At 38.5% G+C, this 144179-nt stretch overlaps 2 protein-coding genes and 1 long non-coding RNA gene across 9 annotated transcripts; 2 read left to right on the top strand and 1 right to left on the bottom strand.

Annotated features, from left to right (window-relative positions):
- The first annotated feature begins 44137 nt into the window (after positions 1-44137).
- On the top strand, positions 44138-67717 carry ZNF658 (zinc finger protein 658). 6 transcript variants are annotated; one of them, XM_077139267.1, is made up of 5 exons: positions 44138-44281; positions 46404-46461; positions 49693-49819; positions 50209-50304; positions 57550-67717. In XM_077139267.1, exons 2-5 carry the CDS (start codon positions 46447-46449, stop codon positions 60393-60395), a joined length of 3084 nt encoding a protein of 1027 aa, XP_076995382.1. In that variant the 5' UTR covers positions 44138-44281; positions 46404-46446; the 3' UTR covers positions 60396-67717. The 6 variants fall into 6 exon arrangements, with proteins under 6 accessions (XP_076995382.1, XP_076995371.1, XP_076995362.1 ...); XM_077139256.1 differs by having other exon boundaries at positions 44138-44332; XM_077139247.1 differs by having other exon boundaries at positions 44138-44347.
- Positions 67718-124221: 56504 nt separating this feature from the next.
- LOC143665637 (uncharacterized) lies at positions 124222-137294 on the top strand. Its single transcript, XR_013167126.1, has 3 exons — positions 124222-124329; positions 125362-125425; positions 131974-137294. It is a non-coding gene; the product is annotated as an uncharacterized LOC143665637 (long non-coding RNA).
- Positions 126050-132816, bottom strand: LOC143665615 (spermatogenesis-associated protein 31A3-like). Of its 2 annotated transcripts, none has more exons than XM_077139224.1 (3): positions 132442-132816; positions 131739-131796; positions 126050-130889 (listed from the first exon to the last, which is right to left on the bottom strand). In XM_077139224.1, the coding sequence occupies exon 3, from the start codon at positions 130471-130473 to the stop codon at positions 126889-126891; it is 3585 nt and encodes a 1194-aa protein (XP_076995339.1). In that variant the 5' UTR covers positions 130474-130889; positions 131739-131796; positions 132442-132816; the 3' UTR covers positions 126050-126888. The 2 variants fall into 2 exon arrangements, with proteins under 2 accessions (XP_076995339.1, XP_076995350.1); XM_077139235.1 differs by having other exon boundaries at positions 126050-130849.
- Positions 137295-144179: the final 6885 nt, after the last annotated feature.

The following is a 144179-nucleotide window of genomic DNA, read 5'->3' as shown; positions in this document are numbered from 1 at the left end:
GCAGTAAAGAGTCAGCCTTACCCAAAAGAGAGCTCTGACCTGGGACCTCAACTTTGGAGGACAAATGGCTAAGTACTTGAAATGTCATGATAAGAGCATTTTTGTTTACCTGGGGATGGTTCCATGGGTCATCACAGATAGTCAATGCTAATAATTTATGGTGGGGCTTTTGGGCCATGTGACATCAGCTCAATCTCTGGAGAATCCGGAGACTAAGTTGTCAACTATGTCCAGATGATCAATTGCCAATAAAATATCTTGACAACAAGGACTGGGTGAGCTTCTCTAATCGACAATAACCCTTGTGTATTTCCAATCATTGTTGATGGGAAAAATTAGCACTGTCCACAACTCCACAGGGAAAGGACAACTAGAACCTTCCATTTGGAAGTCTTTTGGACTTTCCCTATGTGTTTGTTCCCCCTTTGATTTTTTGCCCCCTTTGATTTTAATCTGTAACCCTTGGCTATAATAAACTGTAACCATGAGCATGACAGCTTTCAGTGAGTTCTGTAAGTCTTCCCAGAAAATTATCATAGCTAGAAGTTGTCTTGGTAACCCTCAGACTTGCAATTGGTGTCAGAAGTAAGGGTGGGCTTTAGAAAAGGGATAAAAAAGTGGTTGAATTTGTATTTGCCAGAAGTGCAGACATATTTATAGAATTTCAAAATATCCCTTTTCTGAACTAACTAGAAGGCACAGATGTGGTTTATATATGAAATTATGAGCAAAGCTATATTTGAAAAATTTCAAATTCTTAGTAAAACTTTTGGAAGTTCAGTGACCTCCAGTGTATTGTTTTCCATAGTTCAGATGTCTGAAAGGACTCTCCAGGTTCTGGAGAGTGCCGTCATGCCAACATTTTATTTAAGGCAAAGGATACATTGCAGGGAGTGCAAGGGAATTTAGGCAAGCATCAAGAGTCCATTTCAACCACCTAAACTTCCCAAGTCCCTTTTTTGTGCATATAGGGTAGACCTAAATCTCTGGTTTGAAACCCTAAGATCTTTGTGAGAAATCTTGGCTTTGAAAGAGTTCAAAGAAGATCTTAAAGCAGAGGTGGTATAAGTTTCCTTGGTCAAGTAATAAAGTCAGACTTGCTAAACTCAGTTAGATCAATTGCTAACCATTAGTAAAGAAGCCAACCTTAGACGTCAGCAGGGCAGTTTTAGTCTATGCTAATAATTTGATTTATGTTGGGGCCTTTGGGCCTTGTATTAGTTTGCAAGCTGCTGGAGCGTGCTATACCAGAACTGAAATGGTTTTTTAAAAGGGGAATTCAATAGGTTGCAAGTTTACAGTTCTAAGCTATAAAAATGTCCAAACTAAGGCATCAATCAAGGAAGGTCGATGAGTCAGGAATACCTCTGTCAGCTGGGAAGTCACATGGCTGGCATCTGCTGGTCCCTTGCTCCTGGGTTCTGTTGTTTTCAGCCTCTGTTCCTGTGGGGGTTCCTCATCTTGCTTCCCAGGGCTGGTTTTCATCTCTTGGCTTCTCTCGGCTCTCTCCAGGTTCTGACTTGCGTAGCATCTCATGGAGATGTCTACTGGGCTCCAATCATCTGGGCCAGCTCTCTCTCTTTGTCGGCTCTGTCATTTCTGTAGGCAACAACTCTCTCTAAAATGCCTCCTCTTTTAAAGGACTCCAGTAAACTAATCAATCCCCACCTTGAATGAGTGGATCACATTGCTATCTAATCAAAAAGTCACACCCCCAACTGGGCATGCTGTATCTCCTTGGGGATAATCTAATCAAAATTTTCCAGTCTGCAGTGTTGAATCAGGATTAAAACATGGTTTTTCTGGGGCACATAATATTTTTAAAACAACACAGACTTTAAACAGCATATCGTGTATCTCACTGACCTCTTCTTAGTGAAAAATCAAAAACAAGAGATCTGGGCATCTCCAGAAATGCAGGTTGTGATTTTCCAGTTCAGTTGTCAATCTTGTATTTCCACCTCTGGGAAACAAGAAACTAGTAAGATAAAAGAAAGTTCTTTAAAGCTCCCACATTGCATACTTTATAAAATATAACATAGAAGTTTTAGTTCTAAAATAACTTAGGTATTGGCAGAGAGATTTCAGCAGGTGTTCAGAAGTGGCTAGCAGTGCAGGTCGGGTGAGTAAAACACCCTGGACTTGGTTCTGATCTGGAAATCTAAGACTGCAAGACTGAAGTGACAGGATATTTATTCTTTATGCAAACAACACAATTTTTTGAGGTGGAAAAATTTTTAAATGTCTATAAAGATATCTTTGTTGACTGGAAAAGCAAATCTGGATGCGTAATGTCAATCCATGAATTCTTGAGTACATCTGACTTTGGAAGCAGTGCTGGGGGGTGGCGGGGGGGGGGTGAAAGAAGAAGTCCAGGCATGAAGAACCTAGGGAAGGAGAGAATAGTTAGGAGGCCATACTATGATTTGGCCCAGAGCATTAAAAGATTGTATTTGAGCAGTGTTTGTTCAGGTAAATGTGAATAAACCAGAGAAGAAGAATCAAGAGAGATGGGGATTAAGAAACAAGGAAGAATCGAAGATTTTAAGCCTTAGTGCCTTAGTGATGAGGGGGAGATAAAGACCAGGAGAGAAGGAAGTTTTAGAGGAAAGCTACCTGTAGTAGTACCTGCAAGACATTCATAGAAAAATAACACATAGAGCCCTTTATCCTGGAGCTAAGAAGTAAGAAGTTGAATCTGGAGACATAGAAGTGATACCCCAAGAATCTGGAAATTGAATGAAATTGCCAAGAGGATTAAAATGAAAAGAAAAGAGGTTGCTTTTATAAAAGAAGCATCTTCTTCACTTCTGCTCAAGGTCTTTTTTCTTATCCAAGGCTAAAATATAGTTTTTGGTGTATTTTGGCTTCCATTTTTATCACTATTTTTCCCCCAGTTTTAAGTCATGAAATGTGCAAGGTATAGAAATGCTAACTGATATTCAGTATCTTAGAATGCACCTCTGATCAATTGTTGCCTAAAATAGGCAAGCAACATCTAAGACGTATAATGTCTTCCAAGTCCACCTAAAAGACTCTGCAATCTTTGTTTTCTCTTATTATTTCTTACTAGGTACAGCTTGTGTTTAATGCAGTATGTTTATTCCCAAAACATTATTTTACAAAATTATAGTATTTTGCATTACTGGATTATTCCTCTCTTTCTGTTATACCTAATGAAGAGTCATCTGCAAAGCAGTCTGTATGTAAAGTACAGAAATTATCTTACTGGTACTTTTTCATTTTATGAAGTTTTTAAATAAAATGTGAGGTACATTTATGAAATTATCTGAAGACTGATTAGATGTGCTCAATGCTGCCAACAAAACCAGGTTGGAATGTTCTGCCTTCCTTTCTCATTAGTGTTCGAATCGTGTTTTACAACCAGCCTCTCAAGCCCTTTGGTGGGCAGAATGAGGACTCCGAAGAGCACCGGCTGCCATGGCAACTGCATGTTCATGGTCAGGAGACAGTGCTTGGGCCTCCAGAGGAATCCCTACTCAGGGAGGTACTAAGGGAAAGGACAAGGGTGGTTACGTTTTATCTATTAATCAGAAATAGTTGCAAAGAGATAGCAGGGGAAAAAACACCTCTTGGACTCTGCAGTGCATATCAGTGCAGTTCAGACTTCTGCGAATGGGAGGGAATGCTCCCATAATGTTGGGTCTTAGGTGTAAGGGAAAGAAGTAATCAAAGACGTGATGCATAAGTGATCAAGCAGTGTCTTAGTTTCCTGCTGCGATGACACATACCATGAAATGGGTTGGTGTAAACAATGGGAATTTATTGGCTCATGGTTTTGAAGCTAGGAGAAGTCCAAAACTGAGGCATCAGCAAGGCAATGATTTCTCCCTGGAGAGTGTGGCATTCTGGGGCAGGTTGCTGGCAATCCTTGGGTCCCCCGGCAATGCACAAGACAGGAACTTCTCCTTTCTTTCAGTTCCTGTTGAATTCCAGACTCTTCTCCTCCCTGGTGGCTTTCTCCCTGTGGACCTCTCTGTGAGGCCTCTAGTAATTGGATTAAACTCATACTGATTAAGTTGGCCATGCCTTGACTGAAATTCACATCTTCACAAGGTCCTGTTCACAATAACTTCACACTCACGGGAATGCACTAAGGCACATAATTCAACAGAACACACTAAGATTATATGCCTCCTTGATTCCGGGGACTAGAGAATAAGTATAAATAGTTTCCAAAATACATGTTCATCCATTTCCCTCCTCACGTGTGGGACAGTTGCACGTAGTAACATGGGAGTCAAGGATATCTGAAGTTTGTTCATGGACCTAGAGTTTGAAATACCTGCCTTAAATGATACTTAGTTGTTAAGTTGCCTTTTGGGAACTCATCACTATATTCCACATTTCTGGAGGGGAGCCAAGAATCCATTGCAATTTTGATTTCCCTTCACTTGAACATAATACCTCCAACAAAATACTATTTAATATCATTTGGGGCCTGTGAAAACTCTAAGATTGTTTTCACGTGCACATCTTACAAGCTACAGCTCTCAAATCTTACAAGCTGCAGCAATCACGTTTTGAAAATAAATGCACAAGCTTATGTTGATTACAATTTAATGTCCTCTCGTTTGCTTTTAATTCTCCAATAACATATGCAAACTAAACACTTCCATGTTATCCCCCATAGCTAAGGGACTCAATTTTCCATGGCCTCAAGGGTCCCAGACAAGGGTGTCTCTGTGCCAATATCCATGTACACATATAAACATATGAGTAGGTCCTAGTTCTTTCCTGATCTGCAACAAATTTGATGTCTTGAAATTATACTTATACTGAGAGAGCATGTGACATCACATATCATAAAGCAGCATCAGGCCTGGCCAGTGATCGCAGGACCAAAGACGAGGGACCTTGGTTCTTTCTTGACCAGCTTCTTCTACCCTGACCATTTATGCTATGGTGTTGTGTAAGGGCAGTGCCTTGACTGGTCATAGCTGTATCTGGGGCCTGGACGCTACCGCATAATGCTAAATCTACACTGCACAACCATTTTCATTATGCCCGTTTCATCCACATGAGTACAGTTTGCTGAATTTTTGTACTTAGCAGAGAGTCTTCATTCATACATTTACCCTATCTTTGACTTTTGACAGAGGAAACTGAGGAACGTACTGCTCTGTTATTCCTTGTAAATAGGTAAAGTATTACTCCAGGCATTTAAAATCATTTCTCTGAAATATTAGAAATAATATTTTTAAGTAAAAAAAAAACCCTTAGAGATCATCTTGGCCAATCTTTTTTTTTTTTTTTAACTTTTAATTGTGGTAACATAAACTCAAAATTTCCCATTTTAATCACTTTCATATATATGATTCAGTGGTATAACTTATATTTATTATGTTCCACCTTCACTAACATCCACTCCTAAAACTTTCATGCCTCCAAACAGAAGAGCTGTACTCATTAAACAACTCCCCATTCCACACCACCACCCTTACCCTTGATAAACTACAATCTACTTTCTGTCTCTATGAATTTGCGTATTCTATGAATAATATAATATTTGTCCTTTTGCATCTGGTTTATTTCATTCAACATAATGTCCATGTTGTGGCATGTATTGGAACTTCTTTCCTTTTTGTGGCAGAATAACACTCCATTGTGTGTATATGCCACATTTCATTTACCCATTCATTTTTTTTTTTTTTTTCATGGGCAGGCACCAGGAACCAAACCTAAGTCTCCAGCATAGCAGGCAAGAACTCTGCCTGCTGAGCCACCTTGGCCCACCCTACCCATTCATCTTTGATGGACATTTGTGTTGCTTCTATCTTTTGGCTGACATGAATACTGCTGTTATGACACTGGTGTATAAGCATCTGTTCTAGTCCCTGCTTTCAATTCTGTGGGTCTATTCCCTGGAGTGGGATTGCCAGCTCATGTGTACTCCTGTGCTCAACTTTCTGTGGACCCACCAAACTGTTTTCCGCAGTGCTTGCACCACTTTACATCCCCACTTGTACAAATTTGGGGGGAATGTAAAGGGTCCTTGGCAGATTTTAAAGTGGTCATTGGAATGCCCTAGGATTTGTTTATATGTGTGAGGGGATATGAATATGGGGACTCTTCCTGTCCTAGTCTTAACTGAGACCCCAATCAAGAGGAAACTACTCCCACATTCCAAATGGGAGGGGGTGGAAGACCATCCCCAAAACACTTGCCAATTAGATTCAATGGACCAATAACTCCTTGGAAATTTGAAAGGGTTTCCTGAATATCAGTGTGATATTGTGCAGTCCATCCATTCCTTGCAGAGTGGGGGCTGTTTTCCCTCACATCAGACCTAGGAACCCAATGAATCCTGAGTGACACAAAAGATGCGCATCAGAAGGTGGCCAGAGATTTATAAGGGACCGTACAGCTGGCCAGCCCCTCTGATAGAGGAGTTGACTTGTGAATGGTCCGCATGCCAGAGATTCTTGGGGACAAAAGTACAGACACTCTCCATTAACCTCTAGATGACAGCCAGTCCTTCCCAACCTGACCAGGATCTAAGTGGGCTGGATGAACTTCATCCTCTGCATAGTTAGGTCCCTACATTGTCCTAGTCTCCAACCTCCCTGCCCGCCCATTTTTGAATCTTCTTGTGTTCCCTGCCTTGAACCCCAGAATCCCCCTGGAATTGGGCACTGCCCTTTGCACAGCTTCACAGCGATTAAAGCTGTGTCCCAGGGGCCTCCTTAGTAGAGACGCCCACCACTGACCCCTGTGCCTTCCCCAGGGATTTCGGCCCCTCAACTGTCCATCTGCTCACAGAGCCCAGTCTCTCTCTTAGCAACTCTTCTGTCTCCTTCTACCTCTCCAACTGTCCATGAGATTCCAGTGAGGACAGGGGCGATACTCTTCACCCAAATTTGGCAGCTCACCAGCAGCCTTTTGTTATTATTACTGCTGTTGTTTACTTTTCAGTTGGTTTATGTCAACTTCAGCAAAGTTATCCTAATTGAAAATTATCTTCAGTATTTCTTCAGAAATGAAAACTTATTAAATGGCTTAATACTCAAAGATCAATTTTTAAAGACTTTACGCTGTATATTTAAGCATTCACCCTTTAAAAAGGCGGTGCTTTCTCTTCTTCAAGGAGTGAATTGGAAAGTGTTATTGTGTACTAAAGCATGAAAACAAGGCAATTCGTTTAGGATGGTTGGAAACTCCAAACAGTCATTAATAAACAATTTTAATTTGTCTCTTTTTGAGGGATATTCAAGAACTAAATTCACCTTTGTCAATAATATGTCTAATGCGATTTTTCTCCTTGACATTTTTTCTGTATAAGGAGATATTTGATTGAAAAGATTGTTGGTGCAAGGAAATCAATTCTTTTGGATGAGATTTCAGACGGCACAATGGCTGGATTGTGGTAAATAAAAGACCATTGTCAGCCATAAAATTCCATCCTCTAGACTTATTAGAAATATTTTGACCCCACTGAGTACATGAGAGGAGTTAAAAAGAGCATGGTTGTCTTGGAGAGCAATCTGCTACGCTACCATATTATTAACAATATTTTTTTCTTGGTTCACTCCTTCAAGTGCAGGAAAAGGAAACGCCTCATTGACGTTGAAGATGCTGTGCCTCAGGGGTCTGGTGGGATACAGGCACACAGAGCCCCCCTTTCTGCCTTGGAATCCCCCTGAAACTTGTACATGCTGCGATGGCACCTGCTTGACACCTGCGCTGATAATGGGAGAAAATCACGAAGCATTTTACTTCTAAGTAACACATTAAAATCCAAGTGATAGCTAGACTCTGACTATGAATATGTAAAAAGCAAAGCATGTATTTAATCAATTCCAGTACATAATATTCCCAGCATTCAAAGTGCTGTATCTTTACATATCAACAGTAATTTTGCATCTAGCCTTTTGACTTCGGAAATATTTCTTGTACAAGTTGAATTGCATCCTTCCTGTGAGTAGGGAATAAATAACTTGTTTCGGAAAGTGTTTTACTTTGTTTGGTATGAAAATGTACCATTTGGCAAAACAAAAACTAGTTCACTCAGTGGCATCCCAGCGACTTGAAAGGAGGTACGTCTGAAAATTCAACCATTTGCTTCCTTGCCAGTGCTCAGCTGTGACCCATTTTTGTTTCCTGTTGCCCTTTCCTGCTCTCCCATCTGCTGAGTACTGGGGCCCTGACACCGTCCGGTCACACACGTGCAGCCGGCGTTTAAGCAGAAAGTCACCTGTCCTCTTGATGGTCATTTTTTAGTTCTGAAGGTTCCAGAGTGCACGGGAGAAAGGCCTTTGTGTCTTAGGTTTCTAAGATGCTGGGTTATTTATTTGCTGTATATTTCGCTCAGGTTTTTGCTTACTCACCCTTCCACGGTGTCATAAAGCATCAAAATTTATGTGTGCCGTGGCATCATCCCTCTCACCCTGGCTAAGCCATTCGCCTCAACGCTGACCTTTGGCCTAGTGAAAAGCAGCCCCCAGCCCTGGGTGTAAACTCCCTGGAGCCCAAACCCCCACCTGCGCCAACCCCCCACCCCACCCACACACCTCACCCAGGGCCCCAGATGGCCCTAATGATAAGCTCACCATCCCCACCAACTTCGGACCCCCAGGCCCTTTCCCTTTTCATGCAAGTTTCCTCTAAACTAACCCATCTTTGACTTCTATAAGAAATCTACTAATCCCGCTATCACAATGAAGGCACCAGCCTGTGATTTCCTCTCCTCTTTCCTGTGTGCACCCCACTTCCTGGTTGAGTCGATCGCATGCTTCCCATGAACCCCATATGCATCCCTCTCTCCCTGGGACCTGCAAGTAATGAACTTTCTTTTCTCCTGCATTATGGCCTTGGTTTTCCCTTGTGTCACACCAGACCCCACCTGGAGCCAAGTTTAGAATTCAGCTTAACTAATTAGAGACACTAGCACGTTCTAAATCTAATGAGGAATGTTTAAGACCAGAAACAGCCTATGACCATCATCTGTCAGTCAAATCACTGAATGATTTGACATCAAGAGGAGTTGTACCTTGAGACCAGGCTTGTTGTCCTATCCTCTATCACGTGTGCCCAATTGCAGGCAGTATTTCTGTGGGAACGCCAGTTCCTTTAGGGTGGACATAAAAGGGGCTGATGAGATACCATTTAAAGTATAAAAAGAAAAGGAGAACTTGAAACTTAGCAATAAATAAATAACGTCTTTAGTACATTGCTGAGCAAAAAAAAATTATTAGTTTTGTTGTATTTGCTGGCAGTGATTATTGCTATAATTTATAATTTGCACTACCCACCTATTAAGTGCAGAAATTAAAAAATGGACACGTGTTATATGTAAGCACTTACATGACTCCCATCTGAAAACAAAATTTTTATTATTTCCCTCTCTTCAGCAAGACCTCACTGATGTGTTCCCACACATTTTACCTCACTTATATGTAAAATGAAATAAAATTTAAGATAAATATAAACCATGATAAAGTATCATATTTTAAAACATCTGTATCAGAACAAATGTTTGGGTGAATGTGCATATTACAGTAACTATATTACCTAAAGAAAAGCCACATCTATTTGTTCTATCCAGTGTTCAGTCCAAAGGGAACAAGAGGGAAAAAAATAGGGGAAATAAACAATTAACACAAAAAAGGAGACAGATAGAAAGTAGTGGGAACACAGTGTTAATAGTACATGATATTGCTGTCTATTTCTTATATGGTTTTGACTGATCCTAACATTTCCTAGGTTAGAAGTGCAATTATTTCCCCTGAGAATTTATGCAGAGAAATTTTGCCTTAGATTTTGCATGAAAAATCTGTCCCTTCTGAATTGCATTTTGATGTTCTCTATTATATATATAGCAAGTTAATATTCAGTTTTCTGCACTTTCCTATAAATATGTATATACAATGAACACAGTCGCAAATTATGTTCATAAATGTAAAATGAAGACCCATAATGGACAGTGAATTAATTATTATATTTTCATTTCTCTACATTGGATATAAAGGGAGAGAATCAAGTCAGCCATGATGAGACATAAATAAACTGAGACATATATAAAATATAATACGCATCTTTAAAAATGCTTTGTTGCTCTGTTTCTTTGTTTAAATTAAAATATAGGTACAATTGAATTGAAATGTAGGGATAATGATAAACAAGGAATATATACACAAAAATAATATTTACTGGTATACTGGTGATAGAAAAAAATACTTACCAAGATCTGTAAAAGGACTTGGCAGATTCAAAAACTTTCGATGAATGCTTACATTTGACATGACCAGACAGAAATGTCCAAACATGCTCCAGAGCCTGTTCAAGCACGAATAATTCAAGTCCTGTCAGGGCTGTGCCAAGAGAGCCCCAGCACCAGCAGGGTGCCAAAGGAATCACCTTAGACAGGCCAAATGCATTCCCAGAGTTTCAAATAAGAGCCACTATGCTGATTTTGAATTCTACATCTTGTGCCATGCATCAATCATATACATTTTTTAAATCCAATAATGCCTAAAAATGAATGGAATTCACCATGGATCAATAAGAGCTAAAAAAAAAAATTTTTTTTTAAGACTTGCGAACCCAAGATGCTGATGACAGATGCCCTGGGTCATGCAGAGGTCAGGGACTCATCACAATCACCTTCCAGGGAAATGTCCAGGTTCAGGCTAATGCAATGATGGTGGCTTCTGAAGAATCAGTAAGTCAAGAAAACCTTAGGACCTGGAGTCTTCATCACTCTTAAAGGGGAAACATCAGATGTGTCCCTGTTTCCAGGCCAAGACAAGATGCCCAGTGTCACAGCTTGCATTCAACATCGTCCTGTAGCCTCCAGTCAGTTCAGCATGGAAAGAAAAAGACACATGATAACATGGATGAACCTGGAAGACATCATGTGAGTGAAATAAGCCAGGCAGAAAGGGTCAAATATTGTATGATCTTGAAAATAAGAAATCATTAAAATAAGTAAATGTAGAAATTCAGAAACTAGAATTCAGGTTAGCAGGGTTAGGGATGGAAGTAGGAAGTAGGGAGTTAAGGCTTAAATTGTACAGTTTCTAGTTCTGGTGAGAAGTTCTGGTAACAGATGGTGGTGATGGTAAGACAGGATAGTGAAATTAATTAGCAGCAATGAATTATATATCTGAACGTGGCTGAAAGGGGAAAGAGTAGGGTGAACATATTACAGGAATAAATTTTTTTAAAAAAACATGGGGCTGTACAACACAAAAAGTAAACCTTAATGTAAACCATGGAATATAGTTGATAGTGCAATCATAATAGTATCATTTTATAAATTGTAACAAATGTTAGACACTAATGAAAGACACTAATGGAGAGGGGAAAAGGATAATCTATAGGAACTCTAATTTCTGCATGGTTTTTCTGTGAATTTACAACTTCTATAATAAATAAGATTAAACTGTATAAAAAGAATTAAAGGCATAAAAAAGAAAATATAAAACTGTCCTATATCATAGATAATATAACTGACAATGTAGAAAGTGCATTCCTTGAAGTAGCAATAGATTGAAACAGATTATATGTAAGTTATGAACTTTTGTTCATCAAATGACATCAAAAAGGTAGTAAAGAGACTATCCTTGGCATAAAGTGAGAGATGATATTTGCAGCACATATGGATGTGCAACCAGACTACAAAAAGTCCTCCCATATATCAGTGCAAAGAAGACATACAGTAGAAAATGTGCACAAGATATGATCAGGCAATTCCCAGCTCATGAAACAAGAACGGTAAAGAAACAGGTGATCAAACTTCTTAGTGAAAAGGGAATTTAGATTTAGACCTTAGTGGGATATCATTTTATGTCACTACCATGTCCAAAATTAAGAAGCTTGACAGTAACAACCCTGGGGGAGAACTCAATGGAAGGGGACATTCTACTGTAGCACTTAGGGGAGCACAGAGTGATGTAATCAACCCCAGAAGAGAATTGTCATTATCTGGTAAAAACCTTTACACCCCTGATGACCCAAAACCCTCTTCCCAGGAGTGCTTGTACCTGAGAGCAGAGTTTCTCCCCATAAATTGCCAGTCCATCACTGTAGGCCTCAAGCAGCATTTCTGCTCTACCCAGCACGCCACAGGGGACCAAAGCACAGAATGGAGGAGAATGATTCTGCAGTGGTGCTGGTAAGGTTTATGGGAAGGACAGAGCCATCACAGAGAGTTCATTTAATTATCATGCCTTATAATTTGCATGCAAGCTATATATATATGCTTACATTAGACATTATACATTTTATGTTCCAATGATGTCATTAAAAAGATAAAGACTAGAACGTTATCATAAGTACAAAAGGAGAACATAAAGGCACCAGTGCCCATTTAGTATAATTTTCATTGAGTTCTATTTAATTTTTATCTGATGTATACTCACTCTTTATTAAGGTCTACCCAACTTTTTGGCCTAATCAAAGCAGCAATTTTTGTCACATATTATCCTATTTTAAATATATTAATAATTAAGCTCACAAATGTGATTGTTCTTAGTGATCTATGATAAGACATTTTAAATATTATCACAACTTTGTTAGTAAAAAGAAAATAATATTCTAGGAATTATGTTGATTCTTTTTAGATTTCTACACATATTCTTTTTTTAACATCATTCAGTTTTTCATGTACCTTTCCAAATAAATTGCTTGGAGCAAAAGCATAGCCTAAGTTTATTTTATTTGTGACCTTATTTTTCCATACTCATTCTTTAGCTAAATCGTAAGACCTGGTAGATAAATGACCCCAACTTCTAAAGCTTTGATTTATTGAAAGCATTTTATATGTATTACCCTAAATTTTAAAACTAAATTCAATTAACAGGAAGGGCAGACCTAACTAGACATGTACTTCTTTTTTTAAATATTTTTATTGATAAATATTTACACAGAGAGTCCATACATGATGTACAATCAATGACTCACAATATCATCACATAGTTGTGTATTCATCACTATGAACACTTTTGGTCCATTTGCATCACTCCAGAAAAAGAAATAAAAATGAAAAAACAAAAAACTCAGGCATCCCGTATCCGTAATCCTTTCCTCACACTGACCACCAGTATTTCAATCTACTCAAATTTTTACCCTTTATTCCCCCATTATTTGTTCATTATTATGCTTCTATTTTTACTCATCTGTCCATACCCTGGATAAAAGGAGCATCAGACACAAGATTTTCACCATCACACAGTCACATTGTAAAAGCTATGTATCTTTATACAATCATCTTCAAGAATCAAGGTTACTGAAACACAGCTCAACAGTTCAAGGTATTTTCCTTCAGCCACTCCAATACACCATAAACTAAAAAGGAATATCTATACAATGTGCAAGAATAACCTCCAGGATAACCTTTAGACTCTGTTTGAAATCTCTCAACCACTGAAAGTCAATTTTTCTCTTCCCCCTTTTGGTAAAAAGGCTTTCTCATTCCAAAGATGCCAGGTCCTTGTTCATTCCAAGAGTCAGGACCCATATTGCCAAGAGATTAACACCCCTGGGAGTCACGTCCCACATAGGAGGAAGGATAATGAGCTCACCTGCCAAGTTGGCTTAGAGAGAGAGTCCACATCCGAGCAATAAAAGAGGTTCTCTGGGAGGTGACTCTTAGGCAAAATTATCAGTAGGCTTAAGTTCCCCTTTGCAGGAACAAGTTTCACAGGGGCAAGCCCCAAGATTGAGGGCTTCGCCAATTGAACTGGTTGTCCCCACGGCTTGTGAGAATATCAGGAACTCCTGTGATGGGGAAGTTGAATATTTCCTCGTTTCTCCCCAGTCCCCCAACGGGACTTTCCTTGCCCTTTTTTTTTTTTAATCAGGCTGCTGTTGAGTTGAAGAATCTCATTATATATTCTGGATACTATACTCTTATATGATATGATTATAATATCCAGAATATTGTATCCCATTGCATAGGTTGCATTTTTACTTTCTTGACAAAGTTCTTTGGTGCACAAAAGTATTTAATTTTTAGGAAATTCCATTTATCTATTTCTTTTTTCAATGCTTGTGCTTTGGGTGGAAGATCTAGGAAACCACCTCCTATGACAAGATTTATAAGATATTTCCCTACATTTTCTTCTAAAAGTTTTATGGTCTTAGCTCTAATGTTTAAGTCTTTGATCCATTTTGAGTTAATTTTTCTATAGGGTGTGAGATGTGGATCCTCTTTCATTCTTTTGCATATGGATATCCAGTTCTCCAAACACCATTTATTGAAGAGGCTGCTCTGTCACAGGTGAGTTGGCTTGACCACCTTACCAAAGATCAGTTGTGTGTAGCTGAGAGAGTCTATTCCTGAACACTCACTTTGATAGTATTGGCCAGTATATTTATTTTTGTCCCAGTACCATGCTTTTTAAACCTGTGTAGCTTCATAATATGCATGAAAGTGTGAGAACTCCCACTTTAGCTCTCTTTCACAAGATATATTTAGCTATTCAGATACCTACCCTTCCAAATAACTTTGGTTATTCATTTTTCTATTTCTGCAAAGTGAGTTGTTTGCAATATTTTAATTGATATTGTATTGAATCTAAAAATCAATTTGGGTAGAATTGACACCTTAATTATATTTAGTCTTCTAATCCATGATCACAGTATGCCCTTCCATTTATTTAGGTCTTCTATGATTTCTTTTAGAAATTTCTTGTATTCTGTGTATAGGTCTTTCATATCCTCAAATATATTCCTAAATATTTGATTTATTTGGTTGCTATTGTAAATGGAATTTTTTCTTGATTTCCTCCTCAGATTGCTCATTACTGACTAGTGTATTGAAACACTACTGATTTTTGGGTGTTGATCTTGTACCTTGCCGCTTTGCTGTACTCATTTAGCTCTAGTAGCTTTTCTGTAGATTATTCAGGATTTTCAACATTTAGTATCATATCATCTGCAAACAGTGAGGGTTTTACCTCTTCCTTTCCAATTTGGGTGCCTTTTATTTCTTTTTCTTGTCTAATTGCTCTGGCTAGAACTTTCAGCACAGTGTTGAATAACAATGATGACAGTGGCCATCCTTGTCTTGTTCTTGATCTTAGAGGGAAAACTTTCAGTCTTTCCCCATTGAGGATGATGTTAGCTGTGGGTTTTTCATATATTCCCTTTATCATGTTGAAAAATTCCCTTCTATTCCTATTCTTTGAAGTATATTTTCATCAAGAAAGGATGTTGAATTTTGTCAAAGTATTTTCTGCATCAATTAAGATGATTGTGTGATTTTTCCACTTTGATTTGTTGATATGGTGTATTATATCAATTGATTTTCTTATATTGAACCAGTCTTGCATACCTGGAATAAATCCCACTTGGTCATGGTATGTAATTATTTTAATGTGCTGCTGGATTTGATTTGCAAGTATTTTGTTGAGAATATTTGCATCTCTATTCATTAAAGACATTGGTCTGTAATTTCCTTTTCTTATAGTATTATTCTCTGGCTTTGGTATTAAGGTGATGTTGGCTTCATAGAATGAGTTATGTAGCTTTTCTTCCTCTTCAATTTTTTTGAAGAGTTTGAGCAGGATTGGGACTAATTCTTTCTTGAATGCTAACCCTGTTAGCATATGAAATTGCAATGGAATGCCCTGAAGTAGTTGGCTTGAAAGATATTTCTAATTCTTTTCATGATCTACCCCCACTCCAAAAGAATGGCATGTGTTTTCCAATCTATATATGCAGAAATCAGGGGAATATGTGTGGGAAGGAATATTAAGGGTATGGAAGAATGGTGGAAGGAATATAAAGCTGGATCAGGATGAATTTATTGATATGGACCCACTAAGCAGAGATTCTGTATTCAATGTTATAGCTCAAGGAGTTAGAAAAGGTATAAAGAGTTTGTTTGGATGGTTGGCTGAAACATGGATCAAAAGGTGGGTGACATTACCTGAGGCTGAAATGCCAGAACTGCCCTGGCATAATGCAGAAGATGGGATCCTGAGGCTTAGAGAGATTGAAATGTTAGAGTGGATTTATGGAAGACCTGCTCACACACTGAGGAATGTCCAGAGGATACATCTTTCAACAAAACCTTGAGAAATAAATTCACAAGATTAGCTTCTTCATACCTGAAGAGCTCTGAAGTCACCCTTCTCTGTAGGTTAGACATTACTGTGGGAACTGCTGTCACTGAGCTGGAATTCTTAAACACAGTGGCAAGTTGGCAGAAGCCATGTGGCAACAATTAATCACCACAGACAAGATGGGAGTGGGCACCATAATGGACAGCAGTCTCAAAGCTGTAGTCAGAACAATCTGACCCACAGGGACTTATGGCATTGGCTAGTAAATCATGGGATACTTAAAAGTAAAATAGATGAAATTAAATTTTTGTTTTAGATGCATAAGCAGAAGTATTCTAGGTCAAGTGAACAGAAGTCTAACTTGAATTCTAGAAACAGAGACTCATGGCCCCTTAATCAATTCCCAGACTTGAGACAATTTACAGACCCAAAGCCCTTTGAATGAAGGGAGAGCTGGATACCCTTGGTGAAGGACTCTGTTACACCACCCGAAATTTACACTGTTAACATTCTTCCCAGCCTTACCCTAGGAAACCTACAGCCTTTTACCAGGGTGATGGTGCATTGGGTAAAAGGAAATGATCAGATATCTGGGGATTACTAGACACTGGCTCAGAAGTGACACTAATTCCAGGAGACCCAAAATGTCACTCTGATCCACCGGTCAGAGTAGGGGCTTATGGTGGTCAGGTGATCGATAGAGCTTTAGCTCAGGTCTGCCTCACAGTGAACCCCAGACCAATTCTGGGTTTATTTCTCCCATTCCGGAATGCATAATTGGAAACAACATACTCAGCAGCCAGCAGAATTCTCACATTGGTTCCCTGAATCATGGAGTGAGGTCTATTATGGTAGGAAAGGCCAAATGGAAGCCACTATAACTGCTTCCACTTTGCAAAATAGTGAATCAGAAGCAATACCGGATTCCTGGAGGGATTGCTGAGATTAGTGCCACACTGAACGACTCGAAGGATGCCGTGGTGGTGATTCCCACCACATCCCCATTCAACTCTCCTATTTGTCCCATGCAGAAAACAAATGGGACTTGGAAGGTGACAGTGGATTATCGTAAGCTCAACCAGGTTGTAACTCCAACTGTCGCTGCTGTTCTGGATGAACCCTGGTACCTGCTTTGAAGTTATTGATCTGGAAAATACCTTTTCTCAATAGCTATCAGTAAGGATCACCAAAAACAGTGTTCAGTTGGCAAGGCCAGCAGTATATCTTCACTGTCCTGCCTCAGGAGTATATCAACTGTGAATGAAGCCTTATGTCAAAATCTTGTCAGCAGCAGCCTTGATCATTTCTCCCTCCTACAAGACATCATACTGGTCCATTATTTTTATATCATGTTGATTGGAAACAGTTTAAAAGAAGGAGCATCTACTCTAGACTTATTGGTAAGGCATTTACATGTCAGGCAGATGGGAGATAAATTCAACAGAAATTCAAGGTCCTTCCACTTCAGTGAAATTTCTAGGTGTCCAATGGTGTGAGGCACCTTCTAAGGTGAGGGATAAGCTGTCGCCTCTGACCTCTCCTACAATCAAAAACAGAGGTGCAGTGCCTAGGTGGCCTCTTTGGACTTTGGTGACAACATAGTCCTCATTTGGGTGTGCCACTCTGGCCCATTTACCAAGTGACCAGAAAAGCTGCTAGTTTTGAGTGGGGACCAGAACAAGAAGAAGCTCTGTGACAGGCCCAGGCTGCTGTGCAAGCTACTCTGCCACTTGAGTCATATGATCCAGCAGGTCCAGTGGTGTTGGAAATGTCAGTGGCCAATAGGGATGATGTCTAGAGCCTTTAGGAGATTCTTCCTATAGGAGATTCACAATGCAAGTCCTTAAGATTTCGGAGTAAAGCCTTAGTATCTTCTGCAGATAATTGCTCTCCTTTAGAGAAAGAGCTTTTGGCCTACTACTGGGCTTAGTAGCGACTGAACACTTGACCATCAACCACCAGATTACCATGAGATCGGAGTTGCCTCTCATGACTTGGGTGTTGTCTCACCCACCAAGCCATAAAATTGGGTATGTGCAGCAGCACCTCATTATAAAATGGAAATGGTATATATGAGATAGAGCCAGAGCACGTCCTGAAGGCACAAGTTACGTGAAGAAGTGGCCCAAATGCCCATGGTCCCCATTCCTGCCACTTTACCTTCTCTTTCCCAGCCAAGAGCTATGATTTCTTGGGGAGTTCCTTGCAGTCAGTGGACTGAGAAAGAGAAAACTCAGGCCTGGTTTATAGGTGGTTCTGCATGATATGAAGGTACCACCTTAAAGCAGATAGCTGCAGCACCACAGCAGCTTTCTGGGATTTCCTGGAAGGGCATTTGCTAGGGGAAATCCTCCCAGTGGGCAAACTTGAAGCAGTACACCTGGTTGTTCATTTTCCCTGGGAGCAGAACTGGGGAGAGGTACATTTATATACTGATTCTTGGGCTTTTACTAATGGTTTGGCTGGATGGTCAGGGACTTGGAGGGAGCATGATTGGAAAATCTGTGACAAAGAGGTCTGGGGAAGAAGTATGTGGTTAGGCCTTTCTAATTGGGCAAAAATATGAAGATATTTGTGTCCCATGTGAATGCTTACCAAAGGGTGACTTCAATAGAAGAAGGTTTTAATAATCAAGTGGATAAACCATTCTTTGGATAGAAGTCATCCACTTTCCCCCACCACACTTGTCATTGCCCAGTGGAGTCATGAACAAAGTGGGCATGGTGGCAGGGCTGGAGGTTATGCATGGACTCAGCAACATGACCTTCCACTCATTGAGGCTGACCTGGTTACAGCCACTGCTGAGTGCCCAACTTGCCAACAACAGAGACCTACACAGAGTCCCCAGTATGGCACAATTACCCGTGGTGATCAGCCTGCTACCTGGTGGCAGGTTAGTTACACTGGACCAATTCCAACATGCAAGGGCCAATGATTTGTCCTAACTGGAACAGACATATCCAGATTGGGTTTGCTTTACCTGCATGCAATGCTTTTGCCAAAACTACCTTACGTGGACTTAAAGAATGTCTTATTTACTGTCATGGTATTCTACACAGCATTGCTTCGGATCAAGAAACCCACTTCACAGCAAATGAAGTGTGGGAATGGGCACTTCTGCAGGCTGAAGGGAAATGATACGATGATAAAAATTTGGATCTTCATAAGGAAACAAAGAATGCAAGAACTGACAAAATATGTGTAAATATGAAGTATTATCTTTTTTCTGTCTTTAATTTTCTCTAAAGAAAATCAGCAAAAAATATTAAGAACATGATGAAATCTTTATAGCAAGAAGAAATAATATAGGGGGCAATGCACCAAGAAGAAATAACAATCAGAAATACTTATTTACCTAGCCAAAGTGCCCCTAGATCATAAGGTAAACACTGGCAAACTGAAGGGGGAAATAGACACCTCTACAATGATACATGGAGACTTTAATGTATCACTTTCATCAATAGATATAACATCTAGACAGAGGCTCAATAAGGAAACAGAGAACTTGAATAATATGCTAATGAACTAGAAGTAACAGTCACACTGAACACTGCACCTTAAAACAGCAGGATGTACATTCATCTAAAGTTCACATGCTTTATTTTCTACCATAGGCCACATGTTGAGTCACAAAAAAAGTTTCAATAAATTTGTGAAGATCGAAAATATATATAACATCTTCTATGATCATAGTGGAATGAGTCTGGAAATCAATAACAGGCATAAATATATGGAAGTTACATAACACACCCTTAAACAATCAATGGGTCAAAGAAAAAAATTACAAGATCCACAAAATGGCTCTTTACATTAGAAGATGACTTTTAAAACCATTATGAGACATTAGTACACACCTAATATTGATCTATCAGTAGATATTTTGAGACAAATGAAATTGAGAGCACAGCATATTAAAGCTTATGGGATACAGCTAAGTCAGTGCTGACAGGGAAACTTATAAGTCTAAATGCTTATACTTAAAAAGAAAAATGAACTAAAATTAAAGACCTAACTGCACACCTGGAGGAACTAGGAAAAAATACCAGAAAACTAAACCCAAAGCAAGTATAAGGATTATTCTGTTGTAAATAAATGAAACTGAAAATAAAAAACTAGTGAGCATTAACAAAACCAAAAGTTGGCTATTTGCAAAAATCAACAGAACAGACAAACCCTTAGGTAAACTGACAAAGAAAAAGGGAGATGACACGAATAAATAAAATCAGAACTGAGAGGAAGAATATTATGCCTGACCCCACAGAAAATAAAATGGATCATAAATGGATATTATAAACAACTGAAGACCACAGAATTAGACAACCTATATGAAATGGACAAATTCCTAGAAGCGCACACAAAAAACTATACTGACTCTAAAAGAAACAGATCTCAACAGACTAATTACAAGTAAGGATATTGAATCAGTCATCAACCCCCCTCCCCCCCAACAAAGAAAAACCCAGGACCAGATGGCTTCACAGGTGTATTTTACCCATAATTCCAAGAAGAATTAATGCCAATCCTGTTCAAAATCTTCCAAAAAGTTAAAGGGAAGAGACTACTACCTAACTCATTCTATGAGGCCAGCATCACCCTAATATCAAAGCCATATAAAGATACTACAAGAAAAGAAATTTACAGATCAATTTTTCTTACGAATATAGGTGAAAAATTCCAAAAGAAAATATATTGCAAGTTGAGTCCAATGGCACATTTAAAGAATTACACACATGATCAAATGGATTTTATCCCTGGTATGCAAGGGTAGTTAAACATAAAGAAATCAATTAATTTATTAAATTATTTTGTTAATTTATTTTGTTAACGCATCACATTAACAAAAGGAAGGGAAAAACAATATGATCACCTCAGTTGGCTGAAAAGTCATGTAACAAATCCAGCTTCTTTTCTTGTTAAAACTCTTAGAAAAATAGTAATAAAAGGAAACATACTCAACATGGTAAACAGCATATATGAAAAACCCACAGCTAACATACTCATAGCGAAACACTGAGAGCTTTCTCTCTAGAATTTGGAATAAGACAAGGATACCCACTATCTCCACTGTTATTCAACATTGTATCAGTAGTTCTAGCCAGAGAAGTTAGGCAAGAAAAAGAACTAAAATGCTCCCAAATTGGAAAGGAAGAACTAAAACTTTCCTGTTTGCAGATGACATCATTCTCTGCATAGAAAGGTCTGAAAAATATACAAAAAGTGATTACAACTAGTAAATAAATTCATCGAAGTGGCAGGGTAATAAACCAACATGTAAAAGTCAGTAGTATCTCTATACACTGCTAGTGAGCAATCTGAGGAGGAAATTAAGAAAAAAATCAATTTACATAGCAACTAAAATAATCAAATCAAATATCTAGTAATAAATTTAACTGAGGATATACAGACTTATCCACAGAAATCGACAAAACTTTACTAAAAGAAATCAAAGAAGATTAAGTTCATGGAAGGACATTTCATAATCATGGATTGGAAGACCAAATATTGTTAAGATTTCAATTCTACCCAAAATTGTTTACAGATTCAACACAATTCCAATCAAAGTTCTAACGGCCTACTCTGCTGGATATGGCAAAGCCATTGTGAAATTTATTTGAAAGGGTGAGGGGCCCAGAATAGCCAAACCCATCCTGAAACAGGAGAACGAAATTGGAGAACTTGCACTTCCTGACTTTTAAACTTATTACAAAGCAAGAGTAGTGAAAACAGCATTGTACTGACATAAGGTTAAATACATAGACCAATAGAATCAGATTTAGGGTTCAGAAATAGACCCTCACATCTATGGCCAATTGATTTTTGACAAGTCTGCCAAGTCCACTCAATTAGGAAAGAAAAGTCGTTTCAACAAATGGTGCTAGGAGAACTGGATATCCATATGCAAAGAATGAAAGAGGACCCCTATCTCACTCCATAAAAAAAATTAACCACAAATGGATCAAAGACCTAAATATAAGAAATAGGGCTATAAAGTTCTTGGAGAAAATGTACCCAGGATCTTTTTTATTAGGAAGTGATTCCTTACTTTAAACCGAAAGCACAAATAACAAAACAAAAAAATAGAAATGGGACCATATCAAAATTTAAAACTTTTGGGTATCAAATCAAAATACAACTTATACAATGGGAGCAAATATTTGGAAACCATGTCTAATAAGGGTTTAATATCCAGAAATTCTTCAACTAATCAATATGGAGATAAATAACCCAAGGGTCCTGGATTGTAGACTCTTATAGCAGTCACATATATTCAGGAGTGACTGAATTTAGAACTTATTTCTAAATTCTGAGATATTGAGCTGTTCCTATATAAACTGGTCATCCCAGAAATTTCGGGTATTTATATGACACCTATGACTCAAAGTTAGAGCTCTGAAGCTATGAAAGTCAGCATTACCCCTTATAGCAATGGCTAAAAAGTTGAAAAAGTGATCAGACATCAACTAGAGATATGAATGAAGCTGATCTGGATAGGTTTAAGGTGAATCAGAATACTGGGTAAAGGATGATATGGCCCATATTTTCAAACTTCAAACTCTCTGCAATACCAGAGGGAAATATGCTTATTTGGTGCAAAATTTATATTTTGGGTAGCGCGTTACCTAATTTAACCTGTATGGTCAGTTTAGGTGAACACCATAAGTACATGGTATCTTGAATAGAGCATAAGATCTTGTTGTTTTGTCCAGTTTAGTGTGATACCCCAATATATCCCAGAGTAATTTGAGCAATGAATAAAGAAGTAATTGCAAAGTCCCCTTGTAGTCCCCCTGGGGAGAAAAGAGGAAATATTAAACTTCTCCATCTTGGGAATTCCTGATATTCTCACAAGCAGTGGGGACAAATAAATCAACAGAGTGAGCCCTTGAGCTTGGGTTTTGCCCCTATGAAACTTATTCCTGCAAAGGAGATGCTAAGTCTACTTATAATAATGCCTAAGAGTCACCCCCAGAGAACCTCTTTTGTTGTGCAGATGTGGCCTCTCTCTCTAAGCCAGCTTAGCAGGTGAATTCACTGCCCTCCCCTATGTGGGACATGACTCCCAGGGGTGTAAATCTCCCAGGCAATGTGGGACAGAACTTCCAGGATGAGCTGAGACTCAGCATCATGGAATGGAGAAAGCCTTCTTGACAAAAAGGAGGAAGAAAGAAATGAGACAAAATAAAGTTTCAGTGACTGAGAGATTTTAAACAGAGTTAAGAAGTTATCCTGGAGGTTATTCTTCTGCATTATATCATCATATAGATATCCCTTTTTTTTCTGCATGGGCAGGCTCTGGGACTTGAACCCGGGTCTCTGGCATGGCAGGTGAGACTCTGCCACTGAGCCACCGTTGCTCCGCCCTATAGATATCCCTTTTTAGTTTGTGATGTAGTGGAGTGGTCGCATGGAAGCACCTGAAATTGCTGAACTGTATTCCAGTAGCTTTGGTTTTTGTAGCTGATTGTATAACGATGTAGCTTTTACTATGTGACTGTGTGATTGTGAAAACCTTGTGTCTGATGCTCTTTATATTCTGGATATGGACAGATGAATAAAAAATGAAGATAAAATGTAAATAAATAATAAGGGGGGATATTGGGTAAAAAATGGGTAAATTGAAATACTAGTGGCCAACAAGAGGGAGCGGTAAGGGGTGTGGTATGGATTTTTTCTTTTTTCCTTTTATTTCTTTTTCTTGTGTGATGCAAATATTCTAAAAATTACTATGGCGATGAATACACAACTATATTATAACAATGTGAGCCACTGATTGTACACTATGTATCAACTGTATGTATGGGAAGTTTTCTCAATAAAAATATTTTTTTAACAGGTCAAAAGACTTGAATATACATTTCTCCAAAGAATGTATGCAAATGGCTAAAAAGCACATGAAAAATGCTCAACATCACTACCTATTAAGGAAATGCAAATCAAAAGATACATTTATGCACCAACTAGAATGGCTACTATTTATAAAACAGCAGAAAATCAAAAGTGTTGGAAAGGATGTGGAGAAATAAGAACACTCATTCATTGTTGGTAGGAATGCAAAATGGTACAGCTGCTATGGAAGACAGTTTGGCAATTCCTCAGAAAGCTAAGAATAGAACTACCATATGATCTGGCAGTCCCTCTACGATGTATAAGTGCAAAAGAATTGAAAGCGGGAACTTGAACAGATATTTCCACACCAATGTCATAGCAGCATTATTCAAAATTGCAAAGGATAGAAGCAACCCAAGTGTCTATCAACTGAAGAATGGGTAAACAAAAAGTGGTTTATACATACAATGGAATATTATTCAACATTAACAAGGAATGAAGTTCTGATTCATGCGACCATATGGACGAATCCTAAGAAAAAAAGGACAAATACTGCATGTGCTCATTGATATGAAATAATTAGAATAAGCAAACTCATAAAGTTAGAATGTAGCATATGGGTTACCAGGGGCTGGGTTTTGGGTATGAACGGGGAGTTACTGCTTAAATTCTACAGAATTTCTATTCCGGTTCACTGTAAAACTTTGGAAATGGATGGTGGTGATGGTAGCACAACACTGTGAGTGCAATTAACAGCACTGAATTATATTGGTGATTGTGTTTAAAAGGGAAAATTGAGGTCTGTATGTGTTACTAGAATAACCATAGGACTAGTGAAAGCTATTGTATATGATGGACTTAGTTAATGGTACTATGATACAAATGTTCTTTCATGAATTACAACAAATGTACCACACTAATGCAAGGTGTTAATAATAGGGTATTATATAGGGAAAAAATGCACCCTAATGTAAACCATGGACTACAGTTAATAGTGCATGTATAATATTCTTTCATCAATTGTAACAAAGGTACCACACTAATGCAAAGTGCTGATAGTTGGGGGGTTGGGTATACAGGTATGCTGTATTTCCCAAATGATGTTTTCTGTAAACCTATAACTTCTTAATTAAGTTGTTTTAAGTCAGGCTTAAAATAATTAAGGTGATGTGCAAATAATTGCACTGCCCACCAAAACAAAATTTAACAGTATTTAAAAGAAGACAAAATTCAGCATTCAACAACTTAAAATTCACAATACCCTGCATCCAATTAAAAATTATCAGATCTATAAAGGAGTAGAAAATGTGACAAACAACTTGGGGAAACATATATCAAGAAAAATGATAAATATGATGACATTGACTGAAAATAGTTTTAAAGCAGCTACAGAGGTTTAACGGCATATATAAATATGAGAAAGCAAATCAAAAAAGTAAAAGGAACCAAATGGAACATTTATAAATTAAAAATAAATGAAAAGACAATTTCACTAAATGGCATTAATGGATGATTAGAATCTGCAGAAGCAAAGATTAGTAAACTTGAAGACATAACAATAAAATATAGGTAAAGCACAGAGAGAAAATGCACTGAAAATAATCAACAGAGCCTCAATGGTTTACAGTGCACACAATTAGATTCTAAGAGGAAAGGAGAGAGAAGGAGAAACAAAGAAAAATACAAGCCACAAAAAAGAAGAGAGAAATTGTCAAATCCACAATTATAGTTTGAAAGGTGTTTACACTCCTCTCTTAGAACTGACAGAACAAATCAAAAATAGCAAAACTGTTTCTTTATTTTAAAATCATTGGAAGTTTTCTAAATATTTTTATTGACTTCTAATTAATTATTTCAAGTCAGAGGATATAATATATTTTATTTAATCATCTGAAATGTATTGAAACTTGATTTTTAGGCCAGTCTATAATCTTTCTTGGTAAATATTCTATGGATATTTGAACAAAAAAATATATCTATCCTGCAGTTGTTGAGTAGAATGTTCTATAATTGTCAATTAGGTCACATTGGTTTATAGTGTTACTCAAATACTCCATCTCTGTGCAGCAGTTTCTTATATAGTCAAACATACATCTACCATATTACCCTACAAATCCTCTCCTAGGTACCTCCTCAAGAGAAATGGAAACATATGTTCACAAACCATTTGCAAAGAATAACTGCAGTAGCTTACTCACAATAGGCCAAAACTGAAAATAATGCAAATGTCTATCAATGGAGAAATGGATATGTGAATTGTGGTATAGTCATAAGATGTAATACTATTGAGCAATAAAAATGAATGGATTACCAACATGTTTACTGGTGATGCATGCATTAACATGAAAGAAACTAAAAAATATTATCCAAATGAAATAAACCAGATACATGAGTTAAAGAGAACCAACTGTTTGACTCCACCTATATCAATTTCAAGAAAACGTAACCTAATCAATGGGAATAGATAACAAAATTTTTGCCTCTGAAAGGTGAGACGATTGGTTTTACCCTGGTTTCTAGGGTAACAGCAATGTTATGTTTTATGATTAGGGTTAGTGATTGCGTGGAGATACATATTTTTATCAAAACCCAAGTATCTAAGTCTATACTAAACTTTTCACATTCCGCTATCATTCCACTTAGATTATATCATTACCACTTAATAAAATTCAAAGTAATAAAATTAATAGAAAGGACCCAATTGAGGAAAAGTTTGAATAAACAAGAGAAGAAGGAATAATTATGGATGTTAAATTCCAGACGGAGCAGGGGGTATGGGGTCCAATGCTTCAGTAGGAGTTGAGACAGCAAAAGGAGCTCAGAATCGGGGCTGGTCAAAGTAGATAGGTTGGCATTAGGAACTTATGGAACTTTATGCTTGATGGCCTGTATTTCTCCTGTAAATTAAAAATCAATAAAAGTTTATTGCTGAGAATGGGTGGTAGTGAATGGGTCAGAATGTAAAAGCATATTGAAAATGTGAAAGCATCACTGTAGAGAAATAAACTGAACTGACCAGAGAATCATTCTAGGATTGTTCAGTAATTTGGGTGTCCACTTGAGGTTAGTGGCCATGAAATTACAAAATGACCAATTGGTCCTCTATTTGATGTACACCAGCTATTCTGGTACAGACATGAAGATGTAAAATGAGTTCATCCAGAGTGCTAAAAGACAAAAGTTCAAGTCAGTTTGTGGAGGAGCCATTGAATCTAAGTTGTATAATAGGAATTCAAAGTTAGAAGAGAGCTGATAAAAATAAAAAAGTAGAGGGATATGAAGACATATTAAGACACAATCATAGAGAATGATTTTACTGAAAGGACCAAGCCTTTCAGTAAAACCAACTAAAATACTGTGTAAAATACCTTTCAAATCTTCATAAACCATTGAAAAGTTAACTGGATAGTTAGAAAATACAGGTAATCTAATAATCTAATAAATGCCAAGAATCTAATAAATATGGAAGACCAGAGAAAAAGTAAAAATATAATGGCATGTTTGCCCTAAGTACAAACTCTGGCTAAAAATTATATATACATTTTGAATCGACATCAATGATTTTGAGAGAGCAGTAAGTTCATCCTGTGTTCAATGACCATTTTCTTTAGAAGAAGGCATTGTCAATCTTACTAATTTTAATGATCATAACGTATCTAATTGGGTTTTAATTTGTATATCTCTGATGACTAGACTAAATGTGTTGTGCATCTTTTCATTGCCTTTTAGTAATTTATGCATCTTCTTTTGTGATGTGTCTATACAAATCTTGAGACTATTTAGTTGTGTGTGTGTGTTGACTTGCTACTTTCTTTTTTAGGGGGTGAGTGTTTGGTCTTACTGAGTTGAAAGAGTTTTTATAAATTCTTATTTATATATTCTTTATTAAGATAAATACACTGAAATTATTTTCCTTTACCCATAATCTCTTCCCCTCAGCCTTTTCATTTGAACAATGTTTTTGAATTGTAAAAGTTTTTTTAATTTGAAGAAGTTCAATTTATCATGTTTATTTTCTTTTACACGTCATATATTTGGGATCCTACATAAGGAATATTTGCCATAAAACAAGGTCATTATGATTTTCTCCCAAGTTTTCTTCTAAAATGTTCATAGTTTTAGGTTTACATTTCATAAATGTATAAATTGTAAAATATTTCCATTAACCTTTGTAAATGGTATGAAGTAAGAGTTGAGATTCATTTTTTGCATATGGATAGCCAAATATGCTATTGCTATTTGCGGAAAGATAATTCTTTACTCCACAGAATTGCTCTGGCAGCTTTGCAGAAAATAAACTGATCAGATGGAGGTGGGTCCATTAATCTATATATTCACAGTGTCATTAATTCAATACTGTTTGATTAATGTAGGTTTTATTAATTAAAAATTAGGTAGCATAAGTCCATTTTGTTTCTTTTCTTTTAATTGCTTTGCCAACTATTTGTTCATTGCCTTTCAATAAACTTTCAGAATTTCTTGCCATTTTCTCTAAAATCCCTGCTGTGAGTTTGATTGGGGATAGCATCTTTAATCTATAGATCAATTTGGGGAGAAATTATACCCTTACTATTGTGTGACTTCTGATCTGTGAAGATGGTCTATCTCTCATTTATTAGAATTAAAGATCATCTTTAAATTTCTTTTACAATGTTTCCTACTTTTTAGTGCACTCAACATGTTTTTAAAATGTATCTTTAAGTAGTTCACTTTTATGATTGTCTTGTAATTTCAATTTGCAATTGGTTCTTGGCAGATATAGAAATTTAATTAGTACATGCGTCCTCTAGCCTTCCTTGTCTCACTTTTTAGTTCTAATAGATACTTTTCAGATTTTCAATTAGTACATGTGTCTTCTAGCCTTCCTTGTCTCACTTTTTAGTTCTAATAGATATTTTTGAGATTCCATATATATAGATATATATATATATATACGATTATGCCATCTAAAAACTTAGGTTTTTTTTGCCATTTCCTTTCTCATCTATATGAACTTTACTTCTTTTCTTTAGTTTATTTTTTATTTTTTATTTTTTATTTTTTGTTCTATGGTACTGGCTAGCACAGCCAAAATCGTATTGAATACAAGTTGTGCGGGGGAACATCCAAAGTATTTGCACCATTTTGTATTTCCACCAACAATGGCAGAGTTTCATCGTCACCAGCATTTTTGTTAAAGACTTTTATGGATTTTTTTTACGGGATAATTATCTATAAATGCCTTTTTTTTGTATGCTGTATGGCGGGAACATAGTTCATTCTTTTTCCATGTGAGTATCCCTTTATCGCAGGACCATTTTGCTAAATAAACTTGTTTGTCTGTTTGTTTTTGCTGGTTTCTTTGTTTGTTTTTGGAAAGTGCATGGGCCAAGAATCAAACCCGGGTCTCCCGCATGGCAGACAGGAATTCTACCACTGACTTACCCTTGCACCCCCTATATATGTCTTTTATTGTAATATCTTCTTCTTGTTCTTATTTCATTGTAATGCTTGCCTCATAGAATGAGTTGGAAAGTGTTAGCTTTACTATTTTCTAGAATTGTTTGTATAGATTTGGCACTATTTATTTTCTAAATATTTGGTAAAATTCACCACTGAAGCTAGCTTGGCCTGCAGTTTTCTTTGTAAGGAGAGCTATAATTTATTTTCTTGATTTAGATTTCTATTCATGTTATCTATTTTTTCTTGAGTGAACTTTTGCAGATTATACTATTTAAATAATTTGTCAATTTGAACTGTTCTTTAATTATTGGTATAAAGTTATTTATAATGTATCTATCATTCTTTTATTGTCTTTAGGGGTGATATCCACTCGTTCGTTCTTGTTCCTACTAATTTATGTCTTCTTTCATCTTTTTCTGATCAGTCTGGCTAAAAGTTTTTAAGGAGTCTTAATATTTCCAAAGAACCAGTGTTTTGGCTTGAGGCTGTTATGTGCCCCAGAAAAGGGCATGTTCTTTTCGCCCATCTGTGTGGGTGCAGACCTATTGTAGGTGGAAACTTTGGGTTAGGTTATTTCAATTGAGATGTGACTCACCTCATTCAAAGTGGGTCTTCATATTTTACTGGAGTCCTTTATGAGAAGACAAAACACATACAGAAGCGGAGAGGAAAAAATTGAGAGAAGCTCATTGACAAAAGTTCCAGAGAAACAAGCAAAGACTATAGGAGCTCAGACAGTAGGCCACTGAAACCAGAGCTGAAAGAAATGAAACCCGGGAAAAAAGGACCAGCAGATACCAGCCATGTGCCTTTCCATGTAACAGGAGTCCTGGATGCCACAGCCTTCCAGCAGGGAAAGTAATGTCCTGTGTTGATGCCTTAATTTGGAAATTTTCACAGACTTTCCTCCAGGCACTGCTTTAGCTCAATCTCAAACTTTGGTGTGCTGTGTTTTCCTTTTTATTTAGGTCAAGATATTTTCATTTTGTCCCTTCTGTGTTCTTCTTTAATGCGTTAGTTATATAGAAGAGCGTTCTTTATTTTACATATCTTTAAGGCTTCCCAAGTTGTTTTCTATTGACTTCTAAGGACAAACTACATTCTTTGGAAATTCTGTAGATTAATAGTGAAGTCCACTCTGCCTTCATTTGGTTTATTTTCTTCCACTGTGCTTAAAGGGCATTTACCTTGGCCTGAGCCCAAGCTTTCTTCTGGGGAACTTGTTGCCTAAAATCTAAATAGTATTTTGGAAGCTTTCTCTGGGGCACGAGAAAGAATTTAATTGTCATGATTTGCCAGGTGGTACCCACTGAACAAACTGGTCAACCTGACCTTGGGTAACTATCTCAGTATCTGGGTACTGATGTTTCATTACATATTCATGTCAGGCTTACAGTGGTTGTAAGGGAAGTAGGAGCTTTCCCTGTTGTCATCCATACTGCTTCCCAGATGATGGAAACTCATACTAGATAGGCCAATGTTGCATGATGGATGTAAAGACCCTCTTCAATTAACCCTAATCAGTATTTCCAGGTTCTCGTCATCATCACAGGTGGTGGTACCAGGCCATGGTCATTTGGAGCTTGGGGGTGGTGGTTTGGTAACTGAGTGATTTTCATTCCTCCTCATCTGGCAAAACTGGCATGGCTCTTTCATCTGATGACCAGATAAGCCCTTTGTCTACATTTCCATCAGTATTTCCCCAAATATATCTCTATTTTCCCCCTTCTCCCATTCATTTAAGAATGGACTCTGAGTAGCTGAATCACCCCTTCGGTCTGACTCTAACCACCTATGAACTCATCAGATGTCTCAGGGATGACTGCCATAGTTTGCTAGGGCTGCTATCACAAACACCACAAACTGGTTTGGGTTTGACAACTGACAACTTCTAGCCACAGTTTTGAGGCTACAAGAGATCCAAAGTCAAAATATCAGCAAGACCTCCTTTCTCCTGGACTCTGGAGCACTCTGGTGCTGGATTGCTACAAACCTTGTGTTGCTTAGTTTATATTTCTGCTTCCAGTTATATGGAGATGTCCTCTCCATTCATCAGTTCTTCCAGTTTCTGCTGACTTCTGGCTTCTTCCTATGTGCACTTCTCCTGGCTTCTTTTTATAAGGCCTCTGGCAATATGGATTAAGACCTACCCTCATTCATTTGGGCCACACCATAATTGAAAATGACATCTTCAAGAGGTCCTAGCTACACTGGGGTCACATCCACAAGGATGAGGATTGAGATTAAGAACATGTCTAAATTGATGTGCATAATTCAATCTGCCACAACAACACCCAAGCGCTCTGCCTCTTTGCCACGAAGCGCATTGGCAACCAGATATGCTACCACTCTTCAGGTTTCTAGGGGGTGAGCCTGCAGGGTCCTGTCAGTCTTTTGTCTAAAACAGCATTTTCTCCAAGGAGAAATGAGTTTAAAGTCTGTTATAGTCAGTCAGAGAGGTGCAGGAGGAGCAAAAGCTCACTGAGTGTGGTCTCTTTTAAAGCCACACAAGTAGGCTAACTTTTGTAGAGTTGCTTCCTTTGAATAGAACCTTCCTTTGAAAGAACCAAAGTTCTTTACTTTGTAAAAGCCAGAAGTTTTTATTTTGACTGTCAGAAGGATTCTGGTTGTGAATTTACCTACATTGTTTCTTGAAATTTACAGGTAAAGTCAAAGCAGACTCTTGACTTTGTTGGGGCTTAACAGTTACTCCTCCTGGTGGGCAGCCAAGGCCTTGGAACCAAGATTTTTTTTAAAAAATATTTTTATTGGCAAATCTTCACACACATACAGTCATACACAGTGTAAAATCATTGATTCACAGTATCATCACATAGTTGTGTATTCATCACCATGATCATTTTCGGAATATTCGCATCACTCCAGGAAAAAAAAAAAGAAAAAGAAAAAAGAAAAAAACTCATACATTCCATACCCCTTTCACTGACCACTAGCATTTCAATATACCCAATATATTTTACCCCTAATCACCCTTATTATTTATTTGTTTTTATCCATTTTTTTTTTTTACTCATCTGTCCATACCCTGGATAAAAGAAGCAATAGATGCAAGGTTTTCACAATCACATGGTCACACTGTAAAGCTATATAGTTATATAAACCATCTTCAAGAATCAAGGCTACTGGAATACAGCTCAACAGTTTCAGGTACTTCCCTCCAGCCACTCCAACATACCATAAACTAAGAAGGGATATTAATATCATGCATAAGAATTACCTACAGGACAACCTCTGGACTCTGAAAACTCTCAGCCACCAAAATTTTATTTTGTTTCACTTCTCTTCTCCCTTTTGGTCAAGAAGGCTTTCTCCATCCCATAAGGCTGGGTCCCAGCTCATACCAGGAGTTCTGTCCCACATTGCCAGGGAGATTTACACCCCTGGGAGTCATGTTCCACACAGGGGGGAGGGCACCTGCTGAGTTGGATTCAAGAGAGAGGCTATATCTGAGCAACAAAAGAGGTTCTCTGGGGGTGACTCTTGAAACCAAGACTTGTAATTTGCCGACCAAAAGCATCATTTACACAGGGAAATCTTTGGCTGTCAGAGATTTTGTAGCCACATTTTAAGCGCTTACAGTCCAAATATGTAATCAATTCCAATTAAACATTTTTATAGCAGTACATTGAATGAATCAGCTAAGAGATTCACTCATATCATTATAGCCTTTTTTTCTACTAATTTTCCCAAACCCTATTAGCAATTTTTTAACAGAAAGAGAGACCAAGGAGTTTACAAAAGCACTTCAGGAGTTATTTACAGTAGCTACCAGGAGAACATCACATGTCCTCAGTACTTTGGGAAATGAGGGAGTGAAGAAGAGAGGCCAGAGGGAGGAGCTCCCAACAGTAAGCACAACTTCACATTTATTTTCATTTTAATTACCCTTTGCTAGTCCTCAACAAATGTGCTTTTCTCCTTTCCTCTCTTTTCTTCTTCATCTTTTTTTTTTGTTTTTTTAGTATTTCTCCTACTATATAACATATTTTTAAAACGTTTTTATTAGAGAAGTTGTAGAACTTTCTGCATGAAGAAGATCGTGCAGAAAATAGAGTTCTCATAAACCCCTTCTAGTATTACCACTTTGCATTAGGATGGTAGGTACCTTTGTTACAACTGAGGGAAGAATATTATTACAATTGTACTATCAACTATAGTCCACAGCAAATGCACTTGGACAACAATTTAAGGCTCCAATGGGGTGGTTGGTTTAAATCTTACCTCTAGCTGCTTGACCTTTAAGCATGTATTTACAGGTAGCATGTGCTATCAGATCACCTGAGTTCTCTCAGATATCCAAACTCTGCTGATGCAGATCCTGGACAGGCAGGACAAGAGAAGCAACTAAAATTAGTGGTTAAAGAACCAGAAGGAAAACAGAGTAAGCATACTGATTTTGTTACTGGCTATGTAGTAGAAACTACTAGAAAGTGTTTAAATAAACATCCAAAAGAACTTGCTACAAGGATAGTAATGTTCTCTCCCTGTACTATCCAATAAGATAGCTATTTGCTAAATGTAGCTATTGACACTTTAAATGTGTCTAGTGCAGATAAAGAACAGAATCTGCATTAAACTTAATAATAATTTTGAATTTAAATACCTGTATGTAGTTTGGAGTTATCTTATTGAACAGCACAGGTCTACATAAATATATGATTATGGAAATTACATAAGATTATAGTTTAAAACTGTCAAGAAGTTTGAGAGGTATTAAATTTTCCCCTATCTGCAGTCTAAAAGGTTAGCCTACAATAGTGTCAGGGAGTCTGGTAGAAGACTTGAGCCTTCTAGGTCAGAGACAAAGGACTTCATTGCTCACAGCAATAATAATAGCAAGAGAACTTGCATTTTCCTGTGTTGTGAATGGAATTCAGAGAGACTTTATGAAAAATTTTGAGTTCAAGATTATTTTAGGAATGTCACATATCTGGGGGACAAATAGCCTGCCCAGCCTAGAGTACAAGACTTTGGACTTGTGGTTTAGCAACTTGAAAACCTGATATGCATGCAGTTGATTTCAACTTTGTTTACAGATTTATGTTTCTTAATACTTATCTTTTTGTACCTAAGGCAGTGGGATCATAGTCAACTTAAGTTTTTAGTATAGGTATGACATTGTTGCATGGAATATGGGTAGCAGCCAGATAATAACAGTAAAGAATGCATAAGACTTTTTTTTTTTTTTTCCTTTTTTTTTTTTTTTTTTTTTTTATTAACGGAAAGAAAAAAAAGAAATTAACACAACATTTAGAAATCATACCATTCTACATATGCACTCAGTAATTCTTAACATCATCACATAGATGCATGATCATTGTTTCTTAGTACATTTGCATCAGTTTAGAGGAACTAGCAACACAACAGAAAAAGATATAAAATGTCAATATAAAGAAAAGAAATAAAAGTAGTAGTAATAGTAAAAAACAACAACAACAAACAAAAACAAAAAAAACCCTATAGCTCAGATGCAGCTTCATTCAGTATTTTAACATGATTACTTTACAATTAGGTATTATTGTGCTGTCCATTTTTGAGTTTTTGTATCTAGTCCTGTTGCACAATCTGTATCCCTTCAGCTTCAATTACCCATTGTCTTACCCTGTTTCTAACTCCTGCTGAACTCTGTTACCAATGACATATTTCAAGTTTATTCTCGAATGTCCGTTCACAACAGTGGGACCATACAGTATTTGTCCTTTAGTTTTTGGCTGGATTCACTCAGCATAATATTCTCTAGGTCCATCCATGTTATTACATGGTTCACAAGTTTATCTTGTCTTAAAGCTGCATAATATTCCATCGTATGTATATACCACAGTTTGTTTAGCCACTCTTCTGTTGATGGAGATTTTGGCTGTTTCCATCTCTTTGCAATTGTAAATAACGCTGCTATAAACATTGGTGTGCAAATGTCCGTTTGTGTCTTTGCCCTTAAGTCCTTTGAGTAGATACCTAGCAATGGTATTGCTGGGTCGTATGGCAATTCTATATTCAGCTTTTTGAGGAACCGCCAAACTGCCTTCCACAGTGGTTGCACCCTTTGACATTCCCACCAACAGTGAATAAGTGTGCCTCTTTCTCCGCATCCTCTCCAGCACTTGTCATTTTCTGTTTTGTTGATAATGGCCATTCTGGTGGGTGTGAGATGATATCTCATTGTGGTTTTGATTTGCATTTCTCTAATGGCCAGGGACATTGAGCATCTCTTCATGTGCCTCTTGGCCATCCGTATTTCTTCTTCTGGTAGGTGTCTGTTTAAGTCTTTTTCCCATTTTGTAATTGGGTTGGCTGTCTTTTTGTTGTTGAGTTGAATAATCTCTTTATAAATTCTGGATACTAGACCCTTATCTGATATGTCATTTCCAAATATTGTCTCCCATTGTGTAGGCTGTCTTTCTACTTTCTTGATGAAGTTCTCTGATGCACAAAAGTGTTTAATTTTGAGAAGCTCCCATTTATTTATTTCCTTCTTCAGTGTTCTTGCTTTAGGTTTAAGGTCCATAAAACCACCTCCAGTTGTAAGATCCATAAGATATCTCCCAACATTTTCCTCTAACTGTTTTATGGTCTTAGACCTAATGTTTAGATCTTTGATCCATTTTGAGTTAACTTTTGTATAGGGTGTGAGAGATGGGTCTTCTTTCATTCTTTTGCATATGGATATCCAGTTCTCTAGGCACCATTTATTGAAGAGACTGTTCTGTCCCAGGTGAGTTGGCTTGACTGCCTTATCAAAGATCAAATGTCCATAGATGAGAGGGTCTATATCTGAGCACTCTATTCGATTCCATTGGTCGATATATCTATCTTTATGCCAATACCATGCTGTTTTGACCACTGTGGCTTCATAATATGCCTTAAAGTCAGGCAGCGCGAGACCTCCAGCTTCGTTTTTTTTCCTCAAGATGTTTTTAGCAATTCGGGGTACCCTGCCCTTCCAGATAAATTTGCTTATTGGTTTTTCTATTTCTGAAAAATAAGTTGTTGGGATTTTGATTGGTATTGCATTGAATCTGTAAATCAATTTAGGTAGGATTGACATCTTAACTATATTTAGTCTTCCAATCCATGAACACGGTACGCCCTTCCATCTATTTAGGTCTTCTGTGATTTCTTTTAACAGTTTTTTGTAGTTTTCTTTATATAGGTTTTTTGTCTCTTTGGTTAAATTTATTCCTAGGTATTTTATTCTTTTAGTTGCGATTGTAAATGGGATTCGTTTCTTGATTTCTACCTCAGCTTGTTCATTACTAGTGTATAGAAAAGCTACAGATTTTTGAATGTTGATCTTGTAGCCTGCTACTTTGCTGTACTCATTTATTAGCTCTAGTAATTTTGTTGTGTATTTTTCTGGGTTTTCTACATATAGTATCATATCGTCTGCAAACAGTGATAGTTTTACTTCTTCCTTTCCAATTTTGATGCCTTGTATTTCTTTTTCTTGCCTAATTGCTCTGGCTAGAACTTCCAACACAATGTTGAATAATAGTGGTGATAGTGGACATCCTTGTCTTGTTCCTGATCTTAGGGGGAAAGTTTTCAATTTTTCCCCATTGAGGATGATATTAGCTGTGGGTTTTTCATATATTCCCTCTATCATTTTAAGGAAGTTCCCTTGTATTCCTATCTTTTGAAGTGTTTTCAGCAGGAAAGGATGTTGAATCTTGTCAAATGCCTTCTCTGCATCAATTGAGATGATCATGTGATTTTTCTGCTTTGATTTGTTGATATGGTGTATTACATTAATTGATTTTCTTATGTTGAACCATCCTTGCATACCTGGGATGAATCCTACTTGGTCATGATGTATAATTCTTTTAATGTGTTGCTGGATACGATTTGCTAGAATTTTATTGAGGATTTTTGCATCTGTATTCATTAGAGAGATTGGTCTGTAGTTTTCTTTTTTTGTAATATCTTTGCCTGGTTTTGGTATGAGGGTGATGTTGGCTTCATAGAATGAATTAGGTAGTTTTCCCTCCACTTCGATTATGTTGAAGAGTTTGAGGAGAGTAGGTACTAATTCTTTCTGGAATGTTTGATAGAATTCACATGTGAAGCCGTCTGGTCCTGGACTTTTCTTTTTAGGGAGGTTTTGAATAACTAATTCAATCTCTTTACTTGTGATTGGTTTGTTGAGGTCGTCTATTTCTTCTTGAGTCAAAGTTGGTTGTTCATGTCTTTCCAGGAACCTGTCCATTTCTTCTAAATTGTTGTATTTATTAGCGTAAAGTTGTTCATAGTATCCTGTTATTACCTCCTTTATTTCTGTGAGGTCAGTAGTTATGTCTCCTCTTTCATTTCTAATCTTATTTATTTGCAGCCTCTCTCTTCTTCTTTTTGTCAATCTTGCTAAGGGCCCATCAATCTTGTTGATTTTCTCATAGAACCAACTTCTGGTCTTATTGATTTTCTCTATTGTTTTCATGTTTTCAGTTTCATTTATTTCTGCTCTGATCTTTGTTATTTCTTTCCTTTTGCTTGCTTTGGGATTAGTTTGCTGTTCTTTCTCCAGTTCTTCCAAGTGGACAGTTAATTCCTGCATTTTTGCCTTTTCTTCTTTTCTGATAAAGGCATTTAGGGCAATAAATTTCCCTCTTAGCACTGCCTTTGCTGCATCCCATAAGTTTTGATATGTTGTGTCTTCATTTTCATTTGCCTCTAGGTATTTACTAATTTCTCTTGCAATTTCTTCTTTGACCCACTTGTTGTTTAAGAGTGTGTTGTTGAGCCTCCATGTATTTATGAATTTTCTGGCACTCCGCCTATTATTGATTTCCAACTTCATTCCTTTATGATCCGAGAAAGTGTTGTGTATGATTTCAATCTTTTTAAATTTGTTAAGACTTGCTTTGTGACCCAGCATATGGTCTATCTTTGAGAATGATCCATGAGCACTTGAGAAAAAGGTGTATCCTGCTGTTGTGGGATGTAATGTCCTATAAATGTCTGTTAAGTCAAGTTCATTTATAGTAATATTCAGGTTCTCTATTTCTTTATTGATCCTCTGTGTAGATGTTCTGTCCATTGATGAGAGTGGTGAATTGAAGTCTCCAACTATTATGGTATATGTGTCTATTTCCCTTTTCAGTGTTTGTAGTGTATTCCTCACGTATTTTGGGGCATTCTGGTTCGGTGCGTAAATATTTATGATTGTTATGTCTTCTTGTTTAATTGTTCCTTTTATTAGTATATAGTGTCCTTCTTTGTCTCTTTTAACTGTTTTACATTTGAAGTCTAATTTGTTGGATATTAGTATAGCCACTCCTGCTCTTTTCTGGTTGTTGTTTGCATGAAATATCTTTTCCCAACCTTTCACTTTCAACCTATATTTATCTTTGGGTCTAAGATGTGTTTCCTGTAGACAGCATATAGAAGGATCCTGTTTTTTAATCCATTCTGCCAGTCTATGTCTTTTAATTGGGGAATTCAGTCCATTGACATTTAGAGTTATTACTGTTTGGATAATATTTTCCTCTACCATTTTGCCTTTTGTATTGTATATATCATATCTGTCTTTCCTTCTTTCTACACTTTTCTCCATGTCTCTCTCTTCTGTCTTTTTGTATCTGACTCTAGTGCTTCCTTTAGTATTTCTTGCAAAGCTGGTCTCTTGGTCACAAATTCTCTTAGTGACTTTTTGTCTGAGAATGTTTTAAATTCTCCCTCATTTTTGAAGGACAATTTTGCTGGATATAGGAGTCTTGGCTGGCAGTTTTTCTCTTTTAGTAACTTAAATATATCATCCCACTGTCTTCTAGCTTCCATGGTTTCTGCTGAGAAATCTACACATAGTCTTATTGGGTTTCCCTTGTATGTGACGGATTGTTTTTCTCTTGCTGCCTTCAAGATCCTCTCTTTCTCTTTGACCTCTGACATTCTAACTAGTAAGTGTCTTGGGGAACGCCTATTTGTGTCTAATCTCTTTGGGGTGCGCTGCACTTCTTGGATCTGTAATTTTAGGTCTTTCATAAGAGTTGGGAAATTTTCAGTGATAATTTCTTCCATTAGTTTTTCTCCTCCTTTTCCCTTCTCTTCTCCTTCTGGGATACCCACTACACGTATATTTGTGCGGTTCACATTGTCCTTGAGTTCCCTGATACCTTGTTCAAATTTTTCCATTCTTTTCCGGATAGTTTCTGTTTCTTTTTGGAGTTCAGATGTTTCATCCTCCAAATCACTAATTCTATCTTCTGTTTCTTTAAATCTGTCATTGTAGGTATCCATTGTTTTTTCCATCTTTTCTACTTTATCTTTCACTTCCATAAGTTCTGTGATTTGTTTTTTCAGTTTTTCTATTTCTTCTTTATGTTCAGCCCATGTCTTCTTCATGTCCTCCCTCAATTTATCGATTTCGTTTTTGAAGAGGTTTTCCATTTCTGTTCGTATATTCAGCATTAGTTGTTTCAGCTCCTGTATCTCATTTGAACTATTGGTTTCTTCGTTTGACTGGGCCATATGTTCAATTTTCTGAGCATGATCCGTTATCTTCTGCTGGCGTCTGGGCATTTAGTCAGATTTCCCCGGGTGTTCGACCCCACAGGTTGAAAGATTTTTCTGCGCAGTCTCTGGGTTCTGTTCTTCCTATCCTGCCCAGTAGGTGGCACACGTGGCACACGCCTGTCTGTGGGTTCCACCAGCGAAAGTTGCTGTGGGTCCCTCAACTCTGGAAAACTCTCGCCGTAGGGGAGGTTCGGCAACCGAAGCGTCTTGGAAGAATGCCAGCCGGCCCGGGGTTCCAAACGCGGGGAGGGTCGCCGGCTGTCGCAGCACAGGAGAGCGTCCGGCCAAATTAGCTAGTCGGCCCGGGGCACCAAGCGTGGCGGGAGGGCGCCAGCTGTCGCAGCCCGGGAGAGTGCACTGCTCCCAGCCGACGGGGGAGTCACGTGTTTGGAAGGGATCCCCCGGTCACTGTTCTCCGCAGTCTGGGGATTTCCGACCCAACTATCTCAGTTGTTCCGGGGGGCCTCGTGTGGTGGGGGTACCAGCCGCCGCGGCCTAAGGGGACCGCCTGTCCAATTCTACCAGCTGGCCTGGGAAGGTGGAAGGGAGGGACTCCGGTCGCTTGCTGTCCCACCCAGGAAAGCCCGTGCCCCTTGGTGATCTCACCGGAGCTGGTTCTCCCAGATAGTCAGCCGTTCCAGGATGGGGTACGCTGTCCCTTTGATTTCCCTCGTGGCTCCGGGAGCTGCTCTGTATTATCTCCACTCCCCCAGTAGTTGTTCTGGAGGAGGAAAGGTGAGGGCGGCAAGGCTGTCGAGGCTGGTGGCGGAGGAGCACGGTGAAGGCGGGGGAAGAGGGCACCGTGTTGGTTGGAGAGCAGCCGGAGCAGGAGGGGGAGGAGGGGGGGGTAGGGAGGTCGGGCGGCTCGGCTGCCGCGGGGCGCGTGCGCCGCGCGGCGGTCTGGCGGAGAGAGAGAGGGGGGTAGGGAGGTCGGGCGGCTCGGCTGCCGCGGGGCGCGTGCGCCGCGCGGCGGTCCGGCGGAGAGAGAGAGGGGGGTAGGGAGGTCGGGCGGCTCGGCTGCTGCGGGGCGCGTGCGCCGCGCGGCGGTCCGGCGGAGAGAGACGCATAAGACTTTTATGATTAATAAAAATAAAGAATTTTCTAAGGTTTTCAGACGAAATAGAAACTAGGTATATGGAAAAGTAGATGGAAAGCAGAATTAAGGTCCGGTCAGGGAAACATCTGATTTGGGATTAAAATGAGTGAGCAGATGGAAAAGAGAAAAAATTAAAATCTGATGGTGAGGGGCGGGCCACGGTGGCTCAGCAGGCAGAGTTCTCACCTGCCATGCCAGAGACCCCGGGTTTGATTCCCGGTGCCTGCCCATGCAAAAAAAAAATTAAAAAAAAAAAAGAAAAATTTGATGATGAGGAGATTCACTGTAGAATGAAGCTGATATAATAAAGACACCACAGTCAAGATACAGCAGTGAATCTCTTATAGGTGGATGAAATAACTTTTCCTCCATCAGTTTTTTATTTCTTCTTTATAAGCTGCCAAGACAGCACATAATAATAGACCTTAATTTTAGACATTAAACCACATGTGGCATTTTAGTTCTCACTTTATCTTAAGAAACCTGAAAAAACTGACTTAAAGGGGATCGAGTAAAAATTATTATGCTTTCATTCACATTTTAACATATGTTTGAAGACAAATCCTTTACTTTTGTCTTTGCAATTTTGCAACTAACATTTCTCTGTTTGCTAATCCTAGGATGTGAATCTCATTCTGAAACACTATCAACAGCATAAAAGAATGACGAGCTACAACTTCTCCCATTACCCCAGCACCTATGCTATTTATACTGAGAATAGAATATTGAGTTAAGTTTTTTTCTGTAAAAAGGTAAGAGACACATCCTATAGCCTCATATAGTAGGAAATTCTAAATAACCAACCTACCAAAGGTAACTATAATATATAGCCTTACAAACAATTTACTCCATTAAAACGTCCCTGGTCAAACAACATGTTTCAGACAAAAGATTATTTTATTCTTGCAGTTCACTGTCTTATGCATGATGCAAGAAAAGTTATTAATATTGCCAAATGCATATTTAAAAAAAAAATCTTCCCAGGGTTTTATAGGTCACTTTTTAAAAGCCTTACCCTACTCTTGAAAATGCCCGCTCATTTGCCCAAATAATTCTACAGTATCAGCATGAAATAGCACTTCAGGAAAGAGCTACAACATCAAAAGATTGAAATCACATTGGAATCCACAGGAAATGATAAAGCACGTCAAACTGTGTTTTGCTTTGTTTCGTTTTGTTAAAAAAAGGAAAGCTAAGAAAAGACAATGGTAAAAACTCACGAGATAAGCAGAGAGTATCATTGGTAAACTATAGCTAAATTTCAGAAAGACTGCTTCATACAGTTTAAAAGCGATGCAACTCAAAATGCACTGGAGATAAAACCCACACAACCAGCTGTGCACTTGGATGCTATCGCAGGCCGGTATACTCATAACCACCTTCAAGAGAGGCCACCTGCAGACCAGGCCGAGTGAGGCCGGAGGCCGCTGAGGGAGCCTCAGCACAGGGGCCTGGCAGTGAGGAGAGCCCCCCGTGGGCCCTGTCCTCACCCGCGCCTTTCCAGGCCCCTGGTTCCTTTCTCCCCATGCCCACTACAAGCCCACCCCTGTCTCTGGGGGGCTTGAGGCATGGAGTAGGCACTGGACCTTCTGGCCTGGGCTCCTGCCAGGATTCCTGCTGGGGCCCTAGGACAAACTTTGTCAGGGAAGGAGCTAAATTTTGTAACAGAAGTTTTTTTGAAACATTTAAACCTTGACAATTACTTGTTTCGCGTGAGAGCTGTGGCTTTATCTCTACTTACTTCTGGTGCCTGCCTCATCATCCTAAAAAGGTTATTGAATGTACTCTTCCCCATTCTCTGAAACAGATTCTCGAGCTCTCCTTTTCCTAGACTTGTCCTTTGACTGCCTTAAACTATTTAAAAATAATATTTTAGCAGTAGAAAAACATGTTAATATGGCGACACAGCTGGGTATTTCTGATTCTTTTCAGATTATTATAATTTTATTTCTTCCTCAAGGAAATTGGTATTTGCCTTTTTCAATATCACAATGGCGAAAATGTATTCCATGATTCACACAAGTCCCACTAATATCTTAGTACCGCCTATCTTGTTTCTGTGGTAAATGACCCTATTTTCTAAGGTATTTTCATATCATATAGGAATAATCTACGTTATTGTGCCAACCTGTCCCTCGTTTGTTAATAAGTACAATGTGTGCACACATTGTTTCAAGGAATGTTGTCTCACCATCCTTGGAAATGCAAGATTTCTAAAATCATCTTTTCTCCTTTTGAATTGCATTTATTTTCATAGTGCTTGTGTAATTCTGAAGAGCTAGCTCTTCGTGTCCATGCAGCCTGGCAAGATATTATCCTTTATGTTAAGACTGGCTTCATTTTCCAGTATATGTTATATTTTATAGCTGTATGAAATTATTTTTTGTATGCAGTTTGACAGGGTCACATTTCATAATTTTTCCATGTGGGTATCCCATTATTGTGGCACCATTTGTTGAATTTTTGTTTTGCTTGTTTGATTTTTGTGGGAAGTGCATGGACTGGAAATTGAACCTGGGTCTTCTGCATGGGAAGCAAGAATTCTACCACTGAACTACCTTTGCACCCTGTAAACTATTTGTATGAATCTCCTTCTCTCAGCATCTTTTAGTTTAAAACGCACACTTTTGAGGGATAGCAGTCTTTTGCTCATCTCCACGTTTTTTACTGTGTATTAAAAAATACTACACTTGGAACAGTAGAAAACAGTAAAATGAGCATCAAATACATTTATTATTCAGATTTAACAATTCTTAACATTTTACCATATTTACTTTTTTTGCTAAATGATTTAAAAATAAATTACTAATGTGATTTCATAATGTTTCAGTATGTGTATTTAAAATTGTAAGAAAATTTTCCTACACTATCCAAATATCACTGTCACATTAATAAAAGTAAGTCTTCTGTATTTCTAAGATCCACCCACAGTCAGGTTTCCTCAATTGTTAATATCCCCTGTCCCTGTTGTGTTATCCAAACCACTAAATGCCGTTCATCATAATGAATAATGAATAATAATAATAACGGTAATATAATTCATTATCACTTTATCTAGAGATAAAGTCTATCCCATAATTTAAGGAATCAGGGAGAAACTAGGCTTCCAGAACTGAGAACGTGTCACCTACACCTTTCAACGCCCTAAAGAGGCGGAAACGCTTCCAAAACAACTTCCGGCGGGCGCAGAGCTTTATGGGATATGTAGGCTGGAAGGCTACAGGCCTCCCGCGCAGCACTCTGGGAACAGGGCTCTGGCGCTCCCTCTGCGCAGGCGCAGCGCAGCCCCCCTTCTCCTCAGCTCCTGCGGCCTGAGGGGAGCAGACCCTGGCGCGTTTTGGTGTTCGCGGGCTAGAGGGTGAGCGGACTGGGGTCCTGTCCTGACGGGAGCCGCCATGTCCGGGCGCAGGTGGGCCGCGTCCAGGTGAGGGGACGTGCTGGGTGGGGGCGTGTGCGGGGCCGCGGCCTGGAGCGGTCCGTCGGTCGCCGGGGCCGAGAAGCCGCCGGGAAGCCGGGCGGCGGGCGCGACGAGGGCCCCTGCCGAGCCCCAGCCCTGTCCCCGTGAACCGACGAGACAAGGGGCGTGGCCGTGGTTTGAACGTGGTCGCGCCTCTGGAGGCGAGACTGAGTCGCAACTCGTGGTATTCGGAGAATTCGGTCAGTTGCTGTTTGTCAAATAAGTTCCCTCCCGCCTGCAGTGGCGACCGTGAACGTGAGCTGCCGTGGGGAAGAGGCACTCGGTTCCGCCCCCTGGACGCCCGGCTTTGTCTTTGAGAACGTGCTGTTTTGTCACGGAGGGTGGACTGGTACTCCCCGCTGGAAGGTCCGGGAGATCGGAGGCGGACACGGCCAGGCTGCCCCCCAGCCCCGGGCTCTTCCCGAGGTCCTGCCCCCCAGCCCCGGGCTCTTCCCGAGGTCCTGCCCGCCAGCCCCGCGGAGGAGCAGCGTCCGGGCGCTGAGCCGCGTCTGGCCCCGTTTCCCCAGAATCTGGGGGTCAGACGGAGGCGCTGGAACCGTCTTGCGTTTTCCAGGTCGTCCTTTCCCTCAGCGCCACAGTCTGATATTCTAGTCCATTTCTGTCCTGTGGAAAGACGGGATGTGAAACACAAAAATAAGTTTTAAAATATTTGTATCACCATAGTGATGCCAGTAAAAGAGAAAAAAGAAGTAGACGAAGTTAATTTGCTGCTGCATTTTAAGTACGTCCAAAACATTTCAACTTGTGGCAGCAGCCACAGTTCAGGTGTTCAGGAGTCACAGGTGGCTACAGTATACCTCAGAACACGCTTCTCCTGCATCGCGAAAGTGTCCGTTTAGAAATTGAGATTAAGATTTCAAATGAAGCGAATGTATTTCCTAGGCCCAGGTCTGTGCTTCTTCGTAACAAGGCAGCTCTAGGAGGCAGGCAAGAGGGAGCCCCAGGGCAGGAGCCTCACCCGGACCGGCAGCCTTTCTGATAGAGACCCCACTCGAAAAGGCTGAGAGCAGGGAGCAGGAGAGCCGGGAAAGGAGCAGGGCCGCTTTGCCCCATGAGAACCGGTTCTCCATCCCTGCAAGTAGCACGCATCAGAATCAGTGATGTCGCCACATCTCGAAGCCCCCAGAGGTGGTGTGACAGTGGATGCCGTGGACCAACTTCCAGAGGGTTGGTCCTCTGACCTGAAGCTACTTCAGACAGCTGATCAGGGAATGGTGTCCAGAGAAGCCATGATCAGGCAGAGCTGAAAAATCCCAAACAGACCCCCATTTTTCCGTTCTCTCCACTTTCCACATTTTGAGCTGCTTTCAGACCATGTCCATTATCAAATGTGATGTTTGGAGATATGTCGATGCTCCCTTTTTCCTGAACGTACAGACGGCCAAAATGACAAGACAGGAATCATTTTCTGTGTCGGACATTTTTGGAAGCCCACAAAAATTGGGTCCTAAGTGAATGACATTTGTAAAGTCACCCAGAACAAAACCAAAACTAATCTCAGTGCTGTCCACTAGAGGACTCAAGTCAGTGCCATAAATATCTTATCAAAAGATTATTTTGAGACTCTGCGACCAATTTTGTACAGAAAGTTAACACGTATACTCCATGTGTTAAAAGCATGTCATCTTTATTTCACAGTTTTCTGTGGATGATTTAATGCAAGCTGTGAGTACAGTAAGAACTTGATCAACAATCTGGCCTGAGTAGTTTGGGGATAACATTCATTTTAGTGAAGGTAGATGGTTTTGTTAGTGGTATACTTGAATTTGTTTAATTGACCCTTGGTTATTTTATTTTTGTTGTCAATTAGAAAGATGAAATATAAATCATTAACACATTGAGAGAAAACAGTTTATCAGCCCCCAGTGAAAATGGTCATCGTAACCTGGTGCTTCCTGATCTTTCTCAAGGGCCAAGGGGAAGTTCTTCTGTAGGCAGCTGAATGTGTGAGCTGTAAGCAGACCAGGTTCTCATGACCCCATTCCTCTTTCATTCTCCTTAGCTGAATCTTCACACTTCTCCGCATTTTTCCTGGAGGAGCAGAAATGAATATATCTCAGGTGAGATGTTTAATAACTGTTTTGTTTTACAATGGACTTTTTTCTTTATGGGCTTAAGGGTCTGTACACTAACATGGAAAAGTAGAAAAAGAAATGAATCAGAATCATTCAGAGGAGAGAAAGAAATATTTAGACAGGGTTTCTACTAGGTCTTTGACTCTTTTTAAAATAGCTGATTTAAAGTCTTTGTCAAGTCCAGTGTGTGTGCTTCCTCAGGGACAGTTTCTAATGATGCGTTTTCCCTATGTAAGTGTATTACCTTTTCATTTCTTGTCTTGCCACTTTTTTGTTGCTGATTGGATATTTTAAATAATACAATGTGACAATTATAGACTTCAGAACCTCCCTCTTCACAGAGGCGATATTCCTTGCTGGGCATGGTACCAGAAGTCTCTTCAGAGATTGCCTTAAATGCCTGGGACCAGTAAGTCGTCTGGTCTTTGCCAAATGGCTCCCCATGTGTGATGGGCAGATCTTTAACAGTTAACAGGCTTTTTACAAACTCTGCATTAGCCATCACCTCCTGCTCATGCAGAGCTTCAAGGTAAGAGCTTACGGCCTTCTCAGGTTTTTCCTGAGCGTGTGCAAAGTGCTTGGCATAGGCACACATCTGTGCATACATATGGCCTTCTAAAAGCTCAGGGATATTTCAGGGCTTTTTGAAACCTCTATGGATATCTCAGTCCCCACTTTTCCATTTATGCTTTTTGATTAGTCTGTGGTTTGCCTTAATTCTATCCACTTTATCAGGAAGCTTATATATTAAAAAATTGCCTTAGGTATTTTTGACAATGCCTCTGAGGATAAGGCTTTTTCATGGGCACACTCCAGCTTCAAGTAAAGACAGCTTTGCAGGTGGGGTCTTTCAGAGAATAACCAGACAGGTCAAATAATTAAAGCTTTCTGGGATTGAGTCTGACAGAGTGCTAACCTCATTCTGGTTGGAGTTACTGGTTTTCTTATGATTGTATACTGTTGGTTTTCAAGGCCACCATGGTTGTTCTAGTTTGCTAGCTGCCAGAATGTGATATACCAGAAACAGAATAGCTTTTAAAAAGGGGGATTTAATAAGTTATGAGTTTACAGTTCTAAGACTGTGAAAATTTCCAGATTAAAGCAATTCTATAAAATTGTCAAAATTAAGGCACCCACAAGAGGTTACCTTCACTCAAGAAAGGGCAATGAAGTCAGGGTTTCTTTCTCAACTGGAAAGGCATGTGGCAATCATGGCGACATCTGCTAGCTTCCTCTCCAGGCCTCCTGTTTCATGAAGCTCTCCTGGGGGCATATTCCTTCTTCATCTCCAAAGGTCTCTGGCTGCATGGGCTCTCGTGGTTCTCATGGTTGTCATGGCTCTCTTGTGATTCTGAAGCTTTCTCCAAAATGCTTCCCCTTTTAAAGGATTCTGGTAAACTAATCAAGAACCCAATGGGTGGAGTCACATCTCCCTCTAATGAAAGATTGACACCCACAATTGGATGAGTCACATGTCCGTGGAGATAACCTAATCAGCTTCCCAGCCTATAGCACCACATAGAGATTAAAAGGAATGCTGCCCCCATAAAATTGGATTAGGAATAAGGATGACTTTGCTGGGGTGCACAATCCTTTCAAAACAGCACAGTGGTATTTTGGTTTCTTAGACTGCTTAAGCTAATACCTTGAAATGGATTGGATTGTATAATGGGAATGTATGCACTCAGAATGTGAGGCTGGGAAAAAGTCCAAATCATGGTGTCATCAGGACAATGCTTTCTTCCTAAAGACTGGTTTTCTGGGGCTTCCTACTGGTCATCTTTTGTCCTTGTTACATCACAAGGCATATGGTGGCCTCTCTTAGCCTCTGCATTTTCTTCTGGGTTCCACTGAATTTCAGCAGTTGGCTTCTGTGACTTTCTTTCTGAATTTCGTTCTGCTTATAAAGGAGTCTAGTAATAGGATTAAGACCCATCCTAATTGAATTGGGCCACAGCTTAACTGAAGTTACTTTATCAAAAGGTTCTACTTGCAATGGCTTCATGCCACAGGAATAGAATCGATTTAAGAACATGTTTTTCTGGAGTACATACAGTTCCAAGCCACCACAAATGGAATAGAGAACATGAAATGGGAATAGGTCAAGTTTAGTGTCCCAAAACTCACTGTTATTGAGATTCAGCTATTCACCTTATATAATTATCCCCCAGATTCCTGCAAGGCTTTGGTTGATTCTGACCATTTTTTTTGCTAGTGTTTTAAATTGCTTTTATGAATTAGAGAATTTTTTGAGATCCTTACTCCTCAATTTTCACTGACGTCACTTGTCACATACCTTGAATTTTAAATTTTTTGTTGTGGTTCTATTAATCCTTTTCTGAAAATTTTTTTAGCGGGCTTCCTGGCCTGTTTTTCAGCCAGGCTCTTAAATATTCCTGGTCCCTCAAATGCTGTACTTATTACTTTTCTTTCTTCAGTTTGTATGTTCTCAAGGAGCTGATTGCTTCTGATTACTTCTTTCACCGCCAAACTTGTAATAACTTGTATATTACAAGTCCTTGGCTTCTGCCATGTGTCACTGGTTTAAGGAACAGTTCCAGTTTTATGTTTCACAGATCCTTCAGCAGCAGCATGAAGAGAGCTATTTCACTAAAACATTTATTAATAATTTTTTCTTTTATTTTGCAAACATGAGTTTATGGCATCAGAATTTAGCCAGTTCCCTATTCTTTTATCTGTGCTTCTTACTTCAGTGTAGGTTGTGGTCTCTTATACTGGTCCCTTTGGTTCCAACTCCTTATTACGCTGTTTTCCACACTTTAGAGCTCTAGAAGATTTACACATCTTTATGCATTTATTTGCATAAGTATTTGGTCAGGTATGATAATTTCAGTGTTTACATGTATCTCTTCCTTGGCCTCCATATGGCCCCAAGGAGGGTATGAACATCCTAGAGACTACCTGGAAAAATCTGTTCGGATGTAGAAAAGAGTTGTAGGGATACTATTTACATTTAATTTTCCTTTTAAAAATTTGTAAGTCATTAGTATATATAAATGAATTGTAGTGCATCAAATAGCTTTTAACTAATTGAGTAACTATAGAATTTAAGACAAAATTAGGTCCAAAATAGGCATCCTTTTTAAACACTTGTTTTAGAATCTCTAAAATAAAGATAAGTAGTAGTTCTCAAAGATATTTTCTAAGTCATCTAATTCTGATCCCTTCAGTTTGAGCAAAAATGTGCTGTTACAGGAATCAATGTCGTTCAAGGACGTGGCAGTGGAGTTCACCCAGGAGGAGTGGCAGCACCTGGGCCCTGCCCAGAGGACCCTGTACAGAGATGTGACGTTGGAGAACTACAGCCATCTCCTCTCAGTAGGTGAGCAGACCTTACCGTTTAACTCCCCTTAGAAGATACTACTTTTTTTTTTAAATTATTAAAAACACAAAGATGGTAGAATGCTTACCTTTCATGCGGGGGAGACCTGGGTTCAATTTCCACACCATGCAAAAAAAAAAAAAAAAAAACACACACACAGACCACTCTGTAGAAATTGATTTTTGTCTAGGCTTTTGATTAAAGCCTGAGGTCTAAAGTAACTGAAACCTTTGCTTTAGAGCAACAGAAACAATGCCTTTGTTGTGACCTTCTTGTTGAAACTTCAAATGAGTACTTTTATTTTGCTGTTCCTGCTACCGTATCTTTCTCCACCTTTGGAAACCAAAAAGCTCATGGTCTACATATACCCTTAATTGTTCTGTTTATAGGATATTGCATCGCCAAACCTGAGGTTATCCTGAAGTTGGAGCAAGGAGAAGACCCCTGGCCCTTAGAAGAAGAATTCCCAAACCAGAGCTACCCAGGTGAGTTTCTGAACACTGGACAAAGGAAACATGGAGTAGTTAGATTCTGGAGGGTGGGTGAGGGAATCCTTTGAAAAGTTTTTAACAGTTTTCTTGAGATATAATTCCCATACCATACAATCTGCTCATTTAAAGTTTACAAATCAGTGGTTTTTAGTCTGTGCACATTTATGCACAACCATTGCTCCAGTTATATTAGAATGTTTTCGTCACCTCAAAAAAGCCCTATGCTTTTTAACTTTTACCTCCTCTATCCCCCCATTTCCTCTAGCACTAGGCAATGGCTATTCTACTTTCTGTCTCTATAGATTTGCCTAATCTAGCATTTCATTAAATGGATTCATAATATGTAATCTTTTATGACAGGCATCTTTCACATAGCATATTTATGAGGTTAATGTTGTAACATGTATGTTTACATTATTCTTTTTAATGGTCAAATACTATTCCATTGTAAAGATATACCACCTTTTGTTTATCTGGTCATCAAGTGATGGACATTCTGGATTCTGCCTTGTGGTGTTAGAATAATGCTACTTAAACATTTGTGTAAAACTGTTCGTATGGACTTGTTTTCTTATCTCTTGGGTATATGAAATTATTGGGTCAGTTTCTAATTTTATGTTGATCTGTTTGAGGACCTGCCAAACAGTTTTCCAAAGTGGTTGCACTGTTTTAGATTCAGCTGGATTTGTGGGTGCCAGTTTCCCTATACCCCTGCTAACATTGGCTGTTATCTGACGTTTTGATTCTAACCATCCTAGTGACTATGTAGTAGAATCTCATTGTGGTTTTGATTTGTATTTCCCTCATGACTAATGATATCACAAGCATCTTTACATTTGCTTATTGGCTCTTGCCTATTTAATAGACAATTCTAGGAATTTGAAAAGTTAATAATTTTCAAAATAATTCTTGGGGCAAAAAATGAAATTATCTTAATTATTAAAAGTAAAACACACAGGGCCACGGTGGCTCAGCAGGCAAGAATGCTTGCCTGCCATGCCAGAGGACTCGGGTTTGGTTCCTGGTGCCTGCCCATGTAAAAAAAAAACAAAAATAAAAAAATAAAAATAAAAGTAAAACACACAAAAAACTTTCTGTAAAGCCATTTAAGAAGGTAGTGTATAACATGGTGACACAATTTAAATCAAGCATATCTGCCCCTCACTAAATGTTATCCTTCATTAAATGAGAAAGATCAGATCATGTTAATTGGCTTGTAAATGATAGCTGTATGTAAGTACTTTGAAAAATTGTAGAAAAAGAATGACAAAGTTGTTAAGCTAGTAAAAATCAATATTTCAGGTTTTCATGTATGTTTATCAGTGTTCATGAAACAAAATACTCTGGAGGTCTGAGAAGTTAAAATTCATTAGAACTAGGAGATCATAATATACATCATCTGATTAAATATTAGAGTAGATATTAAATAAGTAGGGTCTTGAGGCTATTAATAACATTTGTGTTAAAGTGAACTATACTCTTATGTATATGTTTATACTGAAAGAAATAACAATCCTTTCAAGTTCCCAAGGACTAATCATAAGGTAGTGAAACTATAGTAATAGTCTAAAAGAAAACTGCAGTAAATCCAGTAAATTAGAATGATAGCAAATAATCCCTGTTCATTGTTCAGTAAATCTAGAAATTGATAAAATCAGTAAACTAAAAACTCCATAAAGAAATTTTTTAAATAATCTTTTAAACAGTGTTTGAAAAAGGAAATCAAATCCAGAATAGCGCAATATTTATAAAAGAGCTTTATATTTTAGAAACCGTTTAAACTATAGCTAAATTAGTGAACAGAATTAAATCTGTGGTCTCATTTGTCACATTAATAGATTAAATGAGAGTAATGACAAAAATACACTAAGGAAAGCAAAGTAATTTAATAAAAACTAAAATTAGAAATTAATGAACTAGAAAACTGAAAAATAGTATAATGTTTCATAGAATTAAAAAAAAACAATAAAATGGATGACACTCTAGTTAACTAGCTAAGACAAAAGAGAGGAATCATATATAAGAAATTCAAGTGGGTATGTATTTGTATAAATATAATGCGATGCAAAACAATATCCCACTCATAATGAAGAGCCATTTGGAGAATGACTGTGTAAAGATCTAAGTAATTAAGCTGTATGGTACCGTTGGTGGGATACTATAATAGGTCAGTGAAATGGAATAGAAAGAGATCAGGAAAAAATGAATGCGATAGAGACCACTGCTCTTTGACGGGTAGCCTTGCAGAACGCTGGGAAGGATCTTAAGCTCTCTGTATGGGCCAAGACAAAAAGTCAGTTTGGTGTGGCTCAGAGCAAAACTAGAAATGTTTAAGAAGTTAAGAGAATATGTTCATGATTCTTCTTTGGGAAGGATTTAATAAGATAAGCATTAGCCAGGGAACAAGGCAGAGTTAACATACTTTCACTTATTCTTCCCATTAAGTACAGCTAAATACATGCTTTTATATATAGTCCATAATATATGAAATAAATATGAGATTCTGAAAGGTGGAAAGAAAAAGGCAGGCAGTACAGTAGCTTGTGTCAGTCCCACTCCTGCCGTTATAAGTGTCAGAACCTTCTCCCCCACCTTCTGGGATGTCAGCGGAGGGCTATTGGGGAATCTGGATTTCCATCCCTACTTAACGGTAGTGACGCTGCACCCTGCTGCTCCTGCTCGTACATGTCAGAGGAGGTCTGCTAAACTTAATACTGATTTTTTTTGTCCTTTTTCCTTTTAAAATTTGTCTTTTTTCTTTAAAAAAAAAACACCTTAACATTGGTTTTGATAAAATCCAGAAACTTTCAAACCCAGGGTGACACAGATTTATCCCTGCATTTTCTTCTAAAAGATTTGTAGTTTTTAATGTTTTGCACTTGATTTTATGATCCATTTTGTGTTAATTTTCACAGAAAGTGTGAGATATATGTTGAATTTTATCTTTTGGTAAAAGAAGTCCCCTTGTCATTTTCCTGATATTAATGGAAAAACATTCAGTCTTTCACCCTTAACTATGATGTTCATTGTAGGTGTTTTTTATAGATATCCTTTATGAGGTTAATGAATATATTTGGATTTTGTCATGTTTTCTGCATCAATTTATGTGATCATATGGTTTTAGTTTTTAGACTGTTAAATATGACAGATTACATTGATTAGGTTTTGAATGTTGTAAAAGTTTTGAATTCTTTGGATGGACCCCATTTGGTTATGATGTGTTTTCTTTTTTTTTTTTTTTTAACATTGTTTTACTTTTACTAAAAAAATTTTTGAGGGTTTTTTGATTTATGTCAGAAATATTGTTCTGTAGGTTTCTTTTATTTAATTGCTTATGCTTTGTTTTCTTTTCTTTTCTTTTTTTTTTTCCAGCATGATTAGGCACTGGGAATTAAACCTGGGTCTCAGGCATGGCAGGGGAGAGAGTTCTGCCACAGAGCCACCCTCACACCACCCATTTATCCTTGGTTTTGATAATGTAGGCTTCATAAAATGATTTTGGGATATCTCCTTATCTTTTATTTTCTGATAGAAATGGTATAGAAGTGGTATAACTGCTTCTTTATTTGTATTTCAGAAGGTTTATGACTTATATATTCAATTTTTAAGTGGATACAAGTCTGACCAGGTTATCTCTTCTTCAGTGATTTTGGCAGTTTATTTTTAAGGATTTTTTTCTTTTTTTAGAATTCCTTTATTATTTTTTTAATGTCTGTTACATCAGTAGTTATTTCTCCTCTACATTTCCTAATATTGGTAATTTGTGTCTTCTCTCTTTTTTCCTGTTAGTGTTTATCTTTTCAAGGAACTAAGTTCTGGTTTGATTGACTCTCTCTTGTTTTCTGTTTTCAGTTTCATTTTTTTCTGCTCTGATAATTATTTCCTTTCTCCTTGCTTTAAATTAGATTAATTTAATTTAGATTTATTTGCCCTCTTTCTCTAGTTTCTTAAAGTGGAAAGTTAGGTAACTAAGTGATTAGAGATCTTTCTTCTTTTCGAATATATGCATTTTAAGCTATTCATTTTTCTTTGAGCCCTGCATTATATGCATCACACCCATGCATCATATCCATTTCCATGTGTTTGTTTTTGTTTTCATTCAGTTTAAAATATCTGTTACGTTTTTGTGAGACTTCCTCTGACCCATGGCTTAGAAATGTGTTTTTTTCCAAATATTTTATAATTCTGTTAAGTGAATTGTGTCTTGGGTTTCGTAAATATGGTTGTGACAGGAGTTCTTTGCTGTCTTTCTGTCTGTAGCATGGGGTCTACCATGTATTCCTGTCTCTCCTTTGGATCTGTGCCTTTTTGTTTTTTTCCCTTCTTTTCTTCCCCTAGTTTCTGTGGGCTGCCACCAGTGCCCTAAAACACACAGGTTTTGTGGCTGTTATAGCTTAAGACTTTTGTACCATAGAGTAGATGAGGCTTTGGTTCCGGGCAGAACTTTGGCAGCTCTTTCCTATGAGCTCATGGTAGGAAATTTTGCAGGAGTCTGCAGATTCCCTATCTCTGCATCCTCCAGCAACATTACATACTGATGCTGTCCCATCCTTAGCCATTAGCAATTTGTTAAGAATGTTTAGCTGACCTCCGTTCTTTGCTGGGTTTGTAAAAGCTGTAGATTATGCAGTTTTCCAACTTTTTACTTACAGTAAACATGATAGCCCCACTGTTTCTAGCTCACTACATATCCAGGCTGCAATTGAAAGGCAGGTGTTCATTTAAGAACTGAAAAATAGAATATCTGAACTTAAGAACTTATTGGATGGTTTAATAGTAGATTAAACACAGGATAATATGAAATTATTCAATTGGATAAAATACAATACCAACCAGAAACATAGAGAGCTAAGAAAAATATAAGTCCTCACAGGACATTCTATCAGTCAAGGTTCTTCAGAGAAACAGAACCAGTATGATATACACATATTTATGTTAAAAGATTTATTTTTAAGAGTTGGTATGTGTGATTGTGAGGGCTAGCAGATCTGAAATCCATATGATATGCCCTTAGGCTTGCAAAGTATTAAGTTGATCAGTATGTAGAGCAGATCAGCAGACTAGAAACTCAGACAAGAAATGACATAGTCTGGAGACAGAATTTCTTCCTCCCCAGGAAAGTTACAGTTTTTGCTTTTAAGGCCTTTAAGTAATTGCATGAGACCCACTCAGATTATCAAGGATAATCACCTTTACTTAAGGTAAACTGATTTTAGATATCAGCTATGTTTATAATATATCTTTGCAGCAACATCTAGGCTAGTGTATAACCAAGCAAATGCGCACCATAGGCTAGCTGAGCTGATACATAAAATTAGCCATCACAGACATTGCTAAAAATTTCTACCATATATACTTGAGTTCCCATATGGGAAGAAAAAGAGAACGAGCAATAGCAATATACAAAGAGATACTTCCCAAAGATTTTACAAAATTGCGGAAAAATATGAAGTTGGAAATTCCAAAGTTTTATGAAACCCCAAAGGAACAAAGAAAAACATGGCAGCACAGTCACACATACTGAAATCAATATTAAATGTAAAACGTTGAAAGCATCCAGTGAGAAAAGGTACAGAACACATTAATCAAAGTGAATATGACAGCTGACTTTTCAATGAGCACATTGAAAGTCAGGAGACAATGGAATGATATATTTCATATAATAACTACCAGCAAAAATACCTTTCACATTTGAAAAGGAAATAGAAAGAAACACTTGAGAGTTTTTCCAGCAGAAGAAAAATATCCAAGATGGCAAGATAGAAATGAGAGGGAGTAAAGATAATAGGATGGACTAAATAACAAAGGAAAGGGAAAATTTTTGTTAAAAATAAATGTGTATTGGGCGGTACAGCAGTGGCTCAGTGGCAAGAATTCTTACCTGCCAAACTGGAGATGCAGATTCGATTCCTGGAGCCTGCCCATGCCAAAAAAAAAGTGGCAGAGTTATTGATACTGAAAAATAAATGAGTATTGACCTGGAAAACAATAATTTTAATGTCATAAGAACTTTAAAATACGTGTTAAGCAAAGTACGTGATAGTGATAGCACAAAGTGTAGTTTAAGGGTAAAGGAGTTAAAAGATTCCAAAATTATATAATATTCGGAGGAGAGCAAATAGATTAATTCAGTGATACAAGATTTATACTCTTATTTATCCAATTAAAGATTAAGAGGAGAATACCTTATAAAAAATTATCAGCTAGAAAAGTTTGATTATTCTAAAATAGGTAGGAAAGGAAGGAAAAAACATGAAACAGATAGTCCAAATGGAGAATGAATGCTAGAATGAGTATGGCAGATATAGACCCAAATATGTCAGTATGTACAGTGTATACAAAAGGATTGTATAAATAAAAGACTAAGATCCAGAGAATGGAAGAATTATACCAAATAGTCCATATTGTATCACCTAGTTGTTGCTGGTTAGGGTGGAAACTTAGCTCCCCCCTGAGCACCAATGACACTAGAGAGAAGGGTGTGTAAACTCACAAGAGGCATAATCTCGTAGAGCCTCACTTACTTTGATTAGGGATGGAGGCTCAGTACTTCACTGAGTTGCACTGATATTGGTGTTGGGAGTAGGAGAACTGATTAGATGCTTAACCAGACCTCATTCATGAAGCACTGTATGCTTCCATTAGGCAGGAGGCAGAGGGGGAAGGGAGTCCCTACTTAGCTCTTATAGGACCACTAGGAGGGATGCATTTTCAGAAAGGTTTTCTGTTCTGTTAGACCACCCTTTTTTTTAGACCTTTGGCTACAGGGAAGAGTCTTTTCTTGGCCCTCCTTTTATCTGCCTCTGTAGTTGGCTCTGAACTGTAGTTTTCTCCATTGCCCAGTTTTGGATATATGGGAAGTTAGAAAAAAGTCTTAATGATTATTTGCCATGTTATTCCTCAAGTCCCAAGTTATACCTTCTTTCCACATTTTATGGTGTTTGTGTTTGTTAATTGTTTTTTGTCCAGGCATTTTTAGTTGTAAGAGGGAGGACCTAGGAGGAATAGGGCTTCTCTATCTTGGCTGGCACTTCAAATATCTGTTCTTTTAAACATGGAAAGTGAAAGCGAGAGAATGAGAATATGAATATTAATGTGTATATAGTGTAAGAATTGTTTTATCTTTGTAAACATGAGTAGAAGCATAGAATAAAATATGTAACAAATCATAAGTTGAGAACTACCCCCTCTGTAGTAAACATGAGATTTATAAAGTGTTTTCAATTTTTCTCATTTTAGGATATTACAAAGTTGATGTCCACTTTGAGGGGAAACAGGAAAAACAAAGGAAACATTTGTGGCAAGTAATATTCATCAGTGACAAAACATTGAGTAAAGGACAGAAAGTTTTAGAAAAAACATTTAATATGCGCAAAGCTCCAGTTTTTTCAGAAAAAATATCCTGTAAATGTGACTCAAGTATTATAAATTTGCCAGTCATTTCTGAATTAATTATTACTAGTAAAAATGCTTCAAATAAGAAGACTGATTACATGAATGTATGTGAAAAATTGCAACTTGATATTAAGCATGAAAAAACTAATACTGGGATAGAATCTTATGAATATAATAAAAATGTGAAGGCCCTTAGTTATAAAAAAGTTCAGCATCAAAATTTTCTAACTTTGGAGCCATCTTTTGAGTGTAATGAATTTGGAAAAACTTCATGTGGTAAGTCTGCCTGTATTGTTCGTAAGAGTAGTTCTCACATGGGAGAGAGATCTTGTAAGGATGATAACTTCAGGCAAAACTGTGATAAAGCAACTCTATTTAACTCCTTGAGAACTGACATAAGGGAGAACTTTGAACATAATGAATGCAGAAAACCCTGTGAGAAAACAGCCACTACAGAATATAATAAAATTCATGTGGCTGTGACACACTATGAGTGTAATGATCGTGGAAATAATTTCAGAAGGAAGTCACACCTCACTGCTCTTCAGAGAACTGTCACCAGAAAGAATACCTTTAAAGGTAATAACGGTGAAGAAAACTTGAGCCAGAACTCAGCCCTTATAGTACATCAGAAAACACAAACTGGAGATAAATTCTGTGGATATAATAAATGTACAAACGCCCTCTACCAGAAATTAGACCTAGCAGTACATCAGAGGACTCACACAGAAGAGAAACTCTACCAATGTGGGAAATCCTTCTATCAAAACTCAGCCTTCAGTGTACATCAGCAGAGTGACACAGGAGAGAAATCTGAATATAACAAATCAGGAATATCCTTTTACCAGAAAGTACACCCCATTCAACATCAGAGGACCCACTCAGGGGAGAAGCCCTGTGAATGTGGGGAAGGTGAGAAATCCTTTTGTTCACAACCATATCCTGTTAAGCATCCTGGAAATCATACGGTCATGACGCTCAGCAAATGTGATGAATGTGGGAAAGCGTTCCGTCAGAGTTATGGGCAAACCTGTTCTCACATTCATGAGCAAGTGAGAGTTCCCACCAAGGAGAAACCTTATGAATACAGTGAATTTGGGGAATTTGACAAGACGTCAGCTCTTAGAGTACACCAGGAAACGCACACAGAGATGAAACCCTATCAGGGTGATGAATGTGAGAAAGCGTTCTCTAGCATGTCACATCTCAGGGCACATGAGAGAATTCAGCTAGGAGAGAGACCCTACGAATGTACTAGATGTGGGGAAACTTTCCCTAAGACATCGCACCTTAGAGCACATCAGAGGATTCACACAGGGGAGAAGCCCTACGACTGTCCTGAATGTGGGAAGACTTTTTCCCACAAGACACACCTCAGTGCACATCAGAGGATTCACACGGGGGAGAAGCCCTACGACTGTCCTGAATGTGGGAAGACTTTTTCCCACAAGACACACCTCAGTGCACATCAGAGGATTCACACGGGGGAGAAGCCCTACGAATGTGGTGAGTGTGGGAGACTCTTTGCCCATATTTCGGTTCTCAGGGCACATCAGAGAATTCATACAGGAGAGCGACCCTATGACTGTAATGACTGTGAGAAGAGTTTTGCCCATAATTCAGCCCTCAGAGTACACCAGCGAATTCACACGGGGGAGAAACCGTATGAGTGCAATGAATGTGAGAAGAGTTTTGCCCATAACTCAGCTCTCAGAGCACATCAGAAAATTCATACAGGAGAGAAACTCTATGCATGTAATGAATGTGGGAAAACTTTTTCCCAGAAGACGCACCTTAGTACACATCGGAGAACTCACACAGGGGAGAAACCCTATGAATGTAGTGAGTGTGGGAAGACGTTCTCCCAGAAGTCGTACCTCAGTGGACATGAGAGAATTCACAAAGGGGAAAAGCCCTATGAATGTGGTGAATGTGGGAAATCCTTTGTCTATAAGGCAGCTCTCATAGTGCACCAAAGAACTCACACAGGGGAGAAACCCTATGAATGCAGTGAGTGTGGGAAGACTTTCTCTCAGAGAACACACCTTTGTGCACACCAGCGAATACACACGGGGGAGAAGCCCTATGAATGTAATGAGTGTGGGAGAGCTTTTGCCGACAACTCAGCCCTTAGGGCACATGAGAGGATTCACACAGGAGAGAAACCCTATGAGTGTAACGAATGTGGGAAAACTTTCTCTAAGACGTCGCACCTTAGAGCACATCAGAGAACTCGCGCAGGGGAGAAACCCTACGACTGTCCTGAATGTGGGAAGACCTTCTCCCAGAAGTCCTATGTCAGTGCACATCAGAGAATCCACACAGGGGAGAAGCCCTATGAATGTAGTATATGTGGGAAGTCCTTTGCCCATAATTCAACCCTCAGAGTGCATCAGAGAATTCACACGGGGGTGAAATCCTATGAATGTAATGAGTGTGGAAAAACTTTTTCTCAGAAATCACACCTGAGTGCACACCAGAGGATTCACACAGGAGAGAAACCCTATGCGTGTAGTGAATGTGGGAAGGCTTTTGCCCAAAATTCAACCCTCAGAGTCCACCACAGAATTCATACAGGGGAGAGGCCCTATGAATGTAGTGAATGTGGGAAAACTTTTGTCCGGAAAGCTGCTCTTAGAGTACATCACACTAAAATTCATGCCAGAGAGAAAACCCTCTGCATGAAATGAATTTGGGAAGCCCTTGTGAAAGGAATCATACCACATTACATAATTCACACATTGTAGGAGCTTGTGTCACATAAACTGGCAAGTTGTTTCCCTTAACCATTTCTTTTTCCTCTAAGCACATAGCGTGTGTAAATCCACCAATTGTTCAAATAGATCCTGGAGCATGGATGCTTATGATATGTATTGCATTTGAACCTTAGTTACCTCCCACTCTTCCTTGCCCCTGTTAAAAGGAAATGGAAATCATTTCCGCAGTAAGCTGGGGTTAGTGGATTGAGCATGGTAGAATACAAGGTGAAAGAAGTCAATGTTCCTGAATAGCTGGGTGGAATAGAATTCTCTGTATCTTCACCAATTGATTTTCTTGTTTCTTCGTTGTTGTTTGTTTTTAAAGCAAGAATTAGACTTTTGTTGGGCTCCTACAGGTTTTGATCTATTTGTTAAATGCACATAGCTTAGTCAACTCTGTTAGAATGGAATGAAACCCTATGAGTATAATGAATGTTCAAAAACCTGTAAGAATTCAACCAGTGCATCAGAAACTTCACACGGGAGAAAACACTGTCACCATCTTCAATGATCAGAAGTTTTCATTATATATCACAGAAATCTCAGGGGAAAAATCAATCCTTTGCCACTAAGTGAATCTCATTAAACATCAAAAAAATAGACTTATATTTTGAATGAGTGACATTTTTCAACAAATAATGAAAATTTACATCAGATATTTGTGTGTGTGTGTGTGTGTGTGTGTGTGTGTGTGTGTGTGAAAATGAGTTAGTTTCAAAATTGTAGATAAAATCTTCATATAGAACTGAGGGACCAAAACTAATGTTTTGTATGTAATATCAGAAGTTTTATAGAAAATATATAAGAAAATATTTACATTCAGACAAACTTACTGTGAACGTTTTAAAAGTGGAGGAATAACGAATTCTGTGGACAACACCAATAAATGTGTGAATAGTCGCTGAGCTATGTGATACGTCTCTATGAGTCTGTACAAACAGGAGGCAGCTGCTAGGTCTCATCTCTTCTTTCAAATGACTTATGTACTTCTTCTATTGGCTACTCTCAGCTTGATGCTATTGGATTTGGTCTGCCTGCTATTTCTGAACAGTAGTCTGGCCCTGTTTTACTCGCTTTGAAAATCCATGAGATTTTCCAGCATCCTTGTATATTTGTGTCTGTGTGTATGTGGTAGGTATTGATTCTCACAAGTTCTTCTGGCCTTTTAAAATCCCTGATAGGTGGTTCATTTTGCACTGTGCTGTTATAAAACAGGCATCTCCTCAGGACACTCATGTGTATGTAGCCTGAATATCTTGCCTGGGACCTTTTTCTAGCATCACAACACTGCACACTGTGCATCATCACAAGCCAATAGTGTTTCTACTTTGTTGTGACAATAGGTTTTGGAATTGCTGTGAGGAAGGCTACATCATATCAGAAGCATGGTACTGGAACTGCAAAGCAGGCTCACTTTGGGAAAACAGTATAGTCTTAACCAAGAAAAAATTGGTCTGTTTGCCAGCATTTTACCCTAAATGGTCAGGTCAGCACAAGGAAGAAAGTAAATAAAAGCCTTGTTTTTAAAACCTGCCCCTGAGAATGTCTTCCAGCTATAGGCATGTTGTCTTCTTCAAGTTTGATGTATTATGTTGAGCATGGGAACAAATAGTAGAATAATTTTTCTGAATTAGTGCTCCTTGCCACAGGAAGATACCTTTTTGAAATGTAGCTAAGGGAATATGTGTGGTCCTCTTTCGTCTGGACACCTTGGTTTTTAGAAGGATAAAAAAGAAATAACTCAATTTTTTTTAAATTTAAATTCTTATTTTACAGTAGATTTAGATTTGCAGAAAAGTTGCAGTGATCCCATATACTCCTCACTCAGTTTCCCCTTTTGTTAATATTTTAACATTTTTGTGGTAAATCATAACTAAAGTGCCAACATTGATACATTATTAATTAAACGCCACATATTTTATTGTATTTCACTAGTTTTATCCTGATGTCATTTTTCAGTTCCATGATCCATCTGTTATAACATATTACATTTAATTGTCATATCTCTTTAGTTTCCACTGATTTGTGACAATTTCCCAGAGCTTCCATATTTTTTATTACCTTAATAGGTTTCAGGATTGCTGCCAAGAATCTCTCTCAATTTAGGCTTGTGTGGTATTTTTTTTCTCCTGGTTACACTCGTATTACAGGCTTTTGGTAGGAAGGACACAGAGGTAAAATGCCATTCTCATGGCATCCTACCAAGAGTAAATGCTATCAACATGAATTAACCCAGAAAATAAACCTTGAACTGCTGGCTGAGGTGGTGTTTGCCAGGTTTCTACACTATAAATTTACTGTACCCACCTCTGTTAGGGCACTTTTAAACAGCTTTGCTCTTCCAGCAAATAGTATATGAAAAGGAAGGTTGAATGAGCAGATCCAGCATAAAAATGATTTATATAATATGATTTTTGTTTGCTTGTATACTGGCTATTTGGAAATTTTTTTTTCCCTGAAAATGGTTTCACAAGTAGTGGCTGAGCTTATAAAAGTCTATTTTGCCCATTATGTTCCTGATCAGCATATTATTAGGCTAGTAATAATCCAGGATCTAACTGGCTTCTCCTTCGGGAATGTGTTCCAAGTTGGAACTTTGGGAAACTAAGCATGCACAACACTGGGATGTGAGTGTGTCCCTGTCAGGCCCCTCCCCACAGGCTACTTGACAACTTTTTGTTCCAGCAAGGCACAGGAAGAAACTGGTTGAAGAGTTAAATGCAGGTGCCTGAGGAAAGTAAGGATTTCCCAGGGCTACTCCCAAGCCAGCTTCCTCATCATCCTCCCCCTCTTTTTTTCCAGGAACTCCAAAGACTAGTCCACCAACGTGCTTTTCAGCCACTGTTACTGGTTTTCCTTTTTCTTGCCAACCAGAAAGTTTTTTCCTTACTTTAGCTCTCAACTTAGAAGAGATTTCTGACTGGCTATCACCATGCTTGATACTGGTATTTCTTTTCTAAATTAATAATTGATGAAATTATCCATAAAGTAAGATCATAACCTAACACAAAATTAAAATAGTCTCAGGCTCACCCAGTTCATGGTCAATCCATTTTTTGTTTGTGTCTTAGTATTCATTGGTATATGAATGAATCATTGCCCTTATCCTTGCTCCCCAAGTATTTATTTTATCTTGAGGATTTTATTTAATTTCACTTCTCTTCCCAAGAATGGTGCCCAACCCTTTTATATCTCTTATTGCCTGGAGTAGTGGTATTTGTCTTAAAATAATGAAAGAACTGAAAGAGCTTTTTCCGTTGGTCGGTTTAGTCAGTCCAGGGGATTAAGTAATTCATAAAATAACAGGATATCTAAAGAGTGGCCAGCCATGATGAGTAAGAAATCTATGATAGGAGAAATAAGTTAGGCATGACAGTTAATCAGGAACCATATGCCTATGATTTGTTTTTAAAAATTGTCAATAGGCTTATGGTGTTAGAGCAGATTTAAAAGTAATGGGAAAGCATTAGGCAAAGAGTTAAATTTAGACATCATACATCTGTATCTAAGTTATAGAAAGACTAAAGAAGCAAAAGAGTTACTGGTACAAAGGCACATAGGTATATATTATTGTACACATAGAATTTATTTGACTTTCAGGCATAAGGGTAGATGAAAGTTTCATAGGAACCCTTGCCAAAGCAATACCTCTAAAAGAGAGAAGTAGACTGACTAGAGCACATTGTGGTAAGAGAAACTATACAGTGTTCTCAAAACAAATGCATATACCTCCAATAAAAGATAACCCAACACTGCAGGTAAAATGCAGTCATGCCCCTGTTCAGAAAAACAAGAGTTAGACTATTGTTAGACTACTCAGCAATTGGGGAAGAATTTTGGAGGGCCAGAGTGCAAGTGGACCCAAGAGAAATGAATCTGAAACCAACAAGTACACTGAGAAAGCTATTCAGAAAATAAGGAAAGGGAATAAAGAGCCCATTGAATAAACTGAATGTGAAGTAAAAACTGAAATATGCATGTCATGTGGACAGGTAAAAGTAGAGAAACAGGTTACACATTGATAAATGACCACATAGGCCTGAAACTACAGAACTGTCACATCTCTAATACACACTGCACTGACTGACAGTTAAACTGGGTTAAATCCTTACATATTCACAGGACCAAAAATGGCAATGCTTAAAATCCATAGTTTATTAAGGGGCAAAGGGTACAGGGCAGCAACAGTATCAAAGTAAGGATTTGTATCATAACCAAAGGCAGCCTAACAGCATGGAACCTGGATAAGTTCCAATTTTCTTTCTGGAAGGGCTGTACAGACAAAATTTCACTGTCAGATAAGAAACCAATATGTGTACAGAACGCTGCAAAAGCCCAAAATTGATTCTCTGTCGGAGTTTCTTATACCTTACTGGGCACATAGGTGTACTCTTGCTATGCGGTTAGCCCCAGCCACAGAGGACTTAGTCCCAAAAGACCAGGTGCAAATCATCAGTCTCACTGTTGTCAGTAAACACTGCTGACACGCTGGTAAAACCTATCCTAAAACTTTTCAAACTTGTGGTTACAAAGCAATACTATTGAGCAGTATGTTTCATTTCTCGACAAGAGGTCACTGATGTGTTTGATACTTTAGTAATCTCAGGCCAGTGTCAGTCCTGCTGGAATTAACCCTCGCAGCAGAGTCCACCCTCTGATTTATGGTCAAGTCCTTTTTACAACAAAATTACCACTCTTAGTTTGGCAGCACCTTAAAACATAGAGACAACCAAAATACACTTAAGAAATTTCATAGAGTCATACTAACCAGTGACAGTTTGTATGAATTTAAACCATCCAATACCAGCACAGACTTTCTCATATTCTTATACTTTACACTTTCCATTGGCCTCCCTGATCTACAGCTACCTACACTTTATGATATGCATCTATTGGTTGATTAAGAACAATAATTAGCATAATTTAAATTTAAATCATTTTAAGCTACTTCTCCTCCCTAGAAATAATGTTCAAATGAAAGAACAAAAAGAACCACTTTTGTATATAATCCATATAATCATTTTCAGAGCTCGGAGCTCTTTAATTATAAGGATATGGGGAACTCTTGAAAGTATTGTTCATTAAGTTGGCCATTGTCCATCTCCCTCCTTGGTTTTTTAAAAGATGAGAAAGTTTTGGTAAACAGTCTTTTGCCCAAAAGGGCATCTGAGGGCGAGCCACGTTGGCTCAGCAGGCAGAGTTCTCATTTGCCATGCCAGAGACCTGGGTTCGATTCCCAGTGCCTGCCCATTTGGAAAAAAAAAAAATCTGAGTCAAAGCTAAGAGAATGTAGTTTGCTCATACTACACCTCTCTTAAGGCATCAAAATTGTCTGCTGCAAATTTCTTTATAATAACCATTTTTTGCTTTTCTCCCCTATGAAACACTGTCATGTTTTTCCCATTTATTAATAATTTTATATCAGACGTTCCCCCCTGAAATCAGTTCTTCTGGTTCAGTCACTGTATTAGTCCATATTGATGGTAGCAAGATGAGATATGCCAGGATTTCCTCTTTGGGTCATTCCTAAGGGTAGGGGGTAGAATTGGATAAGTACAGGTAAATATGGCTCTGATTCATTAGGCAACAAAGCATTTCCATAGTCAGCCCCAACTTGATGAGATACAGGAAGAGAGTAATCCATCCCATCAATCCTTCTGGAATTATTACCATTAGGTTCAAGTTAATTATCTGAGGAGACCTTCCTAAAAAAAAAAAAAAAAAGCTCCATCTAGGCAGAGCAAGAAAGAAAAATAATAACTGAAAAATTCTGAGCCATTAAACAGAACCTATGCTAGAGGCATGGAATAAGTTGAACTGAATGTCAAAGAACAGATAGAGAACAAAACCATCCAGCAAGAAAACTAAGTAAAGAAGTGAAAGCAACCTGCAGAATGAACTCCTAGTTCACCAACAAATGCCTAGACACTGGCAAAAAATAATGACTCATACAGGGAAGATCAAAGCTATGGCCCAGTCAGAGGAACAAACCAACTCTTGAAATGAGATACAGTAGTTGAAACAACTAATTCAGGATGTGTGAACAGACATGCAAAATCTCATCAAAAATCAAATCCATGAGTTGAGGGAGAATAAAGAAGACATTGGGTGAAGATAAAGAAGAACTCAAAAGTTTGAAAAACAAATCACAAAACTTATGCGAATGAAAGGCACAATAGAAGAGATGAAAAAGTAACAATGGAAACCTACAATAATAGATTTGAAGATGGAGAAGAAAGGATAAGTTAACTAGAGGACTGAATATCTGAAATCCTACACACAAAATAAAATATAGGGAAAAGAAGGCAAAAATATGAACAGAACCTCAGGGAATTGAATGACAATGTATAGCACATGAATATTATGTGTTGTGGGTGTCCCGAAAGGAGAAGAGAAAGGAAAAGGAAGAGAAAGTGGAGCAAATAACCACTGAAAAATTCCCATCTCCAATGAAAGTCCTAAAATTACACATCCAAGAAGTACAGCATACTACAAACAGAATAGATCCAATAGACATACTCCAAACACTAATCAGACTGTCAAATGTCAAAGACGAGGGAATTTTGAAAGCAGCAAGAGGAAAGCAATCCATCACATTCAAAGGAAACGTGATAAGATTATATGTGAATTTCTCAACAGAAACCATGGAGGCAAGAAGGCAGTGGTATGATATATGTAAGATTCTGGAAGAGAAAAACTGCCAACCAAGAATTCTGCATCTAGCAAAACTGTCCCTCAGAAACAAGGGGGAGATTACAATATTTCCAGACAAGCAGTCACTAAGAGAACTTGTGACTAAGAGACAGGCTCTACAAGAAATACTAAACGGACCACTTCAGGTAGATAGGAAGAGACAGAGAGGTCTGGAGAAGAGTATAGAAATGAAGACCATCACTAAAGGTAAAAAGAGAAAAAAAATGATGACTTTAAAAAAAACTTAAAATACAAAATGGCAGAAGAAAGTACTGCCTATCCAGTAATAACATTAAATGTTAATGGATTAAATCCCCCAATCAAATGCAGATTGGAATAATGGATTAAAAAAACAGGACTCATCTATATGCTGCTGACAGGAGACTTACTTTAAGCACAATGACAAAAATAGTTTGAAAGTGAAAGATTGAGAAAAGATACTTTGTGTAAACAACCAAAAAAAAGCAGGAGTTGCTATACTAGTATCTTCCAAATTAGACTTCAAATGTAAAGCAAAAGAGACAAAGAAGGACACTATGTATAAATAAAATAAAACAATTCAACAATTCAACAATTCAAATCATAACTATTTATGGACCAAACCAGAGTTCTCCAAATACTTGAGACAACCACTGACAACACTGAAGGGAGAAATAGACACCTCTACCATAAGAGTTGGAGATTTCAATTCCCCACCCCCATCAATGGATAGAACACCTAGACAGAGGAATAATAAAGAAATAAAAATTTTGAATAATATAATAAATATACAAGACTTAACAGATACTCCCAGAACATTACACCTCACAACAGCAGGATACACATTTTTCTCAAGTGTTCATGGATCATTCTCAAGGATAGACCATACGCTAAGCCACAAAGCAAGCCTCAATAAATTTAAAAAGGTTGAAATCATACAAACCACTTTCTTGTATCATAATGGAATGAGATTGGAAATCAGTAACAGGCAGAGGGCAAGAAAATTCACAAATATATGGAAGTAAAATAACACACTCTTAAACAACCAGTTGTCCAAGAAAGAAATTGCAAGAAATCAGTAAATACCTCAAGGCAAATGAAAAGGAAAACACAATATATCAAAATTTATGGGATGTAGCAAAGATAGTACTGAGAGAGAAATTTATCGCATTAAATGCCTATATTTAAAAAGAAGAAAGAGCAAATATCAAGGAATTAACTGTTCATTTGAAGAAGTAGAGAAAGAACAGCAGACTAACCCCAAAGGAAACAAAAGGAAAGAAATATTGAAGCTTAGAGCAGAAATGAATGAAATCAGAATATGAAAACTATTGAGAAAATCAACAAAAGCAGAAGTTGGTTCTTTGAGAAAATCAGTAAAATCAACAGTCCTTCAGCTGGGTTGAGGGAAAAAAAGTGAGAGAGGATGCAAATAAATAAAATCAGAAATGGAAGAAAAACATAACCACTGACCCTGCAGAAATAAAGGAGGTAGTGAGAGGATACTATGAGCAACTATATGGTAATAAACTAGGCAAGATAGTTGAAATACACAACTTCCTAGAAAGGCGTAAACAACCAATATTTACTTGAAAAGAAATAGATGACCTCAACAATCCAATCACAAGTAAAGAAATTGAATCAGTCAACACGAAGCTCCTAAAAAAGAAAATTCCAGCACCAGATGGCTTCACATGTGAATTCTACCAAGTATTCAAGAAAGAATTAGTGCCACTCCTATTCAAACTCTTCAAAAAGACTGAAGAGGAGGAGAAGCTACCTAATTCATTCCATGAAGCCAACAGCACCCTAAAACCAAAGCTAGACAAAGATACAAGATAGAAAAATTACAGATCAATCTCTTTAATGAATATAGATGCAAAAATCCTTAACAAAATACTTGCAAATCGAATCCAGCAACACATCAAAAGAATTATACACCGTGACCAAATAGGATTTATTCCAGGTACACGAGGCTGGTTCAACATAAGAAAATCAGTTAATGTAATACACCATATAAACAAATCAAAGTAGAAAAACTTTGTGGTTATCTTGATTGATGCAGAAAAGACATTTGATAAAATTCGACATCCTTTCTTGATGAAAACACTTCAAAGGAGATAAGAATAGAAAGTAACTTCCTCGACATGATAAAGGAAATATATGAAAAACCCACAGCTAACATCATCCCCAGTGGGGAAAGTCTAAAAGCTTTCCCCTCTAAGATCAGGAACAAGACAAGGATGCTACAGTAACTATTGTTATTCAGCATTGTTCTGGAAGTTCTAGGAAGAGCAGTTAGACAAGAAAAAAGAAAGAAAAGGCATGTAAATTGGAAAGAAAGAAGTAAAACTCTCACTGTTTGCAGATGACATGATATTATATGTCGAAAATCCCGAAAAACTACAGCAAAGCTACTAGAGCCAATAAATGAGTTACAGCAAAGTGGCATGGTACAAGGTCAATGCCCCAAAATCAGTGGTGTTTCTATACACTAGTGATGAACAAAGTGAGGAGGAAATCAAGAAAAAAATTCAATTTACAATAACAACAAAAAGAATCAAGTATTTAGGAATAAATTTAACTATGGATACAAAAGACTTATCCACAGAAACCTACAAGAAATTGCTAAAAGAAATCATGGAAAACCTAAATAAATGGAAGGTCATATCAAGTTCATGGATTAGAAGACTAATATCGTTAAGATGTCCGTTCTACCCAAATTGATTTATAGATTCAATGCACCACCAATTAAAATCCCAACAACTTACTTTTCAGAAATGGAAAAACCAATAACCAAATTTATTTGGAAGGACAGGATGCCCTGAATAGCTAAAAATATCTTGAGAAAGAAAAATGAAGTGGGAGTTTCACAATATCTGACTTCAAGTCATGTTATGAAGCTACAGTGGTCAGAAAAGCATGGTACTGGTATAGAGATAGATATCCTGACCAATGGGATCAAGATGAGTGTCCAGAAATAGTCCCTCTCATCTTTGGGCAATTGCTCTTTGATAAGGGGGTCAAGCCAATCCACCTGGAATCAGAGCAGCTTCTTCAATATTTACAGTTTTTGGAGAACAGGATATCCATAAGTAGAAAAATGAAAGAGGATCCACATCTCACATCCTTTACAAAAGTTAACTCAAAATGGATCAAAGAGCAAAACAAGCAGTAAGACCATAAAACTTTTAGAAGAAAATGTAGGGAAAAACAAGTCTTATAATAGGAGGTGGTTTCCTAGACCTTCCGCCCAAAGCATGAGCATTGAAAAAGAAGTAGATAAATGGGATCTCCTCAAAATTAAATATTTCTGTGCATCAAAGAACTTTGTCAAGAAAGTAAAAGGGCACCCTGCACAATGGAAGACAATATTTGGCAACCACATTTCAGATATATGGGAGAAGGGCTGGGGGCACATATGAAACCAGAAGGAAAAATAGGGGATTAAGACTGAGACAGTATAATTTAGGAATGCCTAGAGTGGGTGATGATGGTGATTAAATGTACACATATAAACATGTTTTTGCATGAGGAGAAATGAATGTCAATACTACAAGGTATTGAAAAATGGATAATATACAGGAAAAAGTACAAACAGTGAAAGCTAGGTTCTGTAGTCTCCAGTAACATTGTAATATGCTTCCAATGAATGTGACGAAGGCATTATGTCAAACTAAGTGAACTCATGGGGAGTATGGGAAAGGGCTATGGATTCTTTGCAAAAGAAAATGTCTTCGTATGGATTATGATGGCAAAGCCATGTCTGTTTATTTAAGTTGGGTTGTATGATGTGTGAATGAGACTGTTTAAAAATGAACAGAGAAACAAGGGCTAGAGAACAAGAAGAGAAAGAGATGTACCTATTCACTGTTGGTAGGGAATCTGAGAGGTACAGCCCCTCTGGAGGGCAGCGTGGTTTTTCCACAGGAGGCTAGTGGTGAAGTTCCCATGTGATCCTGCAATCATGTTGTCAGGTATATACCTAGAGGAGCTGAGAGTGGGGACATGAATGGACATTTCTACACTGGTGTTTATGGCAGTATCCAAAGTAGAAAAACTTCATGATCATCTTGATTGTTACCGAAAAGGCATTTGATAAAATTCGACATCCTTTCTTGATGAAAACCCTTCAAAGGAGATAGGAATAGAAAGTAACTTCCTCAACATGATAAAGGAAATATATGAAAAACCCACAGCTAACATCATCCCCAGTGGGGAAATGTTAGCATAGATCACCTCCAATGGTTGGATCTCCAATGGAAGGAAGGGGGAACTATGGTGTATACATACAATGGACTACTGAGTGACCGCAAGAAGGAATGAAGTTGTGAAGCATGCAACTAGGTGAATGAAATTTAAGAACTCTATGTTGAAGTGAGGAGGAAATCAAGAAAAAAAATTCAATTTACAATAACAACAAAAAGAATCAAATATTTAAGAATAAATTCACTTCAACAAAAAGACAAATAGTATCATGCCTCACTCATGTGGATATGTACATTTGTATATTTGTATATGTAATATACAAACTCAGTGAATTGAAGTTGAGAGTATGGATTATGAGGCCTATTTTAAAGGGTCTGAGATTGTAATCTCTTACAGCCATCACATATACAGGAATTGTGATTGTTTTTTCTGAATTTTGAGATACTGAGCTGTTTGTATATAATCTGGTCATTCCCAGAAACTTTGAGTTTTTGTGTGACATCTGAGACTCAGAGTTAAAGCACTGAAGTTATGAAAGTCAGCATTGCCCCATACAGCAACTATTTAAAAAGTTGAAGAAGGAATCAGACTTCAACTGGAGATATGAATGAAGCTGACCTGGATAGGACTGTAATTCAGAATACAGGGTAAAGGGTGGATATATGTGGTCCATATTTTAAAACTTCAATTTCAGTGTGAGAACAAAGGAAGAGGTGTTTAGTTGGTGCAAAATTTATATTTGGGGTAGTGCATTACATAATTTAACTTGTATAGTCAGTTTAGTTGAATAACGTAAGTACATGGAAACTTGAATAAGGCGTGAGATCTCGTTGGTTTGTCCAGGTTAGTGTGATACCCCGATATATCCCAAGGTAATTTGGGCAGTGAATAAAAAGTATTTGCAAAGTCCCCTTGAGGGACTGGGGAGAAAGGAGAAAAACTCAACTTTCCCATTAGGGAAATTCCTTACATTTTCACAAGCAGTGGAGACACCCAAGTCCATAGGCTGTCCTTGCTCTTGGGGTTTGCCCCTATGAAACCTACCCTGCAAAGAAGCTAAGTCTACTTATAATAATGCCTGAGTCACCCACAGAGGACCTCTTTTGTTGCTCAGATGTGGCCTCTCTCTCTAAGAGAGCTTGGAAGGTGAGCTAACTGCCCTCCCTGGTAAGTGGGACATGACTCCCAGAGGTGTAAATCTCCCTGACAACATGGGATAGAACTCCCAGGATGAGCCAGGACCCGGCATCATGGGATGGAGAAAGCCATCTTGACCAAAGAGGAAAGAGAGAAATGAAACAAAGTTTCAGTGGCTGAGAGATTTCAGACAGAGTTGAGAGGTTATTCTGGAGGTTATTCTTATGCATTATGTAGCTATCCTCTTTTTTATTATGGTGTATTGGAATGGCTAGAGGAAGTAACTGAAATTGCTGAGCTGTGTTCCAGTAGCCTTGATTCTTGAAGATGATTGTATAACAATATAGCTTTTATAGTGTAACTGTGTGATTGTGAAAGTTTTGTGTGTGATGCTCCTTTTATCCAGAGAATGGACAGATGAGTTAAAAACTATGAATAAAAATCAGTAATAGGGGGGATAAAGGATAAAATAAATTGGATAGATTGAAATACTAGTTGTCAATGAAAGGGAGAGGTAAGGCGTATGGGATGTATGAGGTTTTTCTTTTTTCCTTATTTCTTTTTCTGCAGTGAGTCAAATGTTCTAAATATGATCATGATGATGAATACACAACTATGTGATATATTGTGAGCACCATGTATTTACTACATGTGTGTGAATATTTCAATAAATTTTTTTTTTAAAAAGAAAAGAAAATATTTTCCTTCAGCTTGATGAAGACCCCTGTTTTGACCTAAATATGGCCTGGCAAGCAGAGGGCTGGCTACAATTCACGCACACATTCAGGCGTACAGCCTGTGGTCAGTTCTAGAATAATTTTGACTTGGGACAGATTGGCATCAAACCAAATCAGGAAGAAAACCTCTTAGAATTATTTCTAAACTTGTCTGCGGTTTGTATGAGGTTCCCTTTAACTCTGCACTCATAGCAAATGAGCATAGACTTAGGACCTGCTAACTTTTTTTAAATCTCTTTTTTTTTTCTTTATTCTAGCTCTTTTTTCTGATCTACAGTATGCAGTATCTCAAGATTTCTGCATTGATCCATTATATATATTTATAATGCCATCAACTTTTTTAAGTAAGCAGACATTTTTTTAAGTCAGAATTTTAATTCAGGAAACTTTCATAATTTTTACTTAACACTAAAGTTAAAAACAACTCACTCTGTAGGTCAGTGAGAAAAACGTTTGCATCATTTTAAGCTTAAACACTTCAGTAGTGCTAATAATCAGTAATTATGTATTGTAATAACTGGTTTCTTTACTAGAAAATTCCACAGGTAAGTTTGAGTTGTAGGGGAAGATCTGAAGCAAACTAAACCTTTGAGTGACATCCATTAGAGTTACCTGTCACAAGCTGCAGGAGGACATTGTCCTATTCATGTGGCAAAGTTCACTGACCATTGCAGGGGGAGAGATGTGTCCTGTCACTACATGAGCTATCACTCCAGTGCTATAGAAACATGGAGTGACAGAATAGGAAGGGTCCTCTGGCAATATTTAGAGCTGAGCTGCTCAGGAGAAGTACAGTGAGAGCCACAAATGTGGGCCTTTGTAATGTAAAATTTTATAGTAGACATTTAAAAAAATAAAGAGAATTAGATGAAATTAATTTTAATTTTATTTAACCCAGTACATCCCAAATATGATCATTTCAATATGTTATCAATATCAGTATGTTAATGGATGTGTTGTACTGATTTCAAAATTCGGTATATATTTTACCCTTGCAGCCTATTTAAATGTTCAGTAAATGTTAGGGATAAAAATAGCTTTTTATTGTACGATTCCTACTAGTATTTTATTTTATATTTTAAATATTTGCTTTCATTCAGATGAAACCAGGGAGTTCTTCCTTGCATTAATATTTCAGCTTAGTGAAGATTATCCCAACTGACAAGGATGTGATATTATGAGAATCTAACATCAGAAAGTCAGAGGCAAACAATAGACCTGTCATCTTCTCATTTTCTGGGTGTCACAGAGAAGCAAGCTGCTCACTTGGTGGTACAGTAGAACCTGATCGAGTCATGGTGAGGACCAGCCAGAGTCCACTGCCTCCCTGCCTATTTCAATACCAGAGTCCGCATCTCCCTGCCCATTTCACCAAAGTCCATGCCTACCTGCCCATTTCATGTTTCTTTAATCTCCAGGTGGATTTTTTCTGCATTGGCAGCTCAGGCTTGACCTGGAGCAGCCTCACTGAGAAGGAAAGCTGGACCAGTGGCTGAGCAGGCTCCACTTTTTGCTTTGTCTCAGAGCCCTGCCTCCCCAAAATAGGCGAAAGGAGTACACTCTCTTTCTCATGTCATTTTCTTTCTGATAGTTCACACCAATCTGATACTGTTCCTGTGAATATCATAGCAGGGCAGTGGAGTAAAATTGACCCAGAACTCAGGGATTCTCAAACAATGAAAGAAACATTTCTTTGTATTCTAGTTATATAAAATGAAAGCACTAATCTTGTGGATATTTAGTTTTACTGTTATTTTATGTATCTTTTAGAAAACAGAAATGATAGGCTAATGAATATTAAGGAACTGTAATCTCTTTCTTCCTCCTGGGAATTCATATATATTGATTTCATTTTTAAATCTTTATGTTTTTAAGAAAAGTATGTTTTGGCAAAGAAAGGCACTAAGTGAATTGCTTTGAAAACATTTACTTGCTAATATGTGGCAAATCTGGGTTTATTATCCGCTTCTTTTCAAAGTTTCAGAGTTTCACCATAGTGATTTTTGAAATTGAGTTTTCTACTAGTGTTGGGGGAAGTAAGTAGAAACCTTTATTGCTGTAGTCTTGTAACAGAAGCCATTGTTTGTTTGTTTTTAAGAGCTCAGGGATCCGCACCTAATATTTTCTTCATGAGAGCAATAAAAAATGCATTAATCATTCTTTAGATTATCATTCATTTTATTAATTCAGTAAATATTTATTTATTAGCTATACTAAGCCAGGAATTGAGCCAGTTGTTGAGAATTCAAAGATGAAGGCAGAGCCCTGGCCCTGTTCGAGCCCTTGTTCTAGTTCATGGTTATGCTGGGGTGCTTCCTGCAACACTGCTAGTCTGCCTCCGGTAGTCCCTGGAAGGATCCACGCAGTTGAGTTCCATCACAGCGAGGCTCAGCTGGATCCTTGTGTTCATTCTAGAGCAGAACTGACTGTTAGCAAACTCTGAGCCCATTAGAGATCATTTCTGCACAAGGGCTTTTATATCTGCTGCCTCGCCAGCTCAGAGGGCTCTTCAGGCTCCTTGTCTTCCAAATCTAATTCTAAATCACAACCTCTGAGAACGAGGTTATCTAAAAATTTCTTGTCTGTGCTTTGAAAATCTTTGTAACTTAACATGTAACCCCATGGCATGCCACTCTGTGTCTTGTGCCTTGCATTATCCACAGTACCTTAGCATTGCTAAGAACTGTCTTATGTATGGAAGATGTGAGCCAATTCCTAACATTTTCCTTCAAGAATAAACTTTGAGGAGAGGGATGTGAAGAAAAGATTAATGGGGAAAAGCTAAGGACATTCCAGGAGAAGAAGGGGAAGAAGCCAGAGCACAGAGATAAGCAGCAGCTAGGTTAGGCTGGAGTATGAGGAGGAGGGAGGGGAAGCAGCAGATGAATTGGGGAGAGAAGCAGCGATGGATTCTGGATGACCTTCTAGCTAATGAGTTTGGACTTTATACTGTTGATATGAGGGATCCACAAGTAAGTTTCAAGTAGATTTGTGCCTTAGAAAAGTCTTATCCACACATCGGTTTAACTCAGTTTAGAAACATACTAATACATGACAACTGTACTATTAGTATCACCACCACTGACCACATTGAGAAACGAGCTGGAACTAAGACTAGTAAAACAAGCTCTTTTCTCATTGACATTAGGTAATCTTAAAATTATTTTAGGTTTAAAATTTATGATTGTGAAGATATTTGTTATTAAAAATTCAAAATTATTGAAAAGCATCACTCATTTTAGCATTCAATAGTTTCATACTGTCTCAGGATAAATAATAAATTCCAGATGCAGCCTGTCATTTGCCTCATTTCTTACTCTGTGGCCCCATTTCTTGATCCTGTTCTACATTTTCAATCCCTTTCCTTCTCCATCCAAGTCCTATCTCAACCAAACATCTGTTCATTCAAATGCATAACATCCTCTAACCTCTGGACATTGGCACATTCAGATCTTTCTGCTTAGAGCAAAATGTTCCTGTTGGCTTGAGGGCGGGGGGCCACATCCCCCTCTCCAGGCCTCACTTCACAGCGTACTTCTCTACTCTCCCTGAGTCCTCAGGTCTGAATGTGCTGCTCCTGCCCATGCTCCTCAACCCCTGGAACTTCTGCCCACAGTGTCGTAATTGTTTGCCTTTGTGTGGCTTCCATGCAAAGACCCATCAAACTTTCAGCTCCACAAGGACTGTATGCAGTTATATCCCCAGTGCCAGCCAGCCCTTGGCACAGAGGAGGATCATTATAATACAGAATATAGAATGAAGTGATGGAGGAAAAATGTACAATTAGGAAACATGCCCAAAAAAACCCAGCAACGTAACTTCTGAACATGTCTGCACTTGGGTGAGACACTTAAAACCAACCATGGGTGAATTAAAAAAAACATACATAAAACAGTGTAATCTGTTTAAGTTTGAAGCTGGTTGATCACCTCTTCTTCTTGGTGGTGGCACAGTGCTGCTTTGCTGTTAAAAAGTGGACCAGCCAGAGGGCTGTGTTTCAGTGCCAGGCCTCGTAGGATGGGCTTCAGTGCTCTTTATCAGCCCAGGATAACTAATGGCAGGGTTATAGGGAGGGCCCTCATGGCGGTTGTGAATCTTATATGTTGGTATCTAATAATGTTTGATGAGCAAAATGTAAGATAACTTCAAGGTCTCACAGAAATTGTTTTAGCAATGGGATCCAAGGAGCCTTTTCCATTTTCTTTCTTTGATTTGTCTCCTTTATTCCCAGAAGAAAAACAGCCTCACATAAAACTCCTAGCAGAATGCGTAATGTTGCCTAACAGAGGTTTCTGGGGGCACAGATGCATGCAAAGCAGCGTTTTTCTGAGGGCTCCCTTGCCCATGGAGATGGAAATTTTGCATTATGCACAATGGACCACACATATTGCTTTCATATTGTTACTTTTGGGTAGTTTTAAATTTTTCTCTTATTCCCGATTAATATGCAAAATGTGGAAGTAAAAAAATTTACAGGTATTTTAAAAAGCAGTAGTACATTCTGAACACCCTAGTTTCTTTTTGATCAATTAGTATGGTCTCCACTGTAATCACCTTATGTTCAGTCCAGATTTCATAGGGAGTGCTGTCACTTCTGTCTCACCTTCCCAGAGAACCATTCACCAGTAGAAGCATATTTGAAGCTCAAGACTCAGGTGTACATATTTCTATACAATATCATTTTATGTATTGTTTAATTGAACAAAATCCATATTTGAATGTGCGTATATATACACATAGTACAAATGGCAGGCTCCACGTTACATGTGATCCCTAGGAAATGCATTCTGAGTTTAGAATCATAGATTTATAAATTAACTTATAGTTATAAAAATAGAAAGCTCATATATATTATATTATTAATTCTACTAAATAGAGTGATCCCGTTTTTCATAACAACTACTGGCTTCTTTATCCATTGTTTGAGTTTTTATTTTAAAATTTTTTTAAGAAAACGATACACTTATAACCACCAAAAATGGATATCTTAGTTAGCTTAACCATAGGCATATTTAAATAAAGTATCCATATAATCATTGTAAAGCCTGTGTTTGTGCGGTAAGTTTCATAAGCCAATTTAAAATTAAGTCAACATGGAAAAAATCTACAAATTCAGGTAGCAAAATGTTCTAGTTTGCCAGCTGCTGGGATGCAATATACCAGAAACAGAATGGCTTTTAAAAAGAGGAATTTATTAAGTTGCAAGTTTACAGTTCTTAGACTGAGAAAATGTCCGATTAAAACAAGTCTGTAGAAATGTTCAATCTAAGGCATCCAGGGAAAGATACCTTGGTTCAAGAAGGCCGATGATGTTCAGGATTTCTCTCTCAAGTGAGAAGGTACGTGATGAACATAGTCGGGGTTTCTCTCATCTGGAATGGCATGTGGCAAGCATGGCATCATCTGCTAGCTTTCTCTCCTGGCTTCTTGTTTCATGAAGCACCCCGAGAGGCATTTTCCTTCTTCATCTCCAAAGGTCACTGGCTGGTGGACTCTCTGCTTCTCATGTGGCTATGTCATTTTCTGTTCTCTCTGAATCTCTTGCTTTCTCCAAAATGTTTCCTCTTTTATAGAATTCCAGTAAACTAATCAAGACTCACCCGAATGGATGGAGACACGTTTTCACCTAAGCCAGCTTAACAACCACTCTTGATTGAGTCACATCTTCAAGGAGATGATCTGATTACACTTTCAAACATACAGTACTGAATAGGGATTAGAAGAAATGGCTGCCTTTACAAAATGGAATTAGGATTAAAGCATGGCTTTTCTAGAGTACATGCATCCTTTCAAACCAGCGCACAAAGTTCTTAATTTCTAAGTATTAAACACTAACTTAGGTACCATTTGATCAACTGTCAAAACTGTATATCTTCACAAAATATCAAGTAGAAAGTTCTTACAAATATCTGCATTGCTATAGTAATGAATATATATTACTAAATGTTTTCCTGATTTCAGGAAAATATGAAGATACAAATATTTTTACAATTAACATCTGGAAATCTTGAACACCTAAAATGGATATTTTAGTTAGCTTATCCATAGGCATATTTTAAAAAAAAATCCAAGTAATCATCATAATGCCTGTTTGTACAATATGTTTCATAAACTAATTTAAAATTAAAGGAAAGAAGAAAAAAATCTATAGATACAGATATCAGAGTTTCTTAAATTCTAAGTATTAAACACTATCTTAGATACCATTTAATTAACTATAAAACTGTATGCATTCTCAAAATATCAAGTAAAAAATTATTACAAATACCAACTTTGCTATAGTAGTGAGGTATGTTACTAAATATTTTCAAATTTTTGATTTCTCGAATTTATTTTCTCTAATATTATTATAACTGCTGTGCTGGTTTGAAATGATGTAAGGATACTAGAAAAGCCATGTTTTAATCCTAATCCCATTTTGTAAAGGCAGCCGCTTCTTTTAACCCCTATTCAGTACTGTGTGTTTGAAACTGTAATCAGATCATCTCCCTGGAGATGTGATTTAATCAAGAGTGGTTGTTAAACTGGATTAGGTGACAACATGTCTCCACCCATTTGAGTAGGTCTTGATAAATTTCTGAAGTCCTATAAAAGAGGAAACATTTTGGAGAATGGAAGAGATTTCAGAGAGAGCAGAGCAGAACGACATAGCCACGAGAAGCAGAGTCCACCAGCCAGCGACATTTGGAGATGAAGAAGGAAAATGCCTCCCGGGGGAGCTTCAAGAAACAGGAAGCCAGAAGAAGCTAGCAGATGACACTGGGTTCGCCATGTGCCTTTCCAGATGAGACAGAAACCTTGACTGTGTTTGCCATGTGCCCTTCCACTTGAGAGAGAAACCCTGAACTTCATCAGCCTTTTTTGAACCAAGGTATCTTTCCCTGGATGCCTTTGATTGGACATTTCTATAGACTTATTTTAATTGGGACATTTTCTCAACCTAAGAACTGTAAACTAGCAACTTATTAAATTCCTCTTTTTAAAAGCCATTCTGTTTCTGGTGTATTGCATTCTGGCAGCTAGCAAACTAGAACAACTGCCTACAGTTTTTTTAAACTGTGTTGTAAAATATAACATATATACACAAATAAAAGAAAGAGAAAAAGCAATACTTTTCAAAGCACACTTCAACAAGCAGCTACAGAACAGTTCCCAAAGTTTGTTATGGACTACCATGCCCTCATCTCAGATTTTTCCTTCTTGCTGCTCCAAAACACTAGTGCCTTTATCAGAGTCATAATAACAGAATCATAGAGTACCTGTCCTTTTGTGTCTGACATTTCACTCAGCATTATGTCCTCAAGTTTCATCCGCATTGCCATATGTTTGGGGAGATCATTTTGTCTAAATAATACATAATATTCCATTGTATGTATACACCACATTTTGTTTATCCACTTGTCTGTTGATGGGCATCTGGATTGTTTCTATCTCTTGGTAATTGTAAATAGTGGCAGGAATAGTTTTGGTTGGGGTTTGGCAAACCATGGTAAACAGCAATATCTAACTGAAGCTTGAGTAAGAGTAGCCTCCAGAATAGCCTTTCAACTCTACTTGAACTCTCTCAGCTACTCATACTTTATTTTGTTACAATTCTTTCCCCCCATTTGGTAAAGCATGCACTTGTGGATTCCATGGTGGTAGGGCCAGGCTCAACCCTAGGAGTCATGTCCCAAGTTGCCGGGAAGACTTTTACCCCTGCATATCATGTCCCATGTAGTGGTGAGGACAATGATTTCACTTGCTCAGTCGACCTTAGAGAGAGAGGGGCTGCATCTGGTGAGGGGATTTTTGATGCCCAGAAAAATCTCTCTGCTTAAATAAGCTTAGAATACTGTCTTCACCAGAATAGAACGATCTGTGCCCTCCTGGTCATGTCCTCTTGGCCCAGCTGTCAAGGCTCTGCACAATCTGTGTCACAGACACCCTGTGCTCTAGCATGCCCATCTCCCAGTCTCCTCCATGCACATGCCCTGTTCTTATTTACTGCTGGTTTTTACTTTTGCTGTCTCCTTTATCAGGAAGGCGCTTCCTTTTTGCTGATAACTGATGCTAAACTTTTTTTAAAACAATTTTATTGAGGTTTAATTTACTTATCATGAAATCTGCTCATGTAAGTGTGCAATTCAATAATTTGTTGTATATGTATTATATGCTGCTATTATCACAACTGAGTTTCAGAACATTTCCATCACCCCAAAAAGATTCTTTGAGCTTGTAATCCATCTCCTATTCCCAATCAACAACAATCATTGACTTAAATTCTGTATCTATAGAATTAACTATTCTGGACATTTCATACACATGGAATCATAAAATACATAGTCTCTTGCATCTGACCTCTTTATCTTAGCATAATGTTTCCTAGGTTCATCCATGTTTTAGCCTGCATCATTATTTCACTCCTTTTTATTTTTGGTAGGGATCTGTCACATTTTATTCATCAGCTGGTGGGCATTTGTTGATTTCTCCATCATATTTTGACAATTATGAATAATGCTGCTATGAGCACTCATTTATAAGTCTTTATGTAGATGTATGTTTTCATTGCTTTTGGATATATTCCTAATAGGGAATTGCTGAATTCTATGGAAAATTCATGTTTAATTTTTATGAAACTGCCAAACTCTTTTCCAGAGAATCTGTACCATTTCACATTCCCACTAGCAACATATAACTGTTCCAGTGTCCCCACTGAATGTGATGATATGATGTTCAGTTTTTTTTGCATATATATGGATATTCAATTGTTCCATCACCATTTCCTGAAAATATTATACTTACCAGATGAATTTTCTTGGCATTTTTACTGAAAATCAGTTAACCATAAATGTAATGCTTTAGTTCTCAATTTTGCTCCATTGATCTTTATGCCTGTACTTAAAAACAATACCACAGTGTCTTGATTTCTGTGGCTTTTTAATAAGATTTGAATTTTGGTAATATAAGTCCTCCAGCTTTGCTCCTTCTTCTCAAAATTGTTTTGGTCACTCCAGGTCTTATGCATTTCAATATAAATTAAAGGATCAGTTTTTCACTTTCTACATGAGGCCAGAGAACTAACTGCAGAACTGGAAATAGAATTTAGGTATCCTGAACTATTGCTATTTTTGCAATGTATCACTCACTCTCAGTGTTTCAATAGTAACCTGAATTGGTGATATCCATGGCAGAACATTAACAACAAATGTGTGGGAGAGTGCCAAGATGGCGGCTTAGCGAGGTGTAGGATTTAGTTCGTCCTCCAGAACAGCTACTAAATACCCAGGAACAGTAGAGAACAACTGCTGGGGCCACGTCAGTGACCGGACACACAGTGTACCCCAGTCTGGACCAGCTATGAGCCCCCTCAGAACCATGAGTCCCCCAAGCTGCGGGGACCAGTACCCCTCCCCTACAAGCTGCTTCCCAGAAGGGGAAGAAAGGGGACTTTAGCAGCAGCAGGGGCTGAGCACAACTAAGCTTCAATTGTGGAATTGTTTCACAAATTCTGACTACTAAAAATAGGCCCCTGAACCTGGTCAAAGTAGAGGTTGCTGATTTTTGCCCCAGTGCTCAGGGGGCAGGGCTGACAGAAAAAGAAAAAAAGTAAAAAAGAAACAGAGGTTTTTGGATCGGATAGCACATAATACTTGAAAGGGTCTGAGCCCTGAAGGAAAGGAGGGAGCACATAGGATCTGAAGGTACACAAAGCAACATACCAACTTATGCTCTTAATTGGCAAACCCAAGGAACGGGGATCCTGCTCTCAGAAGGATTTTTCTCTTTCTTTTTTGTGGCTGTGACTGCCTTTGGATACAGTGGCAGGGCTTCTCAGGCTGCAACTGCCCCAGGCATAGGCAGAAACAAGCTTGTTTGAGAGCTTGTCTGGAGCCTGTGCCTTCCCCAGGGGAGGGGTGGGGCCCAGCTCATTTGGGTTCCTTCCCTCAAGGAATTCAGATGCCAGGGTTTAGAAATTTGAAGCAGGGAGAGTCTGCCAAAGTTAAAGGTATTGCATCACCTTATGCTGGTGGGATCTGCAGGCAGACAAGCACCACATGCTAGGCAGGATAGGAAAAATACAGATTTCAGAGACTTCATAGGAAAGTCTTTCAACCTGCTGGGTCTCACCCTCAGGGAAAACTGATGCAGGTGACTCTTTCCTCCTGAGGGGAGGCCAGTTTGGTCTGGGAAAATCTGGCTGGGGTCTATAATACCTAAGTAGACCCTCCTATGGGTGGGGGTGGCGAAGGCACTATACAGTCAGGGCAAGAAATAAGAAAACAAGAACTAAAAAATTCTGCTCTGTTGAACAAAACCTAAGCTAGTGGTTGAGAATAAGCCGAACTGGATGTCAAAGAACAGATAGACAACAAAGTTATTCAGCAAGAAAATCCTAGGTAAAAGAAGTGAAAACAATCTCCAGAATAAACTAAGATAATTAAATGCCTAGACTCCAGCAAAGAACAATGAATCACACTAGGAAAATTGAAGATACGGTCCAGTCAAAGGAACAAACCAACTATTCAAATGAGATAGAGGAGTTGAAACAATTAATTCACAATGCTCAAACAGACATGGAAAACTTCATAAAAAATCAGATCGAATTGAGGGAGGATATAAAGAAGGCAAGGAATGAACAAAAAGAAGAAATCAAGAGTCTGAAAAAACAAATCACAGAACTTATGGGAATGAAAGGCACAGTAGAAGAGATGAAAAAAACAATGGAAACCTACAATGTCAGATTTCAAGAGGCAAAAGATAGGATTAGTGAACAGGAAAATGGAACACCTAAAATTCAGCAAGCAAAAGAAAATATAGGGAAAAGAATGGAAAACTATGAGCAGGTACTCGGCGAATTGAATGACCACATGAAATGTATGGATATACATGTTGTGGGTGTCCCAGAAGGAGAAGAGAAGGGAAAAGGAGGAGAAAAACTAATGGAGGAAATTATCACTGAAAATTTCCCAGCTCTTATGGAAGACTTAAAATTACAGATCCAAGAAGTTCAGCATACCCCAAACAGAATAGATCCAAATAGACAAACTCCAAGACACTTACTAACCAGAATGTCAGATGTCAAAGAGAAAGAGAGAATCTTGAAAGCAGGAAGAGAAAAGTAATCCATCACATACAAGGGAAGCATAATAAGACTATGCATAGATTTCTCAGCAGAAACCATCGAGGTAAGAAGAGAGTGGGATGATATATTTAAATTACTAAAAGAAAATCTGCCAACCAAGAATTCTATATCCAGCAAAATTGTCCTTCAAAAATTAGGGAGAAATTAAAACATTTTCTGACAAAAAATCACTGAGAGAATTTGTGACCAAGAGACTGGCTCTGCAACTAAAGGGAGCACTAGAGGCAGATATGAAAAGACAGGAGAGAGAGGTGTGGAGAAGAGTGTAGAAATGAAGACTATCAGAAAAGGTAAAAAAGAAGAAAAATTAGATATGACGTATAAAATCCATAAGGCAAAATGGTAGAAGAAAGTACTACCCATACAGTAATAACACTAAGTGTTAATGGATTAAACTCCCCAATCAAAAGACATAGACTGGAAGAATGGATTAAAAACCAGGACCCATCTATATGCTGTCTACAGGAAACACATCTTAGACCCAAGGATAAACATAGATTGAAACTGAAAGGTTGGGAGAAGATATTTCATGCAAATAGCAATCAGAAAAGAGCAGGAGTAGCTATACTAATATCCAACAAATTAGACTTCAAATGTAAAACAGTAAAAAGAGACAAAGAAGGACGCTATGTATTAATAAAAGGAACAATTCAACAAGAAGACATAGCAATCATAAATATTTATGTACTGAGTCAGAATGCTCCAAAATACATGAGGCAAACACTGAAAAGAGAAATAGACATACCTACTGTGGTAGTTGGAGACATCAATTCCCCACTCCCATCAATGGACAGAACATCTAGACAGAGGATCAATAAAGAAACAGAGAATTTGAATAATACAATAAATGAGCTACTTAACAGACATTTATAGAACATTACACTCCACAACAGCAGGATACACCTTTTTCTCAAATGCTCATGGCTCATTCTCAAAGAGAGACCATATGCTGGGTTACAAAGCAATTCCCAATAAATTTGAAAAGATAGAAATCATACAAAACACTTTCTCAGATCATAAAGGAATGAAGTTGGAAATCAATAATAGGCAAGTGCCAGAAAATTCACAAATATGTGGAGGCTCAACAACACACTCTTAAACAACCAGTGGGTCAAGGGAGAAATTACAAGAGAAATCAGTAAATATCTCAAGGCAAATGAAAATGAAGACACAATGTATCAAAATTTACAGGATCCAGAAAAGGCAGTGCTAAGAGGGAAATGTATTGCCCTAAATGCCTCTATCAAAAAAGAAGACAGGGCAAAAATTGAGAAATTAACTGTCCACTTGGAAGAACTAGAGAAAGAACAGCAAACTAACCCCAAAACAAGCAAAAGGAAAGAAATAATGAAGGTTAGACCAGAAATAAATGAAATTGAGAAAATGAAAACAATTGAGAAAATCAACAAAACCAAAAGTTAGTTCTATGAGAAAATAAGATTGATGGACCGTTAGCAAGGTTGAAAAAAAGAAGAAAGAGGATGCAAATAAATAAAATCAGAAATGGAAAAAGAGACATAACAACTGACCCCACAGAAATAAAGGAAGTAATGAGAGGATACTATGAACAACTTTATGCTAATAAATTTGATAATGTAGATGAAATGGATAACTTTCTAGAAGGGCATGAACAACCAACACTGACTTGAGACTACGACCTCAATAAACCAGTAACAAGTAAAGAAATTGAAGCAGTCATTAAGAAGCTCCCCAAAAAGAAAAGTCCAGGACCAGATGGCTTCATCTGTGAATTCTACCAAACATTCCAGAAAGAATTAGTACCAATCCTGCTCAAATGCTTCAAAAAAATTGAAGAGGAGGGAAAGCTACCTAACTCATTCTATGAAGCCAACATCACCCTCATACCAAAGCCAGACAAAGACATTACAAAAAAAGACAACTACAGACCATTCTCTCTAATGAATATAGATGCAAAAATCCTCAACAAAATCCTAGCAAATCGAATCCAGCAGCACATTAAAAGAATTATACATCATGACCAAGTAGGATTCATCCTAGGTATGCAAGGATGGTTCAACATAAGAAAATCAATTAACGTAATACACCATGTCGACAAATCAAAGGAGAGAAACCACGATCATTTTGATTGATGCAGAAAAGGCATTTGACAAAATTCAACATCCTTTACTGTTGCAAACACTTCAAAGGTTAGGAATAGAAGGAAACTTCCTCAACATGATAAAAGGAATATATGGAAAACCCACAGCTAACATCATCTTCAATGGCGAAAAACTGAAAACTTTCCCCCTAAGATCAGGAACAAGACAAGGATATCCACTATCACCATTGTTATTCAACATTGTGTTGGAAGTTCTAGTCAGAGCAATTAGATAAGAAAAAGAAATACAAGGCATCAAAATTGGAAAGGAAGAAGTAAAATTCTCACTGTTTGCAGATGATATGATACTATATGTCTAAAACTCTGAAAAATCCACAGCAAAACTAGTAAAGCTAATAAATGAGTACAGCAAAGTCGCAGGTTACAAAATCAACACTCAAAAATCTGTAGTGTTTCTATAGACTAGTAATGAACAATCTGAGGGGGAAATCAAGAAAAAAATTCCATTTACAATTGCAACCAAAAGAATAAAATATTTAGGAATAAATTTAACTAAAGAGACAAAAGACCTATACAAAAAAAACTACAGGACATTATTAAAAGAAATCACAGAAGACCTAAGTAGATGGAAGGGCATACTGTGTTCATGGATTGGAAGACTAAATATAGTTAAGATGTCAATTCTTCCTAAATTGATTTACAAATTCAATGCAATACCAATTAAAATCCAAAAAACTTACTTTTCAGAAATAGAAAAACCAATAACCAAATTTATCTGGAAGGACAGGGTGCCCCAAATACCTAAAGGCATCCTGAGGAAAAAAAAGATGAAGTCAGAGGTCTCATGCTACCTGACTTTAAGGTGTATTATGAAGCTAGAGTGGTCAAAACGGCATGGTACTGGCATAAAGATTTACTGACCAATGGAACAGAATAGAGTGTTCAGATATAGACCCTCTTATCTATGGACAGTTGATCTTTAATAAGGCAGTCAAACCAACTCACCAGGGACAGAGCAGTCTCTTCAATAAAGGGTGCCTAGAGAACTGGATATCCAAATGCGAAAGAATGAAAGAGGATCCATATCTCATACCCTATACAAAAATTAACTCAAAATGGATCAAAGACCTAAACATTAGATCTAAGACCATAAAACTGTTAGAAGACAATGTAGGGAAATATCTTATAAATCTTATAATAGGAGGCAGTTTCCTAGACCTTACACCCAAAGCCTGAGCATTGAAGAAAGAAATAGACAAATGGGAACTCTTCAAAATTAAACACTTTTGTGCATCAAAGAACTTCGCCAAGAAAGTAAGAAGACAGCCTACACAATGGGAGACAATATTTAGAAACTATATCAGATAAAGGTCTAATATCCAGTATATATGAAGATATTGTTCAACTCAACAACAAAAAGCCAGACAACCCAATTACAAAATGGGCAACAGACACTTCTCAGAAGAGGAAATTCAAATGGCCAAAAGGCACATGAAAAGATGCTCAACTTCCCTGGCTATTAGGGAAATGCAAATCAAAACCACAATGAGATATCATCTCACACCCACCAGAATGGCCATTATCAATAAAACAGAAAATGGCAAGTGCTGTAGAGGATGTGGAGAAAGAGGCACACTTATCCACTGTTGGTGGAAATGTCAAATGATGCAACCACTGTAGAAGGCAGTGTGTTCGTTCTTCAGGAGGCTAAATATAGAATTACCATATGACCTGGCAATATCATTGTTAGGTAACTACTCAGAGGACATGAGGGCAAGGACACAAATAGACATTTGCATACCAATGTTTATAGCAGCATTATTTACAATTCCGAAGAGATCAAAACAGCCAAAATGTCAATCAACAGACGAGTAGCTAAACAAACTGTGGTATGTACATACGATGGAATATTATGCAGCTGTAAGACAGAATAAAATTATGAAGTATGTAACAACATGGACGGACCTTAAGGACATTATACTGAGTGAGATTAGCCAGAAACAAAAGGACAAACACTGTATGGTCTCACTGATATGAAATGACATTAGTGAATAAACTTGGAGAATTTCATTCGTAACAGAAACAGTCAGGTGATAGAAATAGGGTAAGATATTGGATAATTGGAGCTGAAGGGATACAGATTGTACAACAGGACTGATTGTAAAAACTCAGAAATGAATAGCACAATACTACCTAACTGTAATACAATTATGTTAAAACATTGAATGAAACTGAATGTGAGAATGATAGAGGGAGGAGGGCTGGGGACTAAATGAAATCGTAAAGGAAGACAGACTATAAAGACTGAGATGGTATAATCTAGGAATGCCTAGAGTGTATAATGATAGTGACTAAACATACAAATTTTGAAAATGTTTTTGCACAAGGAAGAACAAAGGGATGTCATTACTGCAGGGTTTTGAAAATAGATGGTAATTAATATTTTAAAATTTTAACTCATGTGAGACTAAAACAAAAAAAGTTTATTTGGTACAAAATTTATATTTTGACTAGTGCATTTCCTAATATAACTTATGTAGACAGGTTAATTGAACACCATAAGTATGTGGAACCTTGAGTAGGGCATGAGATTTTGTTGGTTTGTCCAGAGTGATGCCCCAGTAAATCCCAGAGTGATTTTAAGAGTGAGTAAAAGAATATTTGCAAAGTCCCCTTTGGGGAATGGTGAGAAAGGGGGAAAATTCAACTTCCCCAAATTAAATTCTTGATATTCTCACAAGCAGTGGGGACAACCAAAGCAATAAGCTGAGCCCCCAGTCTTGGAATTTGTTCATATGAAACTTAACCCCACAAAGGATAGGTCAAGCCTACTTAAAATTAGGCCTAAGAGTCACCCACAAGAGAACCTCTTTTGTTGCTCAGATGTGGCCTTTCTCTCCAGCCAACACAACAAGCAAACTCACTGCCCTCCCCTCTCTACATGAAACATGACTCCCAAGGATGTGGGCCTTCCTGGAAACGTGGGACAGAAATCCTAGAATGAGCTGGAACTCAGCATCAAGGGATTGAGTAAACCTTCTCGACCAAAAGGGGAAGAATGAAATGAGGCAAAACAAAGTGTCAATGGCTGAGAGATTCCAAACAGAGTCGAGAGGTTATCCTGGAGGTTATTCTTACACATTAAATACATATCACCTTGTTAGTCAAGATGTAATGGAGAGGCTGGAGGGAACTGCCTGAAAATGTAGAGCTGTGTTCCAGTAGCCATGTTTCTTGAAGATGATTGTATAGTGATGTAGCTTTCACAATGTTACTATGTGATTGTGAAACCTTGTGTCTGATGCTCCTTTTATCTACCTTATGACAGATGAGTAAAACAAATGGATTAAAGTTAAATAATAGGGGGAACAAATGTTAAAATAAATTTACATTGAAATGCTTGTGATCAATGAAAGGGAGGGATAAGGGATATGGTATGTATGGATTTTTTTCTGTTGTCTTTTTATTTCTGTTTCTGAATCGATGCAAATGTTTTAAGAAATGATCATGATGATGAATATGCAAATATGTGATGATTTGTGAATTACTGATTATATATGTAGAATGGAATGGTCGTAAGTTAAGAATGTTCATGTTTGTTTGTTTTTTAATTTAAAAATTAATAAAAAAAGAAAAAAATGTGTGAACAGTGCAGTGGTGGCTCAGTGCAGAATTCTCACCTGCCATGCTAGAGACCTGGGTTCAATTCCTGGAGCCTGCCCATGCCAAAACAAAAAAACAAAGGTGCGTTTCTTTCCAGTTATGGCATTGCAGTAATTCGATGTGTTGGGACTGCTGTATAACAGTAACAACATAATAGCAAGGAAAATAAAATCAGTGATAGAAGAATCAATATTTGGAGATGGTTTTTGAATCCTTCCCCCTACCTCTCTCCCTTTATTTCTTCAGATTACTGCCTAGGACCTGATTTGTTAAATAGATCCTGCTCGGCTCCATGTGGTACAATTAACTGTGGGGGCTCTGCTCAACCAGGAATTCCTCATTGCCCTAGGACTCTGTTTGGCACTTCTAGACCTTTTCTTGCCTTTGCCTTGTCCGCGACGTTTCTATTCTGAGTGCTCTTTGGCTGCATTTGCCTCTGCTGTAGCCTGCAGGGTGAGCATCAACAGTGAAATGAGACACACAAGGGCAGGCGGAAGGTTTCTCTGTTCCTGTTGGACTGGAATGGAGTCTGGTAATTAAACTTTGTGTCATTTCACTGCACAATGTTCATTTTTAGGTCCTAGATCCTGGCAAACTGGAAGGTACTGATGAGAATAGCTCCATCAATTCAAGAGCTGGATGAGACCTTGGGATGTCATATTTTAACCCTCATGTTATTACCTTCTGGGAGCTGTTACGTCTATGCTTATCAGAAGGAATTCATGAGCTGAAATTGAAATTCTCAAAAAAATAAAAATAGGTTCGAGGAACAGCATTTATAGCATAAATATATAACAGTCCATTTCAGACGCACAGCGTCAGATCTCAGCATATTAACATAAAACTTGGCAGACATAACTGTCAATGCCTGTGCCAGGCAGGTCCCTTGATCACCAGGACTAATTTTAAAATTCATATGTGTCCCCTACACATGTGGTAATTAATGACAAGAACACAGTTTTCTTTTGGTGATGGCTACAAATTCAGATAAGCATCTCAGGGATTCTTAAGCTCCCTTCTCAGTGTATTAATAAGGGCTCTAAGGCTTTCACTAAACAACAAATAAAAGGCTGAATGTTTCTGATGAAGATTCTGAACTGCTAAATGGACACTTGGTAGTACAACCAGGTTACATGACTGTGCTCATGCCAGTAGTAGAACACGGAGGAGGCCATTTCCACTGTTTCCAGATTGCTTCTTATATCAAATTTTGGTAAAAATAAAATGAACTAGTTAGTGAATACAATTCCAAGGGTAGTTTAGGCATTTCATGTGCTGCTTTAGGCCTTTAAGTCTTTACAAACACTTTTTAGAAAACTCCTTTCTGACAGGATCTGGCTAAGTGGTACCATTGCTTCCGAGGCAAGGGAACAACGGGAGTGACTGAGAGTTGCTGCTGGGGGTGCTCAGGTCTTTAGCGATTGGATTAGTCCGTTGCCCTCTGAAGGGCTGTGATCTCACACTTCGCTTTTCTAGAACTCAAGGCAGGCCACCTCTCAGGCCCTCTTTATAATAAGCAGTTATCATTTTCATTTTTGATGATGATTACCACTCTTTGCTCTGTGGAATGTGTCAGTAGAACCAGGGGGCTGTTCACATCTTGGGCTTCATAGGCAGGCCTGCAGCCTCCTTGGGAGATTCCCTGCTTTGGCACTTCTTCAAGGGCTTCTCATAGGATTATGAGCCCAAATTTTTCTTTATTCAGCACTGCACAGATTCAAAGCATCTGAGAGGGAAAAACAAGAGAAGACTCACTAAAACTGCCAGAGATGCCATTATTCAGAACAGCTAGTCCAACCCCAGTTCTAAAATGAGTAGCAAACAAAAGGCATGGCCAAGTTTAAGTTCCAGAGGGATCCTGTACTATCTCCAGTTGGGTTTTGAGCTTAAAGTTGATGCTGTCTGATCCGAAATTGTGAGAGCTATATCCCCTTCCAAACAGTCATGAATGTGAGCATTTGTGTTTTCTGGGGGCTGGCAAAAAGCTAGTGCAGCATACCTCATTTAATTGTGCTTTGCAGGTACTGTGTTTATAAAAAATTGAAGGATTGTGGCAATTCCTTATAGAACAAGTCTGTCGACACCATTTTTCCAACATTATGTGCTTACTTCATATCTCTACTAATTATGATTACATCGAGACATCCACTTTTCCTGTAGTATTTTTTTTATATAGAAAAGCTTGAAGGTGGCATCACGTTTTGAGAATCCTCACAATATTTTAACCTTTTTTATCATTATATATCTTATAATGATCTGTGAACAATGTCTTTGATGTTATTATTGTAATGGTTTTGGAGCACCATGAAACATGCCCATATAAGATAGTGGGCTTAATAACTGTCGTGGATGTTCTGACTGTTCCACTGACCATCCATTTACCTGTCTCTGTCTTCTGAAGCCTCCCTATTCCTTGAGACACAATAATATTGAAATTAGGTCGATTAGTAGCCCTACAGTGGCCTCTAAGTTTTCAAGTCAAAGTGTTCTCTCACTTTAAATCAAAAGCTAGAAATGATTAAGCTTTGTGAGGAGGGCCTGACCAAAGCCAAGATAGGCTGAAAGCTGGGCCTCTTGCACCAGTTAGCCAAGGAAGAATTCTTGAAGGGAATTAAAAATACCACTCCTCCAGTGAACACACAAATGATAAGAAAGTGAACAGCCTTATTGCTGAAATGGAGAAAATTTTAGTGGTCTGAATAGAAGATCTAACCAGCCACAGCATTTCCTTAAGCCAAAGCCTACTCCAGAGCAAGGCCCTAACTCTTTTCAACTGTGACTCTCTTCAATTCTCTACAGACCGAGAGAGGTGAGGAAGCTGCAAAAGAAAAGTTTGGAGCTAGCAAGTTGAAGGAAAGAGGCTATGCCCCTAGCATGAAAGTGCAAGGTGAAGCAGCAAGTGGTGATATGGAAGCTGCAGCAAGATACCCTAAGGATCTAGCTAGATAATTGATAAAGGTGGCTATACTAAACAGTAGATTTTCATGTAGATGAGACAGCCTTCTATTGAAAGAAAATGCCGTCTAGGATTTTCATAGCTAGAGAAGTCAATGCCTGTCTTTAAAGCTTCACAAAACAGGTTGACTCTCTTGTTCAAGGCTAATATGCTAGTGACTTTATGTGGAAGCCAGTGTTCATTTACCATTCTGAAAATCCTATGGTCCTTAAGAATTATACTAAGCCTACACTGCCTGTGCTCTATAAATGGGACAGCAAATCCTGAGTGACAGCACATCTGTTCAAATATGATTTATGGAGTATTTTAAGCCCACCATTAAGACCTACTGATTAGAACAAAAATATTCCTTTTAAAATTTTACTGTGCATTGACAATGTACTTGGTAATCCAAGAGCACTGGTGGAAATGTATAATGAGCTTAATTTTATTTTCCTACCTGCTAACACAGTATTCTTTCTGCAGCCCATGGATCAAGGAGTAATTTAGACTTTCAAGTCTTTTCTAAGAAATATATTTTATAAGGCTATAGCTGGCATAGTCATTTCTCTGATAGATCAGGGCAAAGTAAATTTAAAACCTTTTTGAAAGGATTCATCATTCTAATTGCCACCGAGAATATTCATAATTCATTGGATAAGGCCTAAATATCAACATTACCAATAGTTTGAAAGAAGTTGATTCCAACCCTTGTGGATGACTTCATGACTTCGGTGGTGGTGGTGGTGGTGGAAATATCAGGAGAACTAGAGTTAGAAGTGGAGCCTGAAGATGTGACTTCATTGCTTCAATCTCATAATAAAATAACTACTTAATTAATTAAAAAACAGAGAATAAATACATTAAAAAAAGAAAGATGAAGAGTTGCTTCTTATAGATGAGCAAAGAAAGTGATTTCTTGAGATGGAATCTACTTCTGGTGAAGATGTTGCAGACATTATGACAAAGGGTCTACATGATTACATAAATTTAGCTGATAAACAGCAGCAGTGTTTGAAAGGATCAAGTCCAGTTTTGAAAGTTCTACTGTGGGTAAAATGCTGTCAAAAAGCAGAGGAGTCAGTTGTTGCAGTAAACTTCATTGTTGCCTCATTTTAAGAAATTGCCATGGCCTTCCCAACCTTCAGCAACCATCATCCTGACCCGTCAACTACCACTAACTCACTCACGGCTTAGATGATGATTAGCACTTTGTAGCAATAAAGTGTATTTAGATTAAGGTATGCACGTTGTTTTATAGACATAATGCTGTTGTACACTTACTAGACTGTAGCATAGTATAAACATAAAAATTATATGCACTGGGAAAGCAAAAAATTTATGTGACTTGCTTTATTTTTATAATTGCTTAATTGCTGTAGTCTGAAACTGAACCTTCAAAATCTCTGACCTATGCAATAAATGCGCATAAATTATAGAACAAATGGTTTGTTGCCACAGAAGAGTATGCTCATGAAGTTCTTTTGGGCCTTAATCTTAAGAAAAACAAAACACATAACTCCCTATGTGAGGTTTTACTCCGCCATTTACAAATTTGGACATAGGCAGATGATTATGAAGTAGAGAGAATACAGTTAACAATTTCAGATTGACCACCATTTTCTTTAGTTATGTTTACTATTTAAAACTTTAACAGTTTTTTTCTATATTATTTTCTTTAATATTTTTATTTCATTGTACCTAGAAATTCTCAAAAAATTCAAAAGTATATTTAGTTTCTATCAGCTGAGGATTGTTTCTTAAATGCAAAAACTAAGCCATTGCATATAATCTTAATATTAGATTGAATCACATGAAAATGCCATTTTATCAGAAAAAAATAGTAAAATATCAACAAGTCCATGTATTTCAACCTAATTCAAGTAGGTGGATATAAGTTGCCAAATTACTAAAAATTATCACTTATCTGAACTGTTTAATATCAAATGGAAACTGTCCCTTCCCTTTTTTGTTTCAATTAAAATCAACTTTCAAATACTCCTCTCTTGACTCTTTCAATAAGAAATCCTCTTAGCTCTTGTTGCATTGATTTTTCTAGGAATGCTCAGGTGACATTAATGGTGCATGTCCAGTTGGTATGTAATAATATACTTGATAGAGAAATATATATTTGATAGATATAAATGGGGACCCTTGATTGGACTGCACGATTTACACATTTTACACTAATCTCTTCACACAATAAAGGAGATGAGGGCAGGATCCAGCAAAAGGCTGCACACCATGACACACACTATGTGCGCAAGCCTCTTTAATGGACCAGAGAATGAAAGCAGAACCAATATTGTAATGTGTCTTAATTTTCTACTTCTGAGAGAAATAAAGAAAATCTGCATTTGACTAACATGTCTCCAAAACAGTCATTTAGACGATTAAGCAAATAATTAGTTTATTAAAAAATTAAAGATCCCAAACGGATTATTAATAATTATATCAAAACACCCTTTACTTTTCAGCCAAAGCCAAAGGGTTTGAGAGGTATAGCACTGAAGTGGTTTAAAAAATATTTTAAAGATACATAACAGCGTTAAGGGAGACACTTTGCTTCCACATTCCTAGAGTTGAAATTTACCTGCATAAATCTTATATTCCATATTCCTTGTGCCAAACCACCACGTAATAAGGAAAGGTGACATGCCCGGTCATGAAGGGAGGTTTTGTCATTATCCCTATGTGATTTTCTGTGATTAATTTAATGTTTCAGATTTCCCTAATGCTATCTCCGCTTCTATTTTTTCAGTTCCTCCACTCTTCTTCTTCCCTATCTTGAGGTCAGTGCCCCCAAGCTCCTCCTTGCAAACCACATCCTGCTGCAGCCGAGCAGGGGAAGCTCTGAAGGGTGGTTCAAGAGGCAATTTTCAGTGATCAGAGCAGTTATGAGGCTCTGGGGCAAGAAAGTATTCCGGTGAGGGCCACACCTGTGGTCATTTTTTAGATTTTTGAATGTGTATTATAGGTTTCACTTGTTCAGATTGCGGTTTCTTTTGTTTCAGAGGCAGGACTTGGGGATCCATATTAAGTCATTTGTAACCGAGTGGCTCTGTGACCTAGATGTCTCTTACATTGATAAGAACCTAAGGAAGTTTGCAAGTAACTGAAAGGGCACAGTCCCCTGCCGGTTTTTCTCTAGTATGAAGCTAGTTGTCTTCTGAAGCCAAGTGCACACAGCAATAGCTTGTTAAGAGCATCTCCTTTTCAGTAGGAGACTTAGAATAATAGGATGAGGTGGAATAGACCTTAGCAAGGAATGTATCTTGAACACTATATTGTTGCCTAAGTGAAATAACATCTTCAAAGTTACATACTTGGTAAGGTAAAAATTGGTAATTAAGTAAAATCAAGTCTCCCGATTTTTCCATCCAAGCTGTTTGATTCATTTATTTCCTCATTCTTTCATTTATTCCACACTATTGAACATCTAGGTGAAGAGAGGTCCCAGGTTATTCCAGGTAGTGGGAAAATCATGTGTGAAGGCCCCAGGGAGGGGCAGTGATCTACATCAGAGGGGCAGTCACGAGACCAGTGGGGGCAGTGAGAATGTAAAGGAGGCAGGGGCTGGATCTACAGAATCTAAGTGCTGGAATTTTATTCTAAAGGCAAAGGGATGGAATTTAAACTTGGAAAACAGCATGATCAAAACAAATCACTTAAGTTGTTTGCAAAAATATTTGATACAGTTGGACCTGGAACAACAAGCTGGGAGGACACTTTAGAGCCCAGGTGAGATAAGAGCTCCAGAGGAGGCTGGTGGTCAGTAACTGGGATGGGATTCCTACAAGTATGGCTCATTCATGTTGTATGCCTCTAACAATCACTCCTCAAATTCAACATGGGTAAAGCCTGAATAAAAGGAGCAAATTTGAAGGAAAAAAGAATGAAAGGGTATGTGCACAGAAGTAGGAAAGAGGCCTATTGCTAGAAAATCTGCTCCAATGCCTCAGTGAAGGACGGGCCATTTTCGTATATACATCCGATCTGCTCTTTGGAGGATCGGTTCTTTCTCATATCCATCTAGGTAACAATGGGATGTTAATGGAATCAGCTCCACAGTAGGGTTGGGGGCCTCTTCCTATGTATAAACTTCCAAGTCAGACCTGAAAAATCTATTGGAAAATTATAGCTTCAATTCTGCCTAGTGATAGAGACACAGAGAGGATGTTAACAAGGCTTTGATAATCTATAGTAACCAATAGGGCTAGTTCATGTCGTTAGACATGAGTAGTTATTAATTTGGGCCCCTTTCCTCTAGTATTTATTTCACACTTATTCTAGTTATTTCTCTTCCTAATGATGTTCCAGGTTGTTGAGAATATTTGGCAATATCACATCATATTGTACTCATGGGTTATTGCAATGGCATCTGCTTTTGACAGTAGTTGTAAGATCTCTTTCATAGTGATTGTTCAGTCTCAAGGGCTGAGATGACAAGGGCTTGAAGAAATGTTTGGAGGATGGTTGTGATGTCCTGTAAAAGATGGGTGCAGCATTTGAGGTCCTGCTTGTACTCAGCATTCAGGATGGTTAGGTTCAGTCAGAATGAACAGATTTCTCAGTGGCTTTCAATGGGCCTCTGTGGTATATCAGCTGCCATTGCCCCACTGTACCTTTAGCATATATATTGGGGCATCATTGCTATTCACTGTCTCATCCTGCAGCTGCATTCTTAGGAGCTGCTTTGTAAGTGTTCCTAACTATTTCTGGTCATGGTATACTTTATACCATGGAATTGTTTTTTTGAATAGTACTATTTTTTCAATCACATCAAGCATATTGATGAAGAAATATTCTTGAAGGTCCACCCAGGTAAGTGATTTTCATTATCCTCACTTTATTGTGATGATAAAGAGCTGTGCAGAGATGGATTTGCTCTCCTGGGGTTATCAGTCTGGTAATTAATAGCAACATATTGTCTTCAGAGAGCCACAGACTCCTTGAGGAACACACCTCATAGTCAGTCGTAAATCTAACCCTCTACCAGTATCAATTCCTTTTTCATACCCTGTTGGTCTTTGTTATGCATATTGCTTCTAATATGATGCCTGAATTGACATGTATTAAAGAGGAACCAAACAGCAATTTTGATACCAAAAGGATGGCAGAAGAAAATGTTCCCTTTGTTCCTTGCTTTGAAACGCTAAATTCTTACCGTAGTTGTTTACGTGTATAATTCATGAATCAACCAATCCAAACCTTTCTGTGTAGATCCAGGCAAGATGAGAAAATTCAAGGGACAGCTGAAGTGATGATCCCAATAATGTGTGTTGATAAAAATTATCTAAAAGTTTGCTTTAAGGAATTTTGATCTAATTTTATTGTGTACTTTATTTTTTTAGACTAAGGTATAGAACAATGCCTTTCATTTAAATTAGTTACTTTTTTTGGTTATAGAAGTAAACTATGTATTTTGTTGGTCATTTAGAAATTCAGATAAGCAAAAAGATTTTCTGTGCATATGTGTATTTTTGCATAATCATTGTCATTATTTTATAGATCATTAAACATACTTCAAAATATTTTTAATGGCATCATAACATTCTATTGTATGGATGCATTAGCTTTTATGTTGTTTTCAAGTTTTCACTATTATAAATATGAATGTCCTAGTAACTATATATTTTTGTAAATTCAAAATTGTTTCTTTAGAAATAAACCAGTTGGAATGGAAATTCTTGATAAAACATTGTGTTCATTTTTTTTCTGGTTCTAGCTCAGTTTATTTTTAACAGCTGTTGTAGCTGATTCAAAGAGAAGAAATGTATCATCAGCTGCATGGTATTCATTTTCAATGCCTCCACTAATTAAAGGTTTTTTACTGAAATTAAGCTAGTAAATGTCCATCTTCCTTTTTGCCAATCAGCAGCTCTTACAAGCAAATTGGAAAGAGTTGAATTTTTATATTTTTAACAAATGGACTCAAAATCCACTGAAACTCTTCAACAATTTGCACATTTAAAAAATGTACATGATATTGTCAATTGGCCTCTTAAAAGTTGTTGCATTTCCCACATATAGGAGCAAAAATGAGCACTGCATCAAACACCAGACATAAACTTTATTTTTTATTTGTTTGTGCATATTAATTTGCTTTATGAAAAATAGTATCTCTGTTTCATTTTACTTTACATAGTTAAGTTCAAACTTCTTTTTATGCTGTATGTGCCATGCTGTGTCTTCTTTTGAGGATAAGCTTCATTTTAGCACTGAAAATTATATTATTAAAAATAAATATTTATTGTGGTAGCTTATTCACAGCAACACAAAGGACCATTTATACATACTTGCCTTGGTGCATGTGTGCTTTGAACTTTATGCCATCCTTGGATAGTTGATAAAAAAAATCATTGGATAGGCTTTGCCTTAACCCCTGTGATATTTCAGCATTGTCTGCACTAGAATCATAGAGCAGTATCATAGTAAGTCTCTAGGGACCAAATCTGTGACAAATATACAGATTTCTTTTTCATGCATTAATAGCAGAACCTGCTGGAGAGCCATCAAATGCAATTAAAACATATTTATGTATGGTACTGAGAGAATTGTTTCCACAAAATAGAATTTATTCTATATACCTTATATTAACTATATGCCACAAAATATATATTTAATGCATCTGAATTAAATTATTAGACAGCTGAACAGAGAAAGCTAAACATCAAATAATGGTGTCATGGTCAGGTTCATGTGTCAATTTGGCCAGATGGTGGTCCCCGGTTGTCTGGTCAGGCAAGCACGGGCCTGTCTGTTGCTATGAAGATGTTTCGTGGACTTAAATCATGACCACGTTGGCTGCATCCACAGCTGATTGCATTTGTAATCAACTACAGGGAGTGTCTTCTGCAATGAGTGATGCTTAATCTAATCTCCTGTAGGCTTTTAAGGAGGATTCAGAAGAGACAATCACTCTTCCTGCTTCAGCCAGCCAGCCTCTCCTGAGAGTTCTTTGAGGAACTTCATTGGAGCTGCCAGCTTGTGGTCTGCCCTATAGACCTTGGGCTCTACATCCCCGTGGTTACATGAGACATTTTTATAAATTTATATTTACAGATATCTATCTCCTGCTGATTCTGCTTCTCTAGAGAACCCTCGCTAATACAGATGGATAAACTAGTATCATATTATTATTAATGTGATTGTTTTCCATTATAAATCAATATTTTTCTTACAAAGTTCATTGGATAAGCAACAAAAATATAAATATATTATAGAATCACTTGGGCTGTAGTGCATAATTTATAGAACAATATTAATTTCACACATTAATTAAAACCACCAAAACATTTTTTCTTTTTATTACAAGTTACAACATTATTACAAAATATGAGAAAGCAATGTTATAAGTCATGATCAGGAATCAAAGCTATATATATTGCAAGAGGAATTGAAATTTAATTATTAAATTACTTAATTTTAAGCCTCTAAAATATAGTTTTGATTTAGAATATAGTTTTGGATAAATGTTAGACCAATAATTTCCAATAGCAAATAATGATGATAAATATGCATTTATAATATCAACTTTCAACTCATAAAAATGATCCAGGAAAAATTGGGATGGTTTTAGCCTAAACTTTCTTTTAAATAAATGTATTTTCCCATTCACTTAATTATTAATTAAGTTGGTTTTTAAAGAAACATCTATAGCTGACTTGGTGAAATATATTCTGAGCACCTTATGTGACAAGGATTACAACAGCTCAATACCAATGGTTATTTCCAAAGGTAAATTTAATGTTTGGAAATGGGTAGTGGTGATACCACATTATTGTGACTGTAGTCAACAGTGCCAAACTATGTTTGTGAATGTAGTTGAATGGGGAAATTTTGGATCGAATATATATTACTGAAAGAAAAGATAAAAGACAAAATGCGGGACTGTATAACACAGTGAACCCTGGGTAGACGATGGATTATGGTTAATAGTACAAATATAAGAATATTTTTCATGAATTATAATACTGCAGTATACTGCTATCAGGCGTTAATAATAGGGTGGTATATAGGAAAAATAATGTAAATTGTGGACTGTAGTTAGCAGTAATATTTTGATATTATTTGATCAATCGTAACAATTGTAACACACTAATGCAAGAACAATGGGGGTGGGGGCATATATGGGACATTGTATGTTTTACATGACTTTTCTGTAAACCTACAACTTCTTGGATTAAAAAAATACAAAAACAAGTCAGGTAAAACTGAAATATGTATCTTAATGTGATTAAAAGGGGAAAGGTTATATTATATATAGGGTAGCTGAATAAAAATTTTTTAAAAAGTAAGAAAAATATGTAAACTTCTAGAAATTCAAGGGACTGAAGGATCCCTTTTCAAAATTGACACCCTTAAGATCTAAAGTTTTGCATATAGGTTATATTTCTACAAAGCAATTTGCTTCTTTAAATGGAAAGCTTATTTTTCTTAAGCACATTCAGTGATTTTTTTAAATAAAATCTTATGTATAACTGTTTTTCCAGGCTGCTATGGTCACAAAAGGCAGGGCTTGTTAACCTCTGTAAGACTATGACAGAACTAGACAAATAAAATTGGTATGGCATTCTAGGGGAGGGTACATTTGGGTGGGAATGGAGGCTTCTGGATTCCTGAGCAGTTCCTGTTTTATCCTGTTGGGATCATGCTTTGACTTGTCCAGTACAGGCTCCCACTGGCCCATCTTCCATGTAATTTCCTGGCAGAGCTGTCTAAGACAGGAAGTTCAGTTCAAATCACTTTTAGCCTCTTGCTTTTCCCGCTCCTCTCCAACAGGCAAAAGTTACCCTCACTAGGGTGGGACTGACCCTGCATGTTCACTGCCAGACCATAAAGCTCATGACACAAATCATGAGTAATTAAAATTGACCACATCTTTCATAGGTCAAAGACCCTATGCTGTATGATTTCATTGCTATACCACTGGAAAAGGCAACACGATAGGCACAGATTACATATCAGTGGTGGCTACCACTTGTAGATGACAGGTGATTAAATTGTAGGCTTCTTGACTTTTCTTTGTTTAGGATCTAGAGGGGTTTGAGGATGAAGATCTCTTGGTGTTAACTCAAGTGGTCATCAACCATATGGTAGACGGTTATTATCATAGATATCAAATTTACCACTATAAAGTGATAAATTATATTTATATATAATAGTGATGAATTCAGTTGACAAAAATATTTTTCTTAAATTTGCGGGGTAAGCTTGTACAAACTGGTTTTAAATTTTTAAAAAAACTTTTAATCCATAGATTACCATTAGTTTATTTATGGGAAAGTAATAAATTTTTTAACAAAATAATCTTCAATTTTACTTTATTTGTAATCTCTAGATAGAGTTGTTCCTAATTTCATTCTTCCTTTTCTTACTTTAATTCTTCTATTTACTGTAATGTTACTGGAATCATTTTTCCAATATGAAGCTTCTTTGATATGTACAATAGATTATGCTAAAGTCCTATAAAAATTGTTCTTTCCTCTTGGTAAGCAATGAGTCTGTTAACACTGCTTATTTTTACCAGAATAATTCATTAATTTTCTTGGATAATCAGATCAAAATTCATCATTAAAATTGCTATTCGTTTTTTCTTATAATAATGATCCATTTTTCTTTCTAACTGGTATCTTGAGGATGTCTGGTTACTGTCTTTAGAATAATTCTTGCTGATACAAAATTTTAAACAACAAGCATGTTCATTTGTAAGACCTTAAATATTATTTTGATAGGAGAGCAAAGCTCATTTTAACATATATGACATTTTTCTTTGCACCTTACAGTATGAAATATATGCTATACTATACTATACTATACTATATAATATAATCCTAAAAGCCCAGTTGCAAATTTAGCCAGAATTAAATGGCATGTTGAGTGATTTTAAAAAGTAATACCTCCAAAAACATTGATTTTTATGATTTTTTATCCCGTTAGTAATAGATTGGCATGTATCTTCACTATTTGGAGGAAATACATTCAATTTGTCCTTCAGTGTTCATATCAAATCGGATGAAATTACTATATATTATAAACCTATAGCTGATTGGTAGAAGATCTGGTCAGTATCTTCCTGAAAAGAAACCTCTTATTTTCACAAAGCTTAGAGACCTGGTTGGCAGGGGAGTAGAGTGGACATGCTTATGGGGATGAAACAGATCAGAGCAGAAATTCCCCAATTGCAAGATGATTGCAGACCTGGCCATCATGGCTACATGGTCTTCAAATCTACTTGATGAGATCTTCGGGGAATCATGATATGTGGGAGATTGAAACTGGACTACACTCAGCATCAGTGTGTTCAGGACATGGCATTTATTGAAAAACATAATAAATATTTGATAACATTAAAACATGGATTTATAATTTAAAGTTAAAATTATTAGGTGATAAACATACAGACATTTTCAAATCCTCTCTTATATGTATTTTCCAAAGGATAAAGATATTTCAAACAGAAAAAAACTACGTGCAGAATTATTTCCCACAACACTATTATGTATATTGTAATATTTCACTGAATTAAATGTTTTAAAGAGAGTAATGGATTGTTACTCTTTTACTTAGAATCCTCCATGATTTATGAAGTTGCTCAATTTGTAACTTTTATAAAGTTTTAACTTCTTAGGTACTACAGCTGCAACTATCTTTGGTTCTAGATATTTAAAAACAGGTTTTTGGTACAATAGAACTTTTATTTATTTATTTATTTATTTATTTATTTATTTTTACATGGACAGGTACCAGGAATCGAACCTGGGTCTCCGGCATGGCAGGCAAGAACTCTGCCACTGAGCCACCGTGGCCCACCCTAGAACTAGTATTTTCAAGTAAAATTGCTTTTTACTTCATATTTTATAAACAACTAATTTTGCAATTAAGTAATTTTCAAAAACCATAAGGATTCTCATATTTGATCCATAAAATAAAGGCCTCAAATTTAAAGGTTCAGAAGTTTCTTTACATCATTTAAATTTTATTCTTTTCTATTTTACTTCAACAGTTGTATTACTTGAAAGTATTGAAATATCTATAATTATATCAGTGCAATTTAATTCTTATATTTGTGGATATTTATAATAATGAGTTTATATCTTAAACATGCACATAACAGACATCATACAAGGTACTGGGAATATAACCCACCCGCATGGAATCCACCTGGAATTTCCAGGAATTTTTCAACCTGTCTGGAAAAGCAGTAACAACGTATGTGCGGCGGTCAAAGTAAAACGAGGTATTAGTTTCAAATTTAATAGTATTTGTGATGGTTAAGTTCTGGTATCAACTCGGCCAAGTGATAAGGCAAGTCCTGGCCTGACCGCTGCTGCAAGGATGTTTCATGGCTGACTGATAAACTGGAAGGCTGGTGTATTAAGTCACTAGTCCATTAATTGCATCTGTGGCTGATAACTACTGCCATCATCTAAGGCATGTCTCCCACTAATGAGATAATTCAATCAGTTGAAAGCTATTAAGGAAGAAGAAAGACCTTTCCACTGTTTATTCAGTCAGTGAGTCTCTCCTGTGGCATTCATCCAGACTCTTCATCAGAGCTGTCAGCTTCACAGCCTGCCCTAAGGATTTTGGACTCTTCCATTCCCATGGTTGCATGAGACACCTTTATAAATCTCATATTTACAGATATCTACTGTTTCTCTATAGAACCCTGATTAATACAGCTTGGTACCTGGAGTAGATCTTGAGAAATAGAATCTTAAAAATGGGTTTTTACAATTTATTTTTTATTCTGATTAGACTCAAAATCGCTAATGACTCTGTTTCCAATAATCAAGATGGCACTGAGAGTCCATACACTGAGTTGGCAAAAGAGATACACAAAATATCACTATTAGATTCTGCTAATTATACATATATATGCTCTGGGTGAGAGAGTTTTTGACACCTTTACGGTATTTTGTGGAATTAAGAGGTATAATGATGTTGGCTGATTGTTTAGGTATGCTGGATACAGTTATTAGGAAAAGGGATGAGCTGAAGTCTTCAAATTTGCAACTTAAACACCGTATGAACAATGTCAAAGTTTTAATGTTTGCCTTGAAAGAAAATCTTATTCCCTGTGGTTGCAGACTTGAGATCTCTGAAAACCAGACACAAAACCTACTCTGAGAATTATAGATTTACAACATAAACTAAAAATTCCACCTTACAGAGTATCTGCTGTTAAAGTAAGGGCTTTGATTGGAAAAGAACGGTGTCCTGAAATGTGGAAATATATGACTTGTTAATGATGATGAGGAGGAGGAGATGAATTCTCTCGACTCTGCTGAGCCTTTCCTAGATAGACCTGTAATGGACTTCCCTGAGGAAAGAGTTTCCCAACCTCCAGCCTGCCTTAAGGAACCAGCTTCCCACCCTTCAGTCTGTACAGAGGACTCGGCTATCCAACGTCCACCAAATGAGGTTAACCTTTCAATGCCTGCTAACCTTGTAACCACCTCCCTGGGGCAACAGCCCTCTCTCCTCTGTCTGGAATAAATAAACTTATTTCAACAGATGAAACTGCAATGGAATGCCCTGAGGAAATTTTTTTGAAAGACACTTCTATTTCTTTTCATAGCCCACCCCCACTTCCCTTGTTTTCCTCAAGAACTATAACTAGACTAAAGTCCCAACAGGCTCTGAAAGGTGAGGTACAAAATGTGACCGATGAGGATATTATACTCTAAAATAACTGCATGAGTTCTCCAATCTATATACACAGTAATCTGGGGAATATATGTGGGAATGGATATTAAGGGTGTGGGATAATGGTAGAAGGAATATAAATTTGGATCAAGCTGAATTTATTGATATAGGCCCATTAAGTAAATACTCTGCATTCAGTGTTGTAGCTCAAGAGATTAGAAAGGGATTGGTTTGGATGGTTGGCTGAAAAATGGATCAAAAGGTGGCCGACATTACCTGAAGTAAAAGTGCCAGAATTGCCCTGGTACAATGTAGATGAGGGAATCAGGAGGCTTAGAGAGATTGGAGTGTTAGAATTGATTTATCATGGAAGACCTGCTCACATGCCCCTGGAATGTCCAAAGGACACATCTTTCACCATAATTTTGAGAAATAAATTGATGAGACTAGCACTATATTCCCTGAAGAGCCCTGTAGTTGTGTTCTCTGTAGGCCAGCTATTACTGTAGGAACTGCTTTCACTGAACTGGAATCCTTAAACAGAATGGGAATGCTCAGATTCAGTGTTGGCAGAAGACATATAGCAACAGTTAATTGCCATAGGCAAGGTGGGTGTGGCCACCAAAATGGATAGCAGACTCAAAGCAGCAGTCAAAATGATCTGACGCAAAGTAAACTAGATGGGCAGTCTACTAAATTCTTGTTTGAGCTGAATAAGCAGAATTCTAGATCAAGTGAACAGAAGTCTAATTTGAATTATAAAAACAGAGTCACAGTCCCTTATCAATTTCCAGACTTGAGACAGTTTATGGACCTCTAATAAGGGGAGGGTCAGGTACCACTGGGAAAGGACTCTTTTACACTGCCCAAAATTTACAATTACCCTTCTTCCCAGACTTCCCCAAGGAGATTTACGGCCTTGTACCAGGTTGACTGTGCACTGGAGAAAAGGAAATGATCAAATATTTCAGGGATTTTCAGACACTGGCTCAGAAATGACACTAATTCCAGGAGACCCAAAATGCCACCCTGGTCCACCGGTCAGAGTAGGGGCTTATGGAGGTCAGGTGATCAATGGTGTTTTAGCTTAGGTCCATCTTACAGTGTGTCCAGTGAGTCCCTAGACCCATTCTATGGTAATTTCCCCAGTTCTAGAATACATGATTGGAATAGACATACTCAGCATCTGGCAGAATCCCCACATTGGTTCTCTGACTCATGAAGTAGGGGCTTTTATGGTAGGAAAGGCCAAGTGGAAGCCTGTAGAGCTGCCCCTACCTACCAAAAAAGTGAATCAAGCAACTCTAGATTCCTGAAGGGATTGTAGAGATTACTGCCACTTTTAAGGACTTGAAGGATGCAGGGGTGATGATTCCCACCACATCTCCATTCAACTCTCCTATTTGGCCTGTGCAGAAAACAAATGGGTCATGGAGGATGACAGTAAATTATCATAAACTCAACCAGGTGGCAACTCCAATTGCAGCTGCTGTTCCAGATGTGGTATCATTGCTTGAGCAAATCAGTACATCCCCTGGTACCTGGTATGCACCTATTGATCTGTAAAATGCTTTTTCCTCAATAGCTGTTAGTAAGGACCACCAGAAACAGTTTGCTTTCAGCTGGCAAGGTCCGCAAAATACTTTCACCATCCTACCTCAGGGGTATATAAACTCTCCACCCCTATGTCATAATCTTATTCACAAGGAGCTTGATCATTTCTCCCTCCCACAAGATATCACATTGGTCCATTATATTGATGATATCATGTTGATTGGACCTGGTGAGCAAGAAGTAGCAACTACTCTAGACTTATTGGTAAGGCATTTGCATGTCAGAGGATGGGAGATAAATCCAACAAAAATACAGGGGACTTCCACCTCAGTGAAATTTCTAGGTGTCCAGTGGTGTGGGGCATCTTGAGATATCCCTTCTAAGGTGAAGGATAAGCTGTTGCCTCTGGCCCGTCCTATGACCAAAAAAGAGGCACAATGCCTACTTGGCCTCTTTGGATTTTGGAGACTACATATTCCTCATTTGGGTTTGCTACTCTGGCCCAGTTACTAAGTGACCAGAAAAACTGCTAGGTTTGTGTGGGGACCAGAACAAGAGGAGGCTCTGCAACAGGTCCAGGCTGCTGCACAAGCTGCTCTGCCCCTTGCACCATATGATTCAGAAGATCCAATGGTGCTAGAAGTGTCAGTGCAAATAGAGATGCTGTCTTGAACCTTTGGCAGGTCCCCATAGGAGAATCACAGTGCAGACCCTCAGAAATTTGGAGCAAAGCCTTGCTATCTGCTGCAGGTAACTACTCTCCTTTTGAGAAACAGCTTTTAACCTGCTACTGGGACTTAGAAGAGACTGAACACTTAACCATGGGCCACCAAATTACCATGACATCTGAGTTTCCTATCAGGAGCTTGGTGTTGTCTGTTCCACCAAGCCATAAAGTTGGGTGTGTACAGCATTACTCCATCATAAAATGTAAATGGTATATAAGAGATAGGGCTCAAGCAGGTTCTGAAGGAGGAAGTGACCCAAATGCCCATGACCCCCACTCCTGCCACATTACCTTCTCTTTCCCAGCCCAGAGCTATGGCCTCTTGGGGAGTTCCTTACAGTCAGGTGACTGAGGAAGAGAAAACTCGGGACTGTTTTACAGATGGTTCAGCACAATATGCAAGGACCACCCAGAAGTGGACAGCTGCAGCACTACAACCTCTTTCAGGGATATTCTTAAAGGATGGTTGTGAGAAGCAATCCTCCCAGTGGTTGGAACTTCAAGCAGTGCACCTGGTTGCTCCTTTTGCTTGATAGGAGAACTGGCCAATGGTGTGTTTGTATATTGACTCTTGGGTTGTTGCTAATGCTTTGTCTGGATGACCAGGGACTTGGAAGGAGCATGATTGGAAAATTGGTGACAAAGAGGTCTAGGAAATAGGTATGTGGATAGACCTTTTTGAGTGGGCAAAGAACATGAAGCTATTTGTATCCTATCATGAATACTCATCAGAGGATGACTTCAGCGGAGAAAGATTTTATATTCAGGTGGATAAAATGACCTGTCCTGTGGATACAAGCCATCTTATTTCTTCAGCCACTCCTCCATTGCCCAATGGGCTCATGAACAACATGGGCATGGTGGTAGGGATAGAGGCTATGTATGGGCTCAGCAGCATGGACTTCCACTCACCAAGGCTGCCACTGTTGAGTGCCCAATCTGCTAGCCACAGAGACCCATACTCAGTCCCTGATATGGCATTATTCCACAAGGTTAGTAACCTGCTACATGGTGGCAGGTTAATTACATTGGACCACTTCCATCATGGAAACAGAAGTGATTTGTTCTAATTGGAATAGACACAACATTGGATATGGGTTTGCCTTCCCTGCATGCAATGCTTCCACAAAAACTGCCATCTGTGACTTACAGAATGTCTTATCCACCATCATGGAATTCCATATAGCATTGCTTCTGATCAAGGAACCCATTTCACAGCAAATGAAGTGAAGGAATGGGCACATGCTCATGGAATTTTCTTGTCTTACCATGTTCCCCATCATCCAGAGGCAGCTGCATTGATAGAACGATGGAATGGCCTTCTGAAGACCCAATTACAGTGCCAACTAGGAGGCAACACCTTGCAGGGGCATTGTTCTCGAGAAGACTGTGTATGCTCTGAATTAACATCCACTATGGTGCCATTTCTCCCATGTCTAGGATTCACGGGTCAAGGAATCAAGGGCTGGAAATAGGAGTGGCACCATTCTACTATCACCCCTAGTGATCCTCTAGAAAAAGTTTTGCCTCCTGTCCCTGAAACCTTAAGCTCTGCTGGTCTACAAGTCTTAGTTCCAGAAGGGAAAGTGCTTCCACCAGGAGACACAGCAATGATTCCATTGAATTGAAAGTTAAGACTTCCACCTGGCCATTTTGGGCTTCTCATGCCTCTGAATCAACAGGCATGAAAGGTGATTACTGTTCTAACTGGGTGATTGATCTTAACTATCAAGTGGAAATAGAACTTCAACTATACAATGGAGGTAAAGAAGAGTTTTCCTGGAATATAGGCGATCCCTAAGGCATTTTAGTACTACCATGCCCTGTGATTAAAGTCAATAGAAAACTGCAACAGCCCAATCAATAGTTGGTGGGACTACCAATGACTCAGAAACTTCAGGAATGAAAGTTTGGGTCACCCCACCTGGCAAAGAACCAGGGCCAGGTGAACTACTTGCTGAGGGTAAAGGAAACATGGGGACATGAAATGGGCAGTGGAAGAAGGTATTGATGAATATGAATTACCATGTGACCAGTTACAGAATTGAGGACTGTGAATGTATGAATATTTCCTCCCTGTTTTGTTATGAGAATGTTTGCATTTGTACATAAGCAAATAGCTTGTTTTCCTCTTATCATATGACATAAGTTGTATTGTTCATGTTATAGTATTTAAGTTACAGGATAGGAAGTTTAAGTGTGAATATTACCTAAGGACTTGCACCCTATTCCTGAGAGATGTATTGCACTTCCAGCAGTACACAGGACAGTTGTGTATTGTTAGGTGAAACATATGTCTGTTATTGTGTTCTATTTGTAAATTAAGCATGTTTCAAGGTATAGAAGCCAAGTTGGCAAGTGATGGACTATGATGATTAGGTTCAGGTGCCAACTTGGCTAAGTGATTTTGCTCAGTAATCTGGTCAGGCAAGCACTTGCATGAGCATTACTGCAAGGATACATCATGGCTGGTTGATAAAACGGAAGTCTGGTATGTTAAATAATCAGTCAGTTGATTGCATCTGTGGCTGATTATATCTGTGCATACCTCCCATAACAAAATAATCCGATCAGTTGAAGGCTTTTAAGTAAGAAGAGAGACACTTTCACTGTTTCTTCAGCCACCTAGCTTCTCCTGTGGAGTTTGTCCAGACCCTTCATTGGAGCCACCAGCTTCACATCCTGCCCTATGGGATTTGCACTCTTCCATTCCCATGATTGCATGAGACACTTTATAAATCTTGCATTTACAGATCTCTCCTGTTGATTCTGTTTCTCTAGAGAGCCCTATACAGCATTTGTTACATTTTAATATTATAAAAGAACCAAAATATTGTGCTAGAACCGGAGCAACTCTGTATGTACTACTGATTATGTGTTTAGTAAGAGCTTAATTCTCTCACCCTCACCCCAATATGTTCTCATTCAAGAACTGTTGCTCCCTTTGTCTTAAGATTGCAACCTCTATCAATACTAGTTATTTTCTTTCAAGATAGTTGACTAAGGATATTGATTTACCTTCCAGCACCCACCTCACAGAATCCCATTGAAATAATAGCAAATAAGTACAAAAACACTATAGGAGCAGAGAAGCTTAGTGAGAAACCAGGATAGTCACAAGCAATTTAGAAATAAAAATGGCAGATTTATTCATTGTGCTTCAAAAACCACAGCCTAAAACACTCAACAGGAAAATGCAACAGTGTCTTGGGAGCTTTCTTTCACAGGGATGTATAGGGCTTTGGGCCCAAAGTGGACAGGTATCTAGATGAGCAATTAGAAAAAACAACCTCCCAGCATCCCTTCATTTATTGATATACCAGTGAGAATACAGTCATGAGTCTGGGAAATTTTTCAAATCTGTTGGTGATGTTTCTGAGAGCAGGTTGCAGGATTTTCAAGCCTTCACTGATTTTTATGACATGTAGTGTAAGCCTGGAAAGTAAATCTGTTCACCAGAATTGTTAATGATCAAGGAATGCGTGAAATAATGATGTCTTCTAAAAGAAATTGTTAGGTGACACAGACAAGGTGCATTGGGTCAGCCGTTATCTATGGCTGGTCATATGCCTAAACATGATTAATTTTGGCTTCAAAATTCAAGTACTCCTCCATCTCAATTTGTTCTTTGCACATCTTCCTTTGTTTACATGCTAATAACTAAAGAAGATCCTACTTCAGTACAAACTGTTGTTTATTGATTAAACAACCCACACTAGGATGCCCTAAAATCTCAAAACCTCTGTTGTAATACATTGGCATAAAGCAGTTGCACGTATTCCAGTACGTACATTGGCTCACTGCAGTTGGTCTACCTGGCAGCTGGAACTCCTTTTTAATATACCAGTTTCTTAGCAAAATCAATGATTCTGAAGATGTTTAATTTTATCACCTTCCCCTCCTCTTATTAGTGTTCTCACTACATCTATACAGATGACTAGGTCAATAAGAGTCTGCTTCTCTTGCCTTTCTCAGAACTGTTTTACATTACCCAAAACAAATGACATCTTCCAGTGGGTATTCCTCATATGTAAAAATGAAGTTTTTTTTAAAATTGGTAAATAAAGTTGCTACCTTCAGATTTTCTCCCTTTGTTTCTATGCCAATGAAAAGGTTTGGATTTCTGTAACAATGTAAACCATTGCATTTTTAAGCTACAGTCTTCCACCCATTTTTATGAGGCTTATAATGTGAGGCTATTGTCTGAAATCACTTCTATAAATATTCCTTTATTCCTGCAAAGTGTTTCAGAAGCACTCTCTTACTTTTCCTCAGATATCCCCATGAAGAAATTTGGGAATAAATTGAAATCTGTGGTAGCAGCCAACCCACCACTGAAGAATGCCACATTCTGCCCAATTATGGATCATGCCAGTGGCACACCTGTACATCTGAGATAAGCACCAAAGAATAACACACTACCTCTCTGTGATGGCTTCTGGAGTTAAACTCTGCTGTAGGAACTGATATTTGTCCTGAATATGCCCAGACTGTACTAGCCTGTATGAAGAGGCTAGATCACCATAATATGAATATTAAGTTTTATTAGTAGCTGCCACACACAACCATAGATCTGCAACACCTGAAAACCCACACTGGGAATCTCCAGACAGAACTTGCTGCCTTCTCCAGGCACCACCACCCTTTCACCACATCTTCATTTCAGGGTGCATCGCTCCATGGTCCTTGCTGTTCTGCCAGGTAATGCAGCTTCCCAACAGCACTTGGTGCATGCTGGTATACAGCAGTCTTCAACAGGGGGCTGCCACTGTTGGAGTCACTGCACCCTTGCCCTCTGTGACCATCACAAGCTCCATGGTCCTTCCACTCTATATCAACCCAATCTGATCTCTCTCTGCTCCCCCTGACCCAGCTATTTCCGTTGACTTATGATCCCTTTGTGTTTCAGGCTGCCTGGTGTCAGAGTTGGGGAGCATGATCACAACAGAATTGTAATGCAGAACTAAGCTGAAGACATGCCAGTGAGTTTCAGAGTTGGGTGAAACCATTCTTATGGGTTGTTTTTGTGGCCTTCACTCCATCTAAACAGACCGCAGGTGTGTTTTACCCAGAAAAGGAGCCACCCAGAGCCCATGGTCATGGTATTTTCTGTCTGTTTCTTTGAAAAGGCCTAGAATCTGGTTCCCCTTCATTGTTCAGCATTTTTAGAAAATGGAATTTTGAGCATGCGATTCCAATGTGTGTGTATTTATTTATTTGTAGATTATATGCTGAGTTTTGAGCATGCATCTCCAATGTGTGTGTATTTATTTATTTGTAATTATATGCTTTAGTACTGTTCTACAATTTATATGCATTATAAAGATGATGCAAATATAAACAATTTAAAACAATGATATAAAAGAAATATAAATCAAAATTCAGATATTTTCTTCTGATACCCAGTGCTTTGTCTTGTTCATCTCACCCCTGCTTTGAATACTGTTGATGAAGCTTCCCTGTGTTTAAGTCAAGCTGACAATATGGGGGGACAAAGCAGGGAAAGTGTCTCCAGGAACTGGATTTGGTGTAATTTTGATATTTAAATTTGAGTGGTCTGCCTCCTACTCTCAGAATATGTGATGATTTCACACAATTGTGAGAAAGACATGCTTTATCTAGTGTGATTGTCAGCATTCTGAGCTGGCTCCCAAGCTACCAGTCTCCTGATGTACATGCCCTGTCTAACCCCTTAGCCCACAAGGGAGTTGGGGCTATGAATAACCCTGATTCCACTCTTATGGGAATAAACCCATGGGAATAAACACAGGTGAAGGGATTTTACAGGTGTCATTACAAGGTGACTTGACTTTGAGTTACTGAAAAGGGATATTATCCTAGGTGGTCCTGGCCTACTTAAGTAAGCTCTTAAAAGGCACTGAGTCCTTCCTGAAGAGAGCGATTTGAAACAATAGAGAGGATTTCCTGCTGGCTTTGAAGAAACAATGTTGTAGAGAAGGACCCGAGGCCAGGTGTGGTGGGAAGGCTTTCAGAGCTCAGCCCCACAACCTCAGGGTCTGAGTTCTCCCGGCAGCCAGCAAGGTCAGAGGTTTCATTAATGTTCTCTCTTTTTTTTTTTTTTTATTTTATTGACCTGCACACTGATAGCTATTTCCTTTCTTCTTCTTACTTTGGGATATATTTTTTCTTCTTCTAATTTCTTAAGTAAGAAGCTGAGGTCATTGATTTAAGACCTTTCTCTTTTTGGGTATAAGCATTTAGTACTATAAATTTGCCTCTGAGTACTCTTTGAGGTAGATCCTACAAATGTTGGTATTTTGTGTTTTTCATTCAGTTCAAAATAATTTTAAATTTTCTTAGCTTTATTTTGATCCATGAGTTATTTAAAAGTGTTTTATTTCATTGCCAACTATGTGAGGGAATTCCAGATATATTATTAGCTTCTAACTTAATTTCATTATTGTCAGAGAGCATATTGTATGAGTTGAATTATTTTAAGTTTATTGGGACCCATTTTATGGACTAGAATAGTTAAATATTCACTGTACGCTTACAAAGAATGTGTATTCAGCTGTTTGGGGTTGTATATTAGTAACGTAAATTAGATCAAGTTGGTTAATAATGTTCATCAATTTTTTAAGTTCATGTTGAATTTCAGTCTATGTGTTCCATCTTATTGGGAGATGGTGGTGGAATCTCTATGATTGTAAATTCATTTACTTCTTCCAATTCTATCATTTTTATCTAGAGGTATTTTGAAGCTCTGTTGTAAGGTATGTGAACGCTTACCAGTGTTGTGTCTGCTGGATGAAATGGTCCCTTTAACATTAGAAATTGACCCTCTTATCCCTTATAGTATTTTCTGCTCCAACACCTTCTTTGCCTGGTATTACATGTTTTTATTGATATAGTTGGATTTAAATCTGTCAACTTGACATTTTTTTCATTGTTTCATTTTTTTCTTGCTGGCATCTATTGGATTGAGCACTTTTTTAATGATTCCATTGATCTCCTTTGATGCCTTATTAATCATAACTCCTTATTTAGTGGGTTTTTAGTGTTTATAATATACATTTTTAATTTCTCACAGTTTATCTTCAAATGATAATATACCACTGCATATAGAGTATTGTCTTGAAATTAGTAAACTGCCATTTCTCCCCTTCCATCCATTTTACATGCATTATATACACCGCACCACATTAGATAGCCAGTTATCTTTTAAAGAAATTTAAACAATCACCTAAATATATTTGTATTACCCTATTCCATGGCTGCAGTTTTTGCCAAGCTCTAACAATGTTTCCTCCCCTCCCCTTTGGACCCAGAAGTGACCAACTTCCCACTGTCACTGGGCCCTGAGTGCCTCACCGTCCCTTACTGGATTCCTGTCCTTCCTCCACTTGTATAAACAGTCTCTTAGTTATATGTTTTTCAGGAAAGCACTTTGCATGTGCCATCTGCTTCTCAAATGATGCTATACTGATTAAATAACATTTAAATGCAGTTCTTCTCTTTTTCTGCTATGGACCTTGGAAAGGCATCTTTGTGGACTGCCCCAGAAGTGTTTGCTGAACGTAGCAGTTCCTGAGAAAACACTGGCCTATCATATAAGCATTGGCCACTTTACTTTTTGGTACTTTTACTTTACTTTTTCAAAAACTTTAATCATAGAAAGCGAATGTTTATACATATAGTTGGAGAAAAGGTTGTGTTATTTAACTTAGTTATTCTACAAGCATTTATTGAGCATCTACCATATGCAAGGGCTATAAACCTTATTTGGGCTTCTAGTTCATGGTCTATGCCATCATCCCTTCACTTACTGAGGCATCAGGAAGAATAGTACCATGGACCATTCTAATTCTTCATTTGTGATAGTCATATCTCTCATTGAACATTGCAAGATTTTTGCACCTTCACTGAGCCTTTTACTGACATCTACTTTCACCTTGACGAGATTATCTGGTGGTGTGCAGATCACCATGCTGGTGATCACACAGTGCAGGAGATAATGACATGTCTTCTGCAGAGGAATACCGGGTAGAGCAAACAGTGTGCAATGGCTCAAACAGTGCTAACTCTTATTTCAATCCATTTTCCATGTTCAATACAGATTGATTTTAGCATCAAAATAAAATGTCATGTGTCTTGACTTGTTGTTCTTCACACATCATCATTCTGGCAAGTACTGACAGCTAAAGATGGTGCCTTCACCAACAACTCGATTATTGATTAAGTACATCTCACCTGGGTACCTTAATGCCTTATCACCTCAATAGTAATGTAGTGGCAGAACGGATATTTCAGATCTACCAGTAGGTAAGATGGCTGAGTGTTATTTCACCTGTTAGACATGGCTCATCTTCAATAAAGGCAGTTTATTGATTTCATGTTTACGTTTGTCAAATAATACAAAGCCTTCCCCCTTGCTAATTGTTCTTATTACTGTATTCATACAGTTGCCTTTGTCATTAAGAATCTGTTTCTCATTTCTCATCTTTTTTTACTCTTCTCAATGACTTTGCTAATAAATAATCCATCCTAATCTCCATCTGCTTGGAAGTCTGCTCCTTTTGATGCAAATTTTCTTGCTTATTTTCTGATATTGTTTCCATATTTTCGTATCTGATGTCTCCAGATAAGATGCTGCCTGTTGCTACTGGTGTTTTTGTTTGTATTTGGTTTTCATTTTCATCTCACTGACTCTCTCAAACAGATTATCTGAATTTGATAATGCTTTAAACACACAAATTCACTCTAAACAGAAAAAAAAAAAAAAACTGGCAAGACTTTGTATCAAGGAGAGCAAAATCCATCACATATCTTTCCAAGGTTCATGGTAGAAAAAGAGAAGAACTGCTTTTAAGCATTATTATTAAGGGAAGCCAAGTCCATCAGAGTTGTTCAGTGCCTATTGATAAGGCAAGTCAAGTGGTTAAATGTGAAGCATTTTGAAAAGACATCAAGAGATCAGTGTACCAATACATATGACATTATTCAGAATTCATGATATTTCTCCATGAAATGTTTGGTTATTTTCTGCACGCTCCACCCCTCAGCTACTCATGTCCATCCCCACCCTCAGGAGGCTAGTCTCTGTGCAATATGTCACCCAACTCCCTTGACCTCTGACCATCATCATCCAACTTCAGCCAATGGGAGACACAGTTGAGAATGGAGGGGCAAGATCAGAAAGACACCAAGGACTAAATATCCATCCTCTATTACATTGCTTAGGTACCCTGGCAGGGGCTGATTTCTACAGCCACAGCTTTGGCAAGGGGCTCTTCCACAGCTGACTCTATGGAGTCCCTTCCCTCCCCTGCCCACTCAGACCTGTATGGGGAACAGTCTCCCCGCTGTTGCTGGTCTTGGGGTAGCTTATACCTGTCCTTGGTTCCCTTTACTTTGCCCACATCTCTGCCAGCAGTCCTTCATTAGAGGTTCTTTAGGAAACCAAGCTACAGGTGCCATATGTTTCTAGACTGATGCAACATTTAAAATTTGAATACAGTTCTTCTCTTTCTGTGAACCTCGGTAAGGCAACAAATAGTCTCTGAAAACACTGGTCTTCAAACATGGTCATTTTACTCTTTTCTAGAACTTTCAAGTTTGGTCATGAACTCTTATAGGCATGAAAGTAAAGATGTATAACTCATAGCACAAGTTTGTGATGAGTTAAATAAAGCATCTTGGTTATAGCACAAAGATGTTATAGCACAAGCATTTATTAAGTACCTATAATAATGTGAGAACATAAAGATAAACCTTGCTGGATCTTAACCTCAAGGATGCTACAGTCTATGCTGGGGGCAAGATGTAGAAAACTGACGTAAATATTGAAGAGGCATATCCACAGTGCCCTGGACAGACTGATTCAGTTTCTATGTCCATACAACTGGCACACACTAATATAGCTGCACCAGTTGTAACAATATTGAAATAATTCTGTACTAGTTGATAAAGAGGCTCTGCCCCGAGGTCACCTGATGTCCTGATCACTCCATCTTCAATCCCAGGACCATCTGTAACCACCCCACTGTTCACACAGCTAAATCCCTTAGGGAACAACTATAGCCCTACAACCGGAGTCATTTCTTACTGGTGTTTGCCTGTGCCATTGTGGTACTTAAATGTTTTGGATACCATCTTTGCTTTTTATATCTGTATCCACACTGACATGCAATGTCTGTTCTCTCTCTTCTGGTTTCTTGTAAAGGGATGAGGGTGGAGATTTTGATTGTGTGTCTGTGTAGAGCCATAGAACTCAAAATGCAATTTTAAAAGCAAGGGTGTTCTGGCACTCTTACCACCCTCAGGGGAGACTGGTGGAGTAGGACTGGGCAGCCTGAAGGCTGGAGAAGCTCTAAGTTGAAACAGTTTCACTGGTGACCTGCTCTCTCTGAGACTGAGTGGTTGGCTGCTTAATGAATGTGATTGGTTTTGTGCACATAATTGGAAGTTGATATACATAGATATCATATGCATAGAATATCATATATACATATACTATATACATGTATATAGTCTATATACATAGAATATCATATGCAAAATATTAATCCAGTAACAAAAGCATTGTGCCAAAACTAAATGTAACAGGTAGGGGCATGGAGGGAGGGATGTGGATTCTGTGTGGAAGAAGAAGAAACGTCTTCAAATAGATTATAGTGGCAAAGTCTTGTCTATTTACTTAGGTTGGGTTGTATGATGTGCGAATAAAACTTTAAAAATGAACAGAAAGAAATGAGTGCTAGAGAAAATGTGGAGGAAGAGATGTACCTATTCATTGTTGGTAGGGAAATGAGAGGTGCAGCCCCTTGAAGGGCAGTGTGGTGGTTCCACAGGAGACCAGGGGTGGAGTTGACATATGATCCTGAAACCCCATTGCTCAGTATATACCTGGAGGAACTGAGAGTGGGGACATGAATGGACATTTGCACACTGGTGTTTATGGCGGCAGTGTTCATAATTCACAATGGATGGAGGTGGCCTAAAGGTATAGTGACTAAGGAATGGAAGTAGGAATGTGGTATATGCATACAACAGACACTGAGAGGCTCAAGAAGAAATGAAGTTGTGAGGCATGTATCTAGGTGAATGAACCTTAAGGACTGTATGTTGAATGAAATGTCAGAAACAAAAAGGCAAATGTTATCATGCCTCACTCAAATGGACTAACTGTTGTTAAAGGTTGTTAAAGGCCTATTGTAAAAGGTCTTAGATTGTAAGCTTTTACAGTGTGTACGTGTGTGGCACCTAAGACTCAGAATAGGAGTTCTACAGGTTTGAAAGTCAGTATTTCCACATACAGCAACTGTTACAGTAACTGAAAAAGAGATCTTGCTTGAACTAGAGATAAGAACCAAGCCAGTCGTGTTGGGACTAAGGTGAATCAGAATGCAGGGATAAGGAGGACATTGTCTGTATTTTAGAACTTCACCTATCCAATTAGACCAAAGGAAGACAGATTTATTTTGTCTAATACCTAAATTTTCTATAGCACATAATCTAACACAACCTGTCTGGATAGATCATTTAAACAACCCAAACACATGGAACCTAGAAAGGAATGAGGGCTTCCAATTCTATATAGCTTAATGTAATGCCTGGATACATCCAAGAATATGTTGAGAAGATAATTAAAAAGGATTGCCAAAGCTACATAAGGGACGAGAGAAAAAGTATGGAACTATTAGGCTTTATCATAGGGAAATCCCTGATACTGTCTCAAACATTAGGGACTCCCAAGTCAATAGGCCAAGCCCTTGATCTTGAAGTTTAATTCTGTAATGGAGAAGCTAAGCCTATCTATAGTAATGCCTAAAAGCTACTTCCAAAGGACCTCTTTTGTTGCTCAGATGCGCCATCTGTCTCTGTAAGCCCAACTCTACAAGTACAATCTTTTTGTTGTTGTTGTTGATTTTTTTTAATTTTCTTTTATTAATCAAAAAAGAAAAGAAATTAACACAACATTTAGAAATCATTACATTCTACACATGCACTCAGTAATTCTTAGTATGATCACATAGATGTATGATCATCATTTCTTAGTACCTTTGCATCGATTTAGGAAAAGAACTATCAAAACAGCAGAAAAAGATATAGAATGTTAATATAGAGAAGAGAATTAAAATAATAATACTAATAAAAATATATATATATAAAAAGGAAAAAGAAAAAAACAAAAACAAAAGATACAAACACACAAACAAACACAAAAAACTATATTTCAGGTGCAGCTTCATTCAGTGTTCCAACCTAGTTACATTACACTTAGGTATTATTGTGCTGTCCATTTTTGAGTTTTTGTATCTAGTCCTGTTGCACAGTCTGTATCCCTTCAGCTCCAATTACCCATTATCTTACCCTGTTTCTAACTCCTGCTGGTCTCTGTTACCAATGATATATTCCAAGCTGATTCTCGAATGTCGGTTCACATCAGTGGGACCATACAGTATTTGTCCTTTAGTTTTGGGCTAGACTCACTCAGCATAATGTTCTCTAGGTCCATCCATGTTATTACATGCTTCATAAGTTTAGTCTGTCTTAAAGCTGCATAATATTCCATCGTAGGTATACGCCACAGTTTGTTTAGCCACTCGTCTGTTGATGGACATTTTGGCTGTTTCCATCTCTTTGCAATTGTAGATAATGCTGCTATAAACACTGGTATGCAAATGTCCATCTGTGTCTTTGCCCTTAAGTCCTTTGAGTAGATACCTAGCAGTGGTATTGCTGGGTCATAATCCATTTTGCCATTCTATGTCTTTTGATTGGGAAATTCAGTCCATTAACTTTTAGTGTTATTACTGTTTGGATAATATTTTCCTCTACCATTTTGGCTTTTGTATTATATATATCATATCTGATTTTCCTTCTTTCTACACTTTACTCCATACCTCTCTCTTCTGTCTTTTTGTATCTGACTCTAGTGCTCCCTTTAGTATTTCTTGCAGAGCTGGTCTCTTGGTCACAGATTCTCTCAGTGACTTTTTGTCTATAAATGTTTTAATTTCTCCTTCATTTTTGAAGGACAATTTTGCTGGATATAGGAGTCTTGGTTGGCAGTTTTTCTCTTTTAGTAATTTAAATATATCATCCCACTGTCTTCTGGCTTCCATGGTTTCTGCTGAGAAATCTACACATAGTCTTATTGGGTTTCCCTTGTATGTGACAGATTGTTTTTCTCTTGCTGCTTTCAAGATCCTCTCTTTCTCTTTGACCTCTGACATTCTAACTAGTAAATGTCTTGGAGAACGCCTATTTGGGTCTATTCTCTTTGGGGTGCGCTGCACTTCTTGGATCTGTAAATTTAGGTCTTTCATAAGAGTTGGGAAATTTTCAGTGATAATTTCTTCCATTAGTTTTTCTCCTCCTTTTCCCTTCTCTTCTCCTTCTGGGACACCCACAACACGTATATTTGTGCGGTTTATATTGTCCTTGAGTTCCCTGATACCTGTTCAAATTTTTCCATTCTTTTCCCAATAGTTTCTGTTTCTTTTTGGAATTCAGATGTTCCATCCTCCAGTTTACTAATTGTAGCTTCTGTCTCTTTAGATCTACCATTGTAGGTATCCATTGTTTTTTCCATTTTTTCTTCTTTGTCCTTCACTCCCATAAGTTCTGTGATTTGTTTTTTCAGATTTTCTATTTCTTCTTTTTGTTCAGCCCATGTCTTCTTCATGTCCTCCCTCAATTTATTGATTTGGTTTTTGAAGAGTTTTTCCATTTCTGTTCGTATATTCAGCATTAGTTGTCTCAGCTCCTGTATCTCATTTGAACTACTGGTTTGTTCCTTTGACTGGGCCATATCTTCAATTTTCCGAGCGTCATCCATTATTTTCTGCTGGTGTCTGGGCATTTGATCAGATTTCCCTGGGTGTGGGACCCAGCTGGTTGAAAGGTTTTTCTGTGAAATCTCTGGGCTCTGTTTTTCTTTTCCTGCCCAGTAGGTGGCGCTCGTGGCGCTCATCTGTCTGCGGGGCAGTCGGCCTGGGAAACCGCGTGTGGAGGCGGGGGTCGCTGGCCGCCGCGGCTTGGGGGAGTGCCGGTCCAAATTGCCCAGCTGGCCCGAGACGCCAAGCGTGACGGGAGGGCCCCGCTATCCAACGTTCCCAGTCAGACCGGGGAGCCATGTGCGTGGAGGGGACCCCAGTCGCCAGCCGCCCCGGCCGGGAAAACGCGCGCCCCTCAGGTATCTCACCGCAGCGGATTCTCCCTGCCCATTCAGCCGTTCCAGAATGGGGTACGCTGTCTTTTTGGTCTCTGTCGTGACTCCGGGAGCTGTTTAGTATTGTTTCTGTTTCTTTAGTTGCTTTTCTGGAGGAGGAACTAAGACCCGCGCATCTTACTAAGCCGCCATCTTCTCCGGAAGTCTCCTACAAGTATAAGCTTATCCTCCCTAATACATGGGATATGACACCAGGGATGAAAGTCTCCCTGGAAATATTGGATATGAACCCCATGTATGAGCCTGACCCTGGCACTATGGGACCAACAATGCCTCCCTGACCAAAAAGGGGGAAAGAATTGTGACAAAATAAGTTATCAGTGGCTGAGAGAGATCAAATAGAGTCGAGAGGCTATTCTGGAGGCTGCTTTTATGCAAGCTTCATCTTCATATTGCTTTTTACCATGGTTTGCCAAACTCTAAAACCATTTCTGCCAACTCCTAAAGAACACCTAAGGTTTTATCTGAGATTTTACAAAGGTTCTATGCACTATGATTACTTTCTAGAAACCTGCAACCTTCAGATGGGTTCCTAGGCCAATAAGTCCTGAAACCCAGAGGGACCAGCCTCTCCAGAACATCAAGTAGTTTCATCCCCCTATCCCATGTTATCAATAGCCCTTTCCAACATGAAAAAGTTATGATGGGCATAGCCAAATACCCTACAGATTGGGAGAAAGAGCAAAGAGAAGGTGGAGTTATAACAGAGAAGACAGGATTTAATAAATGAGTATGACTGCTGAATCGTTATATTTCTTTTAGTCTCCGGTGTCTTGGACCAGCTAGAAGTAAAAACCTAAAATTATGGAACTGTAACCCATGCCAAACTCTGAAATCTGTTTTCTAACTACTTGTTACAATGCATTTTGAAATTTATTGCTTTCTTGAACATATGTTATATTTCACAATTTAAAAATATGAACATAAAAGGTATCAGGGTGGAGTCTGGCTGGGCAAGATAGTGTCATCCGTGTTGCGTCACCCCTTCTCCAAGGGCTGGCCCTTCTCCGGTTCCTCAGCGGTCCTTCCCCACAGGAGCTGCCACACAGCATCCTGGCTGGTTCAGAGTTGAACTGACCTCGGGCCATCTTTCTGTGGGGCTAGCTAATCAACTAACACAACGAAGATGTTTCAAGGGTATAAAAGAAGAAATGGATTGAAATAAATTTTGGAAATACTAAAAAAAAGAGGTGATTATATTTTGGTTAGGATATAATGGTTTCCTTTCAAAGCCTACTGAGATTGGATGAGGGGGATCTTAAATTCCATCATTCAGTGAGGTGAGTCAAAGCTGTGAGGAGCAAACTCTGAGCCTTGCCAGGTCTGCAGGGTGTCTGCTCCTCAATGGGAAGATTAGCCGCCAGCTGGCTTTGCTTTGTCCTTGTTCACTGTGCCATCTGGTCTAATCACTGCCTCAATCAGTTCACTATAAAAGGAAGGTGTATCGCTTTTAGGAGGAAAATTCATTTCAGCAATTTGGCTTTTAATTCTCAATTTGTTTCTCTTCCTAATCTTTTAGAGCTTATTCACCAACCCATGCAAAACACCTTTAAAAATTCCAGATGACTCAGAGATCTAAAGTGCTAAGCTCTAACCTAGTAAGTCTGATTTTTACTTCCAAGCAGCCAATTTTCTTCTTTGCTGTGGAATAATAGAGACTTTACTATAAAAATAAACACTCAATATTGGCATCTTCATGGCTAATTTCATAACATTTTTAATGGAAGGAAGGAAATTGGCAAATATTGTAACATGTTTTTACAGTAACAAATCATAACCTAAATCCCTAGATTTACAGATTATAAAAAGTAGTAAAGTGATAATATTTTATAAAATAAGGTAATGCGATTTTGTAAAATGTGCAAATGGAGGCAATATATGACTTTCCCAACTCAGACCTGGTAGGTGGTGAGTTTATCTGACTTCACAGAGTGCACTGAAAAAAATCAACTTATTTTCATCCCAAATAGGTGCTAGGTTACCAGCACAAACTTCAGGGAGAAATTAATAAGGCTGGCGGTGTTGCTCCTAAAGTTTGAGGATGATATTTGAGCTGCGAGATGGCTGCATTTGTTGCAAATGGCAGACATTTGAAAACCACAGGGAGCAGATGGTGGCGATTCCAACCCTGAACTCAGAGGAGGAAGGAAGAGCTGCAGATGCGTTACAAGGAAGGTAAAATCAACTAGTACCAGGAATGCTTAGAAACAAGTAGCTTTGTCACCACTTCCCTTGTTAACAGAATCAGATGAGGCATTCATGTGTTCCTATGAAAGATGCAAGCATTTTCTAAATCCTCACCTACTTTTCCCTGTCGTATCATTTGATACCTCTTTGTGGAATTTGGTTTCATCTTGTTTAAAGGAGCGCTCTGGGATATGGGCTTATACCTCCAAAAAAGGAAGCATCGTTTGCATGGCTGGGGGATGATGTTAATATGAAAAGTGAGGACTCTTGTCCAAAGGGAACCTATCAGTTATTCTGATTATCAGAATACTTTATAGGACCTTTGAGAGCATCCACAGCTACCTTCTACAGTTCTGTGATGTAGTACCATGGTGAAGAAATCTCCCTGGGGGAGCAAACTATAAAAACTTAATAGTTATAACTTTGTAAAGTAATTTACTGCTTGAGTATGTTTTATTCTATTTAAGGTAATAAAATAAAATTTTTTAAAATTCCATGGAATTGCACAACACAAACAGTGTCCCCTAAGTTAAAACATTGACTATAGTTAATAGTACAAATATGAAAATGTACTTTCATCAAATGTAACAAATTACTATATGAATGCAAGGGTGTCAATAATAGGGTGGTATCTGGGAATCCTATATTTTAGACATGGATTTCTATAAACCTACAACTTCTCTGAAAAAAAAAAAAGAAAATCCAAAAACAGTATACATGCAAAAGTAAAAAGTATATATATTCATGTTGCTCTATGTCAGCTCACATTGCGTTTCTTAAAGAATGACCCAAGACACCATGGACACAATGGGTTGTCTGTGAGACTTAGCCTGACACACATACTTGACATCTGCCAGCATTTTAGATTTCTCAAAGGCCAGGACAACAGGCTGCTTAAGGCACTGAGAAATATGGAGTCTTATCTCAGCATGCCCTCCGGATAGGGTTGGTTGTATATTGAGAACTTTGTTGATTATTATAATTCCAGTGTTGAGTAAATGTATACTTTCATCAATTCAGATGCTAAAATGTCACTTCCCCAGCCAGTAACTGTATTGGAACAGATGTACAGCTCAAGCACAAAGTAAGTGTTATATTTTCAAATTGTTTTAAGTAAAGTGTCTTTTTTTCTTTTTGCAATATAACCCTGCAATATAAAATAGAAGCCCAATTCCTGGATTCTTAGAAATATGCATTTCTTAGAATTGTTAAAAAATGAATCCTTCTAAATAATCCAAAAGTTTAGCTTATATTAGCTACATGTGAAGACTATCATATCTTTGAAATATGGTTAATGTCATTTGAGGATATTGGCACAATTTAGGTAATAAATATTATTACTAAGCAGTAGGTACAATTTTGCCAGAGGGTATAATAGGAAGATTGCCAGAAATGTCTCATCTGTGAAAAATCTTCACATTTGAAAATGTAGCTTGTTTCACTTAAAACTGAAATCAACCCTACAAACCTGACATGGGCATGCACACACAGCCCCCGGGAGTGAGTAAAATCGAGACACATCTTCACTGGTTCATTTCACTCCTGGAGTCCATGTGTTGTGGGACATTAGCATGTTTCCAAAATCAAGAAGTCAGCAATCTCGAGTTCAGGAATTGACCTCAGCAAAATTGAAATTGTGACATTGATACCATTTGACTGGACAACAACTACAATTGGACAAATAAAGTATTCCGTTCATTCGAGGCTGGCGGCATTTACTCATTTTCAAAGACTGGTTCTCTAATTTGTGGTCAGATCTCAAGCTAGTGAAAACTGGGGAAGGAAAGGTTTGTGCAGCTTCTGTGCAGAAGCTGTCTTTTTTATGAATAATATTATAAAGGAAGAAAAATACACGAGCATGTTCTGTAGAGTGTATCGTTCTGTGCTCCCAGTGTGCTGAGAGGTTTCATGTCCAGGAGGACCTGTCCATGGGTGGCTGCTCAGGCCGTAAAGGATGGATGTGGGGTCTCAGCAGGAGGTCTCTGTATGGGTCCCTGTGTAAGGTGTGCATTCGGGAGGCCTCTGTGAGAGTCTGTGGACAGATGAGGGGCATGGCTATGATACCTATGCAACCAACCCGTCCTCCTACAGATGACGAAGTTCAAGGTCAAGAGAAGGCCGGGGAGAAACAATTCGAGCCAGATCCTTGGGCGGGATCCTCATAGTCTTCTCATCTTGACAAGCCCTGCATGTTTTAGGGGTGTTTTTTAGAATTGTTTTTGTAATGACAGTATTATAAAAACAAAGTTCTTTAAAACTAGCACATCTGAGCAAGTTCAGTGTAAGAACCTGAACTGAGGTGGGCATGCAACACCATTGTCAACCTCCTTCCATGCCCCCGTCCCTTCTAGAAACCCAAACAGGTACTCAGGATGCTGGCCCCTCCTCCACATCTAAGCACAGCACAGACAGAAACCACTGACTTTCTTATGAGAAAAAGCGTATATATTGGGAATTAATAAATATTTTGGTTGGGGAGAGTCAAGGCCATACAGGATGTTTAGCATGAGAAAAGTTACGTTTTCTCTGCATAAAATGAATATTTTCTTAGAGAGATGTTTTGCTACTAGAAGAGCCTGGAGAAGCACTTTCTGGTGGAGCAGAAAAGATACCCTCCCAACGACAATGCCATGGGCAGTGGCGAGTGCAGGTTAGGGCACCTGGTACCCATGACAAGTGGTGATGGGGATCCACTTGGGAAGGTGGGGTCTGCCTCAGGCCCTGGCAGTCATCATTGAATCTTACAGTTTTCAAGTAATGTTGTTCACTGACCTGCCTATCCCTATTAGGGGAACTCTGGCCTTCAGGGGTGGTGTGGTAACTGCAGTTTGGAAAACACCTCACTCTTCTTTGCTCTGGGTGGAAGGGATCATTGGGTAAGAGGTAACAGGAAGACTCCTCAGCCCGGATCTGAGCTTTCTGTTTGTGCTGACATAACTCCACAGTATGAAGTGACTTTTTTTTCTCTAGCATCTCTCCAACAGCTGTCAGCTCTTGAGCTTCCGCAGCCCCATTGTCCGTAAAGATGGATCTGTGTCGTTGGCTCTGGGCAGAAGCTGATGATGGCTTACTTTCCTGCCCTTTGCCTTTTTTGTTGGGGAAAATCCACTGCAGTAAGTGCTTCAAACGTTTTTTGAAGTGGCTTTCTGGAGTAGTCTGTCCCTTCTCTGGCAGAATGTGGAGGTACTTGCTCCCAACGGTGTCTACTACTCCTCTGACTTGGGCAAGTTGGTGCATCCTTCTGGCTTGGGAGGTCCCAAATCTTGCAGACTCTTCATCCTTTTCCCTGAGTTTGGACCTCCTACAGTCCCCTTTCTCAGTGGAGGCAAGCATCTCACCTTGGCTCTTCAGTGGCACCTGTAGCTGTGGGACCCTGGGGTTCTGCTGGCACAGACTGCGCCCTGCGTCCACCATCATGTCATCTAGTGAGTGGGGTACTGGCCTGTTCCCACTGGTCATGCTCTGGGGATGGCCCTGGGGCACTTGAGAAGCCAAGATGCCTGTGGCAAGGAGTGTATCAGTGAGGCCATCTGGAAGCTCATTCCCTGGCTTGACTTTCATTTTGATCTCAAGCTCATTAACAGCTTGTACTTTGGGGCATGGTTGGTCTGGAACCTGGACAGCAGATGTTCTAGGGTGTGTGGAGACTTTACTTGTCCCTGGAGACCCTAAACCACTCAGATCCACCCTTACGACAAGGGAGTCTGCCTGCTCACTGGTTCTCGAGTTGTCACCATGTTGGGGTTGAAGCGCAGGGGACCCCTCAGCCATGGTGGCCTCCCTGCTGTCTTCGGCCCTAAAATGTTGGGATCCTATGACTGTCTCCAACATTGTGACACCAGGGCATGTGGCGCCTGGAGCCTGACTCCCACTCTCCTCCCTCTGCCTGTTCTCTACCAAGACCTGACTTGGTGTCGGCTTTGGACTGCCTCTCTGGGTCTCCAGGACAGTCTCGCTGTGCCCAGCTCTGCTCACAAGGCTGGGGGTGAGGGGCTGAGGAGGCTGCCTACCGTCTTGTTCCATGAGAGGGACCTCTGAGAGTTGCTGGTCATGTCCAGGTGGGGCCTCTATCAGGCCCCTCTGGACTTCCTCAGATGCAGGGATGAGGGCAGGGAGAGGGCTCTCCAGGGTGGAAGGTGACTTTGTTGTTACTACTTTCTCTTTCTGGAGTTCTTCTCTCAGAGGCTTGCCAACCTTGGCTGTCATAACACAAGATTCATGAATGGCTGATGTGGGAAAGGCAAACTGCTGAAGGGGTGAGGCTTGGGCCTTTTTCAACTTTAAGAGTTTTATGGGCTTGAGAGCCTTGAGGGGTATGTCCCACTTGTGCTTCACCCAAAACCTTTTGCTATGTGCTTCTAGTGCCTGTTGTGTGCCCGGAGTGAGAAAGGAAAGCTCCTGGGATGTGTTCACATGACATTTCTGATACTTTAAGGAGGTTAAATTTCTGGCTTCCACGTGAGTGGCAGACCAGGAAAAGGTGTGGCTGGCAGCAAGCCTGGAGCATCGCACTCTCAAGGGAATATTACCTTCATTAATGTGCCCCAACTTTGAGTCCAAATGGTCTCTCAGGGCACTTTCTCGATGTTTCTGGTCTGAGAGCCTTGGAAAGAAATTTTCCAAGTGTCTCATCAAGACACTTTTAAACTTTTTCTCAGGTTCTTTCATCAGAACCTCCACTGAGGTGCTTTCTGCCCCCCTGCTTGAATTATTTATTGGGAAACTTCCCTGATTTTGCCACAGACCCTTCCCCGGGTCCTTCCCTAGCTGGAACTTTCCTGGGCCCCCCACATGAGTGCTTTCTGGGTGCCTGAATCCCATCTTTTTAACATCCTTGCTGCCTTGACCTGCAAACACAGTAGCCCATGAGGGTCTATAATTGTCCTTTGCTGGAAATGTGCCTGGTAATTTGCCCTGAGGCTGCATCAGTCCTAAAGACTGTTGGATCCTTTGGGGCAGGCCGCAGGGGTGTTGAGTGAGCCTTTGTTGAAGGTGTTGTTCCAGTTGCGTCCGGAGAGAAGGGCTGAGTAGAGCATTCTCAGAAATGGTGGATACTGACCTTTTGGCCCAGGAGGCACAGCTTTCCTGAGAAAGGTTATAAGTGAGAGAACTGAAGGTTTCCTGAGATCTTTTGGAGAGAGAGGATAAAGTTCTTCTACTTTCTAGTTGCTTCTGCAATAAGGGCCATTCTAATTGTTGACTTTCAGTTGCGGAAATATCTCGTGTCTCATTCTGAGATGTAGAGCAAGATAGTCCAGAGGCCCTAATCTGGGATGTAGAAGAAGGTAGTAGGAGAGAGGATTGGAGATGGGCCTGGGTCTGGACATGAGCCACAGATGGGGGCTGAGAATGCCTTTGGGACAGAAATGGGGCCTGGGATTGGGGCATGTTTGGAATCAAGTGTTGGGACTGGAACTCTGAATGGGACCTACGAGAAAGCAGTGCCGATCCTTTGATCTGCATTTGAACTGGGCAGGAATTCGGGATTCTATTGAATAAGAAAGAGGAAGACTGCAGTGGGTAAGAGCTTCCAGAAACCCAGGCTGTAGCCACCAGGGATTCACTGTGCAGAGAAGGAAGACCCCAAAATAGCTGGTTATATTTCTGTTTCAAATGGTCCTGCCAGATTGTATGATATGAGACTTGCTCAGGACGGAAACGCTGGTCTGGTTTATCTTTGGTGTTCCAGAAGGGCTGGGGGACTGTGATGTCCTGTTGGTCTCCAAGTGATTTTATCATATTCTCCAGAGAATTCAGTTGGTAGTCTGGGCCCATTGGCTTTAGAAATGATCTATCCTTTTCATTCTCCTTGAAAATATCAAACTCAGCTCTCTTTGTGACTTCTTTCTCCAGGGGCTTCTCAACACCAGGACTGAAGAAATAGGGACTACCAGCCTCTGTTTGCCTTGTTATGGGGCCTCCCCACAAAGAGCCCTCTTGTGGTTGGTGGGGAAGTTGCTCTTGCTGGGACTCATGGTGTTTTGAGTTGGGGGAGAACAAGGCTTTGGCAGCTGTCTGCCACCAGGAGAGTGCTGAAATGGGATGGCCTGAGCTATCAAGGTCCGAGATTTCTGGGACAGGAGCAGCTAACCAAGAGTTGTCATCTGGAGGTGTGTTCAGTGGGAGTGCCATTAAGTCACACTAAGAAAAAGTCAAAGTGAAGTCTGGCGGTGGTGGAGCAGAGAAGACTATTGGAGGCTGAATGCAGGCAAATGAGCCGGGGGATAGGATTGGGGAAGAGAAAGTGCAAGTGGAGGGGGTGAAAGATGGTCTAAAAGCAGAAAAGTCTCTGGTGGCCACAATGCACTCAGAGGTGACGGAACAGGAGTGGGACTTGCTGGTCCTAGTGAAAGAACGGAAGCTAGAACTGGAGGGAGCTTGTCATAAGAGCTGTGGAAGCCAAACGGAGCAAAGCAGGAGCAGCGTTGTTGATGAGTTCCTCATGTGGCAGATGAGCTCCAGCAGACTTCGTTTTGCACACCTCTGCAGAGGGGTCATGACCTGAGAGCTGATGAAAGTGGCCCTTGTCAGGGAGCTGTCCCAGGTGGCTGCAGGAGACAGAGGGTACAAGCTGCAGCAAGGAGCCGAACAGGCCAGAGAGCCTGACAGAGGCGGGAAAATCTGAGGCACATGGCCCCTCCAATCCCCACCCCTCATTTCACCAGGCTAAAGCCCTCTCTCACCCCAGGGTTTTCTGTCTTATTCTGTCCCCATAGGGTCCCTCTCTCCTGTGATTGCATGGGGCCTGGTAGGGAGATGAACACGAGAGAAAGGGAAAGGTTACTCATGTTTGTTGAAGCAAAATGAGGCTCTGAACCTCTTCTCATTCTCCCAGGCAATGTTTACAAGCTGGAAATCAGGGGACTGGCTTATGGGTAGAGAAGGCAGGGGCATAGGGAATCTGAGTGGAATGTCCCTTTTGGGGAGACTACAGGGAGATTTGGAGCCCCTAGCATCCGTGTCCAAGATCACACAATCCCTAATGGCAAGAACAAGGCTCACTTTATCATTTACAAAGTGCTCCCATGTTCTATTATCCCCTGTGACATCCCTAAGGCTCCAAAGAAGTTAAACAACTCATCTACAGTTGGACCTGGAGGTTCCATCTCCAAGTCCAGCCAGTTTGCTGTCCACAGAGTCCCCCCTTCACCCCTTACTGGGCAGCACCCATTTTCCAAGCCCATCACTGCTTCACTCCCACCGAAGATCCTAGCAGGGACTCCATCAAGGATCCTGGGCTTGAATTTCCTTCCTAGAAGCCTCCTATGAGGATTCTGTTTCCACAGAGAGACATGCTCTAGCACCTGACACCCTCCAGACCCTGGGCCCAGGCTCTCGGGGGCAGGGGAGGTTGAGGTTAAGGATCAAGGCTCAAGGTTGAGAGGACAGAGCCTCACCTTTCAAAGCTCCACCTTTCCTCCTCCTTCTGATCCTTCTCCTTGTGTTCTCTTGATACTGAAAAATAAGAAAAGAATGAGGGGCTGGTACCCAGTTTTCCTCATTCAAAACACACTGAAGGCATTCAGTATTCATGAATAATATAACTTTCTACATTTAATTAATGTAGCTCTGTTTTTTTTCTTTTATTCATTTCTACAGTGGGTAAAAATATTTTATTCTCTTTCCTTGCAGCACACACTGAAGGATTTTGTATGTGAGATCCACATGGATTTCTTCAGTCACTAATTCCTCTGCTCGAGAAGGGGATGGACTCTCAGACTTACAGACTTACTGTCTGTGCTCATCGGGTAGACTCTGCTTACAGAGGTTCTCATGGGCTCAGCAATTCTCTGTACATCAGCCCAACACTCTGTTTCTGCAGGGACCCAGAACTCTCCTATCCCATCCTCGGCTGCCTGGTCACAGCATTGGGATGTCACCTGGAACCCTCCACCACGCCCAGACAGATGGACTGAGATCTTCAGGAAGATGCCCTAGAGCCCATCTAAACACTGGCCTGCCTGCTGCTCCCTTCAGGATAATATTCTCTTCTTTCCTGATGCTTTCATCTCAGGAGTCTCTCTAGTTGGTTTAGAAAAGTGGAAAATGGAACAGGAAAGAGAATCGATCTCTGTTGGGGCGGGGCCTAGGGTTCCTCACCTTCTTGTTGTGTCTGTATTTCTTAGGCAATGATAAAGACAGGATGCTCTGGAGATGGGGGAGTAGCAGGAAGTAGAGCCCCACTTCACACAGGAGGGTGAGGAGAGCATTAATGAGCCAAGAGTCGAAGCTGCAGCCCAGCCATGCACATTTAGAAGTGCTAGTACTTCTCAGAGGGAAGAAATGGTTTTGCATAGTCTGTACTGCATTGCTGCCCTCAGGACTGAGCACCCAGGAAGGGTGGAGATTGACCTCTGGGCCTGGGAGGCCCTGCTGTCCAGCACATCAGGATTGATGAAAGAGGAATTTCCAGCTGGCAATTAGAGCGTGTTCCAATCTAGAGTTCCAGGCCTGCATCACAGAGCTAAATGGGGCCTCATCACAAAGGGCTCCTGAGGGTGGGGAGGGAACAGAAAGGAGAAGGCTGACCTCACAGCCCCTCCTCCACCCCAGGGGATCCACCCACCCCCATATCCCATCATAGATAGGCCTTAGGCCTTTCCACCTGTAACCTGGATAGGACTTGGTACCCTTTATCCCTTGGACATCTTGGTTTGAGCCCCACCAATGTCATAGCCTTTCAAAGTCTGAAGTTGTCTCAGGAATTTGGGCTATTTTCAGGGACATTTACCTTTCAACTCCAGCTGTCCTCACATAATGTATTTGTCTTGTATCAACCCAGGCACAGAACTTACATTTCTTTTACACTTACGGAGTTTTGTGAATTTTAAATATTAGGCTTTTATTTTTTGTCCCATCTTCAATCACAGCAACCAACATGAAAATATTAAAATAATTAATTATTCAAAATTAATAAGTATAAACAAATTGCAACTAATTAAACCTTCAAATGTGTTCTTTTGTAAGTTTTCAGCATTTTTAATTCTGGAGTTAGTAAAGCTTAAACTACACAAAGACCCTTGGGACATGTAAACACACATGCCAAATCAATCCAGGATTTTCAAATTCCAGAATCAAGCACTTCTTCTTTTTAAATGAATCTTTAGTATGCTGTCTTGACTCAATTAATTCTTAACTTTTCCCAAAACAAAGTCCCCACTCTTCACATCAGAGTTTCCAAGCATGTGCCATACCCAGAAGCCAGGAACACATTAAGGCAAGCTTAAGTTCCTTAGGGTAGAAAGTGCCATGGAGCTAAGTCTGGTCTTGATCAGACTCTTCTGATATCCCTGATGTGTTCTCTCTATATTCTCTTTTTCTGAATGTGCCTTGCCTTCCTGTTCCTGTCCCCTCCAGACTCCTGGAGTGTCATGTCTGGACTCTTCTATCTAGAGAGGGAGCTTTGGGTCCTTTGGGAAATTCCCTGTGGCACCACTCTACATCCGTTGGCAGCTGGAACTCAAGACCCACTCAGGGATTCAACTAATTTAAAAATAACTTGTCCTCTCTGCTTGTTGATCATGTGATTTTCATGCAGCTTGAAAGGGATTGAGGGTGTTTGAATTTGCTTGACTCTATTGTCATGAACGTGCACGTCTGTGAGCATGTCTTCTACATTTGCTATTGCTTTTATCAATCCGTAGTCTTTTTCTTCTTTATGATATTGTCACCTTGATTTCAACTTTTATCAAAATTTGGACTCAAGTCATCTTTTTATTCATATTCTCTGACTATATTTTCTCCAAAACTTTATTTTCATTATGTTTAGTTTTATAGGTTTTTCTTTACATTTAAAAATCATCTGATAATCTATACCTTTATGATTGGTACTTTTAATTCATTTTCATTTACTTTAATTATTGGTGTAATAGGAATTATTTCTGCCATCTTATTTTAGGCTTTGTTTTCATACTTTATTGTTTCTTCCCTCCCCTCCTTCTGTTGTACTTTCCATTTTAGAGATTAAATGTTCTATTAGTTTGAAATTTGGAAATGTTTAATATTGTTAATGTAATAAAAGTGCTATGAATTCATTTGAGATTGCACGATCAAAATTAACCTGTAGACAAAGCATGGAAGGCTTTGCTAATATTATAAAATAGAATATACATGATATAAAACTTGACACGATAACTATAAAGCTGAATTTGCTACAAGTTGAAAACATTATTGAGTAGTTTTATGAAGGAGGGAAATTGAGCATGGGCATCCACATACTACCACATACCACCTACACTGGACCCATAAATACTGTTCAAATTGGATGAAGAATATGTAATTTTAAGAAAGAGAAAAAAGCTTAAAATTTTAGGTTGAAGAATAAATTTAAAATATACTTCTAGAAGAAGAAAGTATGGGAAATGAGCTATATTCTTTATCACTGATAAGAAGATTTTTATGGCTGTTTGAAGCTGGGGTGCCCCAGGAAAACATGTTCTTAAATTTAATTCATCCCTGTGGGTGTGAATTAGTAGGATCTTTTGAGGGTACTTCAGTTAAGGTGTGGTCCAGCCTTATTAGGATAAATCTTAATTCTATTACTGGAGCCCTTTATAAGAGAATAAAATTGAGACCAAGAAAAAGTCACAAAGGAAGCACCCAAAAACTGGAATCAGCAGAACCTGGAAGAGAAGGTAGAGACCAGGAGATACACTCAGCATATGCCTTGCCATGTGATAGACTAAGGACCAAGGATCACCAGCAGCCAGCCCCAGGGCATCACAGTCTTTAGGGAGAAAGTATCGCCTTGATGACACCTTTATTTGGACTTTCTTTTAGCCTCAAAACCATGAGCTAATAAATTCTTATTGTTTAAGCTGAACCATTGCATTGGAATTTGCTTAAGCAACCAATGAAACTAAAATAGTTTCACTTAAAACTTATTACTTAGAACAAATTAGGGACTTGTGCTGGTTTGAAAGTATTCTGTACTCCAGAAAAGCCATGGTTTAATCTTAATCCAATCTTGTGGGAGCAGCCATTTCTTTCAATCCTGATTCAATATTGTAGGTTGGAAACTTCTGATTAAATTATCTCCATGGAGATGTGACCCACCCAATTATAGGTGTGATCATTTGATTAGATGGAGATGTGACTCCAACCATTCCAGGTGGATCTTGATTAGTTTACTGGAATCCTTAAAAGTGGATACATTTTGGAGAGAGACAGAAACAACAGAAGCCTATAGAAATGTCAGAGCCAACAGAGAGAGCAGAGACACGGATGTTTGGAAATGCTTGGAGCCTAGTGGACATTGCTACGTGCTTTCCTGTGAGACGTTGAGCAAGCCAGAACCGGCAGAGAGCCAAGAGAAGCCAAGAGATGAAAACCAGTCCTGGAGAAGCAAAGTGAGGGACCCCCACAGGAGCAGAGGCTGAAAGCAACAAAATTCAGGAGCAAGGGGCCAGCAGATGCCAGCCACGTGATTTCCCAGCTGACAAAGGTTTTCCTGACCCATCGGCCTTTCTTATGTTATCTTTACCTGGGCGCCTTAGTTTGGACGTTTGTATAGGCTCAGAACTATAACTTGTAACTCACAAAATTTCCCTTTTTAAAAGCTGTTCCAGTTCTGGTATATCACATTCCAGCAGCTTGCAAACTACTACAGGATTTAAATAGCATTATATACAGTTCGAGAGAATAGTATGTCAAAAAAAGGAAAATGATACAACAAAATGCTTACTTCTGAAGAGCAAGACCAGGGTGGAAAGGAAAATATTTTTTTGTTTTCATTTTTTTGCTAGAATTGCTGAATTATTTTCCATGCATATGTAGTATTCTCATTTTTAAAAATTCTGACTTGACGTTCTCCTTGCAACAATTCAAAATGACCTACAGATATAAAATTATGTTTTCCTTAGTGAAAGATATATAAAAATTAATCAAATCATCAAATGTCCCATGATTCTTGAAGTTAGACATTGTTAAGTTATATAGTTTTGGAAAAATATAAATATATCCATAAATCAGCCAGAACATGACACTTGGCTCCATGTTCTGCTTACCTAAGAAAAAATTTTAGAGAAAAAATAATAATGGTGAGATTCACATTTAAATAAAAATGCAAATTGCTCACTCTTATAGAGCTCCTTATAATCAATAGTAGAATGAGTCAACTAGTTTACATTTATATTTTTCAAATTTATATTATGACAAATATTTATATCAAAATGTAAGAACACAGAATGTAGTAAAGTCACTGTATTAGTTTCTGAATAACCTTTTCCTTTCTTTGTCATTGGCATCAGAACTCCTGGTTGGGGCATCTCATCAAAGAACTGTACTTGTAGTTTTTGAATGTACAAGGGGAGAAATTTTATTCATTTGACCTTAACATTAATGAATAACTGATAGCGATAACCCTTTGTCAGTGGAACCATCATTAGATTCAAAGAGCACGTTTGTCCCTTTTATATAAAGAAATAACAAAGATAAGCAGGAAAGGATTGAAAGGCTGCAATTTTCCTTCATTTTTTAATCACATGGTTGAATGAAAGTTAAGAAGAAGTTCTGATGAGGGTGAAACATTTGAACAGACATAATCAATTCTACTATTTCATTATCTTAATGCATTTATGTTATCAGACTTGGGTAATAAAGATAATTTTGAAATATGAAGTATAGACCTGGATAATTGGTAATTATCACAAAAGTAAATGTTTAAATAACTGTTTAGTCCACCCAAGGTTGAAAAATATGATGTTCTAGAAAGGATGGTACCCAAAAATGTGTTTCAAGAATGTTCCATCTCAAATACCTTTGAATGAAGTGAAATTGTTAACATAAATATGAATAATATACTCTCTTTCTCTCTCTCTCTCTTTTTCTCTGTCTTTGTCTCTGTCTTTCTCTCTCTGTCTTTCTTTCTCTCTCTCTCTGTCTCTCCCTCTCTCCTTTTTCTCCCTCTCTCCCTCTCCCCTGCCTCACTCTTTGTCTCCCCCTCATCAGTTTGACAGTGGTTAATTACTTTTATGTGTTAAAGCTTTAAAATAAATTAATAAGTAAAAAAAATATATAAAATATAACTGCAAATATTAGTATGTGTGTGTATATATATATGTATAAATTAGACAAAACAAAATTGACTTTGATTACCTGTTTAACTTATCTCTTTCAAAATTATTGAGTAAACTAGTAGAGCATTCTAACATACTGTGATCAATATTTCTACCTACTGATAAGAAAGCCAACATTATTCATAACATTTAATTATTAGGTTGACCTTCAGCATGGCAAGCATGCTATGTAGGCAGGTGCAACATTTTTTTAATTTCTGTATTTCCTTCAGACTCCATCGATTAATAGAGAAAAAGTAACTTGTCAGGATTGTACTCTGAAGTGCAACTCTGGAAAGTTCCAGAGAGGGAAAACAATGATTATTTTCACTCCAGGAAATGAATCATCCTTCTGGGCCACAAACAGGAAGGTTTGAAGATTACCAGAAAGCATTTCTGAGGTGCCTCAATGTGCTGTAAAAATGGCAGCTGGTCTAGACCAGCTGTTCTCTTAGTTAGTTCCCTCACACAGTGCACTCCATATCCTGAGCGTTGTTCCCTCTCATCATTTCTTTATCTGATGTATCTGACTGACAACCTTCTCCCCTTCCCTCCTGAAAAGATAAGAATACAGGTGTCCCTCTCTTGACAGTGTAGTGCAGGAAGTAAAACAGACTATGCATGCTGGAACTGTGTAAAGCAACCTCAATAACTAATGGAGAACATTACAATTTTTCCATGACCTCTAAAATGCTTTCATCAAACATTGAAAATTCTTACTGTCAATTGTAAATGTATAGAGAAGGAAAAAACATATAATTAATATTTATTTTGTATACTGTAACTTAAAATATTAGCGATATTGAGAATCAAAGTCTTAGTTATTTGTAAAAAAACTTAAGCACATTTGGAACAAGACTTGCCTTCTTGTTATATAACTTGCACTAACGGACAAACACTTTTTTTCCCCTTAACATTGGTGAATTGTTACTCTGCTAAGTCTAGATTTTTGCACTTTCAATTATGAAATACCTATGAGTGCTACTGTAGTTTGAAGTGTTTTTATTTTTTCTTTCTTTGGCTGTTGTCACTTTTCTGGGCCATCTTCATACTTTTCAGCACAGCCAACTTCCTCATTTATGCCAGGAGGTTGACTCACCTTCTCTGAACTCCTTTCACTCCATATCTAGGGTCTCTTGGAAGAGTGGCAATGTCAAGATTCCTAAGCTCAGTTATTTCTTCTATAACTCCATTTATATTTGATTTGAATTTCACCTCTAGTGTTACCACTTTCTATTACTTTACTGCACTTCAATCTTGTTTGCCAATTCCCTATTTTGATTATCCAAACAGGTTCATCATTGGGAGACAAGGTAGCAGCACAACTACAAGCTCTACTGCCTGCTTATGAACTGAATGCACATGCCAGGTGACCAATCGTGAAAGAGGAGATATGATCCGTCACTGGTAACACTGCATGTCTGGGATATACTTAGTCATTGTAGACTGAAGGGCTAGGAATAATGCAATGCTTTCTGCGGTTACTCACTGTTAATATGCTGTGGCACCTTAGATCTGAGCCATATTGCTGGGGATCTGACATGATTTAACTAAATCGCAGTGACTGGAATTTGTGCACATCAGAGTTGTGCCAAGGAAACATTCCTGTACTTAGTTCCAGCATTTAAAAAAGAAGAAAGTTTACTTCTTTTTTGAGTCAGAAACTACACCTGTTTGTTCCCTGAAGGCCCCCAGCTCATTGCTTGTCTCTTTCTAGTTCTTCAGTCTTGCCTCAACCAAGTGATCACCCTGAGACTGTCAGTCTGAAGTAGCTACTCCCCACTCTTTACCTCATTGGCCTGCTTTACTTTTTGCACTACTTCTTTCACTTCTTACTCGTTAAAACGATCTTCGTTACTGATCCTCTATAGGCCGAATCCTCCAAAACAGGTCTCCTTCTCAGCATCACACACACTAATAGAATGAAACCAAAGCAAGGCAGCATTTTTTTATTTGGCCAAAGATTGGAGAAGGGTGGACTCATGTCCAAAGGCACCTTCTCCCCAAAGGGAGATGTACATGGTTCTTTTAGAGGGGGACTGGGGATGCACATGTAGGTGGCTGGTGTAAGTGGGCAAGGGGATTTCCAAAGAATGGATTTTGAGCATGTGCAGTCTTTGGTCACATAGAACATGCTTCTACATATGCAACATTGTTCAGAAAATGGCATCTAAATCCCACCCGGAGTGGGGGTAATTTGCTACCATAATCAGCAAAGGTACAATAAGGTCAGGGTCGGGGGCTTGGTGTGCATGCTCCAGTTAAAGTTCTTCCCTGACTGCAGCAAGGTAGGACCTTGAGGTTAGCCTCAAGATGGGTCCTTGCTTCTTCATTGTCTGGGGACTTTAGGGTCCACTGCAAAGCAAGGGGGTAATGGCTGCAGGAGCAACAGTTTCTAACAGCTTACCTTCTTTGCGGGTAGTTACAGTTATATTTTTCTGAAAATAAGCACAACTCAAGCAAAGACAGAAGTTAAATAGAGATTTTTATGAGCAAACTTCTGGATCAGACTTCATCCTGACGACACTTTCTGCCTTTGGTTACTTGATTCTTTTCTCAATTCAGTACTTTCAAACTTACAGATTAAACCTCTAATGAGAAACCGTTTTCCCCCCATCAAGTTGTCTAAAGTTAAAGGGTGATAGATTTTGGAAAGGATGTAGAGCTACCAGAAAAGTTAACTCTTGGAGGGAGTATAGGTCATAAAACGACGTGTTTTAACCTATTAGTGCTGACAGAGTGCATACTCTGAGGTAGCAATTTCACTGCTGTGTTTGTACTCTAGAGAAAGTCCAGCTCTTATGTCCAGGAGACTCATAGAAGGAAATGATAGCTGTCATTTGTAATAGCAAATATAAAAGGTTAGCAACTCTAATCTAATAAATTAGATTGCACATTGTCTACAATCCTATGATGGAATACTATAAAGCAATGAAAAGAAACTACAGATAAGCACTTCATAAGAATAGATGTTACAAACTTACTACTGAACCAAAAAAGCAAGTTGCCTATAAATATGTACAATATAATCAATTTGTTCGTAGTTAAAATTTATACTGGTGAAAGTTTAAGTATTTGTGAAAGTATAAAGAAAAGCAGTGAGACCAAGGACATACAAAATATGGGTAGTGTTTCAATTCTTAGGCAGGCTGGTTGTTTGTGGGTATTCATTTTGTTTTGACTTTCACCTTCTGTGTAACTTACAAATAATATTTTGTACATTTTGAAACATAAGACATGGTAGTAAAGCAAACCAACCACATAGGAACATAGTTAAAAATGCAAAAAAGCAGACAATGAGCCCCATCTGGTAGAAAACACAACACAGGGAATAAAAAAGAAATTATCATGACTGCCTTATACTTTAGGCCTAATTTTGTTCCACAGCACTTTATAATTTTAATGTATTTTTGTTTGTTTGCAATAGTGGCTCTCAATTTTCTCCCTTCTCCATCTTTATAACAAACTTGAATCAGGTAATAATACTTATAACAGTTTCTAAAACTAAAATGCAACATGAAGCAATGTTTATTCTCTAACACATGCATATTTATAGCACCTTCCCATAATTGAACCATACCTGCTGTCTGGCCAAGCTACTGTAGCAGCTCTGAGTCAGGGGAGACTGAAACTAGATGGAAAAACTGACTGATTTATAATAAACACTGTGGATAAGTCACGCCTGCACACAAAGAAAGGAGGTTCAATGGGTGTGAGTCCAGCCAGTTCAGGTTATTCAGGGATAACAAAATCTGAGTCACTCGTGTCAGCTAGAAAGAGTCCTGGGGTGAGGAGACAAAATAGGTACGAAGGCCTGAAAAATGAAATGCATAACTATTTTTTTGTAGGCGTTTACACATGTGGACGTTATTTTGCTTATTTCACTATATTATTTCACTATATTGACATAATCCATAATCCTATATATTTTATGTAAAATATTATGTACCTTTTTATAAGACAAATATGAAGATTATATTTGTATTTTGTGGTGGTTGGAATTACAGAATTTGTGGACCTCATTTTGACCTTCCCTACCATATTTGATGAAGAAACTGGTGCTCAGAGAGCTTGGGTAAGGGTCCTTTGGTCAGTGGCTGTGGAGTTGCCAGGTCTTCTCCTTCTCAGCCTGAGCTCTTACCGCTTCACTTTAATGCTCCCCCTAAAATACTTATGGGATCTATGCAAATATCGAACGTTATAAGTCATTTCCTGTTGTTCTCCATGATGAATGCCCGGTAACAATGCTTTTGTTTGTGAATGTTCATCCAATGGCCCTGGCTGCAACTCTTCAAGGCCTTTGAGTGCTTCTGCATCTTCTTCAAATTCAGATGCTAAGTTTGGACCTTTCTCTAAATGGAACCAGAGTGCACTTTGTCCCAGTGTGTAGAGAATCCCCTGCTGTAAAGAAGAGCATGCCCTGTCTCATCCTCTATACAGGCATTAGCGGTCCCATTAGACTCTCTTAAATTTCATGTTCTTAAAGCAAGAGTTTAGGAAGTGATTTAGGATACAGTGCAAAGATCGAGTGAGTTAAGACAGTTTGGCAAGATTTGTAAGGCTTTTATTTTCCTTCAATTCATTATTTGTGGAATGTTCCTGCTGCAAACAGTTTATATCCCTCTAACTTGCCATGAGTGATGAATGCTCTACCAGTATTCTAGAATACTTTTATGAAGTATATGGTACCACATACTAAGGATTTCTTTACTGTTTTTCTTCCTCACAGTTTAGAGGTACAAAAATATATTAATCATAAATCAAGTGCTAATCATAAGCCTAAAGGAATAGGATGAAATAATCAGTAGTACAGTCAACTAAAATTATTATTGAAAAAAAGGATGCTTATTCCAAAGTTAGCACAATATTAATAAGGAAAATAAACCTTTCTAGGAAGCACTGAAGCATAGTACCTCATATGGGAAATAATACCACATAAAGAGGCATTTGATAGTGAGGCAGGCTATTCGCAGAATGAAAGAGTGTGCCATGACTCTCAATCTTTGCAGCTTAATGAGTGTTTATAATGGTCTTTGAGGAAACTGCAGGTGCAAATTGAAGAAATAAAAATGTCCATTCATGAATGGCTGATGCGTAAAAGAAAGAATCACAGATTGTACATCAAAATTAAGCAGAATGTGGTGCCAGTGAGTTATTGTGCCATTTGGACTCTCAGACTGCTTGTGGTGAACTCTGACCCCTTCCCTGAAACCAATCTTTAAAAAGAGATCATTCCCTTCTCAAGTCATATTGATCCTTTAACCACTTGGAGGAGCGTTTGTGATGGATCCTTCCCTCTGGTCCACTCACTGGATGGTGATTGATCAGACACTGAAAGGTCATCAGCATCAGAGCGTGATGCCAAACGGGCCGCAGTGACAGAGGGTCTGATGCACCTGTAGGATGCTGACCATTTGCCAGCAGGGCTCAGTGCAAGCCGACTGACGGATACACTCTCAGACTGAACTCACCTCCCTTCCTGAAAGTCAGCAGACTGTGCACTGCTGTCTGCCCTTATCTCAGCCTCTAAAATGCAGGCTCCCACCTCAGATGGCTTTCAGTCTGTGCATCCTTTATAAGCCCTTATCTACAGGACCCATATACCTATTAGGTTTCTGGTTCTTAGTAGTGAGTATACATTTTATTATTTTCTTGCTACTCAGACCGCCTTAACTTCCCTTTAGCTGACTGAACTTTAGAGAAGCTTCTCCTTGGCACCTGGTCTCTGATTTCCTTCTTGCCCCAGTCCTTCAGCTATCAGGGGCCTGACAGGAGCTTAACCAGGTCATCTCCTATTTCCCTTCTCTCTGACCCTTCCAATATCGCTGCAAAATAAAACATTCCAAACCAAGGGATCCTGATTACAAACTCAGCAAATCACTCACCATCCCAGTGACCCACCCCCCTTAATGTCCTCAAGTATTTGTCCACTAGCTCACCCAGCCCTAGAAAGCCATTCTCTGTCTGGAGTTTAGTTTAGTTTCCCTCCCTTCCTGTATAGCAGCCCTTGAATAAAGACATGCTCACCTGTTTAATATTGTCTGGTGCAAATTTTCCCTTGACAGTAAGATTAAATATGCATGGAAATCATATATAGATTTCTATAATGGGATTTATGTCTCTCAGTGTTCACTGTTTTCTACATATTTTTAGAACACAATGCATTTTCAGAGCTTATATCTCTGGGTGTAGGAACTTCCCCAGACACAGTGTTAACAGCAGTGACTTTGACTAGAAAAGTTCCCAGGGTCCTGCATTGACTGACTTTCCCCTGTTCCCAAGTTTCACTCTTCCCGTGAACACAGGGCTGCCTCTCAGGACAGCATTTATGGTGTGCATTTATGATTTTTCTGACCAAACCCAAGTGCAATAGTTTAAAAAAAAACTTTCTGAATGAATGATGATGAGAAAAACTGAATACAGATAAATACAAGCACAAACAGTAGAGTTCACTATTAGTTGCCTCTTCTAGTCTATAGCAAATATGAATTGAACCTAGAAAATTCAACATAAAAGGAAACAAACGAAAGGACAAACTTTGATGAGCTGATTTCATCTGCCCCCTGCCCCCATGCAAATTAATTGAAGAGTATTCCTGACATCCTATCATTTCATCCATAAATATTTGAGTGTATCTCTAAAACAGCATTGGTAAAATAGAGTTGTTGTAAGATGTATTTTGTCAGATGTATTTTAGTGTGTGGACTGCCCAGAAGTTTTCTTAAGATGAGTTTAATTATTAACAACACAATTTAAAATTGTAAAATTAATGCATAATTAGGG

This window comes from Tamandua tetradactyla, chromosome 2 (assembly GCF_023851605.1).
Source record: "Tamandua tetradactyla isolate mTamTet1 chromosome 2, mTamTet1.pri, whole genome shotgun sequence".
Lineage (NCBI taxonomy): Eukaryota > Metazoa > Chordata > Mammalia > Pilosa > Myrmecophagidae > Tamandua > Tamandua tetradactyla.
This window is presented reverse-complemented; position numbering and strand designations above follow the sequence as displayed.

Excerpts from the sequence above, each read along its gene's own strand:
- ZNF658 (XM_077139267.1), top strand. Across the intron at positions 49,820-50,208 it reads CAGCCATCTCCTCTCAGTAG|GATATTGCATCGCCAAACCT; the intron begins GTGAGCAGACCT and ends TTCTGTTTATAG. Across the intron at positions 50,305-57,549 it reads CCCAAACCAGAGCTACCCAG|GATATTACAAAGTTGATGTC; the intron begins GTGAGTTTCTGA and ends TTCTCATTTTAG.
- LOC143665615 (XM_077139224.1), bottom strand. The coding sequence starts at position 130,473 with ATGGCACTCCCACTGAACACACCTCCAGATGACAACTCTTGGTTAGCT.